This window comes from Cervus elaphus, chromosome 9 (assembly GCF_910594005.1).
Source record: "Cervus elaphus chromosome 9, mCerEla1.1, whole genome shotgun sequence".
NCBI lineage: Eukaryota > Metazoa > Chordata > Mammalia > Artiodactyla > Cervidae > Cervus > Cervus elaphus.
In genome coordinates this window covers 36,528,896-36,673,074 of record NC_057823.1, presented here as the reverse complement: position 1 = coordinate 36,673,074, position 144,179 = coordinate 36,528,896, and the positions used below count along the sequence as shown (strand labels likewise).

General features: G+C 37.5%; 1 protein-coding gene across 3 annotated transcripts; it reads right to left on the bottom strand.

The window, feature by feature from the left end:
* Positions 1-46,604: 46,604 nt before the first annotated feature.
* Positions 46,605-122,430, bottom strand: DTWD2 (DTW domain containing 2). 3 transcript variants are annotated; one of them, XR_006342697.1, is made up of 7 exons: positions 122,128-122,430; positions 93,594-93,684; positions 88,653-88,747; positions 86,058-86,250; positions 53,393-53,521; positions 48,275-48,461; positions 46,947-47,083 (listed from the first exon to the last, which is right to left on the bottom strand). XR_006342697.1 is itself a non-coding variant. In XM_043912304.1 (6 exons), exons 1-6 carry the CDS (start codon positions 122,343-122,345, stop codon positions 46,913-46,915), a joined length of 897 nt encoding a protein of 298 aa, XP_043768239.1. In that variant the 5' UTR covers positions 122,346-122,430; the 3' UTR covers positions 46,605-46,912. The 3 variants fall into 3 exon arrangements, 2 of the variants coding, with proteins under 2 accessions (XP_043768239.1, XP_043768240.1); XM_043912304.1 differs by lacking the exon at positions 48,275-48,461 and having other exon boundaries at positions 46,605-47,083; XM_043912305.1 differs by lacking the exons at positions 48,275-48,461; positions 53,393-53,521 and having other exon boundaries at positions 46,605-47,083.
* Positions 122,431-144,179: the final 21,749 nt, after the last annotated feature.

Genomic DNA, 144,179 nt, shown 5'->3' with positions numbered 1-144,179 from the left:
TGATTATGCTGAATCCACTTGGTGTAATACAACCATCATTTTTAAGAACCAAGACTATGAAACAAATGGCCATAGCCCACTACTTTTAACAGTGGTTTACCCTACTTGCAGTGGCCACAGAAACAACCTGCTCTCTGCCTTTTGTTCTATAGTAGTGGGAAATCCATGAGGACAAAAACAAATACATCTGGATAACCCTCAGTTGCTACCACAGCAAAACAAAAGGATCAAAAAAGAACCATTCAGGGGGCAGTCCCAAGATGGTGGAGGAACAGGACGGGAGACCACTTTCTCCCCCACAAATTCATCAAAAAATCATTTGAATGCTGAGCAACTTCCACAAAACAACTTCCAAATGCTGGCAGAGGACATCAGGCACCCTGAAAGATAGCCTATTCTCTTCAAAAGGAGGTAGGACAAAATATAGAAGACAAAAAGACAGACAAAGGAGTTAGGGATGGGGACCTGTCCTGGGGAGGACGTCAAGAAGGAGAAGTTTCCAAAGAGTAGGAAACCCTCTCACAGGCGGGTCTGTGGGGAGTTTGGGAATCTCATAGGGGAACATAACAAGGAGGAAAAAAAAAGAACACCACCACCACCTAACTGCAACTGCCAGCGGAGACGTAGCCCAGATGCTTGCATCCACCACCAGCAAGGGGGGCTGGGCAGGGAGGCACAGGCGGCATCACTGGCCCTTAGGGTAAGGCCCGGGCCTGAATGCCCTGAGGACAATCTAGCGGGGCTAATGTGAGGTAGCAACCCAAACTGTGGGATCGTTAGAAAGGAAAAAAAAAAAGAAAGAAAGAGAACTTTCCCAAGAAAGGCTCTAACTAGCAGCCTGGCCCACTCACAGACCAAAGGATTGAGCGAACACCAAAGAAGAGCTAGCCGGCTGCGTACCACTCCCTCCCCCAGCTCCCAGAGGCAGAGAGGCAGGCATGCGACAGCCACATCAGGAAGGCAAGGGGCTGCTCCAATCCCGGCCCCAGAGACTGGCATCCTCCAGCAAACTGTCAGCAGGCTCCCAGTTGCTAACCACGTCTTCCTGGCATCCTGTATGGTTGATATCTGCCAGGAGGGTCGCAGTCTGAGATCAGCTCCCCAGAGGAGACACATGATACACCTGAGACGGTGCTCTTGTGGCGCACCCAGGACTGGGGAGGTGGTTAAGATGCACGGCCCACCTGGGGCAGTGTGCTCACCAAGCACCTGGCCGCCTGAGCTGCTCGGACCTGGGAAGGGCACAAAACTCATGCCCAACCGAGTCTGTGCCCTTGCGGAGTACCCAAGAACCTGAACCGGAGAGGCTTAGACCTGGGAAGTGCATGAAACCACAGGGCCCACTTTGAACAGTGCCATGCAGAGCACCCTGGAGCCTGAGCAGTGTAAACCCAGAAAGCACAAGCCATGAGTGGGGGCAAACCCAGGGTGGTTCATGCACTGCGAGCACTCCCCACACACGCCAGTGGTATTTGTTTGCAGTGTCCCTCCCTCACCACAACACAACTGAACAAGAGAGCCTAAATAGGTGACCACCTTCGCCCCTTTGTCAGGGCAGAAATTAGACACCAGAGAGACTTGCAAACAGAGGAAGCCAAAATAAACAAAGAAGAGGGAAGCACTCTGGAAGTGACAGGTGCAAGACATTAAAACCCTTTAATTAACATTGACTAGGCATTGGAGGGGCCTATATATATTGAGAACAAGTACAAGCTGGGACAAGGAACTGTCTGAAACTAAACTGACCCCAAGCTGCCCACAGCAGCTCCAGAGAAATTCCTAGATTTATTTTTACTTAAAAAGTGATATTTTTACTATTATCACTTTTTAATTTTTTTAAGTTATTACTCCTTTAATTTTCACTTTTATAACCTACTATTACCTTGCAAAAAAAGACCCTATTTTTAAAGCAAATTTCATATATGTATTTTTTATAATTTTTGTGATTGATTTTGTTTTGTATTTTTAATATGGTATTTTTGAGAGTTTAATCTCTACTCTAGATTTTTAATCTTTGCTTTTTGGTATTTGTTATCAATTTTGTACCTTTAAGAATCTAATCTTCAGTATCCATTTTCACTTAGGGATATCATTACAGTGGCTTGATTGCTCTCTCCCCTTTTGACTCTCCCTTTTCTCTACCGGGTCACCTCTATCTCCTCCCTCCCCCTTCTCTTCTCTACCCAACTCTGTGAATCTCTCTGGGTGTTCCAGGCTGTGGAGAACACTTAGGGAACTGATTACTGGCTAGATCTGTCTCTCCCCTTTTGACTCCCCCTCTTCTCCTCCTGGTCACCTCTATCTCCTTCCTCCCTCTTCTCTTCTCTATGTAATTCCGTGAACCTCTCTGGGAGTTCCAGGCTGTGGAGAGCACATAGGGAATTGATTACTGGCTAGATTTCTCTCTCCCCTTTTGACTCTCCCTCTTCTCCTCCTGGTCACCTCTATCTCCCTCCTCCTCTTCTCTTCTCCATGTAACTCTCTGAAACTCTTTGGGTGTCCCTCACTGTGGAGAACTGTTTCACCATTAACCTAGATGTTTTATCATTGGTGCTGTATGGATGGAGAAGTCTTGAGGCTACTGTAAGAATAAGACTGAAAACCAGAGGCAGGAGGCTAAAGCCCAAATGCTGAGAACACCAGAGAACTCCTGACTCCAGGGAACATTAATCGATAGGAGCTCATCAAATGCCTCCATACCTACACTGAAACCAAGCACCACCCACGGGCCAACAAGTTCCAGAGCAAGACATACCACGCCAATTCTCCAGCAACACAGGAACATAGCCCTGAGATTCAATATACAGGCTGCCCAAAGTCACACCAAACCCACTGACATCTCAAAACTCACTACTGGACACTTCATTGCACTCCAGAGAGAAGAAACCCAGCTCCACCCACCAGAACACCGAAACAAGCTTCCCTAACCAGGAAACCTTGACAAGCCACCCGTCCAACCCCACCCACAGCAAGGAAACTCCACAATAAAGAGGAACCACAAATTGCCAGAATACAGAAAGGCCACCCCAAACACAGCAATATATAAACAAGATGAAAAGGCAGAGAAATACTCAGCAGGTAAAGGAACATAATAAATGTCCACCAAACCAAACAAAAGAGGAGGAGATAGGGAGTCTCCCTGATAAAAAATTCCGAATAATGATAGTGAAAACGATCCATAATCCTGAAAACAAATTGAAGTTACAGATAAATAGCCTGGAGAAGAGGATTGAGAAGATGCAAGAAATGTTTAACAAGGACCTAGAAGAAATAAAGAAGAGTCAATCAATAATGAATAATGCAATAACTGAGATCAAAAGCACTCTGGAGGGAAACAACAATAGAATAACTGAGGCAGAAGATAGGATAAGTGAGGTGGAAGATAAAATGGTGGAAATAAATGAAGTAGAGAGGAAAAAAGAATTAAAAGAAATGAGGACAGCATCAGAGACCTCTGGAACAATGTTAAATGCCCCAACATTCAAATCATAGGAGTCCCAGAAGAAGAAGACAAAAAGAAAGGCCATGAGAAAATACTTGAGGAGATAGTAGTTGAAAACTTCCCAAAAATGGAGAAGGAAAAGGTCACCCAAGTCCAAGAAACCCAGAGAGTCACAAACAGGATAAACCCAAGGTGAAACACCCCAAGATACATATTAATCAAACTATCAAAGATCAAACACAAAGAAAAAATATTAAAAGCAGCAAGGAAAAAATCAACAAATAACACACAAGGGGATCCCCATAAGGATAACAGCTGATCTTTCAATAGAAACTTTTCAGGCAAGAAGGGAATGGCAGGACATACTTAAAGTGATGAAAGAGAAAAACCTACAACCCAGATTACTGTAGCCAGCAAGGATCTCATTCAAATATGAAGGAGAAATCAAAAGCTTTACAGACAAGCAAAAGCTGAGAGAATTCAGCACCACCAAACCAGCTCTTCAACAAATGCTAAAGGAGCTTCTCTAGACAGGAAACACAGAAAAGGTTTATAAACTCAAACCCAAAACAACAAAGTAAATGGCAATGGGATCATACTTATCAATAATTACCTTAAATGTAAATGGGTTGTATGCCCCAACCAAAAGACAAAGACTGGCTGAATGGATACAAAAAGAAGACCTCTATATATGCTGTCTACAAGAGACCCACCTCAAACCAAGGGACACATACAGACTGAAAGTGAAGGGCTGGAAAAAGGTATTTCATGCAAATAGAGACCAAAAGAAAGCAGGAATGGCAATACTCATATCAGATAAAATAGACTTTGAAATAAAGGCCGTGAAAAGATCAAAGAAGGACACTACATAATGATCAAAGGACCAATCCAAGAAGAGGATGTAACAATTATAAATATATATGCACCCAACATAGGAGCACCACAATATGTAAGGCAAATGCTAACAAGTATGAAAGGGGAAATTAACAGTAACACAATAATAGTGGGAGACTTTTAATACCCCATTCACACCTATGAATAGATCAACCAAACAGCAAGGAAACACAAACTAAATGATACAATGGACCAGCTAGACCTAATTGATATCTATAGGACATTTCACCCCAAAACAATGAATTTCACCTTTTTCTGAAGTGCACACGGAACACTCTCCAGGATAGATCACATCCTGGGCCATAAATCGAGCCTTAGTAAGTTCAAAAAAACTGAAATCATTTCAAGCATCTTTTCTGATCACAATGTGGTAAGATTAGATGTCAACTACAGGAAAAAAAAAACTATTAAAACTACAAACATATAGAGGCTAAATAACACATTTCTGAATAATCAAAAAGTCATGGAATAAATCAAAAAGGAAATCAAAATATGCATAGAAACAAATGAAAATGAAAACACAACAACCCAAAACCAATGGGATTCAGTAAAAGCAGTACTAAGGGGAAGGTTCATAGCATTACAAGCTTACCTAAAGAAACAAGAGAAAAATCAAATAAATAACCTAAGTTTACACCTAAAGCAACTAGAAAAAGAAGAAACGAAGAACCCCAGGGTTACTAGAAGGAAAGAAATCATAAAAATTAAGGCAGAAATAAATGAAAAAGAAAAGATGATAGCAAAAATCAACAAAACTAAAAGCTAGTTCTTTGAGAAGATAAATAAAATAGACAAACTATTAGCCAGACTCACCAAGAAAAAAAGGGAGAAGAATCAAATCAACAAAATTAGAGATGAAAATAGAGAAATCACAACAGACAAGACAGAAATACAAAGGATCATAACAGACTATTATCAGCAATTAAATGCCAATAAAATGGACAACTTGGAAGAAATGGAAAAATTCTTAGAAAAGTATAACTTTCCAAAACTGAACCAGGAAGAAATAGAAAATCTTAACAGACCCATCACAAGCATGGAAATAGAAACTGTAATAAAAAATCTCCCAACAAACAAAAGCCCAGGACCAGATGACTTCACAGGTGAATTCTACCAAAAATTTAGAGAAGAGCTAACAACTATCCTACTCAAACTCTTCCAGAAAAATGCCAAGGAAGGCAAACTCTCAAACTCATTCTATGGGGCCACCATCACCCTAATAACAAAATCAGACAAAGACACCACAGGGGGAAAAAAAAAATACAGGCCAATATCACTAATGAACATAGACACAAAAATCCTCAACAAAATTCTAGCAAACAGAATCCAGCAACATATTAAAAATATTATACATCATGACCAAGTGACCTTTATCCCAGGGATACAAGGATTATTCAATATTTGCAAAACAATCAATGTGATACACCACATTAATAAACTGAATGATAAAACCATATGATTATTTCAATAGATGCAGAGAAAGCCTTTGACAAAATTCAACATCCATTTATGATTTAAAAAAAAAAAAACCCTCCAGAAAGCAGGCATAGAAGGAACATACCTCAATATAATAAAACCCATATATGATAAACCCACAGCAAACATTTTCCTCAATGGCAAAAAATTGAAGGCATTTCCCTTAAAGTCAGGAACAAGACAAGGGCGTCCAATCTCACCACTACTATTCAACATAGTTTTGGAAGTTTTAGCCACAGCAATCATAGAAGAAAGAAAAATAAAAGGAATCCAGAATGGAAAAGAAGAAGTAAAACTCTCACTGCTTGCAGATGACATGATCCTCTACAGAGAAAACCCTAAAGACTCCACCAGAAAATTACTAGAGCTAGTCAAGGAATATAGTAAAATTGCAGGATATAAAATTAATACACAGAAATCCCTTGCATTCCTACATACTAACCATGAGAAAACAGAAAGAGAAATTAAGGAAACAATCCCATTAGCCATTGCAATGAAAAGAGTAAAATACTTAGGAATGAATCTACCTAAAGAAACAAAGGACCTATATATAGAAAACTACAAAACACTCATGACAGAAATCAAAAATGACAGAAATAGATGGAGAAATATACCATGTTCATGAATCAGAAGAATCAATATAGTGAAAATGAGTATAATAACCAGGGCAATCTATAGATTCAATGCAATCCCTATCAAGCTACCAATGGAATTTTTCACAGAACTAGAACAAATAATTTCACAATTTTTATGGAAACACAAAAAACCCTGAATAGCCAAAGCAATCTTGAGAAAGAAGAATGGAACTGGAGGAATCAACCTGCCTGACTTCAGACTATACGACAAAGCTAAAGTCATCAAGACAGTATGGTACTGGCACAAAGACAGAAATATAGATCAATGGAACAAAATAGAAGCCCAGAAACACCTATGGACACCTCATCTTTGACAAAGGAGGCAAAAATATACAATGAAGAAAAGACAATCTCTTTAACAACTGGTACTGGGAAAACTGATCAATCACCTGTAAAAAATGAAATTAGGACACTGTCTAACACCATACACACACAAAAAAAAAAAAACTCAAAATGGATTAAATATCTAAATGTAAGACCAGAAACTATAAAACTCCTAGAGGAAAACATAGGCAAAACACTGTCTGACATAAACCACAGCAAGATCCTCTATGACCCATCTCCCAGAGTAATGAAAATAAAAGCAAAAATAAACAAATGGGATATAGTTAAAAGATTTTTCACAACAAAGAAAACTATAAGCAAGGTGAAAAGACAGCCTTCTGAATGGGAGAAAATAGAAAACAAAGTATCTGACAAAGAATTAATCTAAAAAATATACAAGTAGCTCATGCAGCTCAATACCAGAAAAATAAGCAACCCAATCAAAAAATGGGCCAAAGAACTAAACAGACATTTCTCCAAAGAAGACATACAGATGGCTAACAAACACATGAAAAAATGCTCAACATCACTCATTATCAGAGAAATGCAAATCAAAACCACAATGAGGTACCATCTCACACAGGTCAGAATGGCTGCTATCAAAAAGTCTACAAACAAATGCTGGAGAGGGTGTGGAGAAAAGAGAACCCTCTTACACAGTTGGTGAGAATGCAAACTAATACAGCCACTATGGAAAACAGTGTGGAGATTCCTTAAAAAACTGAAAATAGAACTGCCATATTGCCCAGCAATCCCACTACTGGGCATACACACCAAGGAAACCAGAAATGAAAGAGACACAGGTACCACAATGTTTATTGCAGCACTGTTTACAATAGCTAGGACATGGAAGAAACCTAGATGTCCATAGGCAGATGAATGGGTAAGAAAGCTGTGGTACATAAATACAATGGAATATTACTCAGCTAATAAAAAGAACACATTTAAACCAGCTCTAATGAGGTAGATGAAACTGGAGCCTATTATACAGAGTGAAGTAAGTCAGAAAGAAAAACACCAATACAGTATATTAATGCATATATATGAAATTTAGAAAGATGGCAACAATGACCCCATATGCAAGACAGCAAAAGAGACACAGATATAAAGAACAGACTTTTGGACTCTGTGGGGGAAGGTGAGAATGGAATGATTTGAGAGAATGGCATTGAAACATGTATATTACCATATGTGAAATAGATCACCAGTCCAAGTTTGATGCATGAAACAGGGCACTCAAAGCCAGTGACCTGGGATGGCCCAGAGGGATGGAATGGGGAGGGAAGAGGATGGAGGGTTCTGGATGGGGGACACATGTACACTCATGACTGATTCATGTCAATGTATGGCAAAAACCACCACAATATTGTAAAGTAATTAGCCTCCAATTAAAATAAATACTTTTAAAAAAAAAAAAAAGGAAACATTCAGAACAGAGAAGGAACAATTAAATTTCCATTTCCCTGTTCAGGGGTCTACAAACTATGGACAGTGATAAATCAGTTCAGTTCAGTTGCTCAGTCATGTCAGATTCTTTGTGACTCCATGGACTATAGCACGCCAGGCTTTCCTGTCCATCACCAACTCCCGAAGCTTGCTCAAACTCATGTCCATTGAGTCGGTGATGCCATCCAACCATCTCATTCTCTGCCATACACTTCTCCTCCTGCCCTCAATATTTCCCAGCATCAGGGTCTTTTCAAATGAGTCAGTTCTTCGCATCAGGTGGCCAAAGTAATGGAGCTTCAGCTTCAACATCGGTCCTTCCAATGAATATTCAGGCCTGATTTCCTCTAGGATTGACTGGTTTGATCTCCTTGCTGTCCAAGGGACTCTCAAGAGTCTTCTCCAACACCACAGTTCAAAAGCATTAATTCTTTTGCACTCAGCTTTCTTATAGTCCAACTCTCACACCCATACATGACCACTGGAAAAACCATAGCCTTGACTAGATGGACTTTGTTGGCAAAGTAATGCCTCTGCTTTTTAATATGCTGTCTAGGTTAGTCATAACTTTTCTTCCAAGGAATTAGAGTCATTTAATTTCATTGCTGCAGTCACCATCTGCAGTAATTTTGGAGCCCCCAAAAATAAAGTCTCTCACTGTTTTCAATGTTTCCCCATTTATTTGCCATAAAGTGACAGAACCAGATTGCATGATCTTAGTTTTCTGAATGTTGAGCTTTAAGCCAAATTTTCACCCTCCTCTTTCATTTTCATCAAGAGGCTCTTTAGTTCTTCTTCACTTTCTGCCATAAGGGTGGTGTTATCTGCATATCTGGGGTTATTGATATTTCTCCAGGCAATCTTGATTCCACCTTGTGTTTCATCCAGACAAGCATTTCTCACGATGTACTCTGCATATAAGTTAAATAAGCAGGGTGATGATATACAGCCTTGACATACTCCTTTCCCAATTGGAACCAGTCTGTTGTTCCAAGCCCAGTTTCTTCTCATTTATCATTTTTTATTGGAGTATAGTTGCTTTACAAGGTTGTATTACTTTCTAGTATATAGCAGTCAATTATACATATAAACACATGCCCTCTTTTTGGATTGCCTTCCCATTTAGACCACGACACAGCATTGGATAGAGTTTCCTGTGCTATACAACAGGTTCTCAATAGTTATCTCTTTATACATCATATCAATAGTATATATATGTCAACCCCAATCTCCCAGTGCCATCTCTTTTTGTAAATAAAGTTTTATTGGGACAAATCCATGCTCACTCCGCTACATACTATCTGTGGCTGCTTTTGAGCTACAGTGGCAAAGCAGAGCAGCAACAACTGATTCCTAATGATCTATAAGTCTAAAATATGCACTATTTGGATCCTTACAGGAAAATCTACAATCTCTGCTGTAGTTCCCCTCATGACCGGCAGCTCCTTGTTTCCCAAATGCTCCAAGCAAATGGATAAGAGGATGGGTTTCTATGTTGCCATAACTAGGATGGCTGCCAACTACTTTCTCTGAAAAACCTTCTTTTGCTAAACAAAGTAGAACAGTCAGGGAGGCTTCTTGCTGAATTTCTCCCAAGTTTCTTGGTGGCTTTCAAGTTCCTTTTAAGTAAGTACTTTTCCTATTAAAAATATATAGACAGAGTTACTTATTCATGAGGCAGTCTATCAGTCATGTTAAAGCAGCATTAACTTGGTGCCTTTTTACATTAAACTCACACAAAGAATATTAAAAGCCTTGACAGCAAAGAGCTTGACAGGACAGACAATAACAACCTTGCATCTAGACCTCTGGAACACTTCCAAAGTGGGCAAACAGTTGCTAAACAAACGAGTTCTCTCATTTCCCAGAGAACTGGGGGCTGTTTTTGTCAAAGCTTCAAAGAATAGAAAGCATCATAAATACATAAAGCAAATTTCAACAAACAAAACCTTCCGGTCTTTGAATTCATTGTAAGTAACACTCCTCACACAGCAGGAAAGTAGGATGCAATGGCTTGGGTAAAAGGAGAAACCCACCAAAAAAGCTCTGTGTAACACTATGTTAACAAAACACAGTTGTGTCACTTTTAGCCAGTTGGAAGGAAGCAAGTGCTGCATCAGTTACCTAATGCGCTGCAGAGGCAAACTTATAAATACCACTAGTGCCACCTTCCGGTCATTTGCTTCTATAGCATGCCCCTTGTCACATGCTGGCCTCATTTTCTGCAAGCCAGGGAGTGAATAATATGTATTGTAGAATTATGGACTCCTAGTAAAAGATCCGGAGAAGGCAATGGCACCCCACTCCAGTACTCTTGCCTGGAAAATCCCATGGATGGAGGAGCCTGGTAGGCTGCAGTCCGTGGGGTCGCTAAGAGTCAGACATGACTGAGCAGCTTCACTTTCACTTTTCACTTTCATGCATTGGAGGAGGAAATGGCAACCCACTCCAGTGTTCTTGCCTGGAGAATCCCAGGGACGGGGGAGCCTGGTGGGCTGCCATCTATGGGGTCACACAGAGTTGGACACAACTGAAGTGACTTAGCAGGAGTAGTAAAAGATCTGCAGAGATCTCTAGAGCTCTTTACAGGTTCTAGAGATTCCAGACCATGTTAACTTTGAGATAACTTTTAAAACTGCAAATGCTTCTTTTGACCATATTTGTTGTTGTTCAGTCACTAAGTCATGTTGGACTCTGCAACTCCATGGATTGCAGCACACCAGGCTTCCTTGTCCTTCACTATCTCCCAGAGTTTGCTCAAACTCATGTCCATTGAGTCTGTGATGTCATCCAACCATCTCATCCTCTGTTTCTCCCTTCTCCTCCTGCCCTCAATTTTCCCAGCATTGGGGTCTTTTCCAATGAGTAGGCTCTTTGCATCAGGTGGCCAAAGTACTGGTGCTTCAGCATTAGTCCTTCCAGTGAATATTCAGGGTTAATTTCCTTTTAGGATTGATTGGTTTTAGCCACCTTGGAAAGACCAGGATCAGTCTAATTCCACTTCTTGGCTTCAAAAGCTTGAGAATTCTCTGTGAGCAAAAAAGATATGACTGTGCTACTAATCCCCCATTCACCTGCAGCTCTCACCACACCCCAGAGACAGGCAGAGGGCAGTCATTGTAGGTTAAGATACACATTACTATTTGGAGCCACTTTCCCTGGATAAAGAGGAAAGGAACTCTTAGTTCTCTGAAAAGACTGCCATGCTCCCTCTGGAACATGTGTGTGTATATGTGTGCGTGAGCGCTCAGTCACTCAGCCATGTCCCACTCTTTGTAACCCTATGGACTGTAGCCCGCCAGGCTCCTCTGTCCATGGAATTTTCCAGGCAAGAACACTGGAGTGGGTTGCCATTTCCTTCTCTGGCGGTCTTCTCAACCCAGGGATCAAACCTGCATCTCCTGCATTGGCAGCTGGATTCTTTACCACTGTGTCACCTGGGAACCCCCTGGCATTAGCGGTCAAATACTGGTTAGAAAACTAGCCATCCTTGTGTTTTGTAACTTTTACTGCAGAAATTAGATTAAGTAAGCAGTCAGACACGACTTAGCGACTAAACCACTACCACCACCAAGTAAGTAGAGGGAATACCCAGAACCTGCTGAAAAAAACCCAACTACACAATCACAAGGATAGAAATGGTCTTGTTCTTCACAGTAGGATCTCTCTGCCTTGCCTGCCTTTCATCCTCAGTTACTCTCTGGATATAGACCAGAGCAGAGCCTGGCCAAGACATCTCAAGAAGAGACGGTTTAAAGCATTGATAGGTAGATGAGGCCCAGTGGGAAATATCTGAGGGACTACAGTGGGGGAAATGAGAATTTCATTGTCTCTTCCTTGACAAACATGGGGGCCTGGCCTACCTGTGTTAAATACCTTTGCTTCTGATTTGAAAAACATTTGACTTCCTGAAAAGTAAAAACTATTAGAGGACTATTCTTAATCCATCTTAAACATCCTTGGGATTGACGTCAAAAAGCCACAAAGGAGCTTCTACCAGGCCTCTCTGGACAGAGTAATGATGGCAATGATTCAGGGCCAGTGTGGCCCAGGATTCCAAGGGGAGAGAGTGGAAGGATGTTCACTGGGATCCTGGGCTTGGGCAGGAAGAAGAAACACATCCCTCTGAGGGGAGAAAAAAAAGGCATTTGTCTCAAAGAAAAATGGTTGCATTAGGGGGAAATGTCATACTTAATGAAGCCAACCGATGGTAAAAGAAGGAAGCTATAATCTCCTCAGAATGTTAGAAAAACAGTGTTTGTGCTGGGAAGACATTGTTATGATTTACAATTATAGCTGTCACTTATTGATGAACGCTGTTTTCATTTAATCATATAGGCATTTATTACCCCTGTTATATGGATGATGAAACTGAGGTTCAGAAACTTTTCTAGGGTCAACAGGGAGTCAGTTGGAATAAACTCAGTTCTGTCTCCAAGCTTGTGCTCTGTCCACTCCGTCCCCTGCTTCCATGACAACAAAGGTTGGTTTGCTCTCACAAATAAACTTGCACATGAGCCCTTACTTTAAAATCCTCCCATTTCTGAAACTGAAGACCTGAAACACAGATTTCCACATCAAGATCACAGGTGTGCAGAAGCACTCCTCTACAACTCGCTCCCCCCCCAAACCCCCAGCCAAAATGGATGAGGGGATCCAAGGCTGGCTTGAGCAGGAACTTTTCCTTTGGCCTGAGCCAAGACAGCTAACCCAACTCTTGCCAAGTCAATAGTCCACGCGGTCATCATTTCACTGTCATCTTTTGTGTCTCTGCACTTTTTACCTGGACCCTTCAGGGTGGGAAAATGGGCTACAACTTATAGCAGAGAGATGCTTCACAGTGAGCCTTGTTGAAGACTCCATCAGAAGATGCCAGAAGGACATCCAATGACTAAGAAATAAGGAACATCTCCACAGTGACCAGGGAAGACCCCGAAGACAGCACAAAGACCCTGACAAGGACGAACTACCTGAGGCCCCCTCACTGATGCCCATATAGCACCCTAGGGATCAGGAAGTAGCGGGCAAATCTTTGAAAGGAGAGAAATACCCTTTCTGGTAAGAAGTCTGCATCTTGGATCTGAATAGATATTTATCCATAAGATACTGAGCTCACCTAACAGAGACTACTTAAAAACAGAAGAGACTCACTTACCAAGACCAAGAATTTATAAGCTTCAGATTTATTTTTCCTGCTTCCAAGTGGAACATGGGATTGAGGGCAAACTGATATCACTTATGGAAAATAAAGAATACTATTTTTTTTTGCACATTTAAGTTATAATGTGTAAATGTTCCATGTGTGATTGTGTGTATTCTTTATATCACATAACCCAATTTCCTTTTTGACATGGTAAATCCATGCAAAGATTTCAGCAAGGCATTTTTATAAAGCCTCCCATGATATCTTCATGGACAAGATGGAGAAATATGGGCTGGATGATAAAACACTTGTGTGACCTCTCGTGCTGCCTATATTTTGTTCCTTTTTGGACACCAAATTTTCAGTGAGACATTGACAAAGTGGATTTCCCTGTAAGAAAATGGTCAGAATGATGAAGAACCTGGTAATCCTATCCTAGGAGGGATGAAATGTTTTACTTTTGAAAAATGAAGACTCTGGGGGAACCGGGGAGAGGATGTGCATCTGTGATAGAGTGGAATGAGTGTACCTCTGTGGGGTAACAGAGGTCCAAATCATGCATTTTCGTTTACTACAAAAGGCTTTGTGTCATCCACCTGCACTTACCATGCTCTGTACTGGAACTCCACTGTTTGCAGCAATATCTACAGGGCTGAGTGGGTAGTGCAAGGCAGTGGGAGACAGAGAGCCAGAACTAGAGAGAAGGGGATAGGAAAATGAGAAAACCTGGGGGGAGAGTCAGCAGCCCCAGGGAGATGTTAATACTCACAAAGTAAGCTCATATGATAGATATGGCATCTCTGGAGAAATTCCAGATGAAAGGCAACAGGACTCTATCACAAAACAGGTGGAATGTGGCTTCAGAATGGTCAACTGAAGATGGTAGGAGGACCAGATCTGGAATAGGACTGTATCCGAGGGAGATCCTTCCAAGAATCGATGGGAAGCATGGCAAACAGGCCAAACCTGGATGTGGACCTGGCAGGAACACAGCTGGAAAGGAATTTCCTGAAAGCCTGGAAATAAGGGCAGGGGAGGGGTTCTCAGAAACCCTACTGAAGGTGTGAGATGTGAAGAAAGTCTAGGAAGAAAGGGATTTGTCGGCCCCAGAGGAGTCAAAGAAAGCTGCCTCCTCTAGGCCAACTGGACCATAGATCTGCCTGAAATTCCACTTTAGGATGATCATTCCTTTGCTGTAAATCTAAATGGTCCTTAAGAGTTTCTTATCAAAATGCCAGCAACCTTGGGAGTAATAATATATTAAGCATTCCAGTGCATTAAAACTTTCATTAGGCTTAGTTCTGGAAGTGGCACTCATCTCTAGTAGTGGCATCTAGTGGGATTCAGATGCAAGATAAGGAATTTGCTCTGTCCAATTAGATTAGGAATCTGCTCTGCCTAGTTTAGATGACTGGTTGGAAGAGCAAACGAGGACATGATAAACTGCCTGAAGCTGGAAGACCTTGGTGGGCAGGGACAAACCCTGACTGCAGAGTGTCCTGAGAGCCCTGCATATCTGGAAGCAAACACAGGTGGAGAATGGGGCCCAGGAAACAGGAAAAGAGCAAAAGAGAGGATGTGAGGGTCCCTGAGGCCCTCATATCATGGTTCAGCAAAAAGCCAGCCCCACTTGTTACCGCTTTATTTCACATCTCTATGCCAGCAGCAAAACCAACATGCATTCACTCAGTGAGTTTCTTCCATAATTTGAAAATATTATTATTAACAGAATGACTGAAAGAAAACCATTTGGTCATTCAGAAAGCATGAAGTTGCTAAAATTAGTTTTAACCTAGGTCCTTCACAGTAAAAATTAAACATCTGCCATTGGCAAGATGCAAAGACCCAATTTCTGCTTGCCATTTTTTTTTCACACCCAGAACCCAGAACATACTAGAAAAGAAGAGAGAGAAGGATGACACTCAGAAAACCAAATTCAATACTCCAAAATAAGTGCATTAAATACGTGCACTTGAATTGTATGAGACATGCAAGCTGATTCAGTTCTCCTTATCTTGGAAAACAAGATGGAAGCCCAGTGGTATCCTAAAATCAGTTACACTGACAGTTCTCTGAAGTGACAGCTATTAGAAATAGAGAAATACCAAAACTAAGAAAGCTCAACAGCCTGAGGTCATCTGCACAAAAAGAGCTTCAGTAGTCTAGAAATCCATGAGGGCATTGGAATGTTAAAGTTTACAATTAAAGAAAAGTTACTAAGAAAATATGGAAGAGGATTAAATTTTAAGGCTACTAGCTTTCAATTAAGCTTTACAATCTTTATAATCTGCATCCACATTGGAATTTCTTCTAATAACTGAAATTATTTCATATCTTAAACACATCTCTAGGCATAGCAGAGTTAATAAAGATTAAATAGCCACTGAATCCTCAAGTTTTGGACTGATGAAAGTGAAAGTTGCTCAGTCGGTCTGACTCTTTGCAACCCCATGGACTATATAGTCCATGGAATTCTCCAGGCCAGAATACTGGAGTGGGTAGCCTTTCCCTTCTCCAGGGTATCTTCCCAACTCAGGGATCAAATCCAGGTCTCCAGCATTGCAGGCAGATTCTTTACCAGCTGAGCTATCAGGGAAGCCTCTTAGACTAATAAGAGGCAGGTAATCACTGACAAGGTATTGTGGTAGGGGAAAAAATGTGGACTGAGTTAACGTTTACATAAATTCAGACATGAATAAGACTCAAGTATCTTTCATCAAACATGAAGAAAGAAAGAGATATGTTGTAGAAGGAACATTATACAAAAAGAGTCTACAGAAAACAAATTAGAGATTCACCAAGCTAACCTACCTGTGATGGTCGCTCACTTCTAAAGTCAAGAGGTGAAGCGTGAGAGTCGGGAGGCTCCTGGCTAACTCAGGTGGCCAGGGCCACTGGATAGGGTCTTCTCATTCCAATTCACCTTCCTAGACCTGATCCTGACTTAGTTACTGTCCCACAGGTATTACTCCTGTAGAGAATAATCCACAGTCTATCTGAGAAGAGCGCATTCCATCCCACCCAGGAAGTGCAATTTGTGAGAGGTTCACTGTATATTTCTATGACTAAGATGGAAGAGACAGGATATAAAAGATACAAATTCCTATTTAGTCCATGCCTTCTCAATAAACATTTTCTAAAAAGCCTATATGAGGAAGATATTAAATATGATTGCCTTCACACAAGTCAGCATAGAAATTTGAAAAACTTATCAATTGCTAAAAACAGTAAATTTTATTTACCTAGGTAGGGCTTTCACAAAATTTTCTTTTTTCATTTTTTAAAATTATTTTTTGTTTTTTTAATTTTTACCATGTTGTGTTGGTTTCTACCATACAACAATGCGAATCAGCCATAACTATTGAAGAAGGTAAGAAAATAACATGTTTTAAAATAAGATTTTGATAGATATGACAGACATTTATCATTGCCTTTCCAGCTTCCATTATACCTTCTTATGCCCTTAATTTTCAGAGCTTACCCCTTGCTCTCTTTCAGTCCACTGGACAGTTCAGGGCTCCCCAGGCCCCAGAGGAAGTCAACTACCCAGACATAAGGCAATCAATGCATAGAATTTCTCTAAATCATATTCATGATTGGGAAGAGGATGGGCATGTGATCTAAACCAGTTCAATCATAGTGAAACTAAAAAGTTTTCAGGATCATGTGGAAAAGAGGCAGTGGGTAGTGAAGCGCTGAGACTGAAATACATGCAGCAATGTTGCTGCCCAATCAGGGAAGACAATCTGAAGGAAGAAGAAACAGAGAGATGGAGAGAAGTAGAGCTCTGGTCATACTATCTGAGTCCCTTCATCAAACAGCCCTTACTACCTTTCACTTTTGACGGCTATTAAATTCTTTTGCTTAAGCCCATTTGTGTTGGTTTCCTATGAACAACCACCAAAGTCACTGGCTATCATGATTTCATATAAATGAGATGCTACCCTATGGAAATGTATGTTTACAAAGCCAACACGACTATGCATCAGTTAATACTTTTCCCTCTAGATTCTATTTTCCTCTTTTGCTAAACCTCAGGAATCACAAATTCTACCTGCTCACAGGACTCTTGACTTTTGCATCTGTAATCTAACAGAATGGAATGTTTCTTCTTGCTTTCTTATAACCCTCAAATCAGGATTATTTATTTCACCAAATTTTCGTTACTTTTTTTCTCACTAAAGCTTTAATTTTTTCTTAAATTTTTCCTTATTTTTTTTTACAAAACATTTCCTCTAGAACAAAAACTTTCCCCGAAAATTGCAAAGGCTGAAAAACAATGGGCTTGAAATGGTAGATAATTCAAAAATTCCTCTTGAGGACTATTCTCAAAGATAATTATTATATAATAAGGCTCTAGGTTCATCCACCTCATTAGAACTGGCTCAAATGTTTTATAGCTCAAACGTTTTTATAGCTGGGTAATATTCCATTGTGTATGTGTACCGCTACTTCCTTATCCCTTCATCTATCAATGGACACCTAGGTTGTCTCCAGGTCCTAGCTACTATAAATAATGCTGCAATGGGAGGCAGGTACAAGAGGGAGGGGACATACATATGTATACCTATGGCTGATTCAAGTTGATGTATGGCAAAAACCATCACAATATTGTAATTATCCAACAATTTTTTAAAAAATATAATTATTATATATGGCCTATATAATGTTGTGCATAAAATACATAGAAACAGTTTAATGGAGATTTAGGGCTCCAACCCAAAACATGAAAAAAAAAATAAAAAACAAACCCTACCTATGAGTAAAACAGTCAAAAGTATTTCAAACATGTCCTGTGTCCCCCAGTCAGCCTGAGAGCCAGTTCTGAGATCCCTCAGCAAGGTTAGCCTGATTCCCTTGGGCTCAACTCAAGCTGGCTCTTTCTCTCTGCACAGCACTGCTCACATGCCCTGAGATGGAGAGAGAGGGAGCCTTCAAAGTGTTTCTTTTTGAATGGGCATAAAGTGCCTATTGAAACCAAGAAAGCAGCTTCATTGTAGGGCTGACCTAGCCACAGTGCCCACATTCCCCAGAGGTACAGACCATAGCTGGAGTGGAGGAAATGTCATAGAGCAGTTTTGTACAAATGAAATTTGAGAAATTTGCACGATACATGTGGAGCCCATTGTTCACATCTAACCTTGTTAGCTATTTTCCTCCCGAGAGCACAAAAGCGTTACTCAGAGTGAAAAAGAAATCCCGTTGGATGAAGGAGAAACCTGAGGGGCCTCCTAAAGGACCCTTCTCTGCAGGCAGGCCTTATTTCATGCCAAGTGAGTTCAACAGAGGCCAACTGAAAGGAGATCACAAGTATTTACCTTTCTCCTCCGTCTGTTTCAATCAGTTTTATTGAAAAAGGGCCGAAAATGCCAACACTCTCCTCATTCTTGAGCCCTCAATGCATTCATTTTACATATTTTTTTATGGAAGAGTACACTTTTAAAACAACAAAAGAAAATGTCATAGGAACAGACTTAAGGCTGATAGACTGATTTCTTACCTTAGCTACATCCACCCAGTCCTGTCATTTCTTACAAATGATACTACAACAGAACAGATATCACCGTAAACATCACCGACCTCTAATAACTCTACAGCAATGCTCACCCAGAGAACAGTACAGGGGATAAGAAGATAGAATAATAGTTTATAAATGCATTTATTTGATTATTAGATTAACATTAAGTATAAATAACCCAAAAGAGTGAATGTTCCGAAATCTATCTATATTTTCCCTTGTACATATGGTTAAATATGTGTGGTAATTAACCTCAATTAATATATTTGGTTTTTTCCAATAAATATTAAATACATACTTTATGCCCAGTAATGTGCTACATGCTAAAAAATAAAAAAGAACTATCTGCTTTCAAAGGTTCTTCCTTCTGGTAAGAAAAACAAGAAAATAGGCAGGGTTCTATAAAGTTTAAGTAAATAATATTGAATAGTAAGGAAAATGAACACACATTCAGGTGCAAGTGTTAACAGAAAAGGTCACATTGCAAACTGCCCAGAAGCTTCTCAGGCTGGACTTACCTTGGTAAATTTCCACATACAAGGCCTGGCCTGCTCCCTGGAAAGTTCAAACATCTGATTTTGTCAGCACACTGAGCATGAATCTGTCTCTGTGACATTAACTTATATTAACTGAGCTTACCAACTTTAATGCATAACCCAGAATTCTAACTAATGAGTTGATAATGAACAGAGAAGACATCCCACTCCAGTTTTCTTGCCTGGAAAATCCCATGGACAGAGGAGCCTGGCAGGCTATACAGTCCACGGGGTTGCAAAGAGTCAGACATGACTGAAACGACTCAGCATGCACCTAGTTTATAATGAAACATGCATTGTCATGAGGATTAGGGACAGAGGGCTTGTGATGACACAATGTGCTCACCTGCTTCTGAAACCAGATCTTCCTACACGTTCTCAACCTTGCTTATACTCAAAAAATATATATAGATAACTATAGAGTCAAAACTAGGGCAATGACTTAAATGCAACACACATTTGATGACTTCAGGCTATGACACCATGAAGAATCCATCTCCACACTAGTGAGACCTGCTGAGAATATCTGAGTCATTAAGGTGACAGTCACCCTACTCCTGATCAAGACAAGGGCATGCTTTCCCTGCTGACCAACCTACTCCCTCATTAACTCATTTTTTTAAGTATATCTAATTTTAATGTTCGTACATAATTTTTATAACTGCAAAAAAAATTAAGAACATTTAAATTATCTGTAATCACCTCCTAGATACTGGAATGCATTTCCCCCCAACATTTATTACATTTGCATGTGTGCATGCTAAATCGCTTTAGTCATGTCCAACTCTCTGTGATCCTATGGACTGTAGCCCGCCAGGATCCTCTGTCCATAGGATTCTCCAAGCAAGAATACTAGAGTGGGTTGCCATGCCCTCTGCCAGGGGTCCTCTCCAAGGAGTAAACACACATCTCTTTACATCTCCTGTGTTGGCAACTGGGTTCTCTACCACTAGCACCACCCAGGAAGCCCATATGTATATGTATCCCATGGTAAGCAGGGGGCTCTGGAATGTTCCTTGTCAGTGTGGTGTCATTATCTAAAGATATTTCAGTTCAGCATCTAAAATAACTGAAAAGTAACTTAAATGTTTGCAAAAGTCCTTATTTTAAAAAAAAGGAAAAGAAAAAGCAGGAATATATTTAGTAGAAATTCTTTAAAATCTTTTTACCTCATCTGATTTATTCTCTCCTAATATTTCACACCTACAATTCTCTCCCACCCCCAAAATACACTTAACCCCTTCAAAACTCAGTCTTTTCAAACCAACAAGCCCTCTGGCTTGCTCCTTTTTCTTCTCAAGTCTTTCCATTTTCCAGTGTAAATATAGCTATTACCCCATCAGCATCAAAGCCATTCAGCATCTATTTTTCCCACAAATCTGTAAGCAGAGTGAGGGAAGTGACTGTCTTTCCTCTTTACAAAAAAGCCCTAGTGCCAAACAAAGTGTGTTAATACATTTGTGATCACTAAACATACACACATACTCAGGGTTTTACAGAACTGAATTAATCCTCTATATACCTTTGAATCACTTACATTTTACATTGTGAGTAATTTCCAAAGTCATAGCAATTTCTTCCTATAGAGTGCTTCTTATTGATGGCATAATATTCCATTACATAACTGTTCCATGGAACAATCATCATTCATTGTTGAAAAAAATCATCATTTCCCAATTTGGATTTTTTTCCCTTTTCTCTGCATAAATAATGCATCAATAAACATCTTTGAACAAAACTGTCTCAATTATTCCCTTAGAATCATTGGGTCTGACACAAAATGAGATTTTTAAGGTTTCAATACAGACTACCAAATGGCTTTAGAGAACAATTCCAATTCCAATCCCACAAGCACCCAGGAGTGCCCTTCTCCCTGAGTCCTTATCAACACAGAGTATCAGGGGTTTTGCTTTTATCTTTTCAAAATTGAAATTTGAAAAACAACATATTTCTTTTGGATCTATTGATACCTTTGGTAAAGACTGACTTGAATTTTGAATCAATGCGTACTAAATCTTATAGTACATATAGTACTAAATCTTATATGCTATACAATTAAAGTTTCCAAGGTGACCCTACACCCTCTATTTCCAAATTGCTGCCTTAAATTTTTCTGGCGTAAGCTGAAGTAAAAATGAATATATTCTCCAAGTTCTGGATGAACACCTCACTGCTGCTTCCAGGTGAGATAATTGAGGACTATGAGCAATAGAAACACATTAAAAAATCTTTAGGGGGAACATGGAAGGCTTTTTAGAGGAGAAAAAGGGAGTTTTGAACAAAGTTCTTTAAAAGCTAGACCATGGAGATAAGTAAACATTCTGAATTATTACATTAGTGGCCCCCAATGAACCATGTGTTCTGGCATCCAGTACAGTCCTTTCCCACACTGACTCTGAGCTTGACCACATGACCTGATCTGGTCAAGGGAATACCAGCAAATATGACATCATGGAGGCTTTAGAAGCACCCATTCATTAGGACTAGCCCACCATCATGTGAAGGAGCGCAGATGAAAGATCTCAAAGAGAGAGAGGATTGGTCACTCCAACTGTTCCAACTGAGGCACCAGACACATGAAAAAGGCTATATAAGACCCTCTGATCCCCAGTCAAAATGCCAGCAGACCACAGTCACATGAGTGAGATCAAGTGAAGCCAACAAAAAATCTGTGCAGACAAATCAGAGTTGCTTTCACCCATAAATCTAGGGATTTATACAGCAATTGACAACTGATGCAACACATTCTAGACATAATAAATAGCATTCATTCAACATTTATTGAGCACTTGGAGTGCAGAGTCTTAAGAGAGACTTGCATGTTAATAAAATAACTACACAGTGTAACAAAGGTTGTAGTACTTGATAGGGAGTGGCATAAAGGAAGGAGTTATCTACCCTATTTTGGCTCATCAGAAGTTTCAAAGCAAACAAATATATCAAAGTACATCAACTTTGTCTTGAAAAATTGCCATGTCAACTAAAAAGATAATAATGGATAGAGGAAATAGTGATGGTGAAGAAATGAGAAATAAAACAGGATGTTCAGGAACCTTAATATGACTTCATTCAATAAGACTACAGCTATGTGTCAGAGAGAAGCAAAGGATAAAGTTCTTCAGGCTCAGATGAGAACTAAATTCTTAGTAGTTCCATTTTCCACATATTATGTGGGACAGTCAAAATAGAATCAAATTTGTACTCTTAAGCCTACACTGCCCGGCTTTCTAGAATGTCCAACTTCTTTGGATCTAAATGCATCACAGTTTATAAATGTCACATTTCAGTTTGACTTAAGGTGAAAAGGGAAGAAGTTTTTCATTATTTTCATTTTTCAGCAGTAATGAATCGTATGCCACTCTGGAGAGATAGCTTGGTCAGAAAGAAGTCTGTCCCAGTGAATTCCTCATTCTGTGTCTAAGAGCTAACATATAATTCAGGTAGACTTCAGAAATTTTGTGTTAAAATTACAGAAATCTGATATGACTCAACCCAACAAACAAATTTTAGACAAAATTTTAGGGAACAGATATAGAGGTTCAAATAATATCCAACAAATAACACGAAAACAGCAGCACTAGACTGTGAGTGTTCTAATTATTTATTCTAATTAAATAATTAGGTCAAGTTTGTTGTTTTAAACAAGCCACTACATTTTTCTGATACAAAGGAACAGAGTAAAATGAAATAGCACCAGCTAATCTTTAGCTAGGAAGAAATAATTTATTGAGTCTCTAAACTCCATTTCCATATAAAGGCAGGATTTTACATTAGTAAGAATATAACCAATTAATTAACTAATATATTAATAATACATTAGTTATTAATGTAACTAATAATATAAAAATAAAAGAATGAAGTAACAACAAAGTCAAATCCTAGTTTGTAAATATCTATACTAATGATGGTTGTCCAACAACTGCTTTATGTATAAAAGAGGGAGCAGGAACTTAAAACTTGGTATTCGAAAAGTGTTAGGTAGAAGCTCAAGAACAGCCCTCCACACAGCCACACACTATGAAGATCCATCCCAGAATAGACGGTGCCTCCCTTAACCTCAACAGTTGTTGATATTTACAGAGGAGCCTCCCTCTCACTCCAGATAAGGAATGACAGACCAGGCAACAAAATTAGTGAAGGTCAATAGAACAAGAGTCAGCAGTTAATCGATTGCAGAAGGAAAGCTTCACTGAAAGGAGCCAGACCCCTGTTTTCTCAGGATAATCAAACACCTGACTCATGTAGATAGACTCATAAAATTGACTTTTTTTTTCCCTCTCAGTCTAATTGACTGATGCCTGGGTATCACATAAACCTTGGGTGTCCTCAAGATAAGACTTAATACTCTACTACTAAAGCCAGACATCTAATTACTTTCATTCCACATGAAAGATAGCCCAGAGGAATGGATGGATGTCTTTCCCATCAAGACAAGCCATTTCTTTCAAACTGTCAAGGAGCTGTGCAGAAGCCCTGTTGAGGAACACCTTCTGTAAGTCATACCAATCAGATAAATCTTCAGCCACAAGTATTAATAGCAAAGATGAAGTTATAACTACAAAACACACTATACACGTAAGTAGTACTCTGCATTCTGTTTTGCTTATTTAAACTGACCCTAATATAGTGTTTTACAACTTTACATCTGATTTTTATAAATAATATATCAGACTTAGGAGGAACTTTAAAATTTTTCTAGCCTAGTAAATCACCAAAAAGCAAAACCTCTTGTACAATAGCTCTGGAAACTTCACATAAATGTGCATGATGAAAGAAAAGAGGGGGGAAACACAGATTATTAAGGTAAAAATAAAATCTTAAAGTAGCAAATTTCATTTTTGAATAGTTCTAATTATAAGAAAATTCTCTTATAAACTGAGGCTAAATGTTTCTTAAAATTTCTACCCAATGATACCTTCTAAAAAGCTGTGTAATTAATCTAGTATACTTGCTTTTATGTGCATACAAAGCAATACAACCAAACTTTATTGTTTTTCTCTTGCAATTTTTTTAGTATTTCTGACTTAAGAAATCCTCAGTTCAACTTCCATCTTAATATTCAAATATTTTTCAAAAATTTAACTATATATCTTTAAAATTAGTAGTTTCTAATGTGTTTCTTATCCAACACCTTCCATCAGTTAACATTTTGAGCACACCTTTGAATATGTGTGTATAAATTACATGCATGTGTTTCTTTACTACTAAATTATTAAAATACATACATCAATATGAATTTTTAATTAGATAATTTAGAAAAATAAAGAATTCTACATGACTCATTAAACACAGTATATTACATACACACATTTATCACTACTTTGTCCCAACCCACAAAAGTGACAGTATTATTAGAGATAACAGAAAATTGCAATTTTGCAAGTAATGGGGTCAGGGGCAGGGGTCTGAGAGAAGCAAAGTGACTAGAAAGCTCAACTCACAATACAGATTTCTCCTAGAAGGACTTAGAAACTAGAGGCACTGTCTAGAAGTTTTGAGGATTGGTTGGAAGATCCCATCTCTGTTCTATGCAGCTGAATGAATCCTCTTACCCCTCACCCCAACCTACACATTCTGGCAAAAAGCAGTAAGTTTACTTTCTAGAAAGCTTTGCATGGTTGAGTGAGGCATTGTACTGAGAATGATAAAGTTAAATTCTGCATATAGAAAGATGAGACCTCCAGCCCGCCTTGCGTTACTCAGCTACCAGCATGCTAGAAGTCACATTTATTTCATCCATGCATGAAACTAAAGATTCCTCTGAGGAAATGGAACTGCTAAGTGAATAGCTACATTATTTGGCTATACCAAAGTGAAAAAACCTGCTCATTGCCTTTCTATCCTATTATGAAGCTCCCCAATAGATAAGCCTCAATTTTACATACAGAAATTTCATCATTAAGCATTTTATGTCTCATTTGTTAATATGAACAAAGGGCCAAAGATTATCAGAAACTTGAGGAAGGTCTCTGACATGAAAAACAGATCAAAACTAACAGAGGAGAAAAAAAAGGCACTCAGAAGAAATAGAGCACAGATTAAAACAACAGCAAACTATAACTAGAGCTCTACTAGAAGATACTATAACTGTGAAACAAGAATAATGTGTTATTAATATAATCAAAGAATAACACAGAGAAAGAAAGACCTCTTGGAAATAAAAATATTAGCCAAAAAAATAGTTTAATATATGGATTGGGAGATAAGGGTGATAAAATATACCAGAAAGTAGGACTAAAAAGCAGCAATTCTTCAGCACTCAGCCTTCTTTATGGTCCAACCCTCACATCCGTATGTGACTACTGGAGAAACCATAGCTTTGATTACAGGGATTTTTGTCAGCAAAGTGATGTCTCTGCTTTTTAATACACTTTCTAGGTTTGTCATAGCTTTTCTTCCAAGTAGCAAGTGTCTTTTAATTTTGTGGCTGCAGTCACCATCCGCAGTGATTTTGGAGCCCAAAAAAATAAAACCTGTCACTGTTTCTACTTTTTCCCCATCTATTTGTCATAAAGTAATGGAATGGGGTGCCATCATCTTAGTTTTTTGAATGTTGAATTGACACTTTTGAACTGTGGTGTTGCAGAAGACTCTTGAGAGTCCTTTAGACTGCAAGGAAATCAGACCAGTCAATCCTAAAGGAAATTAACCCTGACTATTCATTGTAAGGACTGATGCTTAAGCTGAAGCTCCAATACTTTGGTCACCTGATGCGAAGAGCTGACTCACTGGAAAAGACCCTGATTCTGGGAAAGACTGAGGGCAAGAGAAGAAGGGGACGACAGAGGATGAGATGTTGGATGGCATCACTGACTCAATGGATATGAGTTCGAGCAAACTGTGGGAGATAGTGAAGGACAGGGAAGCCTGGCATGCTGCAGTTCATGAAGTCACAAAGAATCAGACATGACTGAAAAACAGGACTGCAAAATAGATGGAAAACAAGAGAGAAATGAGAAAATTAAAATAAATATGGAAGTTCCCATATCTAATTAATAAGAATTCTAGAAAGAGAGAGTAGAGAAAAAAGAGGGAACTAAAATAAAAATAATACAAGAAAAAGATTTTCAGAACTGAAGGATATGAGTGCCTAGATTGAAAGGAACCAAGTACTCCACACAATAAAAGAACAAAGATCTACAATAAGATATATAATTGTGAAATTTCACATCACTGGATGAAAAAGAGACCTTTATTTATTTATTTTTTCATTTATTTTTATTAGTTGAAGGCTAATTACTTTACAATATTGTAGTGGTTTTTGCCATACATTGACATGAATCAGCCATGGATTTACATGTGTTCCCCATCCTGAACCCCCTCCCACCTCCCTCCCCATCCCATCCCTCTGGGTCTTCCCAGTGCACCAGCCCTGAGCACTTGTCTCATGCATTCAACCTGGACTGGCAATCTGTTTCACACTTGATAATATACATGTTTCAATACTATTCTCTCAGATCATCCCACCCTCACCTTCTCCCATTGAATCCAGAAGTCTGTTCTGTACATCTATGTCTCTTCTTCTGTCTTGCATATAGGGTTATCATTACCATCTTTCTAAATTCCATATATATGCATTAGTATACTGTATTTGTGTTTATCTTTCTGGCTTACTTCACTCTGTATAATACATATACACAATGGAATATTACTCAGCCATTAAAAAGAATACATTTGAAAAAGAAACCTTTAAAAAGCTCCCAGAAAACAATAAAGCATCAGGACTCAACATGACATTGAATTTATTGATGGCAATCTTGGAAACTGGAAGTAGAGGAAATAATGTCTTATGAAAAAAAAATTCTAAACTCCAATACTATCTTCATCAAAATTATCAATCAAGGCATTTCAGACAAGCAAATTCTTGAAAAGTTTATCTCCCACATACCTTCTATCAGGAAGCCACTGGAGAATGGGATCCACCAAAATGAGGAGGAAAAGCAATTAAAAAACATGAGAATAAAGTAAGAAATCGACAAAGAAAAGAGACAAAGGAATTCCAAGACGGTGAAGAAAAGTCAAAGGACAATAGCTATGCAGTAGATCTTGGAAACAATCAATCCATTACCATAATAATGTAACCACTGATTGTTAAACAAAAATTTTACATAAACATACTGAGGCAATGGCAGTAAGGCAGGAGTATGAATAAGCAGAATACAGAACAAAATCCTCATCTTTCATAACAGGAAACAACAGGTAATGTCTACAATAGAAGAATCAAGAAATAGTAATACGGGTATACTGCTTAGAAATATAAACATAAGTGGCAAAGAAAATAGCCTCTGGGGAAAAGGAATGAGGGTAGCAATGAGTGTAACTGGGAAACACCATTTTCTGTCATAAACTTTCAAATGGTTAAGTTTCATACACTATTCCATTCACAAAGAAAATAAGTTACAAAGGAACATTAACAATTTTAGTATTTCATTCCTGGAAGTGAGAGGATCACAGACATTGAGTACACATTCCATTCTGTAGACTATCACTTTATACAGTAAGACAAATAAGACCATATTTCAATAACAAGGCTTCCTAGGAGCTCTGCAAATGAGAAGAGGTCACAGAAAAAAAAGTAGAATTCCAAGAGAATGCTCCAGCCTATCTTAGATAATCTATGAACATGTCATGTAAAACCAGGTAGCCTATATAGCCTGTGTCAGTTCTAGGCAACCAGAAGCTCAGTTCCCTTTACCTATACAATGCAAAGATTCTGGTTCCATACTGGTTGGAAAAACTACCTGAAGAAGCACTAGTTAAAAATGCAAACTCCACAGGCTACTTGGCTCCATGAGTTTCTATTTAATAGAAAGTGTCATTGGAACCCAGGAATCTGCATTTTTACAATTGTCACAGGTGATTTTATGTCACTGATGCCCAAATCTTGAGAAGAACATTATGATGTTCTTCCTGAATTCCATGCTTTAAGTCAGGGATTGGCCAACTTCAGTAAGGGACCAGATAGTTAATATTTTAGGCTTAACCAACCATTCAGTCTCTACAGCAAGTATTCATTCCCACTAATGTGTGATAGCAGCTACAGTTAATATGTAAATAAATGAATGCAGCTATGTGCCAATAAAAATGCAGCTATGGACACTGAAATTTAGACTTTATACAATTTTGACCTGTTACTAAAAATTACTCTTCCTTTGATTTTTTTTTCAACCATTTAAAATATAAAAGCCATTCTCAATTTCAGAGCCTTTCAAAAACAAGTGGGAGACCTGATTTGGGCCCTCAGAGTAGTCACCTGACCCCAGCTCCAGGGCACTCCACTAAATGAGCAGTAACACCAAGATGAGTCCATGGAAAGAAGGAAGCTCCAGAAACCAGAGTTAGAAAAGGTCTGCTATTTCACATAAACCCTCTACAAATCAAACAGTGAAATTGGTGCTTCCTCCCTTCCACACATATCCTACTAGAGAGAATGATTTATGACTTCCTCTCACTCCCTGTAGTCTTACCCCATTCTTCCAGAAGTTTCCTTGAAGACTATATTAATCTGATTTCACACAAATAAAAATACTGGATGGGAAAAATGAGCACACAGAGTGATTTCCCCAAAGTCCTTTTTTCCGTCTATGATTAGGAATCCCTCCAGAAATCAGGCTTTCAGAAAGACTTCACACTGTCTTCTTAGTTTAACCATATGAATTTTTAGGTTATCTAATAAGCAAGTCAAAGTCATGGGTATCCAATAATATGCTTACATTTTAAACTTCTCTGAATTACAAGCTACTGTAACACCAAACCAGAATCTTAGCATCTAAATAAATCATTCATCTTCTTGTCACTAACTTAGTATTTACCATGTGACAACACAGGATGCACTAATAAGATTATATCATTACATTAGAAGGTAGCTTACAGAAACTGGCCCCTAAAATTGATTATTGGTTCATAACCCTAATGAGTTCTGCATCAGCTTATAGGGTTTTAGAAGCATTATTTTTTTTACCAGAATGTTAGATAATTCTTTTCTCAGATTTCAAGCTTCCATTAAGATGATCTGGTACCTATGAGGTTCTCTGTGTCTTTTTTCCTTTCAAGCACCCAAATTTAGATTAACAACCATGTCAATTAAAGACTACCTTTTAAACATTTGAATTAAGGTTCTCCCTTTTACTACTAAAATATACAGACCAGGTGGACATATACTGTATTACACTGTTTGCCATTAACGTGTTGTTATTTTATATTGTTTTTTTAACTAACTGAATAAGCTTACATTATATTTTTATATCTTCAAGTTATAAATTGGAGTGTTTTGCAGAAATATAATTATTTAAATTTTTCATAAATAAAATCTTCACATTAAGATATCAACTGATATATCTTTGATTTCATCATGAAAGGCAACTGATGATTCAAAAGGTAGTACAATTTTTTTGGTTTGTTGTGAGCTGAAAGAAAAAGGAAATGGATACTTCCACACAGTGTTTGCAGACTTGGGTCAATACTGAAATAACTGCATGGCCTTGGAAATGAACCATCTACAATCTGCTAACAGCTCTGCCCCACTGGCCTCTTAGATGTCACTTCACATTCAGATCAACAGTTTTCCAAAAGTCAATGCAATTGTGATTTTGCCTCATCTTTCAAGTAATACTTACAGACCTCATCAGTTACTTCACCTTAAAATTTCTTAAAAGACTCAAAAAGTGCAAATGTCAGTAGCAGCCAAGAGAACAGATGTGTAGAAAAGCAAGCAAAAGGCGGCTTTGGCATTTCAACTCTATAGTCAGTTGCATCTCACAGATGCCCAGAACTGTTCCCAATTCAGTGTTAACTCTTCCCTAAAATCCTTCAATAGTACACACTACACGCACACATGGGCATTCTCTCCGTATCTCTCTTTCCCTCCCTGCGCCCCATTTTTTCTCTGCCTCATTTACTGCTCCACACACACCCTACTCTTGATGCTCTCCAGAAAAGCTAGCCACTTCAACAGTTTTACATTCATTTACCAAATTTAGAACACTTCCTCAGATGCTCATTCTATACCATATGCTTTTAGCACCTTGTCTCAACTTAGGAGGAAAAGAAAGAATGAAATAAAGTGTCAAGATCTCGCATAAAAACTCTTCAGATTTACTGGAAAGCAACAGAAACATAACCACTTTTGTTTTAGTCTCAGGCATGCATCTTCAATATGCCCTACTCCCCCCAGATATAAACATTCTAGGAAGGTATGAAGAACAGTGGAAGCTGAGCAGTCTCTGAATCTGGGATCAAGTTATATGTAGTACTTTAGGAAGTGAGTGAGTAAAATCGCTGTCGTGTCCAACTCTTTGCAACCCCATGGATTGTAACCCACCAGGCTGTTCTGTCCATGGAATTCTCCACACAAGAATATTGGAGTGGGTTACAGTGCTCTTCTCCATGGGATCTTCCCAATCCAGCAGTCGAACCCAGGTTCCCACATTGCAGGCATATTCTTTACCATTGGAGTTACCCAGGAAGCCCAGTGCTTCATAAGGCTCCACTAACCTGCTGTCTTGTGCTATTTTCACTTATGTTCAAGACAAACACCCTTCATTCAAAACAATTTGTGTATTACTCCTATACAATAAAATTTTTACTCAAGTACTCCAGTTGGAATCAAAATTGTGTAAAAGGTTTTAAGCGCAGACAGCAGCAGCAGGAAATGTCCTCCCTAACCTTGCCTCCACCCCCAAGGAACAAAGATTTTGAACGAGCAATTCAGTTTATATAGAAATAGGACTGTTCTTTGCTAAAACCTGTTAGTTGCTAAACACTAACAGTTTCGGGAAATTGCCAAATCCAAAGTAAAAACTGAAAACATCTTAGAAACAATATTTTTATGACTGTTAATCTGGCCCATTTTTGTACCTTAAGATTAGACAGACACGAAAGCAGCAATACATCAGCAGTCACACATTCAGTGAGATTCTAAAACAAAAGGTTCAGACTCAAATGAACACAGGAGCCAGGCAATAATACAAATGACTGTGCTCTGGGCCAGGGAATAATGGACACAGAAGAATGCACGTCCAAAGGGGACAGGCAACACTGACCTCCATCTGTCGCCATGAAGGAATATAGGATCAAGGAGGCAAAATATTTCAATTTTTTAAAAGAAAAGAGAAATCTTAAATTTTAAGTGAGATTCCCAATGTGAAATGCTAGCAACTGGCATTTAATTAAACCATATGCAGGTTGTTTAAAAAAAAAAAAAAAAAGTTAGTGCTCAGGCCACCAATGTCATATCCACATATCTAAAACAAATTGTTTCATCACAGCCTCTCTACCACGAGGGAGCAACTCTCTTGAGTGAGCCTGTGATAAAACTGAGGCGAGAAGTACCCCAGATTGATGTCCCACTCACCACCTTCCCTAGGACTAATGACTGGATGCTTTGGTAAGAGGAACATAGGGTCATGATGAGAAGTGGATTAAGGCAACATTTGCTCTCATCTATCAATGGCCACCTTACTGTGCGGGAGAAAACGGTGAACAAGGTTGAGAATGCAGAGAGGCTCCACAGAAAGGCGGCTAGCCTCTGTAGAGAGATGATTTAGCAAATACCAAGGGGATAGAATGAGTGTAGATTCTACTGTGTTATACAGCTGTAGCCCTAAGGCTTGGATAGCAGCTCCTGATCATGGCAGGGTACATGGATGATACATCCTCCAATAATTAATCTTCAAAACTCTACATCCCAAGGGCCAAGGCCTCCACTCAGCACTGTTAAAAATATTTCTGTGCTCTGCTTCAGCAGGTGAACATCAGTGAGAAACCCAGTTCTCTATTGCTTCTCCCCACTCTATGTTTTCTTCAACAGATGCTATTACAGCCCTCAGTGTACTTACTGACCAATCACTCTTTTGAGGCCTTATTTAAACCAACCTTGATGAGGCTTTGAGATTACTGGGTGGCACAGTGGAAAAGAATCTGCCTGTCAATGTAGGAGATGCAAGAGACATGGGTTCAATCTCAGAGTAGGGAAGATCTCCTGGAGTAGGAAATGGCAACCCACCCCAGTACTCTTGCCTGGAAAACCCCATGGTCAGAGGAGCCTGGTGGGTTATGGTCCATGGGGTTGCCAAGAGTAGGATACAGCTGAGCACACAGGCACACATGGCAAGATGAGGTTTTAGGGGAAAAGGAAGATCAAGGCTTTAAAGTGAGAAAAGATGAAAAGAGAGTCACTGAGGTTTAAATATGATCAAGCTCAACCCCCTGGGGTTGAAAGTAAAATGGGGGTTTAGGCAGGATGGAAATCTAGACACAAATGCATTTACTAGCAACTCCTCTTCATCAGAACTCTCAGTAATCAGTAATAAAACAGGGTCCAGTGAAAGCAAGTAAGCTGCAATTCACAACCAGAAGCTCCTTTTTTGTTATAAAAAAATACTGTAAGTACTGTACTGTGCTCAGTCATTATAAAAGAAGACTGACTAAAACAGAAAATACTGCAACATTACAACTTGCAGTTACCCATTCAAGAACAACCAAAATCAGCTAGTGAAGTCTTGATATCATTCTTGCACATTCTTGTTGCTTCATGTCAGGTGACTGGTTATGATACTGATCAAAAAATTGGTTTTTTGAAAGGTATTCTGACCTGCTAAAAGCTCATACAGTTGAAGTTATATTAAGGTAGAGCAGTTGGGCTCTTTGGAAGTTTTAATAATTCACAATTATACAAGGAATGGTAGTTATCTAATTATCTATAAGATCTATGAAAATTTCAACATGAAAATGTTGAAAAGCTAAGACTTAGTTCATTTAGATTTAATTATTAAGGAGTCAAATATAGAAGAAAGAAAGGATGCTTGTAAAATAAAATTAACATGAACAAACTTTAGCAATTATTTTTTCACAAACTGAGCAAACAAATTAAGATGATTTTGGATGGCCAAAATTTAATATAATAAATATTAATCAGTAATTAAGCACATCAGAAGAAATCCATAATACTTAGAAGCCTTAAATGACTAAATATCTGATGCAAAAGTAATGCAAATATGGACTTTTTCTTTCACATCAACAGACTCCTTCATGAAGAATTTATACTACATGAGAAATCAGGCTTGGTGTACAGAAATGGTGAAGTACTTGGCTCTCCTTTTTAACTCAAAACAAACAATAATTTCTTCACCATATTTTTGCAGTAAAACTAGGTTGATTTCCACTCTCCTATTTTGAGCTAAAGTATTTGAATAATAAATCAACAATCAAGATATAACTTTCTTACCTTGAAGAATATGAAAAAATTGACCTGTATTCTGGATGCAATTCAGGAAGATTCCTAAAATATTGTGGAGAATGTGTCTAACATCTTGACCTGACTATTCTGATGGGGACAGTGCCCCTCAGGATGTATATAGGCAGGTATATTTTTAAGAAATCACTTTAATGATTTTATAAAAAAAAATTATCTGTGGTGAAACAGATCACCAGCCCAGGTTGGATGCATGAGACAAGTGCTCGGGCCTGGTGCACTAGGAAGACCCAGAGGGATCAGGTAGAGAGGGAGGTGGGAGGGGGGATCGGGATGGGGAATACATGTGACTCCATGGCTGATTCATGTCAATGTATGACAAAACCCACTACAATACTGTAAAGTAATTAGCCTCCAACTAATAAAAATAAATGAAAAAAAATAAAAAATAAAAAAAATTCTCTACCATGAGTATTTCATAAAGGAATCTTTGTCATCTGGGGAGGGGCTTAATATTCTCAAGACTGATAGCTGTAGGTACAGCATTTTGGGGGCTTGAACTCCCCGCTTCTCTGAATGACCTTCATGCTCCTCTTCTCTTTCTGCTATCTCTAGTTTGTGAGGGTCTTTGTAGATCAGCAAACATTTACTTTTTCTTAATCACATGTGTCTGGCGCTTTTGAGAGAACACATCTGTTCTTCATCAGGAGCTCGAGATCCAGTAATGAAAACCCCACATCTAGAAAGGCAACCCTGAAAGAGATCACAGGGTGTTAAGGATCCTGAGCAGCAGCGTCTCTACAAACCAGAGCACTCTCTGCACAGCGAGGATCAGCATGCGTCAGCCTAGTCCAGGCTCCACAGGGTTTTCTCTTTTTGGCATAACTGCTAATGGAACTGCCAAAGTGCCCTTAAGGGCTCTTCTTCTGCTTGGCCTGAGAGTTTCACTTTCTTAACAGTTCACCTCAGGTACAGCCGACTCCCTGCACTCTAATGCAGTGACCCATAGCTGGCCCGTCTCCAGCACTCAGCTGGAGATAACCACAATAGGAGGCCAAGGGAGGGTTACTAGGGAGTAGATAGTAAAGCTTTTAGCCAAAAACCTTTAAACAACAATTTAGCTTTTCCTTCAAAAGGTAACATACACATTTTAAAATTTCACATACTGCAGGGACCAATGTTTCTCTTTGCTCTTCCTAACTTTTGAGCAAGTCAGGCAGTTTGAGAGCAGAACAGTTGATATTACAGCACAGATTTTATCATTCATTTTCTACTTAAAAGGAGTGGGGAGATTCAGCCCTGACATTATATTTGAGATGCTGCTACAGAATTTGTCACAAAATTTCTATCAGAATTTTAAAATCTGACAATCAGGAACCTGGCTTACAATAACATCAGGTTAAGTCACTATAAGAATGCAGAGAGGGAGGGAGAAAAAGGGAGAGAATTTTTCTAAACTGTTTTAAATATATGGGCAAATAAGGTGAAAGAGGAGCAAAAAGTTGATGCAAAAACTGTATCTATATCCAATCTAAATGCAAGAATTATATCTATATCTAAATTATGCAATTCTGTATGGCTGATTGCTGGATTCTTAGCAATGCAGAATGAGAATTTAATTTGTGAATTAGGAAACATTTCGGATTTTGATCATTTAAAAATATGTTTTTCAAAAGAAAAGACTAGGAATTGATGAGCTGTTTATTACCTTACTTCACTTACTCTGTGCAGTCCTAAGATAATAAATTAAAAGCAGTTCTGTCAGATGTATGATGTCCTTTATGAATAACTATTTTAGGATTCTCCATATATCACCCTATTTTCTTTTCCATATTATAACAACATATTTGAGGCTCTTTGTTCCATAAGCAAATTTCAGAAATGTTTACCTACAAGTTTCTTCATGAATTTTTTTGGCTATGCCTGCTTTTTCATACATATATCTAAATAATTAAAAGATCTCACCACAGAAATGAAAAATACACTGCTTCCTTTGATGCATGTTATCGGTAGCGCTGTACTTAGAGCCAGAAAGTGTTTTTTAGCCTCACCTTTTGTGGAAATCCTGTATTCACATCAAGTAATATTAGTACAACTTCAGACAACAAGCACTCAATCTCTTTCTGGTTCTATTTTAAAAAGACTGTTTTGACAGCTCTAATTGTGGCATGCAAAAATATCAGTCAGGTAGCTGAACTTGCATTTCAAAGACTATCCTTCAGGGCTGGATTTATTAAATATTAAATAAGAACATTAAGCAAATCATACATTTTACATGAAATATTTTGGTTTCAACATGATTTCCTCACTGAAATCATTGGTCAGTGCAGTCCCTTGCTACTATCATACCTAAATTATGCACTAGGCAAGGAATTTTCCTGTAGAAATCAGCAAGTCAACTGGAACAACCTCTCTGCAGGAAAGCCCTGTCAACATATATTAGAATCCTTTTTCTGATTATATTTTGATAATAAAGTGAAGTAGGTTAAGAAAAGAAAATTAATTTTCTTTATAAGAAACATCTAATGAAGCTTTTATTCATTTCTGACAGGGATTCACCACACATTGAGAATAACATCCTGCACTCAAGAGGAAAAATCAGATTCCATTCCCCCTTCAGAAAGGAAGTAAATGTGACATGGTTTCTAAAGTAATACATTAGAGAATTAATGACCAGATCACAGGGATTGAAACAACTATTTTAATCAAACAAATACATATAAAATACTACTGTTGTTATATCCTTCCTTATAAAGATCCAGACAGGATTAAAGGATTTACTAAAGACTGCTGATGCCTACCACTATGACTAAAAGTATTCTATTTTCTTCTGGTAGACATTTATAACCACAAAAAATAATTAATTGGACAGTCAGGCTGTGCAAATTGGCTTTTTTCCTTTAAGAATAAGACTTTTTTAGGAACAAGCATTTATGTGAAAATCTCCTACCACTTTCAACTTTTCCTAACTTCAAAATAAAGGAAAATCCAAATAACTAGATTTTTTTAAACATACAATATTGTACTTAAGACAGTACCTGATAGCTACTATAGGTGTTAAATATATATATGCTGGATGAAGGATAAAATAACATGGATTAAAAAATTTAAAAGTCAAAATCTGCACGGTGTATCTCTTTCCAACCTTTTACCTTTAACCTTGTCTTGACTTTTAAAGTATCTGGAGCACCTTATGGAATGTATACAATTGGGTCTTATTCCACTAATCATCAGAGAAATGAAAATCAAAACCATAATTAGGCAGCCACTATGGAGAACAGTATGGAAGTTCCTTAAAAAAGTAAAAACAGAGTTAACATATGATCCTGCAATCCCACCCGTGGGCATATATCCAGAGAAAACTATAATTCAAAAAGATACATGCACCCCAATGTTCACTGCATCACTACTTACAATAGACAAGACATGGAGGCAATTTAAATGTCCACTGACAGATGAATGGATATAGAAGAAGTGGGGTGGGTGTGTGGGTGTGTGTGTGTAATGGAATATTGCTCAGCCATTAAAAAAGAACAAAATAACACCATTTGTAGCAACATGGATGGACTTAGAGTTTATCATGCTAAGTGAAGTCAGAGAAAAGTATCGTGATATCACTTACATGTGGAATAAAATCTAAAGAAGAATATATATATACATATACACACACAGATACATATATATACACACAGATACATACATATAATTGAATCACTGTGTGGTACACCTGAAATTAATATGATAGTGTCAGTCGCTCAGTCGTGTCCGGCTCTTTGCAACCCCATGTAGCCTGCCAGGCTCCTCTGACCACAGAATTTTCCAGGCAAGAATGCTGCAGAATATGATAACTGGAAACCAACTATACTTCAATAAAGAAATAAAACAGTTTAAAACTACAATGAGTTATCATCTCATACCTGTTAGAAGAGCTAGCATCAAGAACACAAGAGAGAACAAAAATGTTGAGAAAAGGGAACCCCTAAACACTGCAGGCAGAAATGTAAAAACAGTACAGCCACTAAAATGACAGTTCCTCAAAAAATGAAAAAATAGAGCCACCATATGGTTCAGCAATCCCACTTCTGGGTATATATAAGAAGGAATTAAAATCAGAATCTTTAAGACAAACCTGCATCCTCATGTTACAGCATTTTTCACAATAGCCAAAACATGAATACAATCAAAATGTACTTCAATGGGTCAACAGATTAAGAGAAAATATTACACACACACACACACACAGAGGAACATTATTCAGCCATAAAAAAGAAGTAATCTTGCCATGTGCAACAACATGGATGTACAGTGGAGGGCACTATGCGAACTAAAATAAAGACAGACAAATACTAAATGGTACCACTTATATGCGAAATCTTTAAAAAAATGCTAATTTCATTGGAAAAGAAAATAGAATGGTAGTTATCAGGGACTGGGGTAGGAGGGAAGTGGGTGATACAGGGCAACGGGCACAAATTTTCAGTTACAAGAAGAATAAGTTCTGAGGATCTAATATATAGCATGGGGACTATACTTAATAATATTTGTATATTTGAAAGTTGCTATGAAAGTAAATCTTGAAAGTTCTCATAGCAAGCAAAAAAAATTGCAATTCTGTATGGTTATGGATATTAACTAGACTTACTAAGATGATCATTTTGCAGTACACACAAATATCAAGTTACTTGTGCATTAGATCCTAGGCATTCTCACCAGATACACAAGAGTTGCCAGTGTCAACTCTGTGAGGTGATGGATATGTTAATTATCTTGATCTTGTTAATCATTTTATAATGCATATGTATATCAAATCATCACATTATATAAATATATACAATCATATTTGCCAATTATTCCTTTGTAACAATAAAAAAACATTCTTGGGATTTAAAGATTTACTGAGTGTTCTGACCTCAGGATTAGTCCCATCATACTTTACATGTCCAGTCATTTCAATAAGAAACACAAACTTGCAAGATTATCTGTCATCCTATAGACTCACCACTAGACTTCTCTAAAAATCCATTTCCTACTCTTCCTATCCTTACAAACTGTGACACTGTGATTTTATAACAAGAAATATGTATTTCATCTTCTTTCTCATTTCCGACAGAGCTTCTAAAATCTTTGGAATTTCCGAAGCGATAAAAGCAACAAAGGGGTCCTAATGTTTATAACAAACCCCTTTCTACCAACCCTGAGTTTATGTTAACAAGGTGACTTTTAAGCACTTAATGATGGGGGCCTGCTGCCAGGAGTACCAGCCACAGGATTGGAGGGTTGAAACTTCCAGTACCCCCATGTTACTACAGGATTATCCACAACAGCCAAAATATAAAGTAAACTAAGTGTCCTTCAATGGATAAATAAAACGTGGTATGTGTGTGTGTTTAATGATTTTAAAAAAGGAAATTCTGCCATTTTCAACAACATGGACAATTCTGGAGGTTATAACTCTAGTAAAATAAGCCATAATTAGAAAGACCATGAAGAGGAGAGCAGCTGGAGGTTGAATTAACCTCCAATGGTCGTTGATTTAATCAATCATACTTATATAACGAAGCTTCTGTAAAAATCCAAAAAGGAAAGTGTTCAGAGAGCTTCCAGGTCAGTGAAAATATGGAGATTCAGGGAGAGTGATGAGCCTAGAGAGGGCACGGAAGCTCCAAGCCCCATCCCATATACCTTGTCCTATGTAATTCTTCCATCTGGCTCTTCTTGAGTTACAGCCTCCAATAGTAAACTGCCAATCTCGTAAGTAAAATGTTTCTCAAAGTTCTGTGAGCCACTCCAGCAAACTAATTCAACCCAAGGCAAGGATTGTTTTACCTTTGGTCTACAGCCAGCTGATCAGAAGGCACAGGTGACAACCTGGACCTGAGGCAGGGGCGTGACTTGAGAGGTTGAGCCCGTAGTCTGTGGGATCCGCCGCTGTCTCTCAGGAGTATCAGAACTGAGTTAAATTTGTGGAACACTAGGTCAGTGTTCTCAGAAACTGGTTTAATTCCTTGGTAGTATGGGAAAAATACACACAATGAACAAATCTTTCCACTGCACCTTTTAGAATTCATGGTCAGTGATCAGTAGGGTGACTGTGTATTACCATTTGAACATTCCTGTATCACTTTACTGTTTGTATGCTGTCACACCCAATAGACAAAATTTCCCTCATTGATATAATAAATTAGATGTTTAACCTAATTACCAGTAAGCTCTCCTATCCTTGAACATTTCCCTCACCATAAGTGCAACTGGCTATTCCCTTAGGACGTTGCTTCTCCCGTGGTCCTCTCAAGTGGAAGCTGCTTTTCCTCTCACATCCCTCGTACCTCAAAGCCTGGAGACAGAGTAGTTCTCCTTAATGGCCCTTGTCACTTTCCATCAAACCGTTCTTTCCTCTTTCTTCATTAAAAACTTATAGCACCTTTGAAAGGCATTACCAGACTATTACCCCTTTCCCGCCTTGTTGACATTACCTATTAACGTCCAGTCACTTCCCCTCACTCATTGATGAATTCAGTACCTACTTTCCACCACTACTCCTGTTATTCTTGGAGAATTTCAGACCCCAAAACTTGGCCATCCAATTCCACAGCCTCTTGATTCTTTACTTGATGGCTTCCCAGGTGGTGCTAGTGGTAAAGAACCCACCTGCCAATGCAGGAGACATAAGAGACATGGGTTCGATCCCTGGGTCAGGAAGATTCCCTGGAGAAGGAAATGGCAACCCATTCCAGTACCCTTGCATGGAGAATCTCATGGATAGAGGAGCCTGGTGGGCTATAGCCCATACGGTCACAGAGTCAGATACGACTGAAAAGGCTTTGCACACACACAGTCTAGATGTCCTTCTCTCCTCATCCATCCTAGATTCTGTGGTCTAGTTTATAACACAGTACCCCCGACTCCCTTATTCTCTTCCCTTCTCTTGTGCTCATCTAACACCACCACAATCCAATCATCTGCTTCCTCTAGGACTAGGCACCACAGCAGAACATAGAACACACACATACACAACTCACATAAGCATGCTAACCAGATCTACTTCAAATGTATACTCATGTATCTGAAAGGGGAACACAACAATGCCAAACAATCCGACTCCTTGCCCCAGTAAACCCACTCTCCAGATAAATACCTCATTCTCTCTCTCCATTAACATATCTCAATATCCTTCTTCATGCTTGTTTAATGACTTTACCACTTTCTTCACTGAAAAAATATAATCAGATTAAAAAATGTCATTTTTTTTCTTCAGCAAGTCTACTGATCTACCCAGACAGCTATCCTTAATATCGCATATCTCTAAAAAAAGACTCCTGTCCTTTGATTCTCTGCATGATTATTTCCCTGAAAAATTCCTGAAGATTACTTATGTGCTGCATCCTTCTCATCATTTAGCAAAAAAACGGAAAAGTCACCTCGTCCAACAAGGCCTTTACCAACTGCTCTGGCTGAACTCTGATACTCTACTACTGGACTCTCTTCTGTAATGGCTATCAGTACCTGAAATCATTTTATTACACCTGTTTCCAACCACCAAACTTCAGCTTCTTGGACACAGGCATTCTGTCTTCAACATCACTATATTCTTCAGTACTTAAAAGAGTGCCTGATACATACTAAGTGCTACATAAAAATACTTAATAAATGGTTTACTGTGCTGATTACTGAGAAACACTAAGTAGACTGAGATCTATCTACTAACAGACATAAAAGACGGACCTTAAGACACTTTTACTATATACTGACCTTGAACTTTTATAAATACTAAAGCCTATTTCACGACTAAAGCATCACGTCCAATTATCCAAAATAATGGTAGATGCATGGAGAGATATATTGCCTAACATTTTCTTCTTTGATACAAAATACTAGGAATGATTCATATACTAATATTTCAAATTAATCATTCAAGATATTTTAATAATAATGCTATTGATAATCACCATAAAAATAAAACATAATAACAATTTTAATTTTAAAAATAATTCAAATAACAACAAAAATTAATAGAAGCATTAAATCATTAGTAACTTAATGATTTCTTTTAAAATGGAAATTAATGTTATCTTAATCTACTGAATATTAGATATTACAAATTACAAGTGTTAAGTTCTAAATAAAAACTATTATTATACCCTGTAAAAATAAACATTAATAAACGTTAAGCTAAAATGAAGACCAATACTCTGAAAAGTAATGAAATCAATTAGCACAAATTAAAAAATCAAAAAGCAACATCATAATCCATTTTTCCCACTTACTGAATGAACCCTTTATAAATTAAAGGAATAGCCAATTTATTAATATATTTTGCCTGAAAGATACTGTTTCCACTCATTTTTATTTTTACTTTATTCACTAAATGATATTTTTCTTTTATAAAAGACTACCCATCATGGGTGAAAGTATCTGTCATTGCCCCATAGAATTTGAATTTGCAAAAGTTCTAAGAGTTAGTAAACAATACTATTAAATGTATGTTAAAATACTAGTTTCATTTCTATAATTGCAGAAAATCCAGAGATGTGAAAAGGCAAGCTTACATTTTAGATTCAAAATCACGGCTTTTCACGTATATTTTTAACTGTTTCTTCATTGACTATATTAAGAAAGATGCAATTTTAGAAATAAAATTATTTAATAAAGCTTAAAAATATGCAATTATATTTATAAAATCTGATATTTTTCACATTGTAAGTTATTTCCTTTTTCACATCAATTATGTTTCCCATAAAATTAAATATATGCAAAAAATGTAACAAGAGATTTTTCACCTTGCAAATAACATATCTGGAGACAGAAATGGATAAATACTTTTAGCATACAAAATTAATGAAGAGTTCATCTGTGATGAAAATAATCCTGAGGCAGATGTACTTTTAAAAATGTGATGAAAATAATCCTGAGGCAGATGTACTTTTAAAAATGTCTGAATTCCTCAGTATATTCCTGCTGCTAAGTTGCTTCAGTCGTGTCCGACTCTGTGCAACGCCACAGACGGCAGCCCACCAGGCTCCTCCGTCCCTGGAATTCTCCAGGCAAGAACACTGGAGTGGGTTGCCATTTCCTTCTCCAACAGTATATTCTTAAGTAACAGTAAATTATAATCTCTCATTCAAAGAATATCTTTTTCAGTGTTTTTAATCCCTTATACTATAAAATTTCTTTAAAAAATAATTCTTATGTTGTTAGTTCAAGTGAACAATTATTAAAGACTAATAAACAATTATTTGTTTCTCTAGTATGCTTTTTTAATAAACTAAGGGAGCCAAGTCATCAGCATAGAGTAAGTCAGGGAGCACTGATTTCCTGCACAAATTTTAATCTATTATAATCTACCAAAACCGCTACAGGAATTAAAAGGCAGTGGCTTATTCTATGCTATAAGCAATCAGATTCAAAGTTTCATTACATCTAAAACACATTATTTAAAAAAAAATGCACAGTATTACTAATTTATAAAAACATCCAATTATCTATAACAATTTATCTATTAAAAACTCATATCTATTTTTAGGGAATAACTCTACATAGTAAAAATCCAGTTATATAAAACTTCTAAGTTTACTAAATCAAAATTAATGTTTTACTTACAGAATCAATAACGTTTACTTCTACACCAATGAAGTTGTATCCATGATCAACAATTTACCTTCCTGAAATTCAATATCATTCAATGGAAAAGATTCTCTATTAATATGATCACATTTTTAAACAGCCAATTTAGGGCACTAAATGGGGATATGTGATGAAGAAGGGGATACATGATGAAGAAAGCCATATGGAAGTGCTCTTCTACATATTTCACTAACAATGGTGGTGGTGAAGAGCTTCCTCCTTCCAAAATCTTAGAGAAAAGACCCTATGATTGTAATGGTTATAGCTAAGAAAAGTTGGTTTGGAGTCTTAAAGTGGGGGAAAATAATTTTTCTTAATAAAACTCTCATGTTTCATATAATAAATTTTATAACCTAAGCTACAGGAAGCTGCTAAGAGCTATGACTTGTTTTGTATACTGCAGTCCTCAACACTTTATGTACATAAAATTCTCAAAATACACAGCGATTTTTTAACCCATCACAAACAGGCTGACGAAACACACAGTCACCTTTATATAAATAAATACTCTCTGAGTTAACTACATGGTTTAAATAACAATTCACAAAATAATCTACCCTACATCAAAGTGTAAAGTCTACATGTAAAGTCTTCTATTAGCTACAAATCCACAAAATCTGGAACTAGTCCAGGCAACTCAACCAAATACAAAGCATCTGAAGTTAAAAGTCAACTAATATAATAAAAAAAGCAATAACTTTTAAAAGTCAGATTGTTAAATCCTCACATAATACTACACATTTTGAAAAATTTTAGTAACTAAAAATATTAATAATGATAGTTTTTAAAATGTATTTAAAACTGCTTAACGAGAATAAGTGACTTAAAAAAGCTCTGTATGCTAGAAAAATTAAGTGTGTGTGTGTGCGTGTGTGCACGTATAAAGCTTACTTTTAAATCTAATGTTTAGTTTTTCTTTACAACTCCAAAGTATATACAGGAAACTCTAGAAGTAGTAAAGAAAAAAACCAGAGCTCCCTCTTCTTGCCTAAATGTGTACATAACTGGAGTAAACGTGAGTTAGAAATACATATATACTATATATACATCTCTTATTCTATACAAAAATCCCCATAAATATTTTCCCAAGCGGACAGGAAAATTTATTTTCCCAAATTGAAACTTTTTGCCCACTAAAAATATTTAAATTTGTTCTCAAAATTATAGTAGTCCTCTATTCTACAGTTATTTCCATGTGAAAAGTTCAATATCAGTAAGGGTATCACAGTCAACAAATCTGTTCAATGAATACTGAGAGAAATCTAAAATTATCCAGATTGCATAAAAATGAAAATGCTTGCTATTTCAAAATGACACGCACCTGGTTAAAAATTAGGGCTCTATCCAAGACAATCTACAGATTTTGTGCTTTATCTATCAAAATTCCAGTGGCATTTTTACAGAAATAGAACAAATAATCCTAAAATGTGTATAAAAACCAAAAAAAAGCTCTAAATAGTCAAAACAATCTTGAGAAAGAAAACAAAGCTAGAGGTATCATGCTCCCTGATTTCAAAATATATTATAAAGCTATAGTAATCAAAAAAGTATGATACAGGCACAAAATAAATGAAACAAAATAGAGAACCCAGAAATAAATCCACACTTATATGGCCAATTAGTCTACCATAAGGATGGAAATTTTCTTCAATAAATGCTGTTGGAAAAACTAAGCAGCCACATACAGTCACATGCAAAAGAAAGGAAACTGAACCACTATTTCACACTATACACAAAGATCAACTCAAAATGTATTATGACTTAAAATGTAAGACCAGAAATCATAAACCTCCTAGAAGGGAACATAAGCAATAAGCTCTATGACATAGGTATTGGCAATGATTTTTTTAAATCTGATACCAAAAGCAAAGGCAGGCAATAAAAGCAAAAAATAAGCAAGTAGGACTACATTAAACTGAATAACTTTTACACAGCAAAGGAAATCATCAACAAAATGAAAAAGCATCCTACTTAAACAAGGAAAAATATCTGCAAGTCACGTATCTAATAATGGATTGATATCTAAAATAAATAAATAATAAAATTAAATATTAAAAAATCCAATTTAAAAATGGGCATATTATCTGAAGAGACATTTTCTTCAAAGAAGACATATAGATGGTCAACAGGTACATGAGATGCTCAACATCACTAACAATTAGGGAAATGCGAATAAAAACCACAAAGAGCTACCACTTCACACCTGTTAGAATGGCCATATCATCAAAAAGACAATAAATAATAAATGCTAGTAAGGATGTAGAGAAAAGGGAACCCTTGTGCTCTGTTGGTGGGAATATAAATTGATGCAGCCACTATGGAAAACAGCATGGAGGCTCCTCAAAAATTGAAGACAGAATTACCATATGATCCAGTGACTCCAGTTCTGGGTTTTTATCTGAAGAAAACACTAACTTGAAAAGATATATGCACCTCCATGTTCATTACAGCATTATTTACAATAGCCAAGTTAAGGAAATGATCTAAGCATCCATCAGTGGATGAAGAAAATGTGATACATACACATGTGCGTGTGTGTTTGTCTATGTGTGTGTGTGTATATATATATATGTATGTCTACATATATATATATATGAATATGTGTAGCTATAAAGGAATAGTATTTAGCCATAAAAAATTATGAAATTTTGCCATCTCCAACAACATGGATGGACTTCTGGGCATTATGCAAAGTGAAGTAAGAAAAAGAAATGATATCACTTATATGTGGAATCTGGGGAGGGGGGAAGCTTATATAAAGACAAGCTCTAAGATAAACAGAACATGATTGGTGTTTTCCAGAGGCAGAAGTGGAAGTGAGGGTGGAATGAAATGAGTGAAGAAGGTCAAAAAGGTCCATTTTTTAAGTCATGGGGATATAATATATAGCATGGTGACTATACTTAGTAATACTACACTATAGTTTAAAGTTGCTAATGGAGTAAATCTTAAAACTTCTCATCACAAGAAAAAAATCTGTTATAATTATGTATGGTGACAGATGTTAACCAGACTTACTGTAGTGATCATTTTGCAATGTATATAAATACCAAATCATTATGTTACACACCTGAAAAATAATATAATGTTATATGTCAAATGTACTTTTTCTAATTATACTCTAATTTTTAAAATTAGGGCAACTAAAATAGCACACTTAAATCACATTAGCTGAATTCAAGTTTCGTTCCTAAATACTTATTTATGAAATAAAAATTCAACCTAAATTACTTGATTATTATTTTCTTTTGCTACTTATTTCAAGCTATAAAGCTCATGTAAAAGACTGTAACTTGATATAGATATCCTCTATTATAGGTCTCATGTAATTATCTATAAACACCCATAGAAACAATACTGAACCAATCAAGCATACCATTTTCTTTTCATTCCACTTTATAAATAAGAACTTCTAACCCAGCTCAACAATTAATCACATTTCAAATTATTGATCTGAAAAAAAAATTAGAGGTACATTTTTAAAACAGTATAGTATGAAATAAATCTTGCTTTTCATTGAGTAAGTGAAACTTGTTTTTATGGCTATTTGGATTACTTCTTCTAGGTAAGTTCAGTATGTAACTCTTATTCTTTAGACAAAAACGCACAGACTTAAAATGTATAAAAAAGTTAACCTGGTATTGTCAGCTGCAGATATCATAACTAGCACCATAAGAACAATTGTACTAAATTTTAACGCTGTTCATTAACAGTTCCATTTTCCTGAGTTTGCGTTTGTTCTTTGGCATTGGCTTAGGATATAACCCATTTTTCAGAAGATGTTCCTTGCTGAGGCGAATTTGAGCACCATGCTGAAGCTGGAAAGAGCATAAAGCCTGAAGAGGGCGAAGCAAAGTCTGTTAAGACAAAAAAAAAAAAAAGAGAAAGAAACATACCCAAGTGTGACAAATCATGAATTTTTTCTCTGGAAACAGAGATTATTATATTTTTATTATCAGCTGTTAACTATGAAAAGCAATAGATACTCTAATAAATATATGATAATTTCTAAATGAATAATTCATATAAATTCATACCTTACATACCACTAAGGAATTCCAGTAAGAAGATACAAATACTAATTTTCTATATAGGTGATAAAGTCTAAACTTAGTTTTATACTTGAATATATTCAAACAGTACAAAAATTGGTGCCATTATAATAACTGATTTGTAACAAGCAGACTAAAAGAGACATTTCAGTACAAATTAGTTAATTCAGTTTCAGTCACAGACTAACACAAGCTTCCTGCTACTTGATAACAATTAGATGATGGCAGCAATGGATAAGTTTACTAATTCTCTCACAATACTCCATGGCCTACGTGCATGCTCAGCTGCTTCAGTCATGTCCAACCCTTTGCAACCCATGGACCCTTCCAGGCTCCTCTGTCCACGGGATTCTGCAGACAAGTATACTGGAATGGGTTGCCATTTCCTCCTCCAGGGGATCTTCCCGACCCAGGGATCAAACCTGCATTTCTGTGTCTCCTGCATTGCAGGCAGATTCTTTACCGCTGAGCCACAGGGGAAGCCCACCCAAGGCCCACATACCAGTTAGATATTCAGGTTTGGGTGCATTTGAAATAACTGGAACTGTATATATAGCTGTCTAAACTCAAATACCTATAGAGCCAGACATAAAACACAAACATGTGACCTAGATGGACCCATAAGATAACACAAGAATAGTGAAGGTTGTAGAACAACTGGAGCATACTGTCCTTGAAGTTATTCAAATTCAAAAATTAGGAAAAAATAAAAAGATTAAGCCAACATTTTAAACATATTTGAGTCAGATTCTTTCCTTGGGCCTAAGATACCTGATCTAACGCTTTTAAATAACAAACCTAATTGTGCAGATTGTTTTGAAAAAATAAAAAGATACATAGGTCTTTTTAGTTAGATAGTTAAATATATAGATTTAACTACAAAGATTTCACAATGTCTAAGTAAAAATGTATTCCCTCACAGGTACAACATAAGTGGTAGCAAAGGGCTTTTAAGTTTTAATTTACAATGAATTCTTACAAATATGTGGCACTCACTGATAGTTGCTCTTCCATATCCATTCTTTTCTTATTTCAAAAAAATCCAAAACTTCATTCAAGGTGGCAATGTGTCCAACTAGCAATACTACACTAACTAGTGACAGTGTTTCCAACAAGATAAGTGGAAGGCCGTGGATTAGGACAGACTTGGCAGGCATCATGGGCTTTTGCCTTTTCTTCATATCTGGAACATGATTATTAGATGTGAGATAACCATTGTGTGACTACAGGGCAATAAAAATGAAGATTAAAGCAAAAACATACAATGATGAACAGAAAGAGAAGAAATCTGGGTCTCTGATGTCCTTTTCAGCTGCATCCCCAGCCTTGGACTACTCACTTCAGCATTTCTGATTCACAGGAAAAAATAAGCCCATATATGGTTCAACCACAGCAGTAAGGCCCCTGTTATATGCAACCAAATGAAACTCCCAACTGACACCAATAAGAAAAAGACAAACATATTGGAAAAAGCTCTGACATTGCTGTAGAAAATCTCTGGTATGTTCTTATAATTTTAGTATCTTCAATTCTTCAAACAAGAGAAGAAATACAGAAATGACTATATATTACTTTAAGGGCCAACGTAGGAAATGACTGGATCCTGAAACATCATGTGTATCAGAGACACACATCCAGGACCATATACAGACTAAGAAAACTGAAGTCTCTATTGCTATGCTATGACATTTACTAGATTCTTCATGATAGAAGAGTAATGCTCCTATAATACTCCTCTAACTCCTATAAGGGCTTCCAACTTTTACTTCCCGAAGATAAGATTCTATCAATTCTCTGAAGTAATTAAGAGAACGAATTTTGGAGATAGACAGATTTGTGATAGTCACTAGAGCTGCTTACATATACACCAGTCCTCTTTCAGGATACATGATCAGACTGCATTTTTCTAGTCCCCTCTGAAGCTAGGTATGGCCATATAACTTGACATGGTTAACAAAATATGAGCATGAATAGTGTGCATCATCTCTGGACAGATGCTTTAAAAGTGGTTAATGATTCCCCACGTCCTCTCACTCCTTCCTTGATAAAAGTAGAATGATGTGTCTAGATGATGCATCCATTAGCCTGCATCCCTAACTATTATTAGTAGAGGTCCCACTGGCAACCCCACTGTACATAGAGTGTATTATGCCATTCTGATTTTGGAGTTTTAAGTACTGATGCAACCATCAGCTATGTGTTTCCAGATAAATTAGGTAATCTCTATTTGCCTCACTTTCTTAATCTGTAAAGTGAGGAATATGTAAGATGTAAAGTCCATCTTACATGGTTATTATTATGGTGGGCTATAATGATACATTTGAAGTGCTTAGCAAACAACTTGATATAAAGGATCATTTTTCTCTATACATTCATAGTATTATATCTGAGGCAATGTGAAGCTATATGAGAGGTTTACTTGTTCAGAAGAACAAAGAAAATCCTCTAGTTACAAAATTAGCTAATTTCTAAAAGTTTATTTGGGGGAAAATCAGGGTTTTGTAAATCCCTTGTCTACAGATGCAAAGTGACAGTTTCAAAAGACCATTATTACCAACATCTGGTGATGGAGTAAAACTAAGGCATTTCAGCTACAGCACAAAGCCTTGTCCCATCTAGTTATAAAACTTCATAAGGATTCCAAGGTATGAAAAATCCTCGTACATATTACAAGAGCAGAATGAAAGTCACCAACTTCCCATTCAATTTTTCTGTCAATCTACAGACAAGAACATGAGAGACAAGAAAAGGCAAAACAATGAAATCTTGAAGAGTCTGTTGTCAGGCATTTAACATAAAGTATTCCTATGTTATGCTTCTGATAAAAATGAGGGAACTACTTCTTGTATATTACACATAAGAAAGCAGCCACAAAGAGATTACATGAATTGCTTTCTGGTAAAAACTGATGACGACAAGTGATGAAGTTCTAATTCAAACTTGCTTCAAAACTCATATCATGCTATTTCCCAGTGTTTGAAAACTGCTCAAGAATAAAGGAAAAGAATGAGTCAACAGACTAAGAAAGCCATTCTATGCCAAGTGCTTTATTTTAAGAAGCCCCACTTCTACAGAATGAAGCCAGCTGAAAAATAGTAATTTTTCTCCCCTCATCATCTTAAGGTTATATTAGGATATATCTAATAAAAGATTACTGGGGGGGAAAGGCATGTTATAGCTTTCCTTCCCAGGAAAGAAAGAAAACACCTATTTCTGAGCAGATGTTAATTGTGTTTCTCAGAAGAATGCACCGATTTTTTTTTTACTGCAGCTAGATCTAAACAGGCTGACTTGGAGTTATCCCACTAAGAAAGCTAATTGTCAGTCACATGCAATAATAAGCAACTTGGGATGTCTCATTATGCTTTTTTTCTGCTCATGCTCCTGCTGTTCATCTTATCAGAACCTCCCAAATAACATACCTGACTATCAAACACCCTTTTTCTACTCCTGGTCACTATCCACTACCCCAAGTGACCAAAGCAAAAAGAATGAGAACTTAATGACTTCACTATTGCTTTGGGACCTTATGTTCAGCTTGATCCATTCTGTAAGGTGGGGCTTCTTAAGGAGATAAGAATACCAGACCACCTTATCTGCCTCCTGCGAAATCTGTATGCAGGTCAAGAAGTAACAGTTACAACTGGACATGGAACAACACACTGGTTCCAAACTGGGAAGGAGTACAGCAAGGCTGTATATTATCACTCTGCTTATTTAAAACTTATATGCAAAAAAATAAATAAATAAATAAAACTTATATGCAGAATATGTCATGTGAAATGGTGGACTGGATGAAGCACAAGCTGGAATCAAGACTGCCAGGAGAAATATCAATAATCTCAGACGTGCAGATGACACCACCCTTATGGCAGAAAGTGAAGAAGAACTAAAGAGCCTCTTGATGAAAGTGAAAGAGAAGAGTGAAAAAATTGGCTTAAAACTCAACATTCAGAAAACTAAGATCATGGCATCTGCTCCCACCACTTCACGGGAAATAGATGGGGAAACAATGGAAACAGTGACAGACTTTATTTTGGGGGGCTCCAAAATCATTGCAGATGGTGACTGCAGCCATGAAATTAAAAGATGCTTACTCTTTGGAAGGAAAGTTATGATGAACCTAGACAGCATATTAAAAAGCAGAGACATTACTTTGCCAACAAAGTTCGTCTAGCCAAAGCTATGGTTTTTCCAGTAGTCATCTATGGATGTGAGAGTTGGATTATAAAGAAAGCTGAGCCTCGAAGAATTGATGCTTTTGAACTGTGGAGTTGGAGAAGACTCTTGAGAATCCCTTGGACTGCAAGGAGATCCAACCAGTCCATGTTAAAGGAGATCAGTCCTGGGTGTTCACTGGAAGGACTGATGTTGAAGCTGAAACTCCAATACTTTGGCCACCTGATACGGACAGCTGACTCATTTGAAAAGACCTTGATGCTGGGGAAGATTGAGGGCGGGAGGAGAAGGAGATGACAGAGGATGAGATGGTTGAACGGCATCACTGACTCAATGGACATGAGTTTGGGTGAACTCCGGGAGTTGGTGATGGACAGGGAGGCCTGGCATGCTGCTGTTTGTGGGGTTGCAAAGAGTCAGACTTGACTGAGTGACTGAAGTGATGTCTGATGTTGGCTGATCCTAGGGTTTTACATCAACAAAAAGGAAAATACAGAGACTGTACAAAAAGCAAGCTTAAACAACAGTCTTGAGTTTCATCTCTCCTTTAAGATACCTAAGTATAGTGTTATTTTCTTAAGAACATACAGAGATTATGGTTAATAAACAAAGATAAGTATAATAATAAACAGATAAGTATAGGGGACTATTAAGTGTGTTTTGCTGATGCAAGGTACATTAGAGCAGGTGATAAAGTTAAGGGAGAGGGAAAAAAGTCTGAGAATACTCCCTGGTCAATTGGAGGAAGGATTTAGGATCCCTCATGAATTTTTCCCTCAAAGGAGAGAAAGAGAAATTGTCAAGACCCCAAAGTAACTCTACTCACACAGATTCACACAAAAACAGTCTATTCACGATAGCCTACTTCTTCCACAAGAAGAAAGTCTCCAATCCTGACACAGGACATGGCTAGGGTGGCGGAGAGGAAAAGGGCAATTCAGTGCTGCTTCTAGCACTCTTTAACTCTCCTCGCCTGCAGGTCTTTCACCCAGTAATTCTGACCTGAGCTTTTGTCCATTATTGGTATTTCCTTCATGGGTAAGGCACACTTTTATAATAGAAATCATGAGGTATGAGAGAGAGAGGAAAAAGGCAGAAAAGAGTATTCTGTATGTATGTGTTTTGTGTGTGTGTGTGTGTGTGTGTGTGAAGAGGGAGTTACAAAACTCCATTTAGTTATGCTCATTATCCTCTGATTTTTCTTCTTGAGTTGAATTTATCAAAAATGTTCACTAATTAAAAAAATCTAACAATTCAGTTTTATTTTGGTTTTTTTTTCTTGTCATAAGTGTAAAGTTTCTTACATGTTCTAAAAGAATCAGACAGTGAGCTTACTAAAATGTTATTATTTACTAAAGATTATGAATTATATATGAAATCATCAGGCTTTCATGGAAATTAAATAAAATGCTGATTGCAGGTTATAACCTTTTCATATTCAGTAGGCTTTTTTCTCAAAAAAAATTGTATCTCTTTATACTTTAAGCAACGTTAATAAGATAAACAGAAAGTTGATATTTCTCCTCAAATAAAAGTACCAATGGAAAAGACGCTGCTGTAAAATGTTCTTTTAATTAAAAAGAAAAAAGTCTAGTACAAGAGAACACAAATACTAAGAAATACAGAATGCTGAAATATCTAGCCAAGAAAAAACTGTATTTAAAGTTATGCTACTTAAAAACAATTTAGCATACTACAAATGCTGTTTGCACAGCCTAGAATGAATATTTAAATAATGCAATCTGGAATGCTAAACTAAGAGAAAAACACCAGAGGAGAAAGGAAGGTTTTAAAAGTACACACATTTCTATCACAGATATAGTCTACTTGTCACTTGAGCTACAAATTTAACAACTTATGCATTTTTTAATTTTCCAGACAAAAATCTAACCGAACACCTACTTTCAAAAACTATGTAACTTTCCAAAGACATACCTCTTGTATGTAGTTATTTTTCTCCAAGATAGAAAGAGCAACAGCTGCACACTCCAGTGTAGAAAGGCACCTATTAGTTGGTTGCGCCCGAATTACATACTGACTAGAAATGCTAGTTTTTAATTGCACCTGAAACCAAAAACAGAATAAAATGCAATTTTCGTTCTAGGTTTAAAACATAAGGTCTGTATTTTAAATACTAATTACTCTAATTTCCTTCAAAAATCACCAGTTTATAAATATTAAATGTATCAATATCTTCTGCATATAAATCTTTTCATTACTTTGTTAAAAAGAAGCAAGAAGATAGTTACGCATCTAACAAAGAAGATACATTCAAAATATACCCAAATTCCTACAAATCAAAAATAATAAGACTAATAACTCCCTCCCAGTGGGCAAAAGAGTAAACAGACACATCACAGGAGAATATATACAAACAGGTACACATAAAGGGCTCAACATGATTTAATATAAATTAAAATCACAATAAGATAACATCTCATACTCATTACTCCAACTCTTTTGCGACCACATGAACTGTAGCCCACCAGCATCCTCTGTCCACGGGATTTCCAAGGCAAGAATACTGGGGTGTGTTGCCATTTCCTCCTCCAGGGGATCTTCCCAACCCAGGGACTGAATCTGTGTCTGCTGCATTAGCAGGCAGATTCTCTTCCACTGAACCACCAGAGAAGCCCCCTTTCACACCCATTAGAACAGTTAAAATAAAAAAGACTAACACCACCAATGCAGCAAATGAAACTCTCATACATTGAATTAGGAATGAAATGGTTTAATCACTTTGGAGAATTAATATTTGGGATTTTTTTATTTTACAGTTTATTCTTCCATTAGTTTTTTAAATGTCTTTGAGGTCTCCTGTTGAATCTTTTTTTTTTTTTTTTTTGAATCTTTTTTAAACAATTTTTTTTTTTGATTGTGCTGGGTCTGTTGTTACATACAGGTTTTCTCTAGCTGCAGAGAGTGGGGCCTATTCACTAATTTCACTGCAAAGGCTTCTCATTGTGCGGGCTTCTCTTGTTGCAGAGCACATGCTCGAGGCGCCCAGGCTTCAGCAGTTGTGGCACGTGGGCTCAGTAGTTGTGGCTCAAGCACGGCTTGGTTGAGCCACAGCATGTGGAATCTTCCCAGACAAGGAGCTGAACCCATGTTCTCTGCATTGGCAGGCAAATTCCCAGCCACTATACCACCAGGGAAGTCCCTTCCATTATTTTTTAAACTGGTAAGTGTGTGTCTGTGTGGATGTGAATGCATATAAACACAGAGACATATATATATCCTCTTTTTAGATAAAAGTAGTAGCATACTACAAATACTTTTCTCCATCAAGATAATATTCTAACTGAGACAGAGTCACACATGAGAAAAGCAATAGAAAAATGAATGTCAGAATTTTGGCTCTTTGATTCCGACTTTAATTACATGAAACTCAAGCATTATCCTATACTCATAAGCTATATTCCAAGTCCATACTCTGACCAAAATCATATTTAAGAAAACGTGATGACAAATATGGTTCTTTCACTCTTCTTTTTGGCAAAATTCACAGTGAATTTTGTTTATTGGAATTAATTTTATCTTTGAAAGAAAATGGTGGGGGAAGAGAGAGTTTTATTTCTTACTATGGCTCACGTGGCTGTATGAAAACAGAATTTGAAATGTCATTTGTTAAAAGATTTCAGAATATCCTTCTCTCTGGGGATTATCCAGTAACTGGATATATTAAAAGAGTATATATAACTACTATCTGTTATATTAGTAGCATATATGTTTATCAAAATGCTAATATGATCTCACAGCTCTTCTTTTTATACTTATGTGCTACATCACCTTCAACACATGCTAAATTCAATGAGTAAATCAGCAAAACCAAAAAGAAAACCTGTTGACCCATCTTCTTGAGAAATCACAAGCATCATAATAATTTTTAGAAACTCCCTCATCCGCATGAATAAGAGGTCAAAAAAACCCATGGCAAAATTAGCTACTGTAAGAAAGAAAAAAATTAACATATAATAAAAGTATGTTATGTAGAAAGAGGAACTACTAAAGGGATCAAGATGACTATATCAAAGTTGACAATAATTAATTAATTTCAGTCAAGTCATTTAGTTTTTCAGATCCCGCTCATCTGATAAAAAAATCAGATAGCCAGACATGATGGTATTAAAACCTATGTTTAGTGATGAATCCCAAGATCATATAATATATATGCAATTATAATTCTATATTAATTATATGTCATTACGATTAATGTGTATATTATATATCATATATTATGTGTAATTATTATATATAATCTTCATTTTCAATATTTGGAAGCTATGTTGATGCAAAGAATGTTTCACTAATTCTGATCTTGGAAGTTGGTTGTCCGAGGGTAGAAGCTATCTAAAGACTCTTAATATGACTTCTTTAGGAACAGGAGTATCACTGGCTGGTTTAGAATTCTACTGGCACAGGTTGTAAGCCTATCACTTCCACTTTAAAAATAGCCAACTTATCCAAACCTTGCTCCTAAGATGTAGCTTCAATCTTTTCCACTGATTTTCTGGATTAGCTACAATTTTAATTCCTTAAAATTTCTTAAAATCCTTTCTTTCTCTTCCATTAAGTATATATTTAATGTATAAGAATACCAAATAACAGTTTGACAGCTATGATCACTGTTCAGATACTTTTTTAAAAGGTCTGTTCAAATATTTCCTTCCTAGATAGACCTTCAGTTACTTTTGTGATTTGTGTCATTAAAAGTGTGGGAGATGTAGGAAGTTTAGTGATTTAGTAATGACCTTTAGGACTCAAACAGACAGTCAAAGGAATAACAAGCCATGGCTTATGTTTGCACAGCACATCTTTAAAATAAGTTGTTATAATATAGTTAATCCATTGGTCAAGAAAAATAAACAAAAAAAGCCCTCAAAATTAAAACAGTAATCATCTCCACACTCTGCCCAACAAACACTATATTTTTATAATTTGATGATGATTATTTGTTATCTGTTCTCAGGCTCTTTTAAGACATTTCATTACTACATAAAACTATTCTGTTTCTCACTCCATTATTAACAGTCACAAGAATTTTTAATCACTTGATCACCTTCCTTAAAGGTTTCTTCAGTTCGGTTGCTCAGATGTGTCAGACTCTTCGCAACGCCATGGACCTCAGCACGCTAGGCTTCCCTGTCCATCATCAACTCCCAGAGTTTACTCAAACTCATCTCCATTGAGTCGGTGATGCCATCCAACCATCTCATCCTCTGTCGTCCCCTTCTCCTCCTGCCCTCAATCTTTCCCAGCATCAGGATCTTTTCAAGTGAGTCAGTTCTTCACATCAGGTGGCCAAAGTATTGGAGTTTCAGCTTCACCTTCAGTCCTTCCAATGAACACTTAGGACTGATATCCTTAAGATGGACTGGTTGGATCTCCTTGCAGACCAAGGGACTCTCAAGAGTCTTCTCCAACACCACAGTTCAAAAGCATCAATTCTTCAGCACTCAGTGTTCTTTACCAACAAAGGTCCGTCTAGTCAAGGCTATGGTTTTTCCAGTAGTCATGTATGGGTGTGAGAGTTGGATTATAAAGAAAGCTGAGCCTCGAAGAATTGATGCTTTTGAACTGTGGAGTTGGAGAAGACTCTTGAGAATCCCTTGGACTGCAAGGAGATCCAACCAGTCCACGTTAAAGGAGATCAGTCCTGGGTGTTCACTGGAAGGACTGATGTTGAAGCTGAAACTCCAATACTTTGGCCACCTGATACGGACAGCTGACTCATTTGAAAAGACCTTGATGCTGGGGAAGATTGAGGGCGGGAGGAGAAGGAGATGACAGAGGATGAGATGGTTGAATGGCATCACTGACTCAATGGACATGAGTTTGGGTGAACTCCGGGAGTTGGTGATGGACAGGGCATCTGGCATGCTGTGGGTCATGGGGTCGCAAAGAGTTGGACACAACTGAGCGACTGAACTGAACTGAACTGAACAGCTTTCTTAAAATCATAGCCTTGACTAGACGGACCTTTGTTGGCAAAGTAATGTCCCTGCTTTTCAATATGCTGGCTAGGTTGGTCATGACTTTCCTTCCAAGGAGTAAGCATCTTTTAATTTCAAGGGTGCAGTCACCATCTGCAGTGATTTTGGAACCCAAAGCAATAAAGTCTGCCACTGTTTCCCCATCTATTTCCATGACATTATGGGATCAGATGCCATGATCTGTTTTCTGGATGTTGAGCTTTAAACCAACTTTTGCACTTTCCTCTTACACTTTCATCAAGAGGTTTTTTAGTTCCTCTTCACTTTCTGCCATAAGGGTGGTGTCATCTGCATATCTGAAGTTATTGATATTTCTCCCAACAATCTTGATTCCAGCTTGCACTTCATCCAGCTCAGCGTTTCTCATGATATACTCTGCATATTTTTAAATAAGTAGGGTGACAATATACAGTGCCTTGACATACTCCTTTTCCTACTTGGAACCAGTCTGTTGTTCCATGTCCAGTTCTAACTGTTGCTTCCTGACCTGCATACAAATTTCTCAAGAAGCATGTCAGGTGGTCTGGTATTCCCATCTCTTTAAGAATTTTCCACAATTTATTGTGATCCACACAGTCAAAGGCTTTGGCATAGTCAATAAGGCAGAAATAGATGTTTTTCTGGAACACTCTTTCTTTTTTGATGATCCAGCGGATGTTGGCAATTTGATCTCTGGTTCCTCTGCCTTTTCTAAAACCAGCTTGAACATCTGGAAGTTCATGGTTCACGTATTGCTGAAGCCTGGCTTGGAGAGTTTTGAGTATTACTTTTCTAGCATGTGAGATGAGTGCAATTGTGTGGTAGCTGAGTGTTCTTTGGCATTGCCTTTCTTTGGGATTGGAATGCAAACTGACCTTTTCCAGTCCTGTGGCCACTGCTGAGTTTTCCAAATTTGCTGGTATACTGAGTGCAGCACTTTCATAGCAGCACTCTAAAGCTGCGCTTCTAAAGGTTTCTAAAAAAATCAATCTATTTTGTAGGCTTTATGAAACAACCCTAGTCTAGAACAAGCTGAAATAAACTTTTTAGTGACATTCTGAATTCCTTACCAGTGGAAGACACACATTAAAAACCCTCCTTTCTGAAGCAACCTTTCTTATATGATCTTTCATAAACAGAATTCATTATCTGAGCTTAGGACCTGCCCTTTGAAGGCAAGGTACTAAATGTTTTCTTCTGCTTCCAATCCTTCAACCCACTTCATTCCTTTCATTTCCTCAATTTAGTTCAACACTATGATCTAATAGTGATAAGGGTCCAGCTTTGACATCAGAGAGTTGCCAGTCTGAACACAGACTTAGCCACGTACATGCACAGTGTCATGCACTTGGACAATAATTGCTTTTCTAGAAAATATACGTATATTGTCTCATTCAATTCTCACAAAGACCTTATGAAGTAAGTACTATTATTATCTCAATTTTACAGATGAGGAAAATAAAGTACACTGAGGTGAAGTAACTTACCTGAGGTTCCAAAATCAATCATGGTAAAACAGATAAATGAATTTATAAAGTCTTATTCAAGACCCTCAGCTCTTTATAACTAGGTTAATAATTAAATGGATGAATTCTTCAGCAAATCCCAATCAACAAAACAAAGCTATTCTGATGGAAAGCAAGACTGAGGCACTCCTGAAGAATTTTAGGGTTCTTATGAACAGTTTAAAAAAACAATAGCACAGGGAGGAGTCTTCTCAACAATGAAAGTTTCTCAATAAATATCAATATCTATTGTCTTGCTCCAACCTCATCACACTATGAAGTCTGTATACTTTTTCTAAAACTTAAGATTCCAAGCATATTAAAAAGACATATATATTAAAAACACATATATAAAAGACAGAATATTAAAAAGCAGAGGCATTACTTTGCAACAAACGTCCATCTAGTCAAAGCTATGATTTTTCCACTACTCATGTATGGATGTGAGAATTGGACTATAAAGAAAGCTGAGCAAAAAAGAATTGATGCTTTTGAACTGTGGTGTTGGAGAAGACTCTTGAGAGTCCCTTGGACTCCAAGGAGATCCCACCAGTCCACCGTAAAGGAGATCAGTCCTGAATATTCATTGGAAGGACTGATGCTGAAGCTGAAACTTCAATACTTTAGCAACCTGATGCACAGAACTGAACCATGTGAAAAGACCCTGATGCTGGGAAAGATCGAGGGCAGGAGGAGAAGGGGACGACAGAGGATGAGATGGTTAGATCGCATCACCGACTCAATGGATATGAGTTTGAGTAAACTCCGGGAGTTGGTGATGGACAGGGAGGCCTGGCGTGCTGCAGTCCATGCGGAAACAAAAAGTAGGACACGACGGAGTGACTGAACTGAACTGAACTGAAAGATTCCAAGGTTAATGTCGAAATTCAGAAAACTTGATAAAAATAAATTTAAAGGGAGCATTAGTTATAGATAAAATGATAATATTAGTGCTACTTCTAAAACACATTATTATTTAATTTTTTTTTCTGAGTTGACCAAAGAAAATTCACTTCTTAAGTGAATGGTAAAGCACAATTCCAAAATTACTAAAAAAACTTGTAGAACACATCGGGTTTAAAATTTAGTGCTTTCTTATATTTTAAAGTGATAATAAAGTTACACCACACTTCTTCAACATACAAAAACTTTGATGTTAAAATGCAAACATACAATTCAGAAGTCTAAAAATTAAGCTCTTACAAATTTCAAATTTAAGCAAATCCAAATAATGATACAAATTTAAAATTTTATTCAGTGACAGCCATATATATATTATTTATATATTTCATTTATATATTTAATTATATTATATTTATATATAAATATACTATATATATTTTATTATATATTTAGTCATTTAGACATATCTTGACTAGTGCTTTTTCCTAATAATACCAATATTTAATCTACCATTGTTTTTCACATAACTCCAAGTAATGCATATCTGAAGTCACTGAGAACTATGGGTATGGAAACATCTAGAGAAAGAAAGTAAAAACACATAGATTCACAAGATCACAGAATAGGAAGTTATCATTATAAGTCAAACAGTCTATCTCCTTATTCTAAGATATAATTATTCTTTTAAAACATTATATTAAAAGAATTAATATAAACTTTAATACTGAAATATAATTTATCTTAAATAAAAAAGTTTTATGAGAGTTTCAAAGCCTCCTCTTTAAAAAAAAAAAAAAAAAGACTTAATAGAGGCACAAAAACACTTTTCTACAACCTTGAATTAAAATTGATGGTTACAGTCTAGGATACGAAAGCAACCTAGATGTCCATCAACAGATGAATGGATAAGAAATCTGTTGTACACATATACAATGTAACATTACTCAGCCACAAAAAGGAACAAATGTGAATCAGCTGAACTGAGGTAGATGAACCTAAAGCCTGTTACACAGAGTGAAATAAGTCAGAAAGAGAAAAACAAATTTTGCATATTAATGCATATATACTGAATCTAGTAAAACAGTACTGATGAACTTATCTGCAGGCAAGAACAGATACGCAGACGTAGAGAATGGACTTGTGGACCCGGTGGGGGAAGGAGAGGGTGGGATGAGCTGAGAAAGCAGCACTGACATGCATACACCACCACGTGTACAACAGACAGCTAGTGGGAAGCCGCTGGACAGCACGGGGGGCCCGCCTGGCGCTCTGCAACCACCTAGGGGGTGGGAGGGGAGGGCGAGGAAGAGCCAAGAGGGAGGGCGTAGACATACAGACATGACTGATTCATGCTGTTGCACAGCAGAAACCAACACAACATTGGAAAGAACCAATTAAAAATAAACTTTTAAAAACTATAAAAAGAAATGAAAATAATAATAATAATAATAATAATTAAAGAAATGATTGGTTACAATAACTCTTTAGAAGACTACAGTAAATTAACAAAATATGATACCATTAAACAGGTCAGAGAGAAGAATGTCACTACAGATTACAAGCTTTAGCATTACTTTCTGCTAGCCAAATACCTATTTTTTCCAGTAATACTTAATGGAGACAAGTCTCTGTTGAGTAATGCTATAGAAACTAACTTTTGGAACATCTCCTAAAAATGAAATTGTCCAACCTAAGCATATCTACATGTATGCATTTATTCATACTGGGCTTACATCAATTTATATCATTTATTAGGAAACAGAACAGAAACTGATTTAGGATATTAGAAATTGATTTCCTAGTCTCACCTAAGCAATAACCAATTTTATAATGTCTTGCGAGTGAAACATTTTTTCATCAAAGATAAATTTCATTTAACAAAGCTGTCATGGCTTCATAAACAGCTACTGGAAAATGAATCATAAATTAGCCTAGGTGTGAAATAAAGCACATATTATGCAATTACCTCATAAGTTCAATCTGTCACATAAAACTTTTATTTTAAAATTTACTGAGTTAAACTGTACACTTTTTCATTTTATTAAAAACACTTTTCTATAACCTTGAATTAAAATAATGTGCATGAATGGAGAGGTAGAAAAACACCACACTAAAAGCATAAGACAGGAAATTAGACTTATATAATTCAACTCTACATAATAGTATGACCTCAAACAAGATTTAAACTCTGAGTCTAAAACTTAACAATCTTAAAGAATAATTGTGCTTTATGGTACTAATGCATGTGAAATGTTCAGCAACGCCTGCCAAATAGTAAGCACTTGATTACAAAGATGTTAGGAGGGTGGTACTAACACTACTGATGTTTACAACGGTAGTGCTAATGATGATTCACAATGCTTCTTCACAGTTTAATGAGTAAGTGTGAAGCAACTCAGCTTTACTGCAATAAAGCCAGATGAGTGGTTTGATCACCAGTGTAGGATAAGATAAAACTTACTAGCAGAATGTCAACTTTTACAAGATGGAAGAAGAAAAGGTATTGAAGAGGCAGAGAAAAAGCAGTCTTAGAAGCAAAGGAAAGAACCAGAAGAGAGCTTCACTGAATAACAGAGAAGAACAAGTTACTGACAAAGAATTATCAAAAGATAACCCAATCAAAAAGTGGGTACAAGCACTGAATAGATGGTTTTCTAAATAAGACGTACAGATGGCTAAAGGTACATGAAAAGATGTTCAACACTGCTAACTATTAGAGAAACGCAAATAAAAACCACAATGAGATTTCACCTCACACTTGTAAGGGTGGCTATCTTTAAAAAGTCTACAAATAACAAATGTTGGCCAGGATGAGAAGAAAACGAAAACTTGTGCATTGTCAGTGAGAATGTAAATTGGTGCAGTCACTGTGCAAAACAGTATGGAAAATCCTCAATAAACTAAAAAAAAGAACTATCATGTGATCCAGCAATTCCATTCCTGAGTATATATATCCAAAGAAAATAAAAACAGTAATTTGAAAAGATACATGCACTGCACCTCAATATTCACAGCAGCATTATTTACAATAGCCAAGATATGTAAACAATCTAAGTAACCAGTATCCAACAACATATGAATGGATAAAGAAGATGCTATAGACAGATAGATGGAGATAGATATATATATATATATATATATATATACACACACACACACATATATACATATATGCACACACACAATAGAATAGTACTCAGCCATAAAAAAGAATTCTGCTACTTACAACAATGTGGACCTACAAAGTATTATTCTTTTAAAAAAAATCTTTTTTAAATTAATTTATTTTAATTAGAGGCTAATTACTTTACAATATTGTGGTGGTTTTCACCATACATTCACATGAATCATCCATGGGTGTACATGTGTCCCCCCCCAACCCTGAAGTCCCTCCCACCTCCCCCCCGTCACATCCCTCTGGGTTATCCCAGTGCACCGGCTTTAAGTGCCCTGTTTCATGCACAGAACTTAGACTGGTCATCTATTTCATATATGGCAATATACATGTTTCAATGCTATTCTCTTAAATCATCCCACCCTTGCCTTCTCCCACAGAGTCCAAAAGTCTGTTCTTTATAACTGTGTCTCTTTTGCTGTATTACATATAGAGTTGTCATAACCATCTTTCTAAATGCCATATATATGCATTAATATACTGTATTGTTTTTTTTCTTTCTGACTTACTTCACTCTGTGTAATAGGCTCCAGTTTCATCTACCTCATTAGAACTTATTCAAACGTGTTCTTTTGAATAGGTGAGTAATATTCCATTGTGTATATGTACCACAGCTTTCCTATCCATTCATCTGCCGATGGACGTCTAGATTGCTTCCATGTCCTGGCTATTATAAACAGTGCTGCGATGAACACTGGGGTACACATGTCTCTTTCAATTCTGGTTTCCTCAGTGCATATGCCCAGAGGTGGGATTGCTGGGTCGTATGGCAGTTCTATTTCTAGTTTTTTAAGGAATCTTCACACTGTTCTCCGTAGTGGCTGTACTAGTTGACATTCCCACCAACAGTGTAAGAGGGTTCCCTTTTCTCCACACTCTCTCCAGCATTTATTGTTCGTAGACATTTTGATGGCAGCCATTCTGACCAGCATGAGATGGTACCTCCTTGTGGTTTTGATTTGCATTTCTCTGAAAATGAGTGATGTTGAGCATTTTTTCATGTGTTAGCCATCTGTATGTCTTCTTTGGAGAAATGTCTGTTTAGTTCTTTGGCCCATTTTTTGACTGGGTTGTTTGTTTTTCTGGTGTTGAGCTGCATGTATATTTTTTAGATTAATTCTTTGTCAGTTGCTTCGTTTGCTATTATTTTCTCCCATTCTGAAGGCTGTCTTTTCACCTTGCTTATGGTTTCCTGCATTGTGCAAAAGCTTTTAAGTTTAATTAGGTTCCATTTGTTTATTTTTGCTTTTATTTCCATTATTCTGGGAGGTGGGTCATAGAGGATCCTGTTGTGATTTATGTCAGAGAGTGTTTGCCTATGTTTTCCTCTAGGAGTTTTATAGTTTCTGGTCTTACATTTAGATCTTTAATCCATTTTGAGTTTATTTTTGTGTATGGTGTTAGAAAGTGTTCTAGTTTCATTCTTTTACAAGTGGTTGACCAGTTTTCCCAGCACCACTTGTTAAAGAGATTGTCTTTTCTCCATTGTATATTCTTGCCAGCTTTGTCAAAGATGAGGTGTCCACAGGTGTGTGGATTTATCTCTGGGCTTTCTATTTTGTTCCATTGATCTATATTTCTGTCTTTGTGCCAGTTCCATACTGTCTTGATGACTGTAGCTTTGTAGGATAGTCTGAAGTCAGGCAGGTTGATTTCTCCAGTTCCATTCTTCTTTCTCAAGATTGCTTTGGCTATTTGAGGTTTTTTTGTATTTCCATACAAACTGTGAATAATAGTAATATAATATATACATTTTTAAAAATACTTTCTGCCTATTCCTTCATTTGGCATATGAATTAAGGAAGGTAATTCATGTAATTAAGGCTCAAAATTTGTGAAATTGGGATTTTGCATTTTGATATCTTGCTATAATTTATATCCTAAGGATTACACTCTACCTAAAAAGTGAGGTCCACCAGTTTTCAAAGACACATAGAAATTTAAAAGAATTAATTCAAAATCTAACAACTTTAGAGTTTATAAAATATGAATTACTGAAGAGTAGATACAAGGCTGTCTTCTTAGAAATTTATAGTACCTTGCTTAATGGAATGGTTGGCACAGGCCTCATTGCATATATCAGCCCAGACTCTTGACATCAGACTGCCTAGCTTTAGACTTGGCTCCACAACTTACTTACCATTTGACATGACAGGTTACCTCTGCTCTTAGAGTCTTCATTTGGAAAATAGAAATAATAATATCATTTACATAATAGATTGTTGTGACATTCAAATGAGATAACACACACAAAGCATTTAGCATAGCTCCTGGCTTATAGTGTGTACCTACTAAGTATTATTTACTGATAATATATATAATGTCGTTGGCTAACTAGGCCTTGCCCAAGTCATTTACTTTTTTCTTAGCTAATAACTTTGCTTCATATTACCAGATAGTAAAAGAATGTAGAATATATTTCTGAAGCTATAGGATCTTGAGTTTCAGTAGACAACTGAGTTAAGTTCTTAATACTTTCTGGAAAAATTGTATTTTTTAAGGGATACATTTTAGTCTTAGCAATGATTTAATCACTTTCTTGCATCACAGTAATTAAATAATTGTTGAAAAGACTATAATTCATGTTTAGGAATTTAATTTTTTCTAAAAGTAATGTATTCACATGGCTGAAAATTTAAAAGATATGAAAGAGTTTAGAGTCAAAAGTCTTCCTCCTGCCTCTATACCCCATATACCCTTTTACCATTCCCAGAGGTAACCAATATGTCAAGTTCTTGTGTATTTTCCCAGATCATTTCATTTATATACAACTAAACCCTCCCTTTCCTCAATATGTGGTAGATACCTGCTGCTCTGATCCTTACTTTTTTCATTTAACAAGTTATTTTAGTACTTACTTGTATCTGTGGGTAAATAGCTTCTGTATTTATTTTAACAGCCTCGCTTCTTAGGTATGGATGTATGTAGTTTATTAACGATGTTAAATTATGCTTCCTTTGTCTTTTGTTTTTCTTATTCAGTTTTTTCCTTAATTTTCTGGCAATAGCTTTGTATGGGTGCTATGCTAGTTTCTGTTCTTTTTTTTTTTTTTTTTGCTTACTCATTTTTATTTGAGGCCTGTTAATGCAGGGAGGTAACTGTGAGAGAAGGGCCATAGCCCTGGGAGGAATTTTCTTTATCATCTTAGGTGTGCTCAGGATTTCACCCAAAGCACTATCTATAAAAGAACAGATGATTGTCTTGTCCTTTCCTCAGAATAAAAGCTTCTGCTTTTCAAAAGTCACTGTTAAGAGAATGAAAAGAAAAACCACAGACTGAGAGAAGGTATTTGCAAAGAATAGGTTGGAAAAAAGACTTATTTTCATAATATGTAAAGAACTTTTACAACTCAGTAATAAGAGAACAAACATCTCAGTTAAAGAATGGATTGGCTAAAGTTTTAAATACTTCTACCAGAAGAAAGTGAAAGTGAAAGTCCCTCAGTCTTGTTCACCTTTTTGTGACCCCATGGACTGTAGCTCCACAGGCTCCTCTGTCTATGGAATTCTCCACGGCAGAAGACTGGAGGGCTAGCCATACTGGGAGCTTTCCTCAGTGATCAATGCTAAGAAATAGAGGAAAACAATAAAATGGGAAAGAGTAGAGATCTCTTCAAGAAAACCAGAGATACCAAGGAAACATTTCATCCAAAGACGGGTACAACAAAGGACAGATGGTATGGACCTAATAGAAGCAGAAGATGTTAAGAAGAGGTGGTAACAAAGACAGAAATATAGATCAATGGAACAAAATAGAAAGCCCAGAGATAAATCCACACACCTGTGGACACCTCATCTTTGACAAAGCTGGCAAGAATATACAATGGAGAAAAGACAATCTCTTTAACAAGTGGTGCTGGGAAAACTGGTCAACCACTTGTAAAAGAATGAAACTAGAACACTTTCTAACACCATACACAAAAATAAACTCAAAATGGATTAAAGATCTAAATGTAAGACCAGAAACTATAAAACTCCTAGAGGAAAACATAGGCAAACACTCTCTGACATAAATCACAACAGGATCCTCTATGACCCACCTCCCAGAATAATGGAAATAAAAGCAAAAATAAACAAATGGAACCTAATTAAACTTAAAAGCTTTTGCACAATGCAGGAAACCATAAGCAAGGTGAAAAGACAGCCTTCAGAATGGGAGAAAATAATAGCAAACGAAGCAACTGACAAAGAATTAATCTAAAAAATATACATGCAGCTCAACACCAGAAAAACAAACAACCCAGTCAAAAAATGGGCCAAAGAACTAAACAGACATTTCTCCAAAGAAGACATACAGATGGCTAACACATGAAAAAATGCTCAACATCACTCATTTTCAGAGAAATGCAAATCAAAACCACAAGGAGGTACCATCTCATGCTGGTCAGAATGGCTGCTATAAAGCCTACAAACAATAAATGCTGGAGAGGGTGCAGAAAAATGGGAACCCTCTTACACTGTTGGTGGGAATGTCAACTAGTACAGCCACTACGGAGAACAGTGTGAAGATTCCTTAAAAAACTAGAAATAGAACTGCCATACGACCTAGCAATCCCACCACTGGGCATACGCACCGAGGAAACCAGAATTGAAAGAGATACATGTACCCCAATGTTCACTGAAGCACTGTTTACAATAGCTAGGACATGGAAGCAACCTAGATGTCCATCGGCAGATGAATGGATAAGAAAGCTGTGGTACATATACACAATGGAATATTACTCAGCTATTAAAAAGAATGTATTTGAATCATTTCTAATAAGGTGGGGAGAAGGCAATGGCAACCCACTACAGTATTCTTGCCTGGGAAATCCATGGAAAGAGGAGCCTGGTAAGCTGCAGTCCATGGGGTCGCTAAGAGTTGGATACGACTGAGTGATTTCACTTTCACTTTTCACTTTCATGCATTGGAGAAGGAAATGGCAACCCACTCCAGTGTTCTTGTCTGGAGAATCCCAGGGATGGGGGAGTCTGGTGGGCTGCCGTCTATGGGGTTGCAGAGTCGGACATCACTGAAGCAACTTAGCAGTAGCAGCAGCATCAGCTAATGAGGTGGATCAAACTGGAGCCTATTATACAGAGTGAAGTAAGTCAGACTTTTGGACTCTGTGGGAGAAGGGGAGGGTGGGATGATTTGAGAGAACAGCATTGAAACATGTATGTTACCATATGTGAAAGAGATCAGCAGTCCAGGTCCTATGCATGAGATAGGGCACTCAGGTTCACTGCACTGGGACAACCCTGAGGGATGGGATGGGGGGGGAGGTGGGAGGGGGGTTCCGGATGGGGGACACATGTACAACCATGGCTGATTCATTGAATGTATGGCAAAAACCACTACAATATTGTAATTAGCCTCCAACTAAAATAAATTCATTTATGAAGGGAAAAAACATATCCAGTATACTATTATTAATCAGGTAAAATAATAGAACAAAAATACATGGAGGGCTAAATGTGAAATTTTGTAGGGTAACATCCTTACATATTTATATAACAATTTTATCGATAATGAGATTTCGTTACTAAGCTCTAGATGCAATAAAAAAATGTCTTCTTTCTTCTAAGTTTGGCTACATTTTTCCATTTGTATTCAAATTGTTTCCCAAATCTATAAAAAATTCTCCTGATTCTTCTTTTTAATTATCTTCATTATTAGTATGGCAAAGTGTTAGAAGGTCAAGTATTTTTTAACCATCTGTTTCAACTACACCATCCACATCACTTTATAAACAGAGGAAGTGTTACCAACCATGCCCTGTAATTGAGGCACATAATCATACCAGCTGCCAAACTATGCCAAGCATGCCTGCTATGGAAACGGCTCTTCTTTCTCTGAATTAATTGTATCCACTGGGCCAATTTAATGCAGTGCTTCTCCAGCATTACCTTTGCCAACCATGACAGCTGTTGCAAGGAAGTCTACAATGCATCCACTGCCACTCACATTCCACCCTCAACTGTGGAACTGGGACTTGCAAAGCATCTCTGAATAATGTACTCGCCTGAAAAAGTGCAGGCAATTAGAGGCTTAAATGTCATCAGTATCATAATATGGCTCACTAGAAGTTAAAGAAATTAATATATATAAACACAAATTCATTTCACATTATTAGATAATTTTACATATCACAACTGAGTAAAATCCACTGGATCATTGCATTATAATATATATAATATATTTATCTTTCCTGATATCTAGGTTGGTAAAGAAGCTGCCTGCAACGCAGGAGACCCTGGTTCGATAGCTGGGTCAGGAAGATTCACTGGAGAAGGGATGGGCTAACCACTCCAGTATTGTTGGTCTTCCCTGGTGGCTCAGCTGGTAAAGAATCTACCTGCAATGCAGGAGACCTGGGTTCGATTCCTAGATTGGGAAGATCCCCTGGAGAAGGGAAAGGCTTCTCACTCCAGTATTCTGGCCTGGAAAATTCCATGGACTGTCTAGCCCATGGGGTCACAAAGAGTCGGACATGACTGAGTGACTTTCATTTTCACGTTCTTTCAGTCACTGAAGTGACCTGCATGACCAAGGAATTACTAGTGATTGAATTAAGACCAAAAAGCCCTTATCTCAAGCTTCTCTTAACTTCAACCATCCAGAAGACACCCACAAACTGTTATGCAAAACAAAACAGTAATAATAATCTAGCTCCATGCTGTCTAATAAAAATGTATTTCAAGTTACATATGTAATGTTAAATTTTCAAATAGCTGCATTTTTAAAGGAAAAGGAAAGAGATGAATTTAATTTTAATGATATATTTTACTCAACCAACAAGATCTGAAATAAACTAATATTTTAACATGTAGTCACTATGAAAGTTGAGATTTTATATTCTTTTCCTAAAAACAAGTCCTTAAAATACATTGTATACATAACACTTAATTAGGAGGCTAAATTTAAATTATACATTGTTAATCTGTATTTCCATTTAATGAAGTAGAGTCTAAAAAGTAGTTCACATATCTAAGTTGTTCCAAACATACTTCAGTTTTCCAATAACACATTCATGTACCATATAAACACATTCCTTTAGTATTCTCATGCATGTTGACAGAATGATATTGTTTAAATGAATTTTTGCTTAATGCAAAAGCATGTAAGTTTAAAAGCTATGACTGCCTAGTGAGTAAGTTCACTAAGCCTTGGGTCAACTCAGTTTTTAAAAGCCAAATTCAAAGAAATTGAATTGAAAACTACAAAGCATTCTTCAATTTTTCCTGTAGTATTCCATTCCTAATACTGGTGAAAAAATTTAAATTTAAATCGCAATGCCATTGTTGTTTGTTTTTGATTGTTGAACCATGACATACATTTTGACTTGGAGTTCACAGTACAGAAAATTCCTTATAAAACTCTTCTGCAACCAATAAGCACTGGCAAATTAAAAGAAGATTAAATCCATTGTCTTGTATTTCTTTCCATAAACCACTGATAATTTATAACATATGCATCAGTTCAGTTTGGTTCAGTCATTCAGATGTGTCTGACTCTTTGTGATCCCATGAATCACAGCACGCCAGGCCTCCCTGTCCATCACCAACTCCTGGAGTTTACCCAAACTCATGTCCATTGAGTCGGTGATGCCAACCAACCATCTCATCCTCTGTCATCCCCTTCTCCTCCTGCCCTCAATCTTTCCCGGGGGTCTTTTCCAATGAGTCAGCTCTTCGCATCAGGTGGCCAAAGTATTGGAGTTTCAGCTTCAACATCAGTCCTTCCAATGAACACCCAGGACTGATCTCCTTTAGGATGGACTGGATGGATCTCCTTCCAGTCCAGGGGACTCTCAAGAGTCTTCTCTAACACCACAGTTCAAAAGCATCAATTCTTCAGCGCTCAGCTTTCTTTATAGTCCAACTCTCACATCCGTATATGACCACTGGAAAAACCATAGCCTTGACTAGAACTTTGTTGACAGACCTTTGTTGGCAAAGTAATGTCTCTGCTTTTTAATATGCTATCTAGGTTGGTCACAAATTTTCTTCCAAGGAGTAAGCATCTTTTAATTTCATTGCTGCAATCACCATCTGCAGTGATTTTGGAGCCCAAAACAATAAAGTCAGCCACTGTTTCCACTGTTTCCCCATCTATTTGCCATGAAGTGATGGGACCAGATGCCATGATCTTAAGTTATCTGAACGTTGAGCTTTAAGCCGACTTTTTCACTCTCCTCTTTCACTTTCATCAAGAAGTTCCTTAGTTCTTCTTCACTTTCTGCCATTCCAGCTGTGCTTCTTCCACCCCAGGGTTTCTCATGATGTACTCTGCATATAAGTTAAATAAGCACGGTGACAATATACAGTCTTGATGTACTCCTTTTCCTATTTGGAACCAGTCTGTTGTTCCATGTCCAGTTCTAACTGTTGCTTCCTGACCTGCATATAGGTTTCTCAAGAGGCAGGTCAGGTGGTCTGGTATTCCCACCTCTTTCAGAATTTACCACAGTTTATTGTGATCCACACAGTCAAAGGCTTTGGCATAGTCAATAAAGCAGAAATATATGTTTTTCTGGAACTCTCTTGCTTTTTCAATGATCCAGCGGATGTTGGCAATTTGATCTCTGGGTCCTCTGCCTTTTCTAAAACCAGCTTGAACATCTGGAAGTCCACGGTTCACGCACTGCTGAAGCCTGGCTTGGAGAATTTTGAGTATTACTTTACTAGCATGTGAGATGAGTGCCATTGTGCAGTAGTTTGAGCATTCTTTGGCATTGCCTATCTTTGGGATTGGAATGAAAACTGACCTTTTCCAGTCCTGTGGCTACGGCTGAGTTTTCCAAATTTGCTGACATATTGAGTGCAGAACTTTCACAGCATCATCTTTTAGGCTTTGAAGTAGCTCAACTGGAATTCCATCACCTCCACTAGCTTTGTTCGTAGTGATGCTTCCTAAGGTCCACTTGACTTCACATTCCAGGATGTCTGGCTCTAGGTGAGTGATCACACCCCTGTAATTATCTGGGTCATGAAGATCTTTTTTGTATAGTTCTTCTGTGTATTCTTGCCACCTCTTCTTAATATCTTCTGTTTCTGTTAGGTCCATACCATTTCTGTCCTTTATTAAACCCATCTTTGCATGAAATGTTCCCTTGGTACCTCTAATTTTCTTGAAGAGATCTCTAGTCTTTCCCATTCTGTTGTTTTCCTCTATTTCTTTGCACTGATCATTGAAGAAGGTTTTCTTATCTCTCCTTGCTATTCTTTGGAACTCTGCATTCAGATGTTTATATCTTTCCTTTTCTCTTTGCTTTTCGTTTCTCTTCTTTTCACAGCTATTTGTAAGGCCTCCTCAGACAGCCACTTTGCCTTTTTGCATTTCTTTTTCTTGGGGATCCTCTTGATCTCTGTCTCCTGTACTATGTCATGAACCTCCATCCATAGTTCATCAGGCACTCTGTCTATCAGATCTAGTCCCTTAAATCTATTTCTCACTTCCACTATATAATCATAAGGGATTTGATTTAGGTCATACCTGAATGATCTAGTGGTTTTCCCCACTTTCATTTGCATAAATATATACAATTTGCATAAATGTACACAATTATTTTTTATAATTGTATCCATGTCACTTTTTAGAGAGACTGTTTCAGAAAACCAAGGTACAAATAATTTCAATGCATATAATATGATGAAATGAAGCAATAAAGGAAGCAATACTTTTACTCGAAAAATCCAGTAAGTCTGAATTTTTGACCTACCATAGCTGGTGCACTATCTACATGATGTAAACTAAATTTTTCATATTTAGATGAAATTCTTTGACAGATTTGAAAGATTCAAACAGCATCTAAGCCTTGAGTTCAATTTTTTTAGATTACAAATTGACAACCTTTCTTCCTACATTTGAGCTTACCCAAAGTATTTTTCATCCAAAGTATTAACTGGACTGTGTCTCTTTTATCACATGACTCATCTAAGGCTAAATAAAAGTTCCTTCAAATTTTCAAATTTTAAATCAACTGATCTTTGACACTGCAGGAAAGATCCATCTAGGTGAAAACATACATACTCCTGGGTAAAAGCAAGAGAAAAGAAAGCATACATCCATACAAAGATTAGTAATTAATGCTTATAGCACTTTGTTTATAATTGTCAAGACCTGAAAACAACAAGCAAAGTAATGTCTCTTTTTTAATATGCTGTCTAGGTTGGTCATAGTGTTTCTTCCAAGGAGCAAGCATCTTTTAATTTCATGGCTGCAGTCACCATCTGCAGTATTTTTGGAGCCCCAAAAAATAAAGTCTGTCACTGTTTCCATTGTTTCCCCATCTACTTGCCATGAAGTAATGGAACCAGATGCCATAATCTTAGTTTTCTGAATGTTGAGTTTTAAGCCAACTCTTTCACTTTCATCAAGAGGCTCTTTAATTCTTCTATGATTTCTGCCATAAGGGTGGTATCATCTGCACATCTGAAGTTTATGATATTTCTCCCAGCAATCTTGATTCCAGCTTGTGCTCCATCCAGCCTGGCATTTCACATAATGTACTCTACATATAAGTTAAATAAGTAGGATTCGGGTAACCCCCGGCAATGATGTTTTTGCAAAATGAAATAAAACTATAAACATAATCTTCAATTAAGCATTTTAAATAAAAAGTTTTCTAAACTACATGCACTTTTAAAGGGTATTTGTTTCTTCTAATGCCTTTTTATCCTATATTAAATACCATACCTTATGTGTTAAGATATCCAAACTATGAGGTAAATTATCTTCAATGTAACAGTATTTTATACAGAAAGGGAACAACCCTGCATCCTCTTTCTACCTAATTCCCAAAGCTATAAGCCAAGTTATAAGACAATGCTCCCAGGTAAACTGAGGTTCTGTTATCACCATGTTTGTTTAAAGAATAGGCCCTGATAGGATGCCCATATCCCAAGCAAAGTTAGCTTTAAAAAAAAGTAGCCCAAAACCAATGCAGTAAACCCTACAGCAAAAATTTTTAAAAAAAAGAGGCTGTACAGGTGCAAGGGGCCCCAGAAAGACAACTGCCATTAATTGTTTGTGACTTTCTAATAAATTATCATCACTATCTCTAAACTGTAAGTTCCATAAAGACGGAGATCAGGTCTGCTCTAGTTCACTAGTAAAACAGAGCTCAATCAGAGTAGATGATCAAATACAGCAAGCATCCAATAGATTTTTGTTGTAAGAATGATTTACTGAGAAAATGAATAAGTATACAAATGAACAAACATATAAACAACTGATTAATCAGCACACGAGACAATTTAACCCACAATAGAAAATTTAGACCACAACTAAGCTCTTGTCAAGACTAAACATTAAATTTAGGAAACAATATATAAGAGAAAAGGAAAAACACAAGATAGGAGGAATAATACTAAAAATAAAACATAAGACAGAAGTAAAAATACTAAAACTATTACAGAAAAAGGAACAAATACACCACCATACTCTAAGAAGCGGAACAGATACTAAAGAAAAAAAAAGACTTGAGAAGAATTATTTAAATATAAGAAGACAATGAGACAAAGGTGATTAGGAAAATCAAGAATAGATAGTTCTTCAATAAATGGTGTTGGAAAAACTGGATGTCCACATGCAAAAGAATAAAATTAGATGTTATGTTACAAAATACACAAAAATTAGATCAAAATGTATTAAAGACCTAAACATAAGATCTGAAATTTAAAACCTCTTAGAAGAAAATATGGAGAAATTTAAAACCTCATAGAAGAAAATATGAAGAAAAGCTTAATGACATTAGATTTCTCGGGAATGACACCAAAAGCAAAGAATACAAAAGAGAAATAAATAGGATCACAATGAACTTCTAAATTTCTGTGCATCAAAGGACACAATCAACAAAGTGAACAGGCAACCTACAGTTCCTCTTCCTTTTTCAAGTTCTCAATATAAGGAGCCTGGAAGTTACCACTCCATCATAACAATGAATAAGAAACTGAAATAGCTTTATTGGATGACAATGTAAGATACATTACATTCTCATTTTTTCCTTTCATGTGGGAATTTCTCCAAGTTACTTCACTGACATCTGTCTTGGTCAGTTCAGGCTGCTACAACAAAATGCCACAGGCTGCCTGACTATCATTTCTTCTGGGAATACCCATGTTATAAGCCTTATATATGAAACTTAAAGCTCAGAATTTAAATCTTCAGGATTGGGAGACAATGTCCTGTGAATATATTCATGTTTCTGCACACTCAGGGCTTTTTCAGCACAGAGCCCTGGCACCAAGGTTAAAGGATGTTTGAATAATGCACACGTCATGGAAGTAATGACATGCTGCTGTATTATACACAAGCACAGGAAAAAAAAAAAATGGGAAGCAAATACAACATACTCTCCATTCTAAATACCTGAGGATGTGAGGAGGGAACTGCAGTTACAGAGTGACCTAGAAGGAAGGCAAAGAATATCAACTCTGGCTTTAAACACTGATTTGTTTCAGCAGCTAATAGGCCCCATGCTTACCACACAAATAAGCAACCATCAATTTCCCTCTCCTCCTTCAAATACATAGTTTATGAAATATCTTTTCACAGATTTAAAGAGTTGTCCAAGAGATACAAACAACGTGTAGGCCATAATAAAACTTCTCAATATCTCACTGACATATGACACCATGTTAGCTGATAATTACCACCAAGATATGGGAAACTGTGTAACTCTCATAAGAAGGGTATATAAAATATATGTAAGAAGTATATAGACAAGTCTAATTTAAAGCAACAAAAATGAAGACTATTTACTGAATCCCCAGAGATAAAATACCTCAAAAACACACTAGTATGGTATTAGATGCTTACCCAAATTGCTCCATAATTTTCCAAACCAGCCCTAACCCATTCTAACATGTTCTCACACAATCTTCTCTATCCTTCTCTGTGATTAAGATTAGGAATTAGTCTTTCAACCTCTTAATAACAGCATTTTTTTTATATGAACTTGAAAAATGTTAGAACTCTTTACTAGTTCCACCACTTACTAGCTATGTGACATTACTAAGCATCTCTGTGTCTCAGTTTCTACTTTTACAAAACAGAAATCTTAATAACATCTTCCTTATGAAATCATTATGAAAATCAAATGAGTTAATATTTGTATTTAGAAAAGTGAGACATAATAATCAAGATAAGAATGTCTGGAAAGTAAAATCATATTAGTAAAGAAGAGAGTAACAGCTTTTCGACTTCAGAAAATATTTCTAGCATTTGGTACCCAGGGAAACTTAAGTACTTATTCCAAATTTGAACTTTCCTTTTATTTTATACTCATAACCTCCAATATTTGGTTCTTTACATTTTTCCCTCTGAGTGTTAAAATATTTAGTAGTCAATAAACCTAGATAGATAGCTAGGCAGATAAACTGAACTTCAACAAAATTAAAAGGTTTTTTTTTTTTGCAAAGAACACAATCAAGAAAGTAAAAAGACAATCCAAAAAATGAAAGAAAATATTTGCAAGTCACAAATCTGGTAAGGTGTTATCCTACAGAATATATACAGAACACTTACAAAACAATAATAAAGAGAACTAGATTTAAAAATCAGCACAGGATTTGAGAGTTATTTCTCAAAAAAAAAGATATACAAACAAATGACAGATAAGCACATAAAAAGATGCTCAACATATAAGTCACTAGGGAACACAAACCAAAACCATACTGAGGGACATCCCTGGTGATTCAGCGGTTAAGAATCCACCATGCAATGCAGGGAACACAGGTCCAGTCCCTGTCAGGACACTAAGACCCCACATGCCACAGAACAATTAAGCTGATGAACCACAACTAGAAAGGGCACCACAACAAATGATCCCGCATGTCACAACTAAGGCTTGATGCAATCAAACAAATAAGTAAATATTTCAAAAACAAAGAAACAAAAAACTCCACAGTGAGATACCAACCATGGTGGCCAAAACTTAAAAAGGGAGGGAGGGCATAACTAGTGGCCGCCAGGAGATGGAGAAATTGAATTGGGTAGAGGAAATGTAAAACAGTGTAGCTGTTTGGAAAACAGTATGGCAGTTCCTCAAAAAAATAAAAACAGAGTTACTAAATGACTCAACAATATACTTTTAGGTATATACCCAAAAGAACACAGAACAGGTATTCACACACAAAACTTGCACATAACAGCATTATTCACAACAGCCAAAAAGTAGAAATAAAAGTCCATCAATGGATGAATGATAAACAAAATGTATATGCATACAGTGGTATATTATTTAGCCATAAAAAAGAATGAAGGGCTGATACATGCTACAACATAGATAAACTTTGAAGGATCCATGCCTAAGTCAAAGAAATTAGACACAAAAGACTACATATTACATAACTCCATTTATAGGGTGTGTCCAGAATAAGCAAAACTACAGAGAAAAAGTAGATTACTCTTTACCTGGACTTGGAAATGGAGGAAAGGGTAAAATGACTGCTAATGGGTACAGATGTTTTCAGGGGCATGAAACTCCAGAATGTGGAAAATACTATGGAAAAAGGATAGCTGCACAAGATATATATATATGTATGTGTGTGTATATATATATATATATACACACACACTAAAATCCGCTGATATATATATACACACTAAAATCCACTGAATTGTACACTTTAAAGGGGTAAATATTAAAATTATGAGTTATATCTCAATTTAAAAATATCTAGTGCTGCATTTTCCAAATTTGCTGGCATATTGAGTGCAGCACTTTCACAGCATCATCTTTTAGGAGTTGAAATAGCTCAACTGGAGTTTCATCACATCCACTAGCTTTGTTCATAGTTTTGCTTTCTAAGGCCCACTTGACTTCACATTCCAGGATGTCTGGCTCTAGGTGAGTGATTACACCATCGTGATTATCTGGGTCGTGAAGATCTTTTTTGTACAGTTCTTCTGCGTATTCTTGCCACCTCTTCTTAATACCTTCTGCTTCTGTTAGATCCATACCATTTCTGTCCTTTATCGAGCCCATCTTTGCATGAAATGTTCCCTTGGTATCTCTAATTTTCTTGAAGAGACCTCTAGTCTCTCCCATTCTGTTGTTTTCTTTTATTTCTCTGCATTGATCATGAGGAAGGCTTTCTTATCTCTCCTTGCTCTTCTTTGGAACTCTGCATTCAAGTGGGAATATCTTTCCTTTTCACTTCTTTTCACAGCTATTTGTAAGGCCTCCTCAGAAAGCCATTTTGCTTTTTTGCATTTCTTTTCGCTGGGCTGGAAGAAGCACAAGCTGGAATCAAGATTGCCGGGAGAAATATCAATAACCTCAGATGTGCAGATGACACCACCCTTATGGCAGAAAGTGAAGAGGAACTAAAAAGCCTCTTGATGAAAGTGAAGGAAGGGAGTGAAAAAGTTGGCTTAAAGCTCAACATTCAGAAAACTAAGATCATGGCATCTGGTCCCATCACTTCATGGGAAATAAATGGGGAGACAGTGGAAACAGTGTCAGACTTTATTTTTCTGGGCTCCAAAACCACTGCAGATGGTGATTGCAGCCATGAAATTAAAAGATGCTTACTCCTTGGAAGGAAAGTTATGACCAACCTAGTTCAGTTCAGTTCAGTTGCTCAGTCGTGTCCGACTCTGCAACCCCATGAATCGCAGCACGCCAGACCTCCCTGTCCATCACAAACTCCTGGAGTTTACTCAAACTCATGCCCATCGAGTTGGTGATGCCATCCAGCCATCTCATCCTCTGTCATCTCCTTCGCCTCCTGCCCCCAATCCCTCCCAGCATCAGACAAACCTAGATAGCATATTAAAAAGCAGAGACATTACTTGGCCACCAAAGGTCCATCTAGTCAAGGTTATGGTTTTTCCAGTGGTCATGTATGGATGTGAGAGTTGGACTGTGAAGAAAGCTGAGTGCCGAAGAATTGATGCTTTTGAACTGTGGTGTTGGAGAAGACTCTTGAGAGTCCCCTGGACTGGAAGGAGATCCATCCAGTCCATCCTAAAGGAGGTCAGTCCTGGGTGTTCACTGGAAGGACTGATGCTTGAAGCTGAAACTCCAATACTTTGGCCACCTCATGTGAAGAGTTGACTCATTGGAAAAGACCCTGATGCTGGGAGGGATTGGGGGAAGGAGGAGAAGGGGACGACAGAGGATGAGATGGCTGGATGGCATCACCGACTCTATGGACATGAGTCTGGGTAAACTCTGGGAGTTGGTGATGGACAGGGAGGCCTGGTGTGCTGTGATTCATGGGGTCGCAAAGAGTCGGACACAACTGAGCGACTGAACTGAACTGAACTGAACTTAGTGTTGCATTGCTTCTCAAACTTTAATCTGCAAAACAATTACTTGAGTATCTTAGTAAAATGAAGACTCTAAGTAGTTCTAAGGTGGAACCTGATATTCTGCATTTCTAACAAGCTATGAAGTGATGTCAGTGCTGTTAACTGGTCCATGAACCACACGAGGAAGGAAGGCAGAGCACAGCCAACTCCCAAAGCTGTTGACAGAAGTAAAGAGAAATGATATTGTTCATGAAACTAAAAAGACAATCTCAAGAAAATGAAAACACTAACTTAAAGAACTTTCTGTACTCCCATACTCACTGCTGCAGTATTTATTGCTACCAAGATAAGGAAACAACCTAAACACCCATCAACAGATGAGTGGATGAGAAAATGTGATATATGTGTATACACTGGAATATTATCAGGCCATAAAAAAGGACATCCTACAATTTGTGACAACTTGGCTGGACCTTGAAGGCATTATGCTAAGTGAAATAAGTTAGAGAAAAAGGAGAAACAAATAGTATGATCTCACTTACATGTGAAATTAAAAAAAAAAAGAACTTGTAGATACAGAAAATAGATTGATTGCTGCTGCGGGGGGGGGTAAGGGCACCAAAAATGCAAACTTCAGTTACAAAATAAGTCACAGCAATGTAATGTACAGCATGATGACTAAAGTTAAGAATACTGTATTATATATTTTAAAGTTGCTAAGAGAGTAGATCATAAGAATTCTAATCACAAGAAAAAAATTCTGTACCTATGTACAGGAATGGATATTAACTAGACTTACTGTGGACAGCACTTTTCAATATATACAAATATTGAATCATTATGCTATACACCTGAAACTAATATAACATGTCAGTGAAAGTGAAGTGAAAGTTGCTCAGTCGTGTCCAACTCTTTGCAACCCCATGGACTATACAGCCCATGGAAATCTCCAGGCCAGGATACTGGAGTGGATCGCCTTTTCCTTCTCCAGGGGATCTTCCCAACCCAGGGATCGAACCCAGGTCTCCCGTATTGCAGGCAGAGTCTTTACCAGCTGAGCCACAAGGAAAGCACCCCATATAATTACACCTCAATAAAAAACATTTTAAGGATAACAATGAATTTTAATTAGGCAACAGATTAGATGTAACATAAGCCAGTCCTTAACAGCTCTATACAGACACAAGACAAAGTTTTTACGAAAATGTGTTAGCCAGTGAGTGCTCCCAACAGTGCCCTAACTATCAAGTGAGAAATCAAGCTTTAGTGAAAGTTTTAAAGGCAATAAAGCAAGAATATGCAAACACTCCCTGAAAATAAGTTTATGAAGAAAGCCAGAAGCCTCTACAAACATTTCCATATTCACCTTAGATTTATTCCTAGCAAATGATAAGAGTCTCCTGTGTAAAATTCTTCTGAGGGAACAGATATTCATTCATTGCCAAATGGCCTGGATATATTAGAAATTCAGATTAAAAGGAGGCCAAGTTAATGTTTGCATTGGGCTTCCCAGGTGGCTCAATGGTAAAGAATCTGCCTACAAATACAGGAGATGCAGGAGACACAAGATCAATCTCTGGGTCGGGAAGAGCCCCTGGAGGAGGAAGTAGTGACCCACTACAGTATTCTCGTCTGTAAAATCCCAAGGCAGAGGAACCTGGCACACTACAGTCCATGGGGTCACAAAAGAACCAGACACGACTGAGCACAGCAAGTTAGCGCCTGATTTACAATTCTTTCATTCCTCAATTAGGTAAGTATGAAGTCCACCTGTGTATTTGGGAAAAGACCAATACTTTGGATGTTAATTTTGATTTCTGTTTTCTTTTTGTCATTTTTTTGTTTCTTGTGTTTAAAGCAAAAAATTTATACTACTACAGAAACTAAGCAGATGAACTAAACTAAGAATAACAGCTAAGACAAACTGATGCAAAAAGCAGGTATGTGGGTGTACGTATATTGAAGTGGTGGTAAAAGAAATGACAAATAAATTACATTTAGAAATAAAACCTAATTAACTTAAGCTACATTATTTAGAGATTATTTTAAACTACACCTCTGACTGACAAGAGATGATGTACGTTTTTTTTCCTTTTTCATTTTTACTTTTCACTTGGTGAACTAGACTGTAAGAAAGAATTATTAAACTATTTATATAGAGCAGTAGCTTTGAATGAACCAAGAAATATATAAATAAGCATGCTTTTACAAGTAAACAACCAGTGTATAGTAGACTGTAGTTATCTTAAGGCCTTCTGGTCTGCCCATTCGTGATTTTAAATCATCCTGCTGATAGCAACACCCCATGGTCCCTAAGGAAGTTATTCCTAATTCCTGTGGTACTTCTGTCAATAATGGTACCACCATCCACAACAACTCCAATGAAAGAACAACCCAGGATTCTACTCTGGGGAAGATAAATTATCTTTCTATTATGATAAATAAAACCAGGGGAGACCGCTTTCCACAGACATCTTCCAGTGGCAGGGAGGAAGCTCATTCATAACAAGAGAAAAATCAGAACACAAAGGGAAGCAAACTCTCAAAAGATGCTTGAGAACCAGATTCAGCCAAGTCAGAAGCCATCCCCATCTAATTTGGAGTTTCCCAGTAACATGACTTATATACTTTCTTTTGTTTAGCTTGAGTTGGATTTCTGTCATCCATGAGAAAGACATATTACATACAATTTACTTGTGCCATATATTAAAGCAAGGCCCCTAAGAAAGTCTACTATGTAATAAAATAAATTTTCTTTCAGAAAAGCTGAGGAACAAAGTTAATAATTAAGTAAAAATCATCACATATACAGGAAATGTTTTTAAGAAATAGGAGAAATACTAAAAACAAGCAAATTTTTTAGTGTTATAGAAGACAGTTCAGACCTTACTATATAATCACTGTAATTATCAATATCATTTTATAACTAGATATCTGTCTAAGGATATGTATATAGTAACATTTAAAAATCAATCCACTTCTCAAAAAAATAAAAATCAATCCACTTTTCAATTCATCTCACCTATTTCTGTTTGTATATATTTATGCCTATATACATACATCACTTCATGGCAAATAGATGGGAAAACAGTGGAAACAGCGTCAGACTATTTTTCTGGGCTCCAAAATCACTGCAGATGGTGACTGCAGGCATGAAATTAAAAGACGCTTACTCCTTGGAAGGGAGTTGGTGATGGCCAGGGAGGCCTGGCGTGCTGCAGTTCATGGGGTTGCAAAGAGTCGGACACGACTGAGTGACTGAACTGAACTGAACATATACGAAGTATATACTTATATATTGTATATATACCATATATAATTTATGTACAAAATATATTTATATGCTTTTTTTAGAAAGAGTAAATTATGCAGACTTCATTGGTTTTTTTAGCAACAACTTCTAGAAACGTATCTTTTCTAAGTCATACTCATATATTGGGGCTGAATACTGTATACTCTAAAAAGCAATGCATATTATTGTTTTTACAATGATTCATATTTCCAAAATACATTAAGATGAAACTGTCTCAAGATATATAAAATGAGTTTTTACAAATTGTTTCATGTTTTAAATTACTATTTTTTTATTTCAAGCAAAAATATTTAGGAAAAAATCATCTTTCTGGTCTAGAGCTAGCAAAATTTCAATTCCAAAAAGTAAAACTTGAATATCTATTCCTTACTCTCAAAAGGTTTAGAAAAACATAATTATATAGAGACAGAGTGATATATGGCATAAAGTTAACAGCTGAGGGTATTTGAGAGAACTTTGTACTATTTGTGAAATTTTCCTGTAAGTTTGAAGTTATTGCAACATCAAAGTTCACAACTTTGTATCTTGTCTATCATATGATTATTAGAGTGATGATGTCATTAAAAGTACATTCTATTTTGTGAACTTTGTTTTTATACTGATGACCCATTTTTGAGATTTCTGTCTTTATCTTTTTTTTTTAAGAACTCCAAGAACTCCAAGTTTATGAAGCCTTTTTCTGATTCATACTCTTCTCAAGAACCATTTGCCTTTTCACTTTAGTTTATGGTGATGTTTTCCCCCATGTTAAACCTATCTGATGTTTCTTTTAGGCATTTTCTTCTATGTTCTGGTTGTGAGGTACCCATTTAAAGGTTTAATATATAATCTACCTACATTTGCTTCTAGTTTGGAAAAACAAGAAGAGAAAAAGAAAAGTATGGCATAGTAGGACTAGGAAAATTAATTTACCTGTTTCCTTATCTGCTACTAAATTTAAAAGAGAAAAATAGTTTTGGTAAATTTTCATTTTTAAAATAACTTTTAATTTTTTTAATGTGACTATGTACTTCATTTCTGTGGTAGTCATGTAGTTATCACAAAATGAAAGCTTAGTGTTGCAGACATGACATACCCATGCAAAAAAGAAAAAAAAAAATTTGCACAAATGTTTTACAAATGTAACACTTTCATCAAACTTTTTTCTTTATACTGAGAAATATCTAAATGTAATGCAAACACACAGCTCCCTGGTGGCTGAACAGTAAAGAATCTGCCTGCAATGCCAGAGACCTAGGTTTGATCCCTGAGTTGGGAAGATCCCCTGGAAAAGGGAATGTAAACATAAAATTTTACCTGAAATGTGCCACATTCTAACAGTATCTATGTCTTCAATGAGTTGGTTCTTGTGAACACAGGGACTACTTAAGAAGTTAAATAAACCTACAGAAGCTATTATATATATATAAATATTCCAGATGAAAGTTTTCCTTTTCAGAAGTGGTACAGTACTTTAAGACCATAGGCTGTGGCTCTAAACTAGATGGATTCAAATCACAGTTCTGTTATGAGTAGTTATATGATCTAAAGTGAGGTTAACTAATACAATTAACAATACTTACATCATGGAATCTGGGGAAAGATTAAACAGATTAATATATGTAAAGTACTTGGAAATAGTACTGGCCCATTCAAAGCATTCAACATGTTAGCTGAGTTTCATCTAAAAACCACACCCACATTTTAGTTAAAAGGAATGAAAACTATAAAGAATCTAAGATCAAAAATCTCGGAATCAGGGCTTCACAGCTATTTTTCACTAAGTGCATGGCTTGTATAAACCCAAAAAGAGCGTAGAAAAGTATGTAACATAAGAACTATTGAAAATATAGGAATAATTTCATTACAAATAGAAGTTTTTCATATACCTGTTTCAATATAAAATAGCCTAAGTATGCCAAAAATAGAAGCTTAAAGAAAAAACTGCAAATAACAAACTTTAAAAAGATGTAAACACTTTCATTGGTAAATAGAGAACATAAATTTTTTATACTCATAGAACATGCGTAAAAATTTTTCATGTACTTGCCCTCATAAATATCATAAAAGTATTCAAAATATTGTTGGCAATGTTTCATGTTCTAACAGAATAAGAAATAAAATAGTGACAAAAAATGTTAGAACACTTGAGAATTAAGAACTCCTTGTAGTTCATGAATAGAAAGAAATCAAAACAAATAACAAATCATATCAATGCTATAGATACAAAAAACACATCAATCCAAAGCCACAGGAAACAATGATAATTACACCAAGAAGAAATATTACAGTCTTCCTTTATTATTAAAGAAGAAACTGACTAATCTTGGTAAAGAAACATAGCACTAGTAAGCACAAATCTTACAAAATCAAAAGGAAAAAAAATCTGAATATGTGAAATAAACAGATCCAGGGAAAAGTTCAAATTAATGAAGAAAGAATAAAGTTTAATAGTCATTAAAACAACCTAAAGGCTAATACTTCTGAAAGCTCAATAAATAGGGAAACTCTTTTTGAGTCTGTTCATGAGAAAAAGTGTGAGTGTGTGAGAGAGAGAGATTAGGAAAAAAGTAAACATTCAGAAGAAATTCAAATAAATACTTAAGAATATATAGGTATAGACGATCAATTTGTTAACCCAAGAGGAAGGAACAGTTCCCTTAAAAAGATAAGCTATTAAAAACCAAATCGAATAGAAGTAGAAAGCTTAAATAATTTTGATAAAAGAGTTTGAAAGAAGTATTTTCAAGTTATTTTAAAGTGACCAGGATCAGGTGGTTTTACCAGTGAGTTCCATGTAACTTTTAAGGAGCAAAACTATCATTTAAACTATTCTAAGCCATAGAAAAATAGTAAAATTTTCTATTTGGTGAAGTGAACATTAGTTCCCAAATATTGTAATAAAAGTACAAAAAATACATAAATTATAATTTAATGCCATTAACTAAAACATAAACTTTGGCAATATATCAAAAGAATACTGTAAGTGTTCATTCTAGTAACACAAGAACAGTTCAACAGTTAGGAAATTTATCATCATCAATTACATCAACAAACTAAACTTTGATTTCATTATATGATTATATGATTATAATCATGAATGACCAAAAAAGCCCTTCATAAAAACTTAGCCATTTCCAATAAGAAAAAAGCAATTTAGTATCCCAAAAATATTTAAACATAACATTTCTTAACAAAAATATTAATACACATAAAATAAATAATCTTTAGACTGTCCTGATTAAATGTTTCAGAGACTTTCAATACATCTAAATACCTAAACTATGGTGAAATTTGATGGTAGTAATTAAGAAATAAGGACAAATCTGAAATTTTCTACATATATATAAAACATATATAAGAGCATATTCATACCTATGTACAGACATGCTTATATATAAATACCATCAAATTCATATATAACAACATACGTGTGTCCTCTCAGAAAATACATACTACACATAGAACTATACATTTGTATTTTCTCTAGTTCAAAATACTAGTGTACCTGTTTAGGCAGTCGGAACAAGGAATTCTTGTAGAAAATATCCTTAGCCTGGCTCCACGTGCCATCGATGATGATTATTGTAGAAGGATAAACAGGAGAATCTAATATAAATTCTTCCAAATCAGCAGCTTCAGCCCCTGGATATAATATTAATGTATCAGACTTCTGACAAATAGTTGAAAGTTCAGGATCTCTAAAAGTTTAAAATAAAAAGTCTTTATTAGTCTGTGAGGAGGACAGAAGCTTTATTATTCTTGCTGAACTTCTCTCAAAAATGCATGTTAGTAATATTCCATGGTGTATATGTATCACAGCTTCCTTATCCATTCGTCTGCTGATGGGCGTTTAGGTTGCTTCCATGTCCTGGCTATTATAAACCGGGTGGGATGTTTCGAGAGAACAGCATCGAAACATGTATATTATCTATGGTGAAACAGATCACCAGCCCAGGTGGGATGCATGAGACAAGTGCTCAGGCCTGGTGCACTGGGAAGACCCAGAGGGATCGGGTAGAGAGGGAGGTGGGAGGGGGGATCGAGATGGGGAACACATGTAAATCCATGACTGATTCATGTCAATGTATGACAAAAACCACTACAATATTGTAAAGTAATTAGCCTCCAACTAATAAAAATAAATGAATAAAAAAAAGGTAGTTAAAAAAATGCATGTTAAAGCATTATAGCACAAGAGATATAATAATGAATAAGACAGCCTGTCTGCAAGCAAAGAAACAAACTTCAGGGGGAAGGAGACAAGTTAAAGAATCAATTAAAGATAATATATGGTATCATCTCTGAACTACAGAAATATACAGTTAATATCAGCTTTAACAATGTCCCTTGAGATTAGGATCAGGGTAAAGATGGGCTTTTGTCACTCATAGTACACATTGTACATACTGAAAGTCCCAGTTACTGCAACTTAAGGCAAGATAAAGAAATAAAAAGCATAAGCAACAGTAAGGAAGATATATAATGACATAAAATGCTACTTACATATAAAGTTATAGGGAATCTACAAAACCATTTCTATGACTAACAAACAAACTTAGAAAATCATAGTATACAGGACTAATATACAAAGCCCAACTCTTTTCTTATATACTAGTGGCTAAAAACTGGTAATAAGTACTTTTAAATTCTATTTACAAAGGATACCGAAAGTAATATGCCTCTTATCCCCCCACGGTAATATCACAAACTCTATAACAGAAAACTAAATCAATCATTTAATTACTAGACTAATATTAAAACAATATTTTTAATCAGCTTTAGTTTAAAATCCAAGAGTGAATAATAATTTACTGGATAAGCACTATATTAGGCACCTTCAAAAAAGCTGAACTTAAATAACATGGGCTCAAAATGAGCTCAACTATTTAGAAAAGTATTAAGTTCCTCATCCCCAGGCACAGTTGTGGAAGGGTGAGAGAGCCAAGTGTCAGGGACGACCCAGAGAGTCTCCACTTCTACCACCACAGTTACCATTTCTGCAATTAAAAAAAACAGGGGCCAAGTGGGCAGATTATATATCCACACCTATGCAAGAATTATAGAGAAACTATCATCATAAAGAGCCCCTGTGTGTGAAAGAAGTGTCACAGTGTAAACTATCTGGTTGCTCCCCTGTGAAGAGCTCTGGATCATGCTTCCACTCCCAACAAAACGGGAAAATTCACAGCAACAGCACCAAGCCCAGACCAAAGCTCACTTCTGCAGGGCAAAGCAATGCAAACTGTAAAAATATATAAGGAAAGAATGCCTACACAATAATTTCAGAAAAAGGAAAAAAGTTCTTTTATAAACTTCTAACATGATGTTATTTTCATAATACAATGCTAAAATAATAAAGGAAGAAAAACGTTTGGTCAATCCTTAGCCTTGGCGCTGGCACTAATCTTACTTAGCACTTTCATAAGTGAACTGAAAAAGAAATCTCCATACTTTCAAGAGAAATTAAAATTTTCATCTAAAAATATATTTAGTGTAGATAGGATCAAAGTAATTGTGAAGACTGTGAATAGGTAGAAAAGCAACAAATATGCTTCAAAGGTAAGAAACAACTTGTAGAAAAATTTAAATATATATTTATATTAATGGGTTCTATAATACAAAGCAAAATAAGATCCAAGAGTATTGTAGAATTGTCTGTGAAGATATCAACTAACAAACTCCTACACATACTGGACCAAATATTTTACAACACAAGAGAAGGCATTCTATCATTTTTTGAAAATATGACATGCCTATAACTAGAATACTAAATATAGTTCTCGTCACTGTACCTTAGGAAGGTCTTAATGGACTAGAAATGGAATATGTGTTTTTATATAAATGGATATCATATATAATTAAAAGAAAAAGAAAGAAAAACAGGAACTGCATCTAATACAAGTACTAACATCTTGAAATAAACCATCTTAACAAAAATGAAATAAATAGTAAATATACATGCCTTTTGAGGGAGAAGGCAGAAATTATATTTTTTAATCACTTTCAATGTACTATGTTCTAGGTCTGATAGATAACCTGAAGGAAATCGTTTTTAAAGTAAAAAAAGAATTTGATTAAATTGCCCTAAAAATTAATTTACCTTTCCTCACTGAAGCGACGACCAATCTTAATTTTACACTTATCTTTGGGGAGACATGCTGCTAGAAGAGGAACTGTCCGCAACACCTTGTTTTCCTATAATTAAAAAATTAATTAAAATGCAGATTTTACTTAGATAAACACACTTTTAAGACTTTTTTCTTTTGGCCACACTGCACAGCATGCCAGATCTTAGTTCCCCACCCAGAGATCATTGAACACAGGCCCTCAGCAGTGAAAGTGCCGAGTCCTAACCACTGGACTGCCAGGGATCTCCCCACTTTTAAAATTTTCTGATGAACATTTGATTCACAACATTACATACAACTTTCACAAGTTGTTTACTACAGACCACAATTTAATAAAACAGAGCTACAGTTTCTTCAACTTATCAGTACTAAACATAAGTGTATATTTTTATTCTATTTGGGTGTGTTTACATGTTTACTGATCAAAAAAGATAACATTAATCTAACTATTAGTTAAGATTATAAAAAAATGTAAAAGTGTTTAAATTGAATCAAACTTTTTGATTCAGTTTTAAAAAAAACTTTTTTTTCACTACTACATTTTGTAGTATGTCAACTTGAAGCTAATTATCTACATATTGGTGCCTCAAAAGCAAACATGTGTTCAAAAAACAAAAGAATTGGGCATATCGTTTTGGAACAATAAAGAAACACAGAAGCCAATCTTAAAAGCACCCAATGGAACAACTTGAGCAATAAAATAATAAACATAGTATTTGGATTATAACCCAAAGTACAAAATAGAGTCCAGACTGATATAAATGAATGATTAAATAAACAGGAGAGAAGAGACAAATCTTCCTCATAGAAGAATTTCGAGTAATGAACATAAACTCTCCCCACTCCAGGAGGTGATGTTTAATCTCTCCTTCCTACGTGAGTGTGGGCTGCATTTATGACCTTCCATCCAAAGAATAAAGTATGGAAACAGAAATAAAATATAATTTTCACATGGAAAAAGTTGGTAACAATTTCTGTAAATTGTATTAACTATCATCATAGTTAATGTTCACCATAAATTTTTTCTCCCAATGTCCTAACTTCTAACACAAAAAACCACCTTTCTGGTTGTCACAAGAATTCCATTTTTAAGCCTAGTAGAGTCAGATGATTAGCTATTCTGTCTTAGCCTCATACTTATCTTGGTTATTCTGGCCGACAGTGCTCAGTCACTGCCTGGCCTCTTCTGTTCCACTGGCCCAACTGGGAATGTCATGCTTAATCCAATAAAGGACAGAGGCCTGGAGAATCCCATGGACTGGCAGGCTACAGTCCATGGGATCACAAAAGAGTCAGACACGACTAAAGCAACCGAGCACGCACGCACATAGACTCCAATGATTCTTTACCAATTTACTTAATCCTGTGTGTATATCCTCACAGTGAATAATTTGACTACTTTTCTGTCTGTAAAAAAGCGACAATGTCTTTAAAAAATAAATAAATAAATAAATAAATCTACACTCTAAAACTTTAAAAAAAAAAAAAAATAAATCTACACTCTAAAACTTTAAAAAAAAAAAAATCTACACTCTAAAACTTTAAAAAAAAAAATAAAATAAAATAAATCTACACTCTAAAACTTTAAAAAAAATAAATAAATAAATAAATCTACACTCTAAAACTTTAAAAAAATAAAAAAAATAAAAAAATCTACACTCTAAAACTTTAAAAAAAATAAAAAAATAAATCTACACTCTAAAACTTTAAAAATAAATAAATAAATAAATAAATCTACACTCTAAAACTTTAAAAAAAAAAAAAAAAGCGACAATGTACTAAAGGTGCTAAAGTTACTAAATGTACTAAAAGATCAAATATTACTTACTTTCCTTTAGGAATATCAGTTATTCAGCCAATTAATACATAAAACAATAAAATTATACATGAATTTATTAAAGTAATTAAAACTAAATTTATAATTACATTATTTATTTTTGCACAGAAACAAAAAGTATTGTAGTAATGGTATTCAACAAAAACACACACACACAGTTACTCTCTCAGGAACATTCTGTGTTTACTTCTTTAACCTCTCAATCTAGGAAGTATTAATTAAAATAATATGTAAAAGGTAAATTTAAAGATGCTGAGAGTAGTTAAACTGATCGACCTAATAAAAAATTCAAAAAGAAACAGAAGAGTCAGAATTTGCTGTGATTTTAACTAAAAAGTACATGCAGCAGTCTGAAGCTCTGAAGAAGCCTGAAAACAGCAATTTGGAGCAGCTCCTATGGTGAATGGGACTAGCAGGAGGCAGGTAAGAGGGGAGTTTCAGGACATTCTCCAGTGTCTCACACTGTTTTCTTCCCTCCTTAACATCACTTTTGAAACTCTGATACATAATTAAATCACCTTCCAAATTTTTGTCAAAGTAACACATGTATAAAACTCAAACAGTGCCAAAAGATTTAAAATGTTCCCAGATACAATCCCCAATACTACTTCCTAGAGGCAATTGCTTTAACTCTTCCAGCTATTTCTTCCAGTAGTTACGTCCATATTTCTATACATGCCTTGCTATTTCTTATCAATTTTAGATATTACATACAAACTATCAATTATTACCATCATATTAGGTAACTGTAATGTGTGCAATTCTAAGTGCATTTTATGTATTATTCATTTCCTATTCACCATAAGACTCTTCCACCATACCTTCCCTCTATTCTCATACTTCCCTCATACCCTCAGTTGGTAAAGAATCTGCCTGCAATGCAGGAGACCCTGACTTGATTCCTGAGTCAGGAAGATCCACTGGAGAAGGGATAGGCTACTCTCTCCAGTCTTCTTGGGCTTCCCTGGTGGCTCAGCTGGTAAAGAATCTTATTGCAATGCAGGAGACCTGGGTTCTATCCCTGGGCTGGGAAGATCCCCTGGAGAAGGGAAAGGCTTTCCACTCCAGTATTGTTGCCTGCAGAATCTCCATGGACAATGGAGCCTGGCAGGCTGCAGTCCATGTGGTTGCAAAGAGTCAGACACAACTGAGTGACTAAGCACCACCCCATTCACCATAAACCAGTAACACAGTATATTTTTATTACTTCCATTTCCTTAATGACAAAACTGAGGCACAGAGAGGTTATCTTTCCCAGAGTTACAGAGTTTACAGAGCTGTGAAGAATTTAAACTCCTGAGCCTTACTCATTCTATAATTATAGATTCTCTTAATAAATGAAGATTTAGCTTTCTTACATCACTCCTTACCCTAACATCATCTACTATTTTTAGTGAAATAAATAAACAGTATTTACATCATTAATGGCTATATGTATATATATATTGTTCACAAAAAGCCAAGCTATTTAACATAACATTTCTTTTCTGTAAAGTTTTTTTTTTGTTATTTTTGAGGTAACTCTTTTCTTTCTATCCTCAAGTAATTTTCTATATGCATGTCCATACTCTTTGAAATGCTCCATCATAATAAACACCATTTCATCCATTCCATCAAGTCTTCTTTTCTCAAAGCCCCTTCCTAGAGCCTATACAACTGATTTTCAATCAGTTTTTAGGGGAAGTCATCAAACTGACCTGTTCTGTGACTGAAAACTGTATGCTGAGACTAAGCACAAGGCAGCCCAGTATGACTGAGTTAGATTAAGATTGTAAAGTTCCTTGGGTGATAGAGAAAATCAATACAGGTGGACCTGTACACACGTGAAAGACATTTGCAGCATATACAATTATGGATGGATCATCTAAACTGTGGATTAACCATGAAAGAAGGAAGGAAGTGAAGAATAGAGAGAGGGAAGAAGAAAAGGAAGTGGGGGGAAAGGCAGGAATGAAGAAAATAAGGAATAAGACATGAAAACATTAAAATTGCCACAAATCAATGAAAAACCTCCAGTTTAATAACAGTGAAAATGCCCCATATTATGTATATTATGAAATGAAAACAACACTTGTCATCAAAAGTCAAGCTTTAGTCAAAACTGTTATGGCCAATAAGCTATCATTTTATGCAAATCTGAGCTACACTGGGTTGTAAGTTTAAATGCAGCAATATAATGCTAGTGATAAAAGTGTCACAATCCTGACAAAGCATGCTGTTAACACTGGGGGGGAGAAAAAAAGGTTGCCCAGCAAATGAAACATCTAACAATTCACAATAAAAGTAATTATTTTATCATTTGCAAAAGGAAAGTAACAGATTAATATTCTTTAATGTCTTTGTTAAAGTCTTCAAGTGCTGTATATTAATACTTCAGAAATACAAGAAAAAAATTATTCCTCCTTCAAAGCCTGGAATAATTTTAACTTCAGTGTACACTAAACTCATTTTTGTACCTGCATCACACATCAAAGAGTTTGGTACTGATATCAATTTCTGATTATCTATGATCTCCTTCCCTCCTCTCTTCATTATTGCATTTGAGTTACTAACACACACACACATTACCACATGCATAATCCTCCCCAATATATGAAACCATTAACTAAAAAGTTTTTATATACAACATATATAATATTTTATATATTTTTATTTTCATATATACTTGTAAAATATACACATTTGTTCTATTCACTTAAAGAAGTAAAAAACTTAACATTCATTTCATAACACTAAAATGCTGAGAGTAACTTCTACCTTAACAAGGAAAGACATCAAAGAACAAAAGCTAAGATCAAAATTTAAAAAGCAATAATTTCTTGACTCAACTCACAAAATTTCATTTTTTTCTCCATATAAAATCATTGGAATTCTAAATTTCTCTCTTACCATTCAGTAACACAGTTTTTATGAAATAACACCATTTTATGAAATACATTTTATCTGTCTATAGAGCATATCAATTTATTTTTTAAAATGCTGAAAAGCTGAAAGGGATGAGTATGTTCACCTGCATGCATCTTCTTGTGTACTAATATCCTACCTGACATTGTGTATTTCACAACACCTTACTCACCTCTGCTGGATGCTGAATTATATACAAGTAGGTAGAGATATGTACAGGATGCGCTGGTAGAAATGGACACAAACACACTTTCTGAGGCCGGCTAAAGGACAAAATAAAAAAGAAAAACTATAGTATGTTTAAAATAAAATTATATAACAGTAACATAAAATTTGAACATAATCTCACTTAATTATATAGATTTGCTAAAGCTTCATTCTTTTAAAGTGATATTAAGAAAGAATTTAATCAAACATATTTTCAATATGAGAATTTGAAAAATAAGACTCAGGTAAATTTTTTACCATCCATAGTATATCAAAGTATCTCAAAAAATCTTGCCTTAGTTATCTTCAGTGGAAGAAGAATCATAAGTCACCACCATGGTCTTTTTATTCATGAAGGACTACTTCTACTATCTTGCATTCCAAATCAAAAACAGATCTCATGTCAAATAGAAACCTGGCAACTAATCTGAATCTGAAGTTGGAAGGAACAAAGTGGTAATAAAATACTGGAATATAATCACCACCTAGAAGACAGTGCTAATCAAACTTAGCCATCAGTCAACATGGAGAACTTACCAATTCTGAGAAGAAACCCAAACAGGGGCCACCAAAGAATATTTGGCTAGAATTACATCCTCAGAGCATGTACCATACCCATCCATGTTCCCTTTTGTTATTGTTTACTCTGTTGCTTTCATTTTCCTTAATTTTTAGTGCTTTACTTGTTTCAGTAGCACTTACAAAATCCGGATGGAATAAAAGGGTACACTTCCCATCTCAGTTCTCCAGCCTAGTGCATTCTGTTCTCTAACGGCAAACAGTGATTAGTTTCTTGTGTGTCCTTCCAAAGGTACTGAAGGAATATACATGGGTAGTTTATCATTACATCCTATATTAAATATGTGTGTTTATAACATGAAATTAATCAAGCAGCCAGATACAATATGATGGAAGCAAATGTTCACAACAAATCACTATTACAGGCAGATGTCACATGACATTATAACAATATACAAGTGACTGCTATATTTTAAAGAGAATTCCCAACAGCATACTTGCTACTAGAAAATTGATTGATACCTACAGTTTCCTCAATTTTACTTATGCTGAGTTATAGCCTGAGGTAAAAAATATGTATATTAATAAAACACACAGTGTGAGTAAATTGGTTCGATTGTATCTACCACCTCACTTTGCAAGAAACTGTTAAACCTTTGCTCCTGCTGAAGAAATTATCTAAATAATATCTGAGGCAGAGGTATAAACATATTGTACAATGTGACCCCACTTCCCATCTTCACTACTGAACCAAGAGTGAATGATTAACCCGAGAAAATCAATACACTTGTTTTCCAATGACATCTGAAATGATTCGGTGTGACTACTCCGAATCACTAGTCCTACCAAGGATTCCCTCTTAGGAATGTGAGCAAATTTATAGGAACAGAGAGTCTTTCAGTGGTCACAAGAAGAGTAAACATAAGTAAACACCAGAGGAGTGACTTATGGGACTATACAGTGACAAACAAGGGATTCCCTGGTGGCTCAGACGGTAAAGAGTCTGCCTGCAAAGCGGGAGACCAGAGTTCAATCCCTGAGTCAGAAAGATCCCTTGGAGAAGAAAATGGCAACCCACTCCTGAATTCTTGTCTGGAAAATCCCATGGATGGAAGAGCTTGGCAGGCTACAGTCCATAGAGTCACAAAGAGTTGGACACAACTGAGCAACTTCATTTTCACTTTCAGTGACAAACAAATCAAGGGCTACAATTAGAAAAGATTTCCCATTCAATGGAAGGAGACAGGATGAGATATATTCGAGTTTTAAAAGTTTACGTTTCTGGAGTCTATCCCATCAGGATGTTTGCATAAGTCTCAGCCTCATCCAAAGGGATCAGACAGAAGAAGCAAGAACTACAATCCCATAGTCTCCAGAACAAAAGACACAATCACAGAAAGCTAATCAAAATAAAAATGCATAGGATTATGACCCAGATGAAGGAACAAGATAAATTCCCAGAAAATCAACAAATTATATGGAGACAGGCAATCTTCCAGAAAAAGAATTCAGAATAATGACAGTGAAGTTGATCCAAGATGTTGGAAAAAGAATGGAGAAGATGCAAATAATGTTTACCAAAGACCAAGAACTAAAGAACAAACAAGCAGAGATGAACAATACACTAGAAGAAATCAATAACAGAATACCTGAGGCAGAAGAACAGATAAGTGATCTGGAAGAAAAATGGTGGAAATCACTGCCGCAAAACAGAACATAGGAAAAAGAAGGAAAAGAAGTGAAGACAGGATAAGAGACCTCCGGGACAACATTAAACACACCAATATTCACATTATGGGGTCCCAGAAGGAGAAGAGAGAGAAAGGACCTAAGAAAATACATGAAGAGATAAAAGTTTAAGTTTCTGAATTTTTTTTTTGCATGAAACTGCATATGACTGCAATGCATGACCAAATGTCAATAACATTATTTTATAAAATTTAATTTAAGATCAGATGAAACGACTTCCGCAGTGGTATGGTGGACAGGACTCTGCCTGCCAATGTGGGGGACACGGGTTCAATCTCTAGTTTGTGAATATTCCACATGCTGAGGAGCAACTAAAGCCCACATGCTACACCTACTGAGCCTGCACACTCTAGGGTCCGCCATCTGCAACTACTGAAGCCCGTGCACCCTAGAGCCTGTGCTCTAGGAACAAAAGAAGCCACGAAAATGAAAAGCCCATGCACCACAACAAAGAGTAGCCTTCACTCTCTGTAAAGAAAGAAAGTCCAAGCACAGCAACAAAGACTCAGTACAGCCAAAAATAAGAAAAAGATCAGATGAAGCCATTTTTTAAAAATCAGAATTTCACTGCAAATCAACTGACATATTTATAAACTATATGGTTCTAAGAATATGAAAGAATGCAAAAAAAACTGTCATATATCCTATGTAGGAAAATCCACATATCAGTAGAGCCAAAGAACTGAAAAATCCAATCACGAAAACAAGCTGAGTGAAAGCCATAGACTTCTGTGGGTAGCAGAAAATTGGCAAAATAAACTCTTGTTAATAATATCTTTCCAGCTTGTGATTCATCACAAGCTGGAATCAGGATTGCCAAGAGAAATATCAATAACCTCAGATATGCACATGATACCACCCAAACTGCAGAAAGTGAAGAGAAATTAAAGAGCCTCTTGATGAAGGTGAAAGAGGAAAGTGAAAAGGCTGGCTTAAAACTCAACATTCAAAAAACTAAGATAATGGCATCTGCTCCCATCACTTCATGGCAAATTGATGGGGGCTGGGGGGAGAAGGAAACAGTGACAGACTTTATTTTCTTGGACTCCAAAAACACTGCAGATGGTGACTACACACATTAAATTAAAAGACGCTTGCTCCTTGGAAGAAAAGCTATGACCAACTTAGACAGCATATTAAAAAGGAAAGACATTACCTTGCCCACAAAGGCCCATCTAGTCAAAGCTATGGTTTTTCCAATAGTTATATATGGATGTGAGAACTGGAAAATAAACCTGAGTGTTGAAGAATTGATGCTTTTGAACTGTGGTGTTGGAGAAGACTCTTGAGAGTCCCTTGAACTGCAAGGAGATCCAACCAGTCAATCCTAAAGGAAATCAGTCCTGAATATTCACTGGAAGAGTCGACTGATGCTGAAGCTGAAACTCCAATACTCTGGACACCTGGTGCAAAGAACTGATTCACTGGAAAAGACCCTGATGCTGGGAAAGACTGAAGGCAGAAGGAGAAGGGGACACAGCTTGATTCCAACTTGAGCTTCACCCAGCCCAGCATTTTGCATGATGTACTCTGCATATAAGTTAAATAAGCAGGGTGACAATATATAGCCTTGACGTACTGCTTTCCCAATTTGGAACCAGTCCGTCGTTCCATGTCCAGTTCTAACTTGTTGCTTCTTGACCTGCATACAGATTTCTCAGGAGGCAGGTAAAGTGGTCTGGTATTTCCATCTCTTTAAAAATTTTTCATAGTTTGTTGTGATCCACACAGTCAAAGGCTTTGACATAGTCAATAAAGCAGAAGTAGATGTTTTTCTGGAACTCTCTTGCTTTTTCGATGATCCAACCAATGTTGGCAATTTGATATCTGGTTCCTCTGCCTTTTCTAAGTCCAGCTTGAACATCTGGAAGTTCTTGGTTCATGTACTATTGAAGCCTGGCTTGTAGAATTTTGTGCATAACTTTGCTAGTGTGTGAGGTGAGTGCAATGTATGGCAGTTTGACAAACCTAGACACAGTATTAAAAAGTAGAGACATCACTTTGCCAACAAAGGTCCATATAGTCAAACCTATGGTTTTTTCAGGAGTCATGTACAGATGTTAAAGCTGGACAATAACATAAGACTGACTGAGCACCAAAGAACTGATGCTTTCAAGTTGTGGTGTTGGAGAAGACTCTTGCTAGTCCCTTGGGCTGCAAGGAGATCAAACCAGTCAATCCTAAAAGAAATCAACCCTGAATATTCACTAGAAGGACGGATGCTTAAGCTGAAGCTCCAATACTTTGGCCACCTGATGAGAAGAGTTGGCCCATTAGAAAAGACGCTCATGCTACCAAAGACTGAGGGCAGGAGAAGAAGGGGACGACAGAGGATGTGGTGGTTGGATGGCATCATCGACTCAGTGGACATGAGTTTGAGCAAACCCAGGAAATAGTGAAGGACTGGGAAGCCTGGCGTGCTGCAGAACCCCAGTCCTGGTGTGCTGGGGTCACAAAGAGTCTGATTCGACTAAACAACACCATCTTTAACTCATGATGTACATACATACATATATACATACATGTGTATATATATACATACATGTGTATATATATACATATATACAAACATACATATATACAAACATATATACATATATATATATATATATACACACACAAGTATATATATAGTTATAAAAGTCCTTAGTATGACAGGATAGTGCAAAGAACTGCTCTGGTTATTGATAGCTCTGGATTTCATGTCTGACCAAAACCTCTGTTCATGGGAGTGGCAGCAAACTGGGATAGTAATTTCTTTACTAGGAAGATATGCTTGATCTTTAGGAAGGTTTAGAATTAAGCAGTTTGGAGAGTTACACTCCCAGGATAACAAGGAAAGTTGCATCAGGCACCCACTCTCCAGGAAAACAGGCAAAACTACCTAATACTATTTTTAAAAACAACCACTTCAAGACTCTAGTAATTATCCTAAGGGTATATTTGAATAAAAAAACATTACTCAAGAAAATTTACAGGAAAACTTGGTATTGGGATAGTTTGTGGCATTTGAATTATAACCCATTTACTGCCTTGCCCTGGTTCAGGTTGATAGAAAGTCCTCTCCAGGTAAGTGCGGCCAAGAAAGCAGAGCTTTCTCTCAGCTTTCAGTCAAGACTTACTGTATGTCATCCCCTCCAATTCCAAATTAAAGAAAATAAGTTCCTGGTGAGTGTGGCCAAGAAGAGCAGAGGCTTTACCTGCTCCTGCTCCTGCTCCTGGTGAGTGTGGCCAAGAAGAGCAAAGGCTCCCTTCCTCCACCCAGCCTTCACTTTAAAACACTTTACTTTTACTTTACTTTACTTTTTTGCTTTACTTTTTGCTTCTGCTTCTGCTTTGCTTTGCTTTGCTTTACATTACTACAGTGCAGGAGGCTGAAAATGTTGGGACCCCAACTGCTCTCACCCCAAATCGCTTGTAGGTTAGAAGTACAAGAAGCTGCTACACCAGAAGCAGCAAGTCAATGGCCACTGCCCAGCCCTGTGCCCAGGAACTGCCCTGGAGGAGAGTCAGGCTATATAAGAAAAAAGAGCTCTAAAGCTCTCCCGAAAGTAAATGACTTTATTTTAAATGGAGTATGAGAAATTCAAGCCCAAGAGTCCTCTCAAAACAAAAACTCTTCTTAGTTGAGAGCAACAAGGTAAATAATAGGCCAGCGAGTCATCAGAAAGAACCAGAGAAACAGCTCAGAAGAGCACATCTGCACTCAAAACCTCAAAAACTATCCCTCCTCACACTTAACTGGACTGCTGAGCAATTCTCCACAATGATCAGCTGATAAGTAATGGAGGCTAATGGGGAGGATGCAATACAAAAAGAAGAAGGCAGCTTAAGAGAAAGATGTTGAAGAGACATTCAACAAAAACCTGCTAAAATCACTGTAATACTGGTGATGTCTACACAACTTTGCTAATATAACAACAATAAAAACAAAAACAACTCTAAATTATACACTTTAATATGATAAATTCCATGGTCTGTGAATGTCTAAATAAAGTTGTTATTTTAAAAAATACAAAAATGCAATGAAACAAGAATGTTCGATGTAATTCGTAAGAAAGAGGCTGGGCCATGTGCTTAGTCGCTCAGTCGTGTCTGACTCTTTGCGACCCCCTGGACTGCAGCCCACCAGGCTCCTCTGTCCATGGGGATTCTCCAGGCAAGAATACTGGAGTGGGTTGCCATACCCTCCTCCAAGGGATCTTCCCAACCCAGGGATTGAACCCAGGTCTCCCACACTGCAGGCAGATTCTTTATCGTCTGAGCCACCAGGGAAGCCCAAGAAAGAGGCATTTTACCACTATCTGACATCATGTTTTGTTAAGGTGGGTTTCCTTCTCTACAAAGTAAGCTACCTAAGGGCAAGGACTTGACTTGACCTACTTTTTTCACTTTTATATCCTAGCACCTAGCATAATAAGCTTTCAATAAATACTGTTGCATACATAAGTGAATACCTTTGCATTCCCTCTTACCTCATCCTTGGAATGCCCTTCTCCTCCTACACAATTTCTTATCCTATCCCTTCATTTTCTTACATATCAAATACTAATCTCTCCTTCACTTCCTCCCTAGTACTAAGACAATTAGTTTGCATTATGAATGAAGTTCAGAGTCTCAGATCTTCCTTTGACGTTTTTGTTGTTTTATTTTGGGCACAACGTGCAACTTGTGGGATCTTAGCTCCCCTGGGCGTTGACAGTGAAAGCACCAAGTTCTAGCCACGGGATAGCCAAGAATTTCCTCAGATCTTCTTTTTATCATTTGTGATCTTTCCTGTAAACAATAGCATACAGGAGGCAAAAATATTTACTGAAGAAAATATTTACTAAACAACAGCAACAAAAAAAGATCAGTTAAGCACTTTATATACAAACCCTGTAACTGTGATTTAAGCTAAACCTAATTGTTCCAGCTTATGCTTTAACATGCTCATAAAATATCATTACCTATTTATTGTAAAGCATGCCCCCTTTATTAACCTAATTCTAATTACCTCAAGCTAATAAAACTATAGTTCTTTAAAACATTTTGTATTTCATAAGTTTATATTTAGCAAGTTACTTTACAATAAGAATGTGTGCTTATTTATTATTAACAGCAGTTTTTCTCACACTTTCCTACTCTACAATTGTCTGCATGTACTATGCTGGTAACTAGCTATCCAAATGTTAAACCATTTCTTACCAAACTAGTGGTAAGTGCAGAGTAACTGCTCTCCTAATTTTAAAACCCTTTTCCAAAAGAATAAAATGCCTAGGAATAAACTTAACCAAGCAGGTGAAAGACCTGTATGTTGAAAGCTACAAGACATTAATTAATGAAAGAAAATGAAGAACACAGAAATAAATGGAAAGATATTCCATACTCATGGGTTGGAACAATTAATATATTTTCCACGTCCGTACTACAGATCACTGCCTTGTCATGACGAAGGGACCTGCGTAATTCAATGAAGCTATGAGCCATACACCGAAGAACTGATGTTTTTGAACTGTAGTGTTGGAGAAAACTCTTGAGAGTCCGTTGGACAGCAAGGAGATCAAACCAGTCAATTCTAAAGAAAATCAACCCTGAATATTCATTGGAAGGACTGATGCTGAAACTGAAGCGCCAACACTTCGGCCAGCTTATGAGAAGAGTCAACTCATTAGAAAAGACCCTGGTGCTGAGAAGGACTGAAGGCGGAAGAGGGACAGAGGATAACATGGTTGGATGGCATCACCGACTCAATGGACATGAGCTTTAGTAAGCTCCAGGAGATGGTGAAGGACAGGGAACCCTGGTGTGCTACAGTCCATGGGGCCGCAAAGAGCTGGACACAACAGAGCAACTGAACAATAACGTAGAGCCACCCAAGACAGACGGGTTATAGTAGGGAGTTCTGACAAAACCTGATCCACTGGAGGAAGGAACAGCAAACCACCCCAGTATACTTGCCATGAGAATCTATGAACTATATAAAAAAACAAAAAGATATGACACCGAAAGGTGAGTCCCCCAAGTTAGGAGGTGTCCAACATGCTACTGGGGAAGAGCGGATGACAACAACTAATAGCCCCAGAAAGAATGAAGCGGCTGGGCCAAAGAGGAAGTGAAGCTCAGCTGTGGATGTGTCTGGTGATAAAAGCAAAATCTGATGCTGCAAAGAACAGTATTGCATAGGGACCTGGAATGTTAGGTCCAAGAATCAAGGTAAACTGGACTTGGTCAAGCAGGAGATGCTAAGAGCAAACATCGACATCTTAGGAATCAGTGAACTAAAATGGACAGGAATGGGGGAATTTAATTTAGATGACCATTATATCTACCACTGTAGGCAAGAATTCCATACAAGAAATGGAGTAGCCCTCATAATCAACAAAAGAGTCTGAAATGCAGTACTTGAATACAATCTCAAAAATGACAGAATGATCTCGGTTCACTTCCAAGGCAAGCAATTCAACATTACAGTAATTCAAGTCTATGCCCCTACCACCAATTCCAAAGAAGCTGAAGTTTATCAATTCTATGAAGACCTATAAGATCTCCTAGAACTAACACCGAAAAAAAAAGGTGTTTTACTCATCACTGGGGGTTGGAATGCAAAAGTGGAAAGTCAAGAGATACCTGGAGTAACAGGCAAGTTTGGTCTTGGAGTATAAAATAAAGCAGGGCAAAGGCTAAAGGCTAACTGAATTCTGCTAAAAGAATGCACTAGTCATAGCAAACACCCTTTTTTCAACAACACAAGAGACAACTTTACACATGGACATCACCAAGTGGTCAATACTGAAATCATATTGATTCCATTCTTTGTAGCCAAAGATGGAGAAGCTGTATACAGTCAGCAAAAACAAGACCTGGGGCTGACTGTGGCTCAGATCATCAGCTTCGCATAGCAAAATTCAGACTTAAAACTAAAGAAACTGGGGAAAACCACTAGGCCAGCCAGGTATAACCTAAATCAAATCCCTTATGAATATGCAGTGGAGGTGACAAATAGATTCAAGAGATTAGATACAATAAACAGTATGCCTGAAGAACAATGGACAGAGGTCCATAATATTGCATAAGAGGCAGCAAACAAAATCATCCCAAAGAAAAAGAAAAGCAAGAAGGCAAAGTGGTTATCTGAGGGGTCTTTACAAACAGCTGAAGAACGAAGAGAAGTGAAAAGCAAGGGAGAAAGAGAAAGGTACACCCAACTAAATGCAGAGTTGCAAAGAATAGCAAGGAGAGACAAGAAGGTCTTCTTCGATGAACAATGCATAAAAACAGAGGAAAACAACAGAAGGGGAAATACTAGAGCTTGCTTTAGGAAAATATGAAATATCAAGGGAACATTTCACCCAAAGACGGGCACAATAAAGAACAGAAACGGTAGAGACCTAGTAGAAGGACAAGAGATTAAGAAGAGATGGAAAGAATACATGGAAGAACTGTACAAAAAAAGATCTTAATGAACAGGATAAGAATGAAGGTATGGTCAGCCACCCAGACCCAGACATTCTGGAGTGTGAGGTCAAGTGAACCTTAGGAAGCACTGCTGTCAATAAAGCTAGTAGATGTGATGGAATTCCAGTAGAGCTATTCAAAACTCTAAAGGATGATGCTATCAAAGGGTTGCACTCAAAATGTCAGCAAATCTGAAAGGCCCAGCAGTGGCCACAGGACTGGAAAAGGTCAATCCTCATCCCAATTCCCAAGAAGAGCAGCACTAAAGAATGTTCAAAACATCAGACAACTACACTCCTCTCCCATGCTAGTAAGGTCATGCTTAAAATCTTGCATGCTAGGCTTTAGCATTATGCAAACCAAGAACTTCCAGACATCCAAGCTGGATTTAGGAAATGCAGAGGAACAAGAGGTCAATTGTCAACATTCACTGCATCACAGAGAAAGCAAGGGAATTCCAGAAAAACATCTACTTCTGTTTCATCAACTATGCTAAAGTCTTTGACTGTGTGGATCATAACAAATTGTGGAAAGCTCTTAGAGATAGACCATCTTACCTGTCTCCTAAGAAACCTGTACGTGGGTCAAGAAGCAACAGTTAGAACACTGTATGGAACAAAGGGATTGAGAAAGGCGTACAACAGGGCTGTCTGTTGTCATCCTGTTTATTTAACCTATACGCTCAGCACATCATAAGAAATGCCAGGCTGGGTGAGTTACAAGCTGGAATCAAGATAGACGGGAGAAACATCAACAACCTCAGATATACAGATACCATTCTAATGGCAGAAAGAGAAGAGGAACTAAAGAACCTCTTGATGAGAGTGAAGGAGAAGAGTGAAAAAGCCGGCTTAAACTAAATATTGAAAAAACAAAGATTATGGCATCTCGCCCCATTACCTCATGGCAATCAAAAGAGGAAAAGGTGGAAGTAGTGACAGATTTCCTCTTCTTGAGTTTGAAAATCACAGAAGATGGTGACTGCAGCCATGAAATCAGAAGACAACTGCTTCTCAGCAGGAAAGCTATGACAAACCTAGACAGTGTTGAAAAGCAGAGACATCACTGCCAACAAAGGTCCATATACAAGGTTACCATCTTCCCAGTGGTCACACACAATTGTGAGAGCTGGCCCATAAAGAAGGTAGCATGCCAAAGAATTGATGCCTATGAACTGTGGTGCTGGAGAAGATCCTGAGAGTCCCTTGCACAAAAAGGAGATCAAATCAGTCAATCTTAATGGAAATCAACCCTGAATGGGTTTCCCTGAATGGAAATCAATTCACTGAAAGGACTGATGCTGAAGCTCCAGTATTTTGGTTATCTGATGCAAACAGCTGATTCACTGCAAAAGAAAGATTGAGGGCAGGAGAAGAGGGTGTCAGAGGATGAGATGGCTGGATGGCATCACCAATGCAATGGACATGAACTTGGGCAAACTTCAGGAGATGGTGAGGGGTAGGGAGGCCTGGCGTGCTGCAGTCCATGGGATCACAAACAGTCTGACATGAGTGGGTGACTGAATATCAACAACTACAGATTCAATGTAACCCTATCAAACTTCCAATGACATTTTTTACAAGAATAGAACAAAAATTCCTAAAATTTGTGGAACCATTAAACCAAACAGCCAAACAATCCTGAGAATGATGAATAAAGCTTGAGGCATCGTGATCCCTGAATTCAAACTATACTAACAAAGCACTAGTTTTCAAACAGTACTGTACTGGCATAAAACCACACGTAGATCAACAAAACAGGACAGAGCCTAGAAACAAACCCATGCATATATGGTGAATTAATTTACAACAAAAATGACAAGAATATACACTGGGGAAATGACAGACTGTCTTAAATGGTGTTAGGAAAGTTGGACATAAAAATAAATGTAACTGAACCATACACAGAAATCAACTCAAAATGAACTAAAGATCTGAATGTAAGGCTGGAAACCATAAAACCGCTAGAAGAAAAATATAGACAGTAAGCTCTTTGACTTACATCTTGGTAATGATTTTTTTAACCTGACACCAAAAGCAAAAACAAAAATAAACAAGTGGGACTATATTAAACAAAAAGTTTCTGCCTAGCAACAGAAACTATCAATAAAATGAAATGACAACCAACACACTAGAAGAAAATATTTGCAAACCATATATCTCATAGGGGGCTAATATGCGAAATATATAAAGCACTTATACAACTCAAGAACAGAAACAAACAATCCAATTGAAAAATGGACATAAGATCCGAATAGACATTTTTCTAAAGAAGACATACAGATGGCCAACAGGTACATGAAAAGATGTTTTACATCATTAGTCATCAGTGAAATGCAAGCCACAATGAGATATCACCTCACACCTGTTAGAATGGCTACTGTCAAAAAGGAGAAATAAATGCTGGAGAAGGTGTGGAGAAATAAAAAATGAAGCATACTTCTAGAATTTACATAGATCCCAGGAAGAAAGATTAATATCTGATAAATATACTGTTAGATTGGGTACTGGTTTGGAAAACAGCTATGAAGATATGTCACTGACAATATCATTGTATTGCTACTTGATCTTGTCTGTGTCAGAGGTTTTCAATTTCCTTTTTCATAGAACTGGCAATGAACCACCAAGAAAGTTCTGGTAAAGTTCCACTGAATCACAGGCAAATGTAATAAAATGTAGTCATTTATGACTATTTTAAACTAACTTATAACAGAATGACCAAAGTAATAGCTGAGATTTTTAACTCTTCTACATTTACAATGCATTGCAAATGTATTATAAATACTGTTTTCTGTCACTGGGTGTTATCTACACAACCCAATAGACATTTACTGGTTATCTATACAACTCAATAAGTATTTATTCTTAATACATAAATTCTTAATACATAAATGGGGTTTTCAAATAATTTCCATAAAGAAATTTTATGAAAGATGCTTTTTCTTCTTTTCTCACTAAGGTTGTATGAATAAATACATAGCTTCCTGTCAGACTCAGACTGACTAGCTTCTGAAGTGAATGAGGTAACACAGGGGTAAGATGTCACTCTCGTATGCTATCTTTGACAGCCTGTAGGCAAATAAATATGACTACAGATGCTAAAACCTACAAAAAAGAAAAACTTTCAAAATTAATATTTAAAAGTTTAATTAAATCTCTAACAGTATTTACCAAAAGCTGTTTTTCTCATAGTACTAATTTTAATCAAGAAAATCTCACAGAGGCAAAGTTTAAAGATTAGTGAACAGATTTACAAAAACCATTAATTTAAAAAGAATTTCTTTTACCCACTAAAGTAAAGCAAATGTAGAACCCAGAAAGATACCACACCTCAAACTTCCCAATACTCAACAAAAATTTTATAGTTCCACAGAGTGAAAAAGCAAAGAACAGAGAGTTTTATCACTCTTCAATAGATAGCTGAACAGATACACTGCATCATACATTAAAAATAGCAACAACTTTTTAATTTCAAAACCGACTGTGAAAAAACTAAATGCCACAGTGCCCTCTATTGTCATTTTAAAGAAACAAATAATTTGTAAAATAAACTCTAGGTTTTACATTTCTGAGACTATACTTAATATAACCAATGAAAAGAAGGAATAACTTTTCATTATTAATATCACAATAAAATTTCATCTTATAAAGAGAAGCAATCTCAACCATGCCTAACAGCTTCAAGTGTAGTAAACCATGATATTTTCATAACCCCCCCAAAACCATTTCTATCACTACATTATTTTATTTTATAAATACCTTCTGAAGTAGAGGAACAACAGGCTCAGAAAAATAAACCACTCTTTCAGGAAAGGAAGTAACTCTCCAAAGAGAATAAGTATCTTTAGATGAGACATATTGACCTAAGCATCCCTAGAGCAGTGATTTCCAAAGTGAGTTAAGTGAATTATCCCAATCAGGTGCAAAAAGGTAGTATCACTTCTATTTATAATTAAGCATTACCAATATTCAGTGTATAGAATAACACTCCCTCTGTGGGATGGTATATCACATGGTAATGTGTCAAGATATGCAGTATCCTAATAGAAAAGGAGTTTCATAACATGAAGTGCTAACAATAGCATCCACAAGGAAACTACATATATTACAAAGAGTCTATACTGAAGAAATTCTAACTACATAATCACAAACAAACAATAAGTATATGGCAGAGACGTTTCTTCCTTACTGCTACTTCAAACTCTTCATTAGAGTTAATAAATCTCAGATATGACAATAACTTTAGAAAGTAGAAATTTACTCTCTCTCTCTCCCACACGATGGGGTGCTCTTCTCTTCCCATCTTTGGATTGAAGTGCCCTCACACCTCGAAGATGGATTTTCCTGCTATCATCTAAATAAATAGAGCTGTAACACTGAGCTATAACAGTGATTTATTTATGAGCTATAACACGGTCTGTCCTCCGAGAGCTGTGACCCGCCAAGGGGCTTTAATGTCCGTCACTCCAAATCTTTGTTGTGACGAGACAAAGAACCGAGGAGCATACACTCGCCTGACACTTCCTAAGGCCCACTTGACTTCACATTCCAGGATATCTTGCTCTAGGTGAGTGATCACACCATCGTGATTATCTGGATCATTAAGATTTTTATTGTACAGTTCTTCTGTGTATTCTTGGCACCTCTTCTTAATATCTTCTGCTTCTGTTAGGTCCATACCATTTCTGTCCTTATTGCTATGCCACAGCCTTTGACTGTGTGGATCACAAAGATCACAGTCAAAGATCCACAGACTTGTGGATCACATGGCTGTATATTGTCACCCTGCTTATTTAGTTTGACCCCAGGTAAATAGCAGGGAGGGAACACAGCTCCACCCATCAACAGAAAATTGGATTAAAGATTTACTGAGCAAGCCCCTCTGATCAGAACAAGACCCAGTTTCCCCCTCAGTCAGTCTCTCCCAGCAGGAAGCTTCCATAAGCCTCTTATCCTAAGCTCTGTACTAAGGATTATATAACAACAATGTATCTTGCTCAAGGACATGTTTCTACTTTTTAACAGGAACCTTCTAATTAATCTTGTTATTTTATGTTGTGGGAGTAGGTCTAGTAAGACCTTTCTATTGTTAGTTCTAATCTTGTTATATTAAGATGTATGTTGTGGGAGTGGGTCTAGTAAAAGCATATAAGGCCTTAATAAGACTAGTGAGTGGGGGCACTCTCTGTTCCCCTTCTGATGTCTATGTCAGAAACTTTCTCTGTCCTTTTTTATACCTTAATAAAACTCTGCTACACAAAAGCTCTTGAGTGATCAAGCCTGGTCCCTGGCCCCAAAGCTAAATCTTCTTTGGAGATCATGAATCCGACATCATTCAGCATAAGCTATCAGTAGTCTGCCGGGCTCCTCTGTCCATGGGAATCTCCAGGCAAGAATACTGGAGTGAGTTGCCATGCCCTTCTCCAGGGGATCTTCCCGACCCAGGGATGGAACCTGTGTCTCATGTCTTCTGCATTGGCAGGCGAGTTTTCTTTGCCACTAGCGCCACCTGGGAAGCAGTTGCTGGTGAATGGTTAAGTGACCAGTTAATATCTGTTGTATACAAAATAAATGGAAAAGGGGAAAACAGTTGGAATTCTTTTAGCATAACTATCAATTCTAGTAACCACCTACACTGCTTCCCTACTGAAAAGTATTTATTTGTCAGAGTCTTTTGTCTGTTTCACCAACTATTATAAGATGCCCTTAAGTGTGTGCAGACCTGGGAGTAGACATCTCTGAAGGGAGATGGAGACCTGAAGGAGACCTGGTTGTTGGAGCCAACTGTGGTGCAGGTCCAGTGCCAGGAAGCTGGTTTTGTCTGCGTGGGAGTTGGTTTTGCCTGAGTGGTTGCGTAGTTTCTTAAACTGAGTCCACTCCAACTTCCCCTCAAGGAATGTAGTGTTTGGAGACTAGGACTTGAGGAACTTCTATGAGAACACCTTTCAGATTTTCTGTTCTTTGGTCAGAGGTTTTGTGACTCACACTGCCTTATTCCTCTTCTCCCTAATGACTAATAAGTTAGCTGAACTATTTGATAATTTGGTTGATAAGCGGAGCCTTTTTTTTAACAGAGCCTGCCTAGTACCTTTTCAGTGTTGAAAAAGGGACAACAGGTCCACACTGAAGTCACTTATGTTAAGTCCCCAGTATTCTTGCCTGGAGAATCCCATGGACAGATGAGCTTGGCAGGCGATAGTCCAAGGGGTCACAAAGCTGGACACGACTGAGCAACTAACACTTTGTTCACTTCATGCTAAGCCCCACAGAAGCAAACTAAAACTTCATACCCAATTGCGGTTTCAGCATCTCTTTGAAATGTAATTTTTTAAAACCAATCAGCCTGGAATTTCCTGACCAGCACCAGTGAGGTGATACCCATCATAAACCTCAACCCTTCTCCCAATGAAAGGTGATTTTGCCTGAAAGAATAATCCCCCCCCCTTTTTTTCATTTTGACTTTCTTGTCCCACTCCTTCCTGCCTTTTTAAAATTTTTGGCTGCACTGTGAGGCATAAAAAAAAAATAAGAAAAAAAAAAAAGAAAGTAGAAATTTAAAAGATACTTGAAATGTGAAATCACATCTTACTATCAGTAGCTTATTATCATGAACCTTACTATAAGTATATATTATGTCTCAAAAATACTAAATAGTAAGAGAGTAGGGCTCTATCACAATCAGCAAGACATTTTTAAACAGTTTATTTCATCATAATTTCTTCCTTTTATCTATGTTTTTCTATGTTTTGTGATGCAAGTCATACATTAGTATATGATTAACGTGTATTACCACAGATAAGTATGTATACCTATTAGAATTACATCCTAAGTGTTTTAATCAACTGTGGTATGTATTCAAAATAATTTAGGGATCACTGGCCTAGAGATAAGTTTGTTCCTACTACAGGATCTATAAGAAAAATGTTAGTGTTATTATAATTAAAGAAGTCTTCAAATGAGCCAGATACTTGGAAAACAAAAGCCTGTGTCCAGAGATATAATTATATTTGCTGCTGCTGCTGCTGCTAAGTCGCTTCAGTCGTGTCCGACCCTATGCGACCCCATAGACGTAGCCTACCAGGCTCCCAAAGCCTGTACTAGAGCTTCAATGACAAAATGACAGATTAACTAACACTAGAATCTTATCATAAAGTAATCATCTATAGTCAGTTATCTTATTATTTACTCTGTCTTCTTATATAGAAATAAAACAAATTAAAAAATCTTAATAAGTAAGTCACTCTTTGCAAATTCTTATTTTATACTTTCATAATTTGTCTTAAATATTAATTACATAGACATGTTTTCTCATACTCAATTCACAATGAATTCTAGAGGAAACAATTTCTTACTCATTTTTCTATGTCCCTTTACTGGATACTGTCTTAATAATAACTGAACGAACAAAGACTACTCCCATGATTAATCAAAGCAAGCCTCCAGGTCCATGAGTAGCATAATTCTATGCTCCTTAGCCACTGGCCAACAAAAAGGAACAGCATGAATGACCATCCTGACAAGCAAGGAGTCAAAGCTGATCTGTGAAGCTATTCAGGAGCCAACTATAAATGAAATAAAAAATTTTAAGAAAAAAGAAAAGATGAATGAAACTAAGACAAGTGAAACGAAGGCTGGTTCTTAGGAAAGATAAAACTGGGGCTGCCTTGGTGGCTCAGTAAAGAATCCACCTGTCAGTGCAGGAGACACAGGTCCAATCCCTGACCCAGGAAGATACCACACACCAGGGAGTAGCAAAGACCATGCACCACAACTATTGAGCCTGTGCTCGAGAGACCGGAAACCACAACTACTGAGTCCACAGGCCCCAGAGCCTGTGCTCTGGGAGAAACCACCACAACTAGAGTAGTCTCCACTCGCTTCAACTAGAGAAAGTCCATGCGAAGCAATGAAGATCCAGCACAGTCATAAGTAAATTAAAAAATCTTTTAAAAGCTCAGCAGAGAAAAAAAAGAAAAAGTGAAAGTGTCAGTCACTCAGTCATGCCCAACTCTTTGCAACCCCATGGACTGTAGCCTACCAGACTCCTCTGTCCGTGGGATTTCCCAGGCAAGAACACTGGAGTAGGTCACCATTCCCTTCTCCAGAGGATCTTCCCAAGCCAGAAATTGAACTCAGGTCTCCTGCACTGCAGACAGATTCTTTACCATCTGAGCTACGAGGGAAGAGAAAAAAATCAATCAATAGTACCTTCAAATTTGCCTTTCTGATTGATGAATAGTCACCAAGAGAGAAGCTGACCACAAGCAGATAAAGGACGCAGGAGGTAAAGGGGGACATTAAAAAAAGACAATAAAACTGCCCCTCTCAAAATAATTAAAAATCACCATGAACAAAGGAAAAGAATATATGGGTTAGAAGAAGGAAAAGGAACACCTCACTGGAAGTATTTATTACATGCAATAGGAAAACAAAGACTGTAATATTGCTCATTTCAGTATAATTCATTATTATGTGATGTGGAAATATAAATATGAATGGTAAGGGAGCTCACTGCAGATGGTGATTGCATCCATGAAATTAAAAGACCCTTACTCCTTGGAAGGAAAGTTATGACCAACCTAGACAGCATATTAAAAAGCAGAGACATTACTTTGCCAACAAAGGTCCATCTGGTCGAGGCTATGGTTTTTCCAGTTGTCATGTATGGATGGGAGAATTGGACTATAAAGAAAGCTGAGTGCTGAAGAATTGATGATTTTGAACTGTGGTGTTGGAGAAGACTTAAGAGTCCCTTGGAGTGCAAGGAGATCCAACCAGTCCATCCTAAAGGAGATCAGTCCTGGGTGTCCATTGGAGGGACTGATGTTGAAGCTGAAACTCCAATCCTTTGGCCACCTGATACAAAGAGCTGACTCATTTGAAAAGACCCTGATGCTGGGAAAGATTGAGGGCAGGAGGAGAAGGGGACGACAGAGGATGAGATGGTTGGATGGCATAACCGACTCAATGGACATGGGTTTGGGTGGACTCTGGCAGTTGGTGATGGACAGGGAGGCCTGGCGTGCTGCGGTTCATGAGATCGCAAAGAGTCGGACATGACTGAGCAACTGAACTGAACTGAACTGAATGGAGCTCTACCCTATTACTTGCCTGACCTTAAAAATACATAAAAGAGAATAAATATTTAAATCACAAAGTTGTTTTATGTGGTAAATAAAAACATATATGAAAAAAGCACTGTGTAACCTGTGAACTCTTTTAAAATAATGCCAAATTTACTCAAAGAGAATAAACAAGTGGTTGCCAGAGGGAAGGAGAGGGGTGGGAAGATAAGCGAAAAAGGTGAAGGAAATAAAGAGGTACAAATTTCCAGTTACAAAATAAATGTGTTACCTGTATGAAATGTACAGTGTGAGGAATATAGTCAATAATTATGTAATATCTTTGTCTAGTGACACCTGATGCGAAGACCCGACTTACTGGAAAAGACCCTGATGCTCGGAAAGATTGAGGACAAGAGGAGAAGGGGGAAACACAGCATGAGATGGTTGGATGGCATCACCAACTCAATGGACATGAGTTTGGGCAAACTCTGGGAGATGGCGAAGGACAGGGAAGCCTGAACTGCTGCAGTCCACACGGTCACAAAGAGTCAGACATGACTTTGCGACTAAACAACAACAATAGTAACTGGTAACACTGGTAACTAGACTTACTGTGGTGATTATTTTCTAATGTATAGAAGTATCAAATCACTATTTGGACACCAGGAACTAACACAGTGTTGAAGGTCGATTATGGTTCAACCAACAAAGAAAACCCTAAGGTTTTTGGTTATCAGAGGTGAGGAGTGGTGAGAGGGGGCACCGGATGAAGGTAGTCAAAAGGCACAAACTTCCAGTTATAAGATAAATCTAACTACCAGGGATGTAATGTACAATATACTGTAATTAGCACTGCTGTATATTACAGATGAAAGTTGTTCACAACGTAAATCCTGGCAGTTTCCTGCTGGCCTGGTAGTTAGTAGGATCCCAAGCTTTCACTGCCACGGCCCATATTCAATTGCTAGTCGGGGAACTGAGACTCCATAAGCCTCAGCACAGCATAAATAAATTAATAAATAAATAGAATAAAATTTAAAAGAGTTCTCATCAAAAGGAAAAAAAAAATTTCTTTTTTTTATCTATATGAGATGACATATGTTCTAAAAATTTATCGGGATAATCATTTGATGGTATACGTAAGTCAAATCATTATGTTGTACTTAAAACTTATACAGTGCTGTATGTCAATTATATCTCAATAAAACTGGAAAAAACTAAAGTACATTACATATTTTAAAAAATAAATGAAGAAAACAAATGTTATACTAGACTATCTCAGAATATATTCTCTCAGTACATAAGCACTAACCGAACTATAAATTTTTAATGTGGGACAAATGTAAACATAGTTAAAAAATTAATGTGCTTTGATGTTCTTTGAAGAAAACATCTATCAGAGGGTAATGATAACATTCTTGTTTTTCTAGTGGAAAATAAATCAAACATTTAGATAGCTCTGATGTGGTTTTTTTTAATTGGTCACTCCTCTTTGGAGACTTAATTAAGATTAAGAAAAAAACTCCCTCTTGAGATATATCATTTTTGCTCAACTTTGAACATATGATTAGCTTGCACAGTAATTTGTAAATCAGTTAGCGTCCCACATATCTTAGGAATGAACTACTTCAAAGAATAAACAGATTTTCTAGATTAACAAGAAAGAACAAATTAACTTAGTGTCTTAAGAATACGATACTTTTGATATGCACAAGGAATTAAATTTGAAGACTATCTAAATTTTTATCCTAAAAATTATCATCAATAATCTAGCTTATTTTAAATTTACCAAAACAGTTTTCTAAGTGTCAATACCAACTCAACAATCTCAATTATTATAAAGTAATAGGAACTAGCATGTTTCACTTTTACCTAAAAAACCTGCAGGCTGATTTACCCTGCTGCTGAGGCAGACCAGACCACAGTGACGTACATGAGACCCAGATTAAAAAGCAAGTATCTATGAGGCGCAGGCAGTTAATCAGAGATGAATGAAGCAGGATGGACTGGGAGCAATGATGACCTGGACAGATCATACCCAATCTAAAGGCACAACCAATACTCAGGATGGTAGCCCCAAAGCTGCTAGATCTCCCCATTCTTACAGAAACCAGAAATTGGATTCTGATATAACACATCTTCATTTTTAACTATTAGCAACTAATTTCAAACTGGTAAAAATACAGTTTTAAACAAAACATCTGTGGGCTGCCAGCTTGTGGCTCCTGTGTTCTTCTTAAATACCTACAGTCCTCTGCTTCACTTTCTCATGTTTTCATTCCCATCACCTTTTTCTCCTGAATATTCAAGCCTAAAGAATACAGAAAAGGTTAAGACATGGAATAAGGAAACAAGATGTTATTAAAGGGTACAAACTTGGAAGCAGAAGATGAATAAATGCTGGAGATCTAATGCACAGCACTGTGATATAGTCAACAATACTATATTACATACTTCAAACTTGCTAACAGACTACATCTTAAAACTTCTCAGCACAAAAAAGGAAATGACAATTAGGTGACAATAGCTAACCACTACCAGGGATAATCTTACTGAATATATAAATGTATCAAATCAACAGGCTGTATACCCTAAACTTATATAATATTGTACACCGACCAAATGTATCTCAATTTATGTTAAAAAGGAGCTGTGTGCATGGTAAGTCACTTCAGTTGTGCATGACTGACTCTTTGAGACCCTATGGACTGTAGCCTACCAGTCTCCTCTGTCCCTGAGATTCTCCAGGCAAGAATATTAGAATGGGTTGCCATGCCCTTCTCCAAAGGATCATCCCAACCCAGAGATCGAACCTGTGTCTCTTATGTCTCCTGCATTGGCAGGTGGGCTCTTTACCACTAGTGCCACCTGGGAATCCCAAAATAGAAGCTAGAGAACACTAATGCTCAGGCATCCTGTTACTAAGCTTGACGTAAACATACTTCTTCATGGTCCAACTCTCATGTCCATACATGACTACTGGAAAAACCATAGCTTTGACTAGACGGACGTTTATCAGCCAAGTAATGTCTCTGCTTTTTAATACGGTGCCTAGGTTGGTCATAGCTTTTCTTCCAAGGGGCAAGCGTCTTTTAATTTCATGGCCGTAGTCACAATCGGCAGTGATTTGGGAGCCCAAGAAAGGAAAGTTTGTCACTGTTTCCCCATCTATTTGCCATGAAGTGATGGCACCAGATGCCATGACCTTAGTTTTTTGAGTGTTCCATTTTAAGCCAGCTTTTTCACTCTCCTCTTTCACTTTCATCAAGTGGCTCTTAAGTTCCTCTTCTCTTTCTGCCATAAGGGTGGTGTCATCTGTATATCTGAGGTTATTGTTATTTGTCCCAGCATTATGATTCCAGCTTGTACTTCATCCAAGCCCAGCATTTCGCAGGATGTACTCTGCATATATAAGTTAAAAAAGCAGGGTGACAATATACAACCTTGACACACTCCTTTCCCAATTTGGAACCCGTCCGTTATTCCATGTCCAGTTCCAATTGCTGCTTCTTGACCTGCATACAGATTTCCCAGGAGGCAGGTCAGGTGGTCTGGTATTCCCATCTCTTTCAGAATTTTCCAGTTTATTGTGATCCACACAGTCAAAGGCTTTGGTATAGTCAATAAAGCAGAAGTAGATGTTTTTCTGGAATTCTCTTGCTTTTTTGATGATCCATCGGGTGTTGGCAATTTGATCTGTGGTTCCTCTGCCTTTTCTAAAATCAGCTTGAACATCTAGAAGTTCTCAGTTCACATACTGTTGAATCCAGATTTGGAGAATTTTGAGCAAAGTTTTGCTAGCCTGTGAGATAAGTGCAATTGTGTAGTAGTCTGAACATTCTTTGGCATTGCCTTTCTTTGGAACTGGAATGAAAACTGACCTTTTCCAGTCCTGTGGCCACTGCTGAGTTTTCCAAATTTGCTGGCATACTGAGTGCAGCACTTTCACAGCATCATCTTTCAGGATTTGAAATAACTCAACTGGAATTCCATCACTTCCACTTGCTTTGTTTGTGATGCTTCCTAAGGCCCACTTGACCACATTGCAGGATGTCTGGCTCTAGGTGAGTGATCATACCATCATGATTATGGATCATGAAGATCTTTTTTGTATAGTTCTTCTGTGCATTCTTGCCACCTCGTCATATCTTCTGCTTCTGTTAGGTCCATACCATTTCTGTCCTTTATTGTGCCCATCTTTGCATGAAATGTTCCCTTGGTATCTCTAATTCACTTGGTGTCTAATTTTCTTTTCTGTGAGAGTTGGACCATAAAGAAAGCTGAGCGCCAAAGAATTGATGCTTTTGAACTGTGGTGTTGAAGAAGACTCTTGAGAGTCCCTTGGACTGCAAGATCAAGCCAGTCAATCCTAAAGGAGATCAGTCCTGAATATTCATTGGAAGGACTGATGCTAAAGCTGAAACTCTAATACTTTGGCCACCTGATGCAAAGAACTGACTCACTGGAAAAGACCCTGATGCTGGGAAAGATTGAAGGCAGGAGGAGAAGGGGATGACAGAGAATGAGAAGGTTGGATGGCATCATTATAGACATGAGTTTGAGCAAGCTTCGGGAACTGGTGATGGACAGGGAAGCCTGGGGTGCTGCAGTCCATGGGGTCACAAAGGGTCAGACATGACTAAGCGACTGAACTGAAGTGAAACATACTTCAGCTTAAAGAGTATGAAAACAGAGCTACTCCTGCAGCTTTAATAGCTCCGCTTCAACTAGTGACTACATCCACTCTGCAATCAAAATAATAAGGCTTCTTCAGCAAGCGTGGAGTGTAGAGCAAAGAGTCAAGCGCTTGCAGGAGCTTGGGAGACAAGCGGACTGGAGCCAGAGACCCAGCTCTGCTACCTGATTGTTACCTCCACCTTTTCATCCTTCAAAAGCTAATGATGTCATCAACTCCAGAAGGCTGTTACGGGACAAAAATAAAATAACAAATATAAAACACCTCATCTCGGTGGATAACCTGCTGATGACCAGTATCTAATAAATGGGTGCTATTTATATTGATGTGGTTTCACATAATCCTTACAACTTTGTACTTCTGAAAGAAGAAAGCACTGGAGATAGAAAAATTATGTCTCAGGGCCTGTCTGTGTCAGTTTATATATATGTTGTCCCTGCTGTCTTCCTCCCTCAGACACATTAAAAAATTCTCTGTACTTATTTTTATAACCAATGATTTGCAAGTGGTTTCCAACTCTTGTCCTCAGGCAGGAATATCCACAGAAGACATAAAAATATAATTAAGATGTTTGGCATCTTTACTATAATGAGGCTCTAACTCTTCCCAGTCAAGCCTTTACCACTGTATCACTATTCAGTTTGCATTTTTCTTAATAAAACAGAGTATAAATTATGATAGCTAAAAGCCACCCACAGAAGTCAAATTGACACCTCCATTCAAAAAAAAAAAAAAAAACACTTCAGTGGCTACTTTGTCGGGCTCTAGTGCTTTAGGATTAAACTTCCTGCTGATGCTTAGTCCCTTGGTCATGTCCAACTCTTTTCAACCCCATAGACTATAGTCCACCAGGTTCCTCTGTCCATGCGATTTTTCAGGCAAGAATACTGAAATGGGCTGCCATTTCCTTCTCCAGCAGATCTTCCCGACCCAGGGATCCAACTCATATCTCCTGCACTGCAGGCAGATTCTTTACCCGCTAAGCCAAAGAGGAAGATTAGAAAAGTCAAAGTGGTTAGTCACTCAATCATGTCCGACTCTCTGCAACCCCATGGACTGTAGTCCGCCAGGCTCCACTGTGCATGGAATTCTAACTTCTAACAGCTTATTTGGCCCTTCCCAAGAGAACCACCATCAACCTCTGCAGCCTCACTTCTCCTTCCTTTCTGCCAAGCTCTCCAAATACACCGTGCTGATACAGTATACTCCTGTACATGCTGCTCCTTTTAACAGGGACATACTTTTCATAAAATCTGTAACCTGCAATACCAAACTAGTATGGATCTTTTATAGGATATTTCATTCATATTTTGTTGTGGAATCCAGAGTCGCAAAACACACCTCAGAAGACATTCAAGACAGTGGAGTACAGCTTATTACGCCAGCGGGTCCAAGAGGAATCACTTCCCACAAGGACCCTGATGTTTCTGAGAGGCCCAGTTTTATATCCCACTCCCACGTGACTGGTTATATGTTAGCAACCTCTTTGTTGTATATGACTGAGTTTTACAGTAAGTAGGTGCTAGAAGAACAAACAATTAAAGTTAAGGGGGAGAGGGGGACAATGGTTATATATCAAGGGGGGATGTCTCCATGGTTAATCTAACAGGGGCAGCCTGACCTCAACTACAATCTCCATTTGCCATCTGTAGGGAGGGAATTCTCCAGGAGACCTGGTTTCCATTAGCAACAGTTTCCTCACTCTTGGGCAGGGTTCAGGCCCAGTTTACATCCTATCTTTAAGACGGGTGACAGGCCTCAAGAGGGAGTCTCTCCTACTTTCCTCACACCGGCCCCAACATTTAAGATATGCTGTATTTCTAACGAGCAAGATTCTGCTGAGAATTTAAATTGAGTTTACACTTCCTGAACAAAACCAATCTCTAGAACTCTTTAGGCAGTGACAATTATAGTAGTGTATTTAGAGAAATGAATAGCGTTTTAAGTATTAAAAAAGGGCCAAATAATTGTGACGTACTGATCACTCAAAACTAAAAATGCATTTCAATTTTAAAAACTATTATAAGCATAACAGTAAAGAAGTTCACTCAGGCAACTAGCTGAGACCCTAACAGCCTAATGAAATAAAATATAAACAGCTATAAATTAGTTTATATTTTATTGGTAACACCTAAATATTCTCCTATTTCTAGAACTGTATCCTAACCAATTAAAACAAATAAAATGCATAACGTGCCAAGGGAAAGAAGAGTCTTTAAAAGGTAGAAAATTTCACCAGAAAATGCAAAACACAGAAATGTCAGAGTGGATTATAATTCTAAAGTATTAACTAAATAAAACTGAAAACAAGCTAAAATACAGTAACAGTAGATCAGGTTAGAGGGTAGAGAGGAATGAAAAGGCAGAGCCAAGAGGATTTTTAAGGCAGTTAAAATATTCTGCATGAAACTATAATAGCAGATAAAGGTTATTACAAATTTGTCCAAACTTAAAATATGCACAACACCAAGAGTGAACCCTAATGTAAACTATGGGCTTTTAAGTGATAATGATGTGTCACTCGAGCCCATCAATTGTAACAAATGTACCACTCTGGTAGGGGATGTTGATACCTGAGAAGCTATGCTTGTGGTGGGGGGATGGAGGGGGCAGAGGCCACATGGGAAATCTTTGTACCTTCCTCTCAATTTTGATACCAATCTAAAAGTGCTCTAAAACACAAAGTCTATAATGGGGCAAGGAGAAACAGATCAGAAACATTATAAATTTTTGCTAACTACAGAAGACTAATTTTTAAACTATTTCAACTAGCAGTTCTGAGTAGACTAAAAGCTATATGATAAAGCTAGCATAATTTATCTCTGGATTTATATTTGAAACATTTTTCTTTCAGCATTCTAGTAGACCTCTTTGCTGCATTTTTAAGTGTTATCATCTAACAACTTTAGACAACTTATTTAAATAAATTGTATTCACATATCCCTCTCTTCTAAAACACAGTCTCTTCTACACACAAACTACTCACCTTTGTCAAAGATCTACTGAATATCTACTAGACATAGTACAGTCAGAAAATATAAAAAGATCCCTACACTCAAGATTCTGACTCTGAGGTCTTTTGATTCAGCCCTGGGAAAAGGTCAAATGGTAAAGAATAGCAACCAGTCTGTCCTGCTCCCCTTCTCGAAATGCTTTTCTCTTGGTTTGAATCATTTTTATCGTTTAAGTATCAAAATAAGTGCTATCTCTTCAGAAATCTTTCCTGACACCATCCTGCTATTTTCTATTACAGCATCCCACTTCTCGCCTTCATTGCTGTTCCTTTGTGTTTTTTTCAATTTGTAACCACATATTTGGTTGCTTTTTTACTGTCTGATCATCTGTAACCAACAACAAACTAAACAATCTATGTGGACAAAGCCTCCAACCGTATTAATAATTAGCAAAGTACTCCATACACAATAATTAAATGAAGACATACATCTCTTGCTCCAGAGAAGAGTCTGATGTAGAGAGACCAATGTAGAGGTGATAACTTAACCATGAAAACTGGTAAGATCATCTGTGGGAAGTGTATGGGATTAGAACAAGAGAATCTAGAACAAAGACCTTGAGGTGGCCCAACACTGACAGTTTGAATGGAACAGGCAAAGAAGACTAGGACAGAAAAGTCAGATAAATCACAGAGAACCCAAAGAAAGAATGTTTCAAGGAATATTTCAATTGCAGAATTCTCCCAAGAGGTCCAGTAAAAATTGAAAGGCTCCATTAGCTTTCATTCCATTAAGGTTAATGGTAGGACTTCCCTGGTGGTCCAGTGGCAAAGATTACATGCTCACAATGCAGGGAGCCCAGGTTGATCCCTGGTCAGAGAACTAGATTCCACATGTCACAACTAGGAGCTTGCATGCCACAACTAAGGATGCCATATGCCACAACAAAGATCAAAGATTCCTCATGCTGCAACTAACACCCGGAAGAGCCAAATATAATAAAAATAAATACAAACTTTTTAAAGCCTATATTAATATTACACCAGAAAAGAAAGTTATTTTTAAAAATAGTACATCTGTATAACATGACATTCTAACAAGCAGGGAGAACAGTCCTCACAATCGTGAAAGTACATTAAGCATAACTCAATCAGGCAGACAATGCTGATTGCTGGTTATTAGTTTAACAAACGGAGAAGGCAATGGCACGCCACTCCAGTACTCTCGCCTGGAAAATCCCATGGACGGAGGAGCCTGGTAGGCTGCAGTCCATGGGGTCGCTAAGAGTCGGACACGATGGAGCGACTTCACTTTCACTTTTCACTTTCATGCATTGGAGAAGGAAATGGCAACCCACTCCAATGTTCTTGCCTGGAGAATCCCAGGGACAGCGGAGTCTGGTGGGCTGCCGTCTATGGGATCGCACAGACTCGGACATGACTGAAGCGACTTAGCAGCAGCAGCAGTTTAACAAAGTCTCCTCATTAGACAATAAGTAGCCCAGTGAGCTCAGAGACATGTTCTATCCATGTCTAGGTTCCCAGAAACCTAGCACGGTGCCTGGCACACAGTAGGTGCTCAATAAATATTTCTAAGTGAATTCATAATTCTGAATCCAATCTCAACTACCTTAATAGCCACCTTGATTGTCTCTCTCCTCTAATCCATTTTATGTTTTTGTTTCGACCGTGAGATGGCTGTGTCACATAAGCAAAAAAGTGTTTTTACAAATATTACTGTTATTACGCCTTTCTTCCTCCACCAGACACTTGCTTCCTGACAGCGAAACTTCTGTCCGCTCATCCCTTGACCCGCTAGTGTCTTGCATGAATTAAGGGTAAGTAATCCTGAACCTGGAGAAGAGCCTTCTTACTAAAAAAGCTGTGGCTACTTCACAGTGATTTGAACGTCAACCAGTGGACCCTGCAGCTCCAAGCGCGGAGATGAGAGACAACGCTCGCCTGTCCGCAGTCGCAGCAGCCGCCTCCCCGGCAGGGGGCGCTGCAGCGCGCCCCCACCCCCCGCCCCCCAAGTCCGCCGCCGGCCTCAGTCCCCGCCCCCGCCCCAGCCCGGCGGTCACCTGCAGTGGCTGCACTCGGGCCTCCGCTCCGCCGGCTCCACTGGCAGGTCCCACAGCCCGTCCGCACTGGCCCCGCACGCCTCCGCGTCCAAAACGGACGCCGCTGGCGCTGACCCGCCCACCCGCGGCTCCTCCTCCTCGGGCGTCTGAGTCCTCAAGGTCCCAGGCAGCCACGCGACGGGGTCCCCGGGTGTTCGCGCCTCTTTGTGCGGCTCCATGGCAGGCGCTCAGGGCCGGCCCTCACATCGCTTCACTGCTGCCGCCGGGGGGCGCCACAAGCTGAAGAAACCGTCCCGCGCCGCACGTCGCCACGCACGCACGCCACGTACGGAGGGCGGGTCTCCGAAGCCCCGGCGGGAGACCCCGCCCCGCTGCGGGGAAGGAATGAGCCCATTGGTTTGTGCCCAGTGGAACAGTTCACCTAGAACCCGGAAGGAAAGTGTGGTTGTCCTGGAGCTACTGAGGTTAGGGAAGTGTCTCTGGGGCAAGTAAAAGAATCTCTTCTGAAAACATCTCAGGTGGCAAAGTTGTACTTTCCTTATTTTTAACCCCTTCAAAAGTGAAAGTAAAGTGGAAGTCTGCATTTTCCGCCTTAGGATGGCAGTTTAAGAATTAATAGCTGGGTGAGTGCGCACAGTCGCAGCCGCTTATGTACTTGATAGTTTCAGGCCAGCATGGGAAAGTTTGCACCGACTGTAAATTGGATTCACTGCTGGTCTGCTTCAGCGGATTTCCTACTCTGGAAGGTCAGGAACCTGTGCCCTGTGACTTGTACTTGGTATTTCCCATAGCAAACATGCATTTTACGCTAAACACTAAATATTTCTTTAAATGAGGTTTTTTGTGTGTTTTGTTTTGTTTTCATTGTCCGAGGACCCTACGCTCAAGAGGCAATAAGAGAGCTGAGATTTCATGGAGAGGAAAGAAAAGCCACAGAAAGATAACTACTTCGCCTAAGGTTTTACAGCTCTGAAAAACAGCAATATAGCCCGCAGTTTTTAAAAAACTAACATTAACTTCACTTAAGAAAGAGACTACTTCTTGCCTTATATGGGTGCTGCTTGTTGTCACTTATTAATACTTTGTTACTTCTTCCAGCATTCAACGTTTTAAACAAAAAAAGTTTTCACCAGTCATATGAATTAAGTTTTGCAATGACAATTATCTTGATTCTTGAGCTACGAAAGAGTAAATATAAAATAGATTTATCACTGATAGTAATAGAACAGTACTGTATTTCTTAAAATGTTGATCTCACTATGACATTTTTAGTCATCTTAAAATCAAGCTTGTGTATAGAATACAGGACAATTGTTTTCAACTTTCCTGCATTCTTTTCCCCTGAAAATGGTACCTGTCATTTATTTTGGAGTACTCAAAGGGAGGATAGAAAAAAGGCTGAAAAACCTGCCTGGTGATGAATGTGGGATGAGAGAAAAAACTGGAACTTAATACCAGTTGGAGTTGGGAGATAATGAAATCCTAGAGACTGTAGAAAAGGAGGTGAATCAGAAAACGAAATATGGATGCAATTTAGATTAGAGAACGAACTCTTTAACTTCTAAAAGTCTCCTGTGACAACCCTTAAACTCTGATCTCCAATCTCAAGATGTGAAATGTTCTGGCAAGTCATTTAAGGTCCCTCCAGACTCCCAACTATGAATTATGTGAAGGAAATTAAGTTCTAACAAGCCTATTTATATTTGGTTTTCTCTTTTAACACCCCACGTGAGATCATTGGTTGTACCCATCAAAGAATTAAAAATCCAACCATTTATTTCTACTACTTCTGCCCTGATTCAAGCCTGTGTCATCTCTTGCCTAGAATATTACCATAAACACATTTAAGTGGGCCCCTGCTCCATCCTTGTTTCTCTACAGTTCATTCTCCCAGAGGTTGACCAGAATCAGAGAAAACTCCCATGCAGGTGGGATAGAGCCAGAGTTTAATAAAAAGAGTCATTTTTCCCCCTGAAAAGCAAGAAATTCACCCAATGTCCAATTTATGAATCCTGACTTTAAGAAGCCTGAAAAAAATGTATCACACACCCAGCCAGCTGCTATTTTATGTGAGTTTACCAGCCTGGGACAGACTTCAATACCAAAATAAAAATCATCAGTCACCAAACCTCTGAGAAATTCCAAGGCACCGGGAAGGTAAGCGAAAGTTCCTTTAAGAGATAAAACCAACTTAACAGTGCATCAATGTTAACAAAATAATCTAAATTTTATATTTTATTTTAATTTATATTTTATTTATCTCCCAACTCCTAGTAACCAGATCATTATGCTCTTTGTTTCAAGGGAGTCTGAGAGGTTAAAACAGATTAGAGACGACCTCAATATCAGGCCTGATGTGTGTGCACATGTGTGCGAGGGATGAGATGGATGTGTCCTTGGGAGACATTGTTAGACTGTTAGAGGGAAGATTTCCCTGAGAAGGGGACAAAAGGTTACCAAAACCCCATTCCTAACCCCAAGTACTCCCAGGTAATGATACCACACCCAGATGGGAGGAATGAGGGCATGACTTCCTGGATGCCTAGAGGAAACGAACCCTAGATTCCAAGTTTTCCAGCCTCGTGAAGATTCTGCTGCTGCCACCAAGTTATATGTGACCAAGAACCAGGGACTATGGTGTTTCATTGATAGCAAATGATTACAGAAGGTCCAAGGGGGCCTCCTTGGTATTTTGGCTCATAGTAAGATCCTTGACACCCTTGGGACCTTGAGTGTCACTGGTATGAGAAAGGGCCTCAATAATGTCTCGCAGTAAACATCCTGGAAGCCCAGAAGAACAAGGATTCAGTATTGGATAAACAGGGCTTCCCTGGTGGCTCAGCAGTAAAGAAAGCACCTGCTAATACAGGAGACATGGGTTTGATCCTTGGGTCGGGAGGAGCCCCTGGAGAAAGAAATGGCAACCCACTCCAGTATTCTTGCCTGGAAAATCCCCTGGAAAGAGGAGCCTGGCAGGCTACAGTCCTTTGGGTCAAAAAGAGTCAGATACACCTTAGCGACTACACAACAGCAGCAACAATTGGATAAACTTTTTTTTTTTTTGGTTGGATAAACTTTTATTTAAATGAAGTAAAGACAATGGAATTTCCCTGGAGGTACAGTGGCTAAGACTGTGCTCCCAGTGCAGACACCCTAGGTTCGATCTTTGGTCAGAGAACTAGACCTCACATGCCACAGCTAAGAGTTCATAGACCACAGCTAAAAGCTCCTGCAAACCAAGACATAAGATAGAAAATCCCACGTGCACCAACTAAGACTTGGCACAGCCTAATAAATAAAAATACATTTTTTAAATGAAGTAAAAAATAAAATATTCCTTATATTCATTTTCTATTGTGCTGTAACAAATTACCAAAGTCGCTCAGTCATGTCTGACTCTTTATGACCCCTTGGATTGTATAATCCATGGAATTCTCCAGGCCACAATACTGGAGTGAGTAGCCTTTCCCTTCTCCAGGGGATCTTCCCAACTTAGGGATCGAACCCAGGTCTCCCACATTTCAGGCAGAGTCTTTACCAGCTGAGCCACAAGGGAAGCCCAAGAATACTGGAGTGGGTAACCTATCTCTTCTCCAGCGGATCTTCCTGATCCAAGAATCAAACGGGGTCTCTTTAATTGCAGGCAGCTTCTTTACCAACTGAGCTATGAGGGAAGCCCGGCTTAGTGGCTCAATACATATTTATTAACTTGTAGTTTTGTATGTCAGAAATCTGACACGGATCTCACAAGTAAAATCTCGGTAGTGGCAGGCAGCATTCCTTTGGAGGCTTTCAGGCAGAATCTGTTACCTTGCTTATCATTCGGCTTATTGGCAAAATTCAGTTCTTAGTGGTTATCATTCTCTGGCTGAATGTCAGCTGAGGGCTGTTCCCATCTTCTAGAGGTCACCCATGTTGACTTGTAGGGGAAACAAACTGTTACATTTATTAAACTTTTTTAAGGTTTGTGGGGGCCCACAGCAGACCACCGGAAAGTGTGCCTCAATGACATATTGATTATTTTGAAGTGAACTTCAGTTACTTAAGGCAAGGCCAGTGCAAGAGGGACACCCTCACCCTTCCTTCTGTTGCCCTGAAAGCAGATTATGTACCTCTCATGTGAAAGGTATACTCCCCACATCGAAAGGTAAAAGGACATACTTCTCACCAAAGACTGAGAATTCAGGCCTAGAACTCTATGTAAACAAGCCTTGTTACTTCCTTAATATAATACCCCAAGCCCAAATTCTGTTTAGATTCCTTGCTAATTGGGCACCTAAAATCTAAGTTTTCTTTCTCCAGTCAATTCCTCACAGATACACTGTTTCTTTGTCAAAAAAAAAAAAAAAATGTTTTTTAAACTGCCTGCTTTGGCCACTTTTTAAAGTCCATTTCTATGGAACCTCCATGCAAATGAATTAAAGTTTGTTCTTTTTTCTCCTGTTAATCATTCTGTGTCAAATTTATCATTAGCCAAGCCACAAGAACTCCACAGGAGTAGAGGAAGAAATTTCCCCCTCCCCAAAAGCTGGTAGTCACCCTAAAAGGAAATTCCTTTGCCAACCTGAATGGTAAGCAAGGAAATGGACTCTGCCTTAGAGGCTATTTTTTTAAATTTTAATAATAAATCTAAATTTTCCAATGAAATCTTTAATTCTTATTTTGGTTAAATGGATAACTGAGCATTGTTTTACAGAGACCTGTTTGCGCAAGCAGTTTAAGACATTTTTGATATTTTGACAAACTTCCCCAGTGACTCAGATGGTAAAGAATCTGCCTGCAATGCAGAAAACACAGGTGCAATCCCTGGGTTGGGAAGATCCCTTGGAGAAACGAATGGTGACCCAGTCCAGTATTCTTGCATGGAGAATTCCATGGACAGAGGAGCTTGGTGGGCTACAGTCCATGGAGTTGCAAAGAGTCAGACACAACCAAGTGAGTTTCACTTTCATTTTTTCACTTTCCCAAAAATCAAATTCCAAATGAAGTCTTTTTGACTTTGGAATATGAAATATTTAAAGGCCCATGAAATATCTCGAAAATGTGTTCTCTCTCCTTATAAAAAGAGAAATTAAGCTAATTAGGTATATTTGGTATGTTAAATTACATGGGAAGGGTTGTCAAATAAAAAGTAACATTAAGCCTTCTTTATATTTTGTGCATATAGATATGAATTATAAGTGTTCCAAAAATTATGTGAAATTCCTGGAAGTTATATATGTTCTGACATGAAGTGTTGTCTGTCATCAAAACTGAGGCTCATACTAAAGGGACTGAACCCCAATATCAGGGAAAGAAAATCGCCAATATCAGGCGACCTGACTGTCACTCAGAGGCATGAACACCAGAATCTGTGTAGATTTTGGCTCATGTGAATGAATTCATTTCTGCTTCTGGAAAAAAAAAAATTGACTGCTTATTGCCAGACTTTTGTTATGTTAATATCCTTGGACCATAGCAATGGTCTGCTCCTGAATCAGAGAAAGTAAGATGGGTAAGCAACAGCTATAAAATAAAAAAGAGTTCAGTTATGGGAAACCCAAGACAGCCAGTTAATTTTTCCCAGCTCCCTGGCAAATCTCATTTTTCTTTTTGTTGCATTCCTCACTCACAATTCACTCAGTATGACTCAAATTGTAAACAGACATTGCTAGGAAGATTTCTATCAAACTGCAAAAACCGGGACTTCCCTGGAGTCCAGTGGTTAAGACTCTGCACTTCCACTGCAGGGGGCACAAGTTCAGTCTCTGGTTGGGGAACTAGGATCCTGCATGCTGTGCAGGGGGCCCCACCACCAAAAAAATTAATAAATAATAATGATAAAGTTTTACACATAGTGTGTGACAACTTACAAAAATCATTTTTTAAAAAAATACGAATAAAACTGCAAAACAGTACCAGCAATGTCTGGCAGTTCAGGTCCATAACTGTGGGAAAAAACTACTCTTGTCCCCAGACACCTCAGACCTCCTTTCCCTGGACCCTTGGAACACCTAAAACTGGACTTCATTCAACTGCTACTTAGCATGGGTTATCAATATGTTCTTGTTATTATCAATATATGTATGTTTTCCCCATAGGTCGAGGCCTTCCCTTAGCACAAGGCTGATGCCCTCATATTGGCAAAAAGACAGTTTTTTAAAATGTGTTTTCCTCTTGGGGTTTTCCAGTGATCAAGGTACCCAGTTCACTGGGCAAATCATACAAGCCTTAACAAAAACCTTGCAAACTTCTTGGAATTATCACTGTTCCTGTCACTCTCAATTATCAGTCAAGGACAACAGAACTAGTGGGAAAACTGAACTCAAAGAAGAACAAGAATTAATTATATGGGATTGAATGAACTAATGAATATGGTTACAGTTTTTATGACGTTTTGTCTAAAATATTCATACTCGTGTTCAGTCGTGGCCAAGTATTTGCGACTCTATGAACTAGAGCCTGCCAGGCTCCTCTGTCCACAGGATTTTTCAAACAAGAATGCTGGAGTGGGTTGCCATTTCCTACACCAGGGGATCTTCCTGACCCAGGGAATTAACCCACATCTCTTATGTCTCCTGCATTAGCAGGTAGAGTCGTCTCCACTGTGCCACTTGGCAAGCTGGTCTGAAATATGACTAATATTTAAACCTTTTGTTTTCCAGATTCAAGGAAATTTTATAAAAATTTGGTGAATTATACCTTTGTAAGCAGAATTGAAACACTTACCTTTTTCTCTCTACCTGATCCCTCCAGAATTCAGAAACTCTCAATGAGTATCCTTATTTTTTGGCAATATAGTTATTTACGTAAGTTCAATAAGAATCTGTTCACCTTAAAACAGAACACAATTGGAAACACTGATTACATTACCAAGGCTTTGACTAGAATGGTCTTTTCTTTTTTGGCTGCACCTTGAGGCTTGCAGGATCTCAGTTCCCCAACTTGGGATCAAACCTGATCCCCCAGAGCCTGGCAGTGAGAGCTTGGAGTCCTAACCATTGGACCACCAGGGAACTGCCAAGAATGGTCATATGTGAGACAGACCCTTGTAGATTCAGACATGACCAGGCAGCTTAAAGGAACTAAGATTGACTTTATGGAACCAATAAAGCTCCCTGTAAAAACAGCCCAATATTAATACCTTGCTTACAGTTATCCCAGCAGCCTTACCAGGTGAGTAAGGAAGGTCACATACTATCAGTACAGGAAATGCAGGATATTGAGGGGACCTCAAGAAAGGAGGAATTCACCCAAATCTATAGTAATTACAGGATAGTCTGATAAGCAAGTCTTTGATGTGGCTTCCTGGCCTCAAAAGACGTTAAAAGTTCAATCTGGAGATTCCTTGTAAAAGTTCAAGCAAAATAGGTTTAAAGGATCCTACATGGTTAGTCACTATTCTTGCTAGACTTATATAAACACTCAGTTCAAGTTTATTAACTCTAGACATAGTTTGTAATCAAATTCGTCTTAATTTGGCTACCTTAGTAGAAATTAGGGTGATTTTAGAGAGAAAATTGTGTCTCAATAATAATTCATACATATAGGTATCAGATTTTATTGCTATTAACTTTCCTTGAGGTTTTATCATTTACCTAAAAACTAGACTGAATTTTTAGAGTTTCCTCCAGTATTTGACTACAACTCTCTAAACTAACTTTTCCAATTTTCTCCCATCCTTTTGACTTGGAATCACTGAAACCTAAAACTATTCCTGGAGCCCCGCAAACCAAAGCTAAACAACTTGACATAAACTTCAGAGAAATTGCCACAACAGCTTATACTTAAATAATGTTTGTGCCTGTTGCTATATGAGTCACTCAGAAAGTTTACCAACACCCAATGACATCATCAGAGATGTTTCAAACTGCAAAAGACGCTGGGACATTGATAATCTAGAAGTCCTCTTGACTGACTGCCCTCTGGGCTCAAAAACTGGTTTATAATCTCCAATTTTTAACCTTTATTTTTCTTTTGTTTCCATAGAAATGCTACTTATTAAATACCTGACTCTCTGCACCATAGACCTAGCATTGGGAGCCCATCTGCCTGACTGTCTCCTGAAATGAGATACATGCATGCATGCATGCTAAGTCACCTCAGTCATGTCCGACTCTGTGCGACCCCATGGACGGCAGCCCACCAGGCTCCCCTGCCACGGCATTCTCCAGGCAAGAATACTGGAGTGGATTGCCATGTCCTTCTCCAGAAATGAGATACAATTATTGAAAAAGATCTGTCCTTTTCACTGAAACTGCTTCAGTGAAATGGAAGACTCTGAGAACCTGCTCTCTCTCTCTCCATGGTCATCAGTTCAGCTTTGAGTATGTGAAACTTCCAGTTAAGTTTCAGATGAGGGAATTGTTGGGGCCCAGATAAAACTGCCCAAATTGTGCCTCAATGGCGAATTATTTAGAATTAAAGTTACTTAAGAAACAGCCAACACAAGAGGACACTCTGACCCTCCTTCATGTCTCCCTGGAAGCAGGAAATCCATCACTCAGTTGAAAGGTATACTCCCTGCATCTGGAGGGGGAAGGACACCTTGTTGCCAAAAATAGTGAATTCCAGACTCTAAGCCTATATAAACAAACATCCTTACTTCTTTAATTCACTACCTCAAGCCGAAACTCCATTTAAATTTTTCACTAACTAGACACCCAAAACTTGAGTTTCATTGTCCTGTGAATTCCTCACAAATTTATTGTTCTTTCATTTAACAGATATAAAAAAACTGCCTGCTTTGACCACTTACCAGATCTCATTTCTATGGGACCTCTATGCACATGAATTTAAATGGTTTCTTTTTCCCTGTTAATCTGTCTTTTGTCAATTTTATTGTTAGTCCAGACACAAAAATTCAAGAAGGGTAAAGGGGGAAATACATACATATATACAATGGAATATTACTCAGCCATTAAAAAGAATGAGATTATGCCATTTGCAGCAACATGGATGGATACTGAGAGTGTCAAACTGAGTAAAATAAGTCAGACAAAGAAGGAGAAATATCCTATGACATCCCTTATATGGGGAATCTAAAAATAAATGATACAAACTTACAAAACAGAGACTCATAGACTTAGAAAATGAACTTATGGTTGCCAGGGGGAAGGGATAGTTAGGGAGTTTGGGAAGGTCATATGCACGTTGCTATGTTCAAAGTGGATAACCAACAGGGATCTACTGTATAGCAAGCACGTGGAACTCTACTCAGTGTTATGTGCCAGTCTGGATGGGAGGGGGATTTGGGGGAGAATAGATACATGTATGTGTATGACTGAGTCCCTTCACTGCTCACCTGAGACTACCACAATGTTATTAACCATCTAAACCCTAATACAAAATAAAAAGTTTAAAAAAAAAATGACAAGGGCCTAAAAGAGTAAAGACTCTGGAAGAAACTTTGACCTTCCCCTTAAATGCCTGAAAGAATGTAGGTGGTAGATGACCTTTTCTAGTTAGAGATCTATGGAATAAACTAGATTCGGTAGACAGAGCAGATCCCACTAACGTCTGTTTGTTAAAATTTCTCTGGGTCCCATTGCTCTGCATGGCCCAGCAAACATTTGTACATCAAATATTTGCTTTGTGGTGGTTGTTGTTGTTGTTTGATCGCTCAGTCCTGTCTGACTCTTTGTGACCCCATGAACTGCACCACCACACCATACCAGGCATCCCTGTCCTGGGATCTCATCTCCTGGACTTTGTTCAGACTCATGTCCATCGAATCAGTGATGCCATCCAACGATCTCCTCCTCTGTCTTCTTCTCCTGCCCTCAATCTGTCCCAGCATCAGGGTCTTTTCCAGTGAATCAGCTCTTTGCATCAGGTGGCCAAAGTATTGGAGCTTCAGCTTCAGCATCAGTCCTTCCAATGATATGCAGGGTTGATTTCCTTCAGGATTGACTTGCTGTTCAGGAAACTCTCAAGTCTTCTCTACCACCACAATTCAAAAGCATCAGTTCTTCAGTGCTCAGCCTTCATTATGGTCCAACTCTCACATACATGACTACTGGAAAAACCATAGCTTTGACTAGATGGACTTCTGCTTTTCTACCTAGAAGTTGATTGCCTTCCTCCCCTTTGAAATCCTAAACCACTATTTCAGCATCCTCCATTGTGTTTAGCTGAATGTTATGTAAGGTTAGGGTTTCAGCCATTTTGGGGAGTTACTCAGTTTTCCTGAGTCTGTCTCATGTGTACATGTTATTAAAGTTGTATTTGATCTTCTCCTGTCAGTGTGCTGATACAAATTCTTATATCAGCCAGAAGAACATAGAAGAAAAGAGGAAACCCTCTTCCTCTCAGGGCTTCCCAGGTGGCTCAGTGGTAAAGAATCTGAAAGTGAAAGAGGAAAATGAAAAAGCTGGCTTAAAACATTCAAAACACTTAGATCATGGCATCTGGTCCCATCATTTCATGACAAATAGATGGGGAAACAATGGAAACAGTGATAGACTTTATTTTCTCGGGCTCCCAAAACACTGCAGATGGTGACTTCAGCCATGAAATTAAAAGATGGTTGTACCTTGGAAGAAAAGCTACGACCAACCTAGACTGCATATTAAAAAGCAGAGACATTACTTTGCCGACAAAGGTCCATCTAGTCAAAGCTATGGTTTTTCCAGTAATCATGTAGGGATGTGAGAGTTGGACCATAACGAAGGCCGGTCACCAAAGAATTGATGCTTTTGAACTGTGGTGTTAGAGAAGACTCTTGAGAGTCCCTTGGACTGCAAGGAGATCAAACCAGTCAATCCTAAAGGATATTAACCCTGAATATTCATTGGAAGGACTGATGCTGAAGTTGAAACTCCAATACTTTGGCCACTGATGCAAAGAGACAATTCATTGAAAAAGACCCTAATGCTGGGAAAGACAGAAGGCAGGAGGAGAAGGGGGTGACAGAGGATGAGATAGTTGGATGACATCACTGACTCAATGGACATGAGTTTGAACAAGCTCCAGGAGATAATGAAGGACAAGGAAGCCTGGTGTGCTGCAGTCCATGGGGTCACAAAGAGTTAAACATGACTGAGCAACTGAACAACAACAGCAATGCAGGAGACACAAGTTCGATCCCTGGGTCAGGGAGATCCACTGCAGGAGGAAATGCCAACCCACTCCAGTATTCTTGCCTGGAAAATCCCATGGACAGAGGAGCCTGGAGGGCTTCAGTCCATGAGATCACAAAGAGTCGGACACAATTTAGCGAATGAACAACAACAGGAATAATTAGAATCCTCTTTGGAGCAATCCTCTTTGTGTGGATCACAACAAACTTTGGAAAATTCTTAAAAAGATGGGAATACCAGACCACCTGACATGCCTCCTGAGAAATCTGTATGAAGGTCACAAAGCAACAGTTAGAACTTGACATGGAACAACAGACTGGTTCCAAACCAGGAATGGAGTATGTCAAGGGTGTATATTGTCACCCTGCTTATTTAACTTACAAGCAGAGGACATCATGCGAAGTGCTGGGCTGGATGAAGCACAAGCTGGAATCAAGATTGCAGGGAGAAATATCAATAACCTCAGAAATACCAATAACCTCATAATATGCAGATGATACCACCTTTATGGCAGAAAGTGAAGAAAAACTAAAGTGCTTCTTGATCAAAGTGAAAGAGGAGAGTGAAACAGTTGCCTTAAAACTCAACATTCAAGAAAATGAATTTCATGCACCCAGTCCCATTACTTTATGGCAAATAGATGGGGAAACAGTGACAGACTTTATTTTTCTGGGCTCCAAAATCACTGCAGATGGTGACTTCAGCCATGACATTAAAAGACGCTTGCTACTTGAAAGAAAAGTTATGACCAACCTAGACAGCATATTAAAAAGTAGAGACATTACTTTACCAACAAAGGTCCATCTAGTCAAAGCTATGGTTTTTCCAGTAGTCATGTATGGATGTGAGAGTTGGACTATAAAGAAAGCTGAGTGCCAAAGAATTGATGCTTTTGAACTGTGGTGTTAAAGAATTGACTCTTGAGAGTCCCTTGGACAGCAAGGAGATCCAACCAGTCCATCATAAAGGAAATTAGTCCTGAATATTCTTTGGAAAGACTGATGCTACAGCTGAAACTCCACTACTTTGGCCACCTGATGTGAAGAAGTGATTCATTGGAAAAGACTCTGATACTGGGAAAGATTGAAGGTGGGAGAAGGGGACAACAGAGGATGAGATGGTTGGATGACATCACTTACTCAATGGACATGAGTTTGAACAAGCTCCAGGAGATAATGAAGGACAAGGAATCCTGGTGTGCTGCAGTCCATGGGGTCACAAAGAGTGGGACATGTCTGAGTGACTGGACTGAACTGAACAGGACTTGGAGCATTCATTGTTTGTTGTTTAGTCACAAATTCATGTCCAATTCTGCGACCCTATGGACTGTAGCCTGCTAGGTTCCTCTGTCCATGGGATTTCCCAGGCAAGAATACTGGAGTGGGTTGCCATTTCCTTCTCCAGGGTATCTTCCTGACCCTGGGATTGAACCTGCATCTCCTGCATTGGCAGGCAGATAATTACTTGATAAAGCCCACAGTTCTACCTCCAACCTAACAAAGCTAGGAGGTAGAACTGTCACTAATCTGTCAGTCTCCAGGTAGTCCAGATGAGCACCAAAGGTGAGAATCATTGCCTTTTACCTTAAATAGTGGTTGATTTTTCTCATAAGAAAAGAATAGAATGTAATCATAATTTATCTCCTCTTTTAAAATTGTCAGTTTTTGCCTTTGTTGGCAGATACAGATTTTTTTGTCTTTAGTGTATTACATTCCTCCTTAAGGGGACATATTCACCACAACAAAAATTTGTCAGGGAAGGGGAAATTTCTTCTACCCTCTTGTGGGTGGACTAATAATAAAGTTGACACAAGACAAGTTGTCAGGAGATAAAGAAGCAGCATTAATTATTGCACTTGGGGGGGTCTCATTGAAATGGGATCTAGGTAGTGACCAAAGCACACAGCTTTTATATCTGTTAGATGAAGAAACGACAGATTTGTGAAGAATTGACAGGACAAAGAAACTTGGGCTTTGGGTGTTTAATTAGTGAAGAATCTAAACAGCTTGGGCAAGGGGTAGTAAATTAAAGATGTAACAATGGCTTCTCTACCCCAAATACCCTGTATCTGGTCATAGTGTGTCCTTCTGCCTCCAGGTACAGGGAATGCACCTTCCTTATGAGAAATTTATTTTCTGTCTTCAGGGAGACATCCTGTACCTTAAACAATCTCTCTGAGGGCATGAACACCGCAAACTTGAGATTCCTTGAGGAAATACCACCCTTCTAATAGCTTTGAGCTGCAGGGCATCTTGATATAACAAGTTATCTGTTGGCAATTCCTCATTTGAGCCAGTAACTAAAAGGCATAGGCCCCAACCCTAGGTATCCTTTTAATTCTCTCTGTGCTTTGAATTGAAGTATAGAGGGAAATATGAACTTTGCTTAAAAGTTAGGCAAAGTTTAAGAATTACAGAAATTTGTTTGTAGTTGTATTTTGCTCTCCATCCTCAGATATCCCTGAGGGAAAATTCTATAAAAGTAATGATTAAGTGATTTTTCGTGTTCAGAGTTGAAGTTCCAAAACCAGCGTACAGAGTCACAATCCTTGAGCAGAGGAAGGGTACAGATTTTACTCATCTTCTTTACCCAAAGCAACAACCCTGTCTGTGAGCTCCTGTAGTAACCTGCTAGGACCTTGAGCTCAAGAAAGAACTGTGCCTTTCATCACCCTATCTTTGATGTAGTGAGGCCATCCATTAACGAGGAGCTTCAAAAGTGCTAGAATTCATCCTGAGGTGAAAACGAGACAGGAAGAGAGCAGGGCACAACCTTTAAAAGAATGACGTAGCCCTAGGGTACAACAATAAACTGGTTAGAACCAGCTAGGTCCAAGATGGTGGACAAGTCAACTTCTACTAGACCTTGAGCCTCAGAATACACTTATTGTAATACATCAACATGCTAAATGACATGCCCACAGGCCTGTGTGAACCACTATGCTATACACCTGAAACATATAATATTGTAAGTAAACTATATTCCCATTTTAAAAAATTGAAACACTTCAAGTCCTTAAAAGCACACATACACACGCACAAATTCCCTTCTGTGTCCATTATCTCTGCATGGCCCAGCAAACATATAGAGGACTATTGATGATCCCCCATATGATTGATAATATGATTATTATTGATAATTGATTGATAATAATGTCATCAATTCAAATAGGAAAGACTGGAGTGATGAACATGTTTGGGGAAAGATGGGTGCCAAAACAGGGTGCCAAGAATTCTATTTTGTCCATGCCATGTTTCAAGTACCAATGTTGAAATTAATATAGAAATATCAAGCATGCAGTTGGATATAAGAATCTGGACTATTAAGGAGAAGACAGGGATAGAAACATTAAATGCACTTGTTTTTCCTTCCAGTTTTATTGAGATATAATTGACATATAGCACTGTGTAAGTTTAAGGTATAATGATTTAACTTATATCATGAAATGATTATGACAATAGGTTTACTGAACATTCATCATCTCATATAGATATAAAATCAAACAAATAGAACAAAAGTATTGTCTTGTGATGAGAACTCTTAAGATATACTCTCTTAACACCTGTCACATAACATACAGCAATGTTAATTATATTTATCATGTTATTAAGTGTGATTTGATTAAAAAAAAATAAAACAGAGATCAACTATATGCTCGAAATACCAGGGGATTGTCTGATTTGAGACAGGGCAGCAAAAAAACAAGCCATCACTGTGCTGTATACTTTTACTACAGTCAGCTCCATAGATCTTTTCCAGTCCCTTTGATTGTATTCTATATTTTCCAGAGGCCTGGAACATGAAGGTGACCACTGATGCTTCTGTATCTGTTTTCAGTTTATTGTTCATGGGAATAGGACTGTGGTGAAAAGAATGGAGAAAACATAAACAGGGGGAAATCCGGTATTTCTTGAAACAAGTGTAAATCATTGAAATAAAATATATATGATTTAACAGAACTAGAATTCTAAAATAAATATCTTTCAAATTTCTTTATAATACCAACCTCCAAATTCCTGCAAAGAGGAACATGATACAGCCCTGCCACTGACATACACTTTTGTACAGTTTCACATAGAACAGCATTATACTGAGTTCCATGCTGAAACAGATTATACTATAGCAAAGCCCTGGTGTTATTTGTGAAATTATAATTTTCATTTTACAGTACTTTACAGTTTATGAAGTCTTTTTACCAACATTATTTCATTTTGTTTTTCCTTACAGTCTTACAGAGTAAATAAGATATTTATTTTTTGACAGATAAGGAAAAATGGCAGCCTCTGAAAATGAAATGGTTTGTCTAAATTAAAATGGCTATTTTAAGTGACAAGATTGTGGTCAAAAGCCAGATCTTCTAACTCTAGGGCTGTTTCTTTCTGTGATATCATAAAACTTCTTTACTTTTTTCCACACTGTTCAGCAGATATTGATTAATAGTTTCCCAAATTTCATAATAAACAAAACTGAAATAGTGAAATGAATGCTTTGATACCACAAAATTATATAAGAAAGAGCTAAGATTAGAATTTATATTAACTAATCCATTACACATTCATTGATGATTCAGCTAGAGATGTTTACCACTGTAAACCATTTCTACTATATAAATATCTTAAGTTAAAATCTATGAACAAGAAAATATCTGGCATAAATTCCCTTAAGAATGCTTATAATTCAATTTCTGACCATTTTTACTACATTTTTTACAAGTTTTCAAAGGGATAATTCATGTTTTTAAAACTTTGCAGAAGGAAGTTTAAAAGTCACAAAATTACTGAAGCAGATGTGACTATTGCAAAAAATAAAAAGAGGAAGTTTAAAGAAAAACTAAATGCACAAGTAATGTTTTAGAATGCTTGAGTGGATTCATTGTGGCAGTCACATATGGTAAATCTAATGCTTTACATACATTTTGAGACATGTTATACACAAAGCCCCTATTCAGTGAAAATACCATTATATGAGCATATGATGGATGACTTTTTGTTCTTTATTTTAGAAGAAATGTGAGTGCAGATTAGACTGGCCCAAAAAATCACGAGTTGAAATTTTCTCCTCTAAGTATTGTTTCTCATCTTTAGATTTTAATCTCTTTTTTTGTACCACATCATTGTCATGCATTCAAATAATAGGTTTTGCTTACAAACTCCAGAATTAGAATTCGATATGGTAATATCAGTTGACAATAATTAATTTTGGCCTGAGACATACAGTTTCAATGACTTGTTACTTGCCCTGGATGTACTCCTATACTAAAAATACATACATTGACTCCCAACTCTTACATAAAACAGGCCAATAGTTGAAGACCAAAAAAAAGTCATACTCTTCTATACATATATTTAGCCACACTGAAATTAGTCAAAGACAAATATAATCTGATGATGTGAGACATCAGTGGTGTACATAATCCAAAATAGTCCATAATCTTCAAAAAGGAATTTAGGACATGCATTTTAGTAAATATGAATATTTGACATCCTAGGAATTCAGAACTCCTAAAAAAGATTGTTATATTATGAATACTGAACATCTTAACTAGACAGGAGTTAGGTTTTATATTCTGATTCTTAACTACAATATTTTCAAACCAAAAATCATGATCAATTATCTGAAATACTGGAGAAGAAGCAGAGAAAAGCAAACCCTCTTGCACTGTTGGTGAGAATGTAAACTGATACAGCCACTGTGGAGAACAGTATGGAGATTTGTTAAAAAACTAGGAATAAAACTACCAGGCTAATGCTAAGTCACTTCAGTCGTGTCCGACTCTGTGCAACCCCATAGACGGCAGCCCACCAGGCTCCGCTGTCCCTGGGATTTTCCAGGCAAGAACACTGGAGTGGGTTGCCTCTTCCTTCTCCAGAATTACCATATGACCCAGCAATTCCACTCCTGGGCATATATCCTGAGAAAACCATAGTTGAAAAAGAAACATGTACCCCACTCTTCATTGCAGCACTATTTACAATAGCCACCACATGGAAGCAACCTGAGGAGGGCAACCCACTCCAATATTCTTGCCTGGAGAACCCCATGGACAGAGAAGCCTTGTGGGCTACAGTCCACAGGGTCACAGAAAGTTAGACACAACTGAAGTGACTTAGCATGCATACACAGAAACAACTTAGAGGTCCATCAACAGATGAATAAATAAAGAAGTTGTGGTGCATATATATATATAGTGGAATATTACTCAGCCATTAAAAGGAACAAATTTGAATCAGTTCTAGTGAGGTGGATAAAGCTAGAGCCTGTTGAAGCAAGTCAGAAAGAGAAAAACAAATATCATATATTAACACATATATAGGGAATCTAGAAAAATGGTACTGATGAACCTATTTTCGGGGTAGGAATACAGACTCAGACATATAGAACAGACTTATGGACACAGAGAGGGAAGGAGAGGGTGGGATGAACTGAGAGTAGCATTGAAATATAAACATACATACATTACAATTACCATGTATAAAATAGCTAGCTAATGGGAAGTTGCTGTATGGTGCAGGGAGCTCGGCATGGTGCTCTGTGACAACCTAGAGGGGTGGGATGGGGCTGGAGGTGGGAGGGAGGTTTAAGAGGGAGGGGACAAGGTATACCTACGGTTGATTCACACTGATGTATGGCAGAAACCAACACAACATTGTAAAGCAATTATCTTCCAATGAAAAATAAATTTTAAAAACAGAGTATATAAAAATTATCCGAGATAGTTTAAAATTGGCCCTGCTCTAGATAACTCATGAATCCTGGTCAACCCATTTCTAGCTCTTCTCCCAGTTTTCTGTCCACATATCCCCAAGTCCTCTTCCCAAAGACAGAAACTCTTGATTCCCTGCATGGCCCCATGCTTTGGAAACAGTGCTGTCTTCCCTTCAGTAATTCAAAAGTCCTTTTTTATTATGCTTTTGTGTATTTTCTAAATCCTATATATAAGCAGCTTAAAAATCATATCTTAGGAAACAATAAAAATATTTTTAAGGGATTTGAAGATTACTAGCTCAACATGCAAGTGATTCAGTGTTAAGTGATACCTGTTCTTTTTTTTTTTTTTTTTTTTTTTTTTTTGATACCTGTTCTTGCCATTTGCTGCATCCTAGTTCTGATTCCCATTAACGATCATCATTCTCGACCCTAGGCCTTGCTGGTCAAGGACTAGGTTTTGTTCCCTCCACTATCACAGAGGGCTTAGAGACTTTCACCGAACCTACATCTTGCTACACTCATTCCTGAAACCTACTAACTGCTGGCTATTTCCCTCATACTGCTTGCCATAATATCACTCTTAGGTTACCCTTTTTACCTCTGGTTAAGCCTCTCTGATGGTCACCACTTTTCTGGCTCACCACTATTGTATGTTGTCACATCTCCTAGAGACTAAGTTCCCTTAAATCTTGGCAAGATAACAAACTGATGGCCCATAGGGCACTATTAGTTGGTTTGGCATTATCAATATTTGAAATTTTAAAAGGTGAATGTCTTTAGGCCAAAGATATGTTCTCCAGTTTGCCAAAGGCTCCAGCACTCTCTAGTGTATTACAGAAAGTGAAACTCACTCAGTCATGCCTGACTCTTTGCGACCACAAGGACTATACAGTCCACGGAATTCTCCAGGGGATCTTCCCAACCCAGCGATTGAACCCAGGTCGCCAGCATTGCAGGCAAATTCTTTACTGTCTAAGCCACCAGGGAAGCTCCTATTGTATTACAACAGCCCCATTATTAATTTTCTTATCTGCCTGAAACTTGAAGCCATTGGAGGTAGACCTCTAGAGAGAGATCCCTTCCAATAGCCTAACAGAGCTCTCATCATCACCCCATCCAGGCTCTGTTTACCCATTGAAGCCATTGGAGGTAGACCTCTAGAGAGAGATCCCTTCCAATAGCCTAACAGAGCTCTCATCATCACCCCATCCAGGCTCTGTTTACCCAGTAGTACATCAACTGAATGTCTAATTCCAAGTCTTAAGATTTCTTAGTCTTTCTGGCTCCACTGATTCAACAAATCCCTTGTGTGAAATGACAACACCATCTCAGATGCCAAGAAAGTAGGAGATGGAAGGGGTGACATTTGAATGTTACTCTGGAATTACTGACTTGTTTACTATATCTCTCCAAATCACAGAGGCACTCTGGGAAAAAAAAATCTAAAAAGAAACTCAGCAGAAGAAGCAGCAAAGAACAGACCTGATATGCATGAAAATGAAAATTCTCACTACTGATGTGAGAATTCAGTATACTTTTTGATGAGCTAAAAATTACTATCACGAAGATGGATGTTAGTTGCTTGCCCACAGACTTATGCCCACATCAGCTAAGGATTCACTCCTGCATTCCATACACAGCATATTAGGAATTTGTAGGATTGGGGAAAACATTTCATCTCCGCCTGGGGAAGATTTAGAGTGGGAAAGAGTTAGGATAAGTGGAACAAAGGAGAAGTCAGAATGGCCTAAGAAACAAGCAAGCATGAGTGGAAGCAAGGAGGAAGGAAGAAAGGGAGAATGGGAGGCAGGGAGCAGGAAGGCAAATTAACAATTTATTGAGCATGTGCTAGGTACCAATTGTGTTCAATCCTTTTATACACATGGTTTCATTTAATATTCACACTCTCTTAAGTTCAGAGAATTAAGGACACATTCAGGGTTACAAGAGCACAAAACAACAAATTTAGACTGTAAAGCCAAGTCTAGCTCAAAAGCCCACACCCTCTTCAAGATGCCACAACTTTCTCCATGGTGACTTATTTTAACCACTGCAGCAAGCATGTACATGAAAGTGTTTAAAAAAAAGAAAAAGCAAAATTCAACTGAGTAGGGATTTCCCAGGTGGTTCAATGGTAAAGAGTCTTTGGTCAGGGAACTCAGATCCCACCTGCCAAAACGCAAATTAAGCACGTACCACAACTAAACAGGCCATGTGCCACAACGACTAAGCTGGCACTACCAGATTAAAAGATCCCACGTGAAGTAATGAGGATCCTGTGTGCCACAACCAAAACATGACATGGCTAAATAAATAAATAAAATTTTAAAAATTCAACTGAGTAAAATTGATTGTAAATAAAAGGGGGGGTTTATATTGAAGGGCAAGGAAACTATTAGCAAAAGAAAGGATTATTTTGGGGCCAGGACATTTTTTAGGGGGGAGAAGGGAAAGGCAAGAGTTTTATCATCAAAATTGCCTCTTTCCCCTGGGAGGTGGGACGGATAAAGTGGGCCACCATGACAGATTATTTTGTTGGTGCTAACCAGAAAATACCAGACTGGCTGATTCATATTACATTTCTGGTGAAGGTAGAAACTGCAATTAGATTAGGTATTTAACTAGGTTTGGTATATGGGCTTTAGTACAAGTGAAGCCACTGGGAGCCTATGGTTTTTCTCTTTAACAAGAACTTAGCAGTGCTTTGGAAATGGGTTGAATAGATCAACTTAACTTGTGAGATAAGTATTGTTTTTTCCTTTTCTCACAGATACTGAAACTAAAGGTCAAAGAAGTCAAATACCATACCAAAAGTCAACCATTTTTGCAAACATCAACAGAATCGCTTGGTGTACACCTTAGGCACAAGAGTCCCCCATTCTCTGTGCATGTTGCAGAGGGGTGAGGTAGGTAGGGCCAGAGTGAAGCTGGATGCATAACGACACTGTGCTTCGTGGGATCCCACGAAGGATCCCACCAGAGGGATCCCAACAGAGGGATCCCACCCCCTGTTGCTCTGTCTTTTACAGAGCAAGATAAGAGTGAACTCAGAAGCAAGGGACATAGAGTCTGGGCTTGGGCACTAAATGGTCTGAGCTTGGTTGCCAGTTGTCTGGGAACGCTAGCTGTAGGAAGTCGGTTTGTGGTGCAGCTCTTTCCATGGGGAGAAAGGAAATCACTGAAAAAGGTGCCACCAGAAGCTGTTTCAGACACAGCCCCTTCCACCGAAGCAGGGGCTGCTGCCCCAGCTAGTTCATCCAGACATCCCAGAGAGAAATCGTAGGGCCATTTATTGGACAACCCAACTTCTCTTTACTCATTCACCAAAAATAGTGACAGAGCAAGGACTTAGCCGTGGTCTTTTGTTTTTAGAATCCAGGTAGAAGTTGGAAAGCTAACCTTGGTTGAGTGAAAACAGTAGCCAGATCCAATGGCTACAGCAAGCTTAAAACTGTTCCACAAGACTTATTTGGGATCTCAGGTGTTCAGATGGAAGATAGTCAAACAGGTAAATGCCAGCATCCTAGTGCCAAGTGATGGAGTCACTCATAACATCCCAGACCAGCTACAGGACTTGAGGAGGGAGATGTCTCCAGTTAGGAGAAAAGGAGCACCACATTGACAAAAGAAGTTATAGGAAACCATTTCCATTAAACTCGTTGGTTGAATTAGAAGACAGCTTCATAAATAACTGTACTCTCTGTTCTTCACCACAAAGTCTCTTTATGATAAAATTTTCTGTACAAACAAATACAGAAGATCAAGTGACATTTCTACTTTAAGAGGATTGGATCTTTTTCACTAATTTATATCACTTTTGATAGTAAAATGAAGTAGATTGTAAGTAAGGAGTCTTACTGTGAAGGTTTTGTGAATAACTACTGCATGATTTTTTTAAATTTTCAATTAATTTTTTAACTGTAATTAATTTTTCAGTACATATTTTCCTATACTGAGTTTACCATTTCCTCTATTATTTTTTTTTACTTTATCTCTACAGTAGATTTAGAGTAAAAGACTTATTTTTCTTTATTTTCTAAAAGGCTGAGAGATGTTTCATTCTATCTTGTGAAGAACCATTCTTATTAAGCAAGGACTGGTCTGAGAATGTAACTGTGCTTACTCCTTTTGTTAACTAAAAAAGATGTACAACTTGAGAGTTGTGAGTTAAGTTTTATTTGGGGCAAAATGAGGACTGCAGCCAGGGAGGCAGCATCTCAGATAGCTCTGAGAGACTGCTCCAAAGCAGCAGTGAGGGAAAGTCAATATATAAGGTTTTGGTGA

Coding starts and splice junctions, on each gene's coding strand:
- DTWD2 (XM_043912304.1), bottom strand. CDS start 122,345: ATGGAGCCGCACAAAGAGGCGCGAACACCCGGGGACCCCGTCGCGTGG. Junction 93,685..122,127: donor CCCGAGTGCAGCCACTGCAG/GTGACCGCCGGG, acceptor TTTGTCCTTTAG/CCGGCCTCAGAAAGTGTGTT. Junction 86,251..88,652: donor CGTCGCTTCAGTGAGGAAAG/GTAAATTAATTT, acceptor TTAAACTTTTAG/AGATCCTGAACTTTCAACTA.